Source organism: Amborella trichopoda, chromosome 11 (assembly GCF_054954075.1).
Source record: "Amborella trichopoda isolate Santa Cruz 75 chromosome 11, AtrichopodaSantaCruz75HAP2 v2.0, whole genome shotgun sequence".
NCBI classification, from domain to species: domain Eukaryota; kingdom Viridiplantae; phylum Streptophyta; class Magnoliopsida; order Amborellales; family Amborellaceae; genus Amborella; species Amborella trichopoda.
This window is the reverse complement of record NC_142346.1, coordinates 38,769,214-38,900,051: the sequence shown is the minus strand read 5'-3', so window position 1 is coordinate 38,900,051 and position 130,838 is coordinate 38,769,214. Positions and strand designations below refer to the sequence as shown.

Genomic DNA, 130,838 nt, shown 5'->3' with positions numbered 1-130,838 from the left:
TCAGGACGCTGATGGGGTATATAGGTGACCTATTTGGGACGCCAGTAGGGTAATTTTGTGGAATCTTTTGAATTATACAATGCCGTTAAAATGTTATATGCATTTCAATCATTTGGATTTTGTTTAATTGTGCATTTCTGAAAGTGAAATTGTTATCTATAAATGCTTGTGCCTGTTTTTAATTGACCTCCATTTGAAAGTTTGTTTATATCTTTCATCGATGATTATTTTTAGGATTATGATAGTCACTTACTGAGTAGCTAAACTCATCAAACTATGGTAAACATTTTTCAGGATAACTGCGGTTTCATTTTGAGTGCTCGTCAGGATAAACTCTGAAAGATATTGTAGTTGTGCTTAAACTTTCTTTTGTTACTTTGTAAAAATTCGCCACCGTAAATTTGTCCTATTAAGATATGTATATATGTTTTGACTGTCACATCTCAGGAATATCAGTATTGTAAATTCTTAGGGCGTGACAGACGGGTTGAACCCCGTTTGAGTAATAGAGGGATTCAACCTCGGTGGGGTTTGCGATTTTGAAGAAGCATGAGAGAGAGAGATCAGGGTCGCTGAGTAGGGCAGGTTTCAGGTCTTAATGATATCGGCAGAGATAGAGAAAGAGATTGCATGTGCTCTTGACAAACATTACCGGCCAATGGCCAAATATTGGATATTTTTCCATTTTTTCTTGAAATATTTTCATATGGAAAGTTGTTTTGTACAGACTGGATCGCATTTCTACAATATGCGGCTAAGAAGTATAAAGCATCTATCTTAAAGATGGATGCAAATAGGTAGTCCAACTAAAAACAATTCTAAGTAAAGGTTCAAATGTTTTCTTAATATAAATATTATTCTTAGTTTTCAAATTTTATTTATTTTTTCATATTCATGATCTCCATGTTAAAAATTATATATTATCTAAAACTTAAGATCAAATTATACTTAAAAAATATATTTCTTATCAAGCCCGCACTTCTACAATATGTGTGCTGACCGCATAGAAACCGGGTCCTTATGCATCACTCTTTGATTTAAGAGTGAACACCCATACATTCATTGAGAAGTCATCTCTAGAAGAAATAAAATACAATGCCCCACCATATGATATGGCAGGTGAAGGCCCCTATAAATCCAAGTGAACATAATTAAGTATTCCCTTGCTTGTATGGCTTCTAGCTTTGAAAATTCATCTATGTTGTTTTCCATAAACACAATGCTCACAAAATTCAGATTCCCCAAATTTTATGATGGGAATTAACTTCCTCATCTTCAAAATTTCTATACCATTTTTACTCAAGTGGCCCAACCTCCTATGCCATAAATGTGGTAGAAGATCATTACTTTCCACTCCTGAATTTACAACATCATCAACAATGAAGCTTCTCAATAACTTATATAAGTTTTCAACTCTAACATCCTTGATTATAACAAGAGCACCCTTAGATACTTTGAGAACTCCCCCTTGTCCGGTGAATTTATAGCCAAGGGAATCTAATAAAGAAAAATAAACTAAATTTTGCTTCAAGTCTGGCATATGTCGAACATGCTCAAGTGTGCGGATACTTCCATCATGCATCCTTAATTTCACCGTGCGAATCCCAACCATTCTACAACTTGAATTTTTTCCCATCAACATGGAACGAATGGTTCATATGAACTAAATCATGACTTGTGTGGGAACATATGATGTGTAACACCACTATCTAAAATTCAATTTTGATGGAATTCAGGATTATAACCCACGGCATAAACCTCTTCTTCTATAAAATTGGATGTAGATTTCTCCTCCTTTTTTGCCTCATTCTTGGACTCATTGGTTTCCCTTGCTTTTTCAAACTTTTGTCCTTTTCTTTTTGTACAATTTTTTTTTCATACGTCCGGGTTCACCACATCTCCAAAAAACAAACTTGTTTTCTCAGCTTTTAGAGTTTGATCGACCTTTCGACTTAGAACTTGAAGAATTTCGAGAAGAATTACCTCTCTCACTTGAACGACCCCTTAAAAAATGAACTTCTGATTCCGGTTCTCCAATAGATACCTTTTTTTGAAGTTCATGGGCAAGCAAGGTACTAATCACTGTACTTAAGTAAAGTGAATCTTCTTTAGTGCAACTTAATAGTGTCACTAAATTATCACTAGATTCCGATAAAGTATATAACAACACTACTGTCTTGTTCTTATCTTTCATTTTTTTCACCAGCACATTCAAATTCACAAATAATGTTTATTAAAAGTGTTCAAATGATTGGAAACTTTTGTCCCTAAACTATTTTCTTTTTAATAGAATACGATTTGTAAGAGATTTGTTTTGATAAACAATTTCCAATTTCTCTCACAAACCATTTGCCGTCTTCTCTCCCACTATGTTGAATAAAGGGAAATTATCGCTAGTATACCCATATTTTAATAAAATAAAGTATAAAACCCTAACTTTCCAAAACTTCGCTTACACCTTTTTTCCCAATTTTCAGCTTGTTTTGGACAAAAATACCCTTTACGGTAGTTTTTTTACCTTAATGAACATTACAATAATTTAAATACCGTAACAAGTTGAATGATTATTACGGTAATTAAAAGACTGTAATACCTTAAAGTAGTATTACGGTAATTTAATTACCGTAATAACATTACGGTAATAAATACCATAGTACCTTAAAATAGTATTACGGTAATTTAATTACCGTAATGACATTACAGTAATACATGTCGTAATACCTTAAAGTAGTATTATGGTAATTTAATTACCGTAATAACATTACGGTAATTTAAATACAGTAATACGAATTACGGTAATTAAAATACCGTAATACCTTAAAGTAGTATTATGGTAATTTAATTACCGTAATATTGCCCAAGCCACATAACAAAGGATTTTCTACTCTCTCGAATCTACTATCTATTTACTCCCTCGATAAAAATCCATGCTAGGTGTATTTTTAAAATCTCAAATTTTTCAGATATAATCTCTTCTTAATTTTTGTGTTCTCAAAATTTTAGAACAAAAACACCTATTTCACTCTTTAAATAGGCGTTTTTGAGCTGGGGAGTAGATCCACATCGTGCTCCCATGGGAACATGGATTTTTTGAAAAGAGAGAAGGGTAGCCCTGATGTTAGCTTCGGTTTGAAGCTTTTCAACCAATAAGAGGGTGAAAAGTCTTTATCGTAATTTGAATTATTACGATAATTTAATTATGGGAAGTCTTTACGATATTCTTATTACCGTAATATTTCCCAATCACCTCCACCTTGCTATTGGTTGAAAAGCTTCAAACCGAAGCTAATATCAAGGCTACCCTTATGTTTTTTCAAAAAATCCATGTTCTCCTGGAAGCACGATGTGGATCTACTCTCTCGCTAAAAAACACTTATTTAACAGTATTTTTGTTCGAAAATTTTAAGAACTATATAAAAATTAAGTAGATATTATATTCTAAAAATTTGATATTTGAAAAATACAATTAGCATTGATTTTGTTGATGGAGTAAATAGATAGTAGACTCGAGGGAGTAGAAAATCCTTTGTATTGAGGTTGGGCAATATTACGGTAATGAAATTACCATAATACTATTTTAAGGTATTACGGTATTTTGATTACTGTAATGAATATTATTGTTGTAGACACCCATTTAAAATCTGGTAAATTTTGTGGTTTCTTGAACCCTTAGGACCACACTATTTTAGTAAACTCAAATCATCCATAGTCCACACAACCTACCCTGTGACCCAAAATCAATCTGCCTACCCATAACCCTACAGAAACCTTGTTTTGACCCAAAATCCTATAAACGTTATGTTTTACCAAAACAATCATTAAAAATAAAAATAAAAATCTTTTTTGGCCCAAATTTTATCTGAGAGTTTCACAAGAGGTTGAAGAATACACCTCAACTGAAAAAATTCAATTTGAACCATTTTTGTTTGGGTGACACTGGCAGTGTTTCCATGCCTAGACTAGGTGACACGAGTGCTATTACCCAAACTTGGGCGACCCTTTTAGCCCAAATTGGAATTTTCCTTCCCGGAATGATTTTCTTGCCATTTTTTATAATTTTTACCAAATTTATTTGGGTAACAGTAGGCGTGTCTCCCAGGCGACCCCCCAGTATCGCCTAGATCCGAATCCCCAAAATTGGCATCTTTGACAAGAGGATTTGTTGGTTATGGAAAGTTATCTTTCCCAACAGATCCTTGCCTCTGTATAATCTCTTTTCGTGTCCATTTGACGGCTTCAGAGAGAAAAACTTAGAGAAGAAGATTGCAACCCTATGAGAGACTTTTAGCTAAGAAAACCCTAACCCTAACCTCAAGCCTGAAAAACCTAGATCTAGGGCACAACAACCCTAGTTCTAAAACCATGCCTAGGGCACAACAACCTTTTTACACCAGAGACTTGATGGTCAACATTCGAATCAGAGAAGCAAAGATGACGTCGGTTATGATACGGGTGAGCCCTCGAAGGCTCGGGAATCCCGGGCCATCCGGCCTAATTTGGTATTGTTTCTTCCTTTTTATTTCTTGTTTTTCTTATTGTTTTCATTTTATTTTGATTTTTTTTATTAATTTCTTTAAAATTGTGTTTTGACGTTTTGGATCATGCTGACTCTGCCACAAATCTGAGAGCAGATCTGGCCTCAGGTCTAAATTTGATTTGTCCCACTTTCTCTACCACATATGTTCATCAGTTTAAGGTGTCAAGATCCGAGAGATCTTCGTTGGGAGATCTGTCAGATTTTGCATCGTAAACAACTATATTTAAATTACGGTAATTAAGTTACCGTAATACTACTTTAAGGTATTATGGTATTTTAATTACCGCAATACTCTTTCAACTTATTATGGTATATAAATTACTGTAATATTCGTTACAATAAAAAAACTACCATAAAGGGTATTTTCATAAATAAAAAAAAGCTAAAATTTGGGAAAAAATGTGTAGGAGAGGTTTTGGAAAGTTTAGGGTTTTTTTTTTCGATTTTATTAAAATATAGGTATATTAGAGATAATTTCCCTTAAATAAAACTTTATTTGCTAAGCGCAATCGAACTTTTGCCATAGCCTTAAAGTCCATTTCCTCTCAATCCCCATTACTCATAGACTCCGGCTTCTTTTTCTTTTCGTGTAATGTTTTGTATAATCCTTGTTGGGCCAAAAGATCATGAACTTGAATTTTCCATATCTCAAAATCATTTTGTCCATCAAATTTCTCCACCTCAAACCGAGTACTCATCATTCTCCCAAATATATTGCACGAAACCTAATTCTCGGATACCATTTGTTGGATATTCGAATACCCAAGGCCCCAATTTAACTAATCACCAAATATCACACAATCAATACCGAATATGTAAAATCGATAATCCAATAACAAACTCAAGGATCGTGTGCAATAATTTAAGAAAAATAAATTAGAGATTTACATAATCATGAGAGAAAAATTAGAGAGAGATAAACCACAACATAAATTTAATGTGGTTCACCCCGTAGGGCTACGTCCACGGGCAGGAAAGTAATTTCACTATAAAAAAAGAACTTACAATAGGATACAATGTTACCTCAAAGGAGAAAATTGGGGAAAAACATCACCAAGACTACCTTCTTGTGATCATCAAAAAACCACGATTTACCCTGCTTCACTTCAGATGATCGAAGAGCATAAGCAATACAAATTCATATATTTTCTCCTAAAAATAGGACAAGAAATCATTATTCGCCTCATTCCCTTTCTCAATATATCCCAAGAAAGCCCTAGCCCCTTTCTAGAGAGAGAAAATAAATCTAAACAAGAAGGAAAAATTGTGTAACTCAAAATCCCTTTTTTTTTATGGAAATTATCACATATATACCTTAATTTTTGTATAATTGGGCAAAAAAAAAAAATGCCCCTCAACTTTCATAAACCTCGTCCACACCATTTTTTTTCAATTTTAGATTTTTTTTTTTTTTTTTTCATCAAAATCGTCTTCACAGTAGTCGTATTACAGTAAAGCAACATTACGGTATTTTAACTATCATAATTTTTAGCACATTTTATACGGCACTTAGAATACCGTAAGGTCTCCAATCTTTATTACGGTACTCAAATTACTGTAATCTCACGATCCATGGAGTTTTGATTTTCACCAACAAGAAAAAGAAAGAAAATGAACTAAGAAACAATACCCCTCACAGTTACCTTACCATCAAAACCAAAAAGACCTAAGAAAATCCAACAACTCGGGTTCAGCTTTGGTTAAAATCGCCTGGAAATCATACGAATCATCAAGATGGCAATGCAGGATAGCCATTTGTTGAAGAGATTCTCCAATCCAATATGTCAACTAAAAACAGGAAGAACTACAAAGAGCATGCTTACATGAATTGGTGAATCTTCTTCAACTACAAAGCGCATGTTTATAGGAACTGGGGAATCTTCTTCAGCTACAAAGCGCAAGTTCACATGAATTGGTGAATCCTCTTCAGCTACAAAATGGAAGCTCACAGGAATCGGTCAATCTTCTTCAGTTATAAAGCGTTGGTCTATGTATGGAAAAAGTATATTATATAAATCTTTACTATAATTTGTCGAAAAGGAAAGTCTCTTATACGCATGGCATAGGGGTGCATACTTTGGTGGGATGTGTCCACATATGCATTGCATCCCACTACATACAAGGCCTGCATATGTACCGCATAGCTTGTGGGCAAAAATGGTGCCACAAGCTTGGGTATTTTGGTTATTTTTCCCTTAAAAAAGGGGAAAGGGTTTTTTTGGGTATAACCCTCTTCAACAAGCAATAAACAGCCATATTTGTGGATGCTTTTGGATCAAACAAAGAGACAAAATTTGGTGGTTAGATTGGGTTTTCAATTGGGATTGGTTTGAGGGTTGTTTTGAAGAAGTTTGAGCATATATTCGTCAAAATATTGAGGGTTTTAAGCAACTCATTCATGGGACTGACTACGTTTTCTAGAAGCAGATCAATAAGCTAGATGGGTCAGTAAATAAAAATCCATGAGTTGTATATCGCTAGTGATGGCTTAAGCTGATTGAGGTGCCTTTGATCCAAATACTATTGTTATTATTTAGCAAAGTTGTCTTATTTAATGGGTGCAGTTTGTACAGAGCCGAGGCTCTAAATAATCAAATTAGAATTCGGCTTTAAAATTTGCGGCAAAGCCGCATCTCATAGCCCTGCATTGAAAATCTGATCCGGTACTAAATAACTTTATGACGCTTGCAAATTAATTTTTGCCTTTGAATATGAAATTTGAAGCACTAAACATAATTTGGATAATCTATAAAGACTTGAATGGATGACTTAGACACCATAAATCTTAAAAAAAAAAAGAAAAAAAAAAGATCTCTGCTTGTTGAGGTGCAGATAATTCATTCACAGTTTTTCGACCATTAAAAATTCAATTTTCTAATGAGATTTGAGGTGTGGATATATAAAGAGCCATGACTTTACCAAATAATTTTCGACCAAGTAGATAGACAAAATTTTATGTACCCATAAAAAATTTCCAAGGAATGTGCACAAAAAAAAAGATATGCAAGGAGATGGGGAGGTGACAAATGTATGAGGTTTCACTGTTAAAAACAAAACTCCTGCTGCTAATGGTGGGGGGAAGTATGAAGTCATTGCTGAGCTAGGAGATGTAGAGGTTGCAGAAGTTCTCAAAAACAAAGGGGAGAATGTGGAGTCTCAGCTCAAACATCTCTACCCAAAATCCGTCATCGCAGTAGATACTCTTTCTCCACCGTTGGATGAGAGGTTAACTTCAAATGGTGATTTTTTCTCGAACTAAACTACACACAGGTGATGGTGACAATGCGCCACAGCCCGTAGATGGGGGAAGTCAGTCCTTGCTGTGGTCAAGAGGAATGGATGGCGTGCATGAATCTCGCCACGATCGCTGAGGCCAATCCCCACCGCAGTCGAGAGGCACAGATGTCACACACCCCACACCACTAAGGTCGATAGCAACCCTGATGATAATAAGTTGTTGGGCTTGGAAGATAGTGATATTGATGGCAAAGAGCTTCAATACAAAAAGTTGTTAAACCTCAGCTTGTGAAAGCAAAGAGCCTCATGAAATGGATGAAATCACAATAGCTTTAGACATCAAGAACTTGTTATCATTTAATAATTTTTATATTAACCTGATTCACAATATATACTTTCTTTTCACACAAAAAAAAAGGCAAACCCAATGTTACACAAAAAAAAATGGGGTAGTCTCTCTACTCCTCTTCATTTCTTTTTTTTGTCATCATATCTATCACTTATTGGAACATAACAGGAATCAATAAGTCTAGTGGGACATCGAATATTGGATGACTTATAAATAACCATGATGTTGAATTATGTTTTTTTTGCTAGAAACAAAAATTGCCGGTGCATACAGCTGGAAGATGATCCCAAAGGCTTGGTTTTCCCAATTCTTTTGTGATCAATGAGCTAGATGAGTAGTTTGGGTAATCCGGTCAAAGTGAAGAGGTCCCGACCATGCCAAAAAGCGTAGAAAATAAAAAAAATACATTTAAAATATAATTACACAAAATACATCCAAATGAAATTGAAAGTAGTGAAAAAATACATTTTAAAAATATGATTTTGACCGGATGTATTTTTGAAATAAAAAACTAAGAAAAAAATATAAAATAAGTATTCATGGCCAAAAAAAAAACTTTTCAAACTTTGTTGACATGTTAGAAAACTTTTAAAAACATATTGCAAACAAATTCCTTATTTTTTAATTTTTCTAGTAAAATTTTTTTTAATTGTTTTTAAATACATCGTCCAACCACCAAAATCGGCTAAAATCGGACTGGCTTGAAGCCGATTCTGGGTAACCTGGCCAGTTCCTATTCAACCCGGTTGGGTTCTCAAACCCCATGTTGGATTTTGTTGTTAACATGCAAAAAAGTACTAGTTCTATAATATACAGAAGGGTGCGGTTTGTATAGAGCCGAGGCTCTAAACAATCAAAGTAAAGTGCACCTGCAAATAGGGTCGAGAAATGTAGTTTTAATACTTGAAATCTTTGTGATAGCCTTAAAAAATATTTTTTTTATAATAGCTTTAAAATATATTTTCATCTCTAACTATAAAAGTTGAAGCTTAAAATATTGTGTAGATCAAGCAAATCTGCGAGAACTTGAAAATTGACTATCAAAAAAGTGCATTATAAGATGCCCTATTTCCAAACTTGAAATCGCTTAGTGCATTATAAGATGCCCTATTTCCAAACTTGAAATCGATTTTTTTCTCATGTCCATGTATCTTGATGTGTATCTTGATGTCGAGATGATCACTTTGAAGATATTTGGACATCAAAACAACCTCTTCTAATGAAATTTTTAGGTGTATTATAATTTGATTGTTTAGAGCGTCGGCTCTATATTAACTTTTTTCTATACAAAAACACGAAGCTCCTAAACTAAAATCTCCATATATGGAATGTGCGTATAAAGTTTCCATCCCACTCACAAAAATTGTTTATGCGGCAGGTTAGAAGTAGTGTTCTAAAACCATAGTTATTTGGAGTTGGGAATCGCATCCTTATCAATAACTGGTTCTAGGATACCCATTCCAATTTTTTTTTTTCATTTTTTTTAAAGCTTATCTACAATAAACTTCTATTTTTATTTTTTTAAAAAAATAAGATTGCTTATTAGACCAATCCAGATCATCGATCTTAGATGCAAGCATCTCTCTCTTTTTTCTCATTATATCGGATTTGGCGTTTCTAACGGTTTCGAACTTTGAAGTTTGAACCAAGCAATGCGCGGGAAAATATTCCCGTTTTGATTTAAAATTGGCGGCTCTTTTTTTCGCTCTTGTTATAAGACAATTCCCCGCCAAAAAGCTGGCTTCTTCAATACGCATAACAAAATGAACTCAAATTTTCCTTTATGACGTCATGTCATATACAGCCTGGAAAATCCCACAAGGCTACCAGCTATAACGTGACGTGTCAAACGCGAAACCTAGCAATGCAATCATGACCGCATATCTAAATTCCGTGTGGGCTCCACCACCCACATGGTACAACTCCACGTGTCAATAATCCACCGGCTACTGCAGAACGCACTGACTCTAAGTGGGCCCACCACAAACTTCCGAGATCTTTCTGGACCGCCAGCTGTCAAACAGGCACCGATATTGCCGGTTCATTACGTGTCAGAACTTCGGACCCACAAACTCGGGCTTTGTTGACTCGGTAAATTGTAATCCACGTGTTAATCATCGGCTGTCATGTGGATCCCCCATATAGGAGTTTTATCGGGCTTGGTTTTGAAGCTTGACACTTTTTTTGTCGACAAAGACCAAAAATAAATAAATAAATAAGTTTATACTTATATTTGCTTGGAAATATGAAATGCAGGCATTCATTATGGCCCGTGTGATTTACACATGTACAAAGGTCTAATGCACTTTCTCCATAAGCTTTTCATCTGGTATGATGATTCTTCTAATGAGATTATGATGATATAGAAGCCATTAATGTGACTCTTCAATTACCCATGAAATAACTTTAGAAACAAGACTAGATGTGGATGGCCACATGGTGGGGTTGCATCCGGTCTAGGTCGACTTGGGAGAGGATCTAACCCAAGTAGGTTTCTTTAGGACCTAGGCCCAATGCGTCGCATCCAAAATAATGGACCTTAACTCGGATCAGGTTGGAGTCCACCAAACCCAATTACCACCCCTATTCCTCAAAACAATTGAATTTGGGCTATGGTCAAGTATATAGCCCGATATGTTGAGTAACTAGGGTTATCACGGGCATGTGGATGATACATTTATGTAGATTTAAGAAGTATTTTTCTTTTAATTCAAAGAGAAAATTCTCCATAACACCATCGTGTCCCTTTTAGAGTTCTAATATTGAAACCAATCATCATCGTCGCCTATGGAAATAATTACATCAATGATAAACCGTCTAAATTTATATTTTATTTTGGAAAATATTTTATTGTCTTTTTCATCGTTTTCGTCATTATTTCCTCTTGATTTTCACATTATCTCGAAACTAGAACAAGCAAGAGGCAGAAACAATGCATAATGGGGGTTAAGCCATTTTATTATTGTACATATTTTAGCATGGCAAGCAGGCAGGTAGGAAAGCGACCAATTGGAAAAAAAATAGAGCATTAGACACTTTCAATGTTGAAAAAAAATGGGAAAAGTGAAGTATTGTTCCACGAATATACAATTACCTTTTTGAAAATAAGGTTTCTCGTAGTGGATTCCATCATTTGTGATTGCACTACAAGCTTGTGTTGCTACTGCAATAGTCTTGAGGTGAAACTTGAACAAAATGACTTTTTCCAAATTAGGGGTCAATTTTGTCGCCTTTTTTTTTTCTCAATAAAGCCAATATTAATAAAGGATTGTATACTACGAGACTATTTACCTTTATTTTAAAGAGATCAAAATTTTTTCTAGCCATTAGATGTCAAATTAGATGACTCAACAGGTGGAGTTCAAAAAATTATTTTTCAAACTTGAGTATAGTCGGAGTCACTCCCATAACCACCCCATTTGAAATTTGATGGATAGAGTGATTTTCTATTTTATACCAAAAGGTAAATATAATGAAACAATAATTTCTTCTTAATACGTTAGCTCTTTCTCGGTCCTTTTTCTTTAAATGTATTTTTTGGGCCCACCATCTCGGTGATGTGATTACCAAAATGGGAGAATCTTTAATACAAATGAGACACTTTTATAAAAGTAATCTTTAAAGTTTTGACAAGAGATTTCAAGAAGAACCTGTCAAAACTAGAGACACGAACTTTATAGAACTTGTTTTTTCAATAAACAATATTGGACAGTGAATTTTTTAAGGAAAATGTTTTGATAGGTCTCCAAACTTATTAAAATAAGTAAAGCTTTACCTCAAAATTCACAAGAAATTGTGGTTCTGATGTCGAAAAACCTACAAATTGATCTCTCCACCAAATCATTATGGTTTTAAAAAAAAAAAAAAATTTTAAGCCCTAAAAATAATGTAACATATAACACATTACCTAAACCATCAAATTTCGAGTATTCACTAACGTGCAATACCTTTATCATTTTTTGAGCTAAAAATCTCATAATCGGTACTAGAAATTAATTTTAGAGCCGTCATAGAGTTCTTTCATGCCCAAAGTGTCTTCTGAACAAGGTTTCGGACTTTGCTTTTCTTTCATAAGGCCTAGGCTTTACGAAAACTACATCCCTGCTTTCATTTAGTGATCGGATATTAACTAGGAATGTAATAGTAACTATTGCATGAAAACAAATGGTACATAATCTAACATTGCAAGTAAGGAGCCTTAAGGAGAGCCGTGTCCTCCCCTTCTTGGCATGCTCTGCAACTACAAACTCTGCTCACTTGAAAAATAAAGCACAATCTTCATCTCCCATGCTCACACACTGTGGAGCACAATAAATGCTGCGAAAATGTTCAGTACCATAATTGACCGAAAACTTGCTCATGTCCTTAGTCACTATTACCTAGATATTTTGGGTTGGAAGTTTTTTCGGTTATTATGGTGATTGTCTTTTTTTTAATAATTCAGTATTCTAGAGCTGTTTTTAAGTCACAATTGTTTTTTAAATCAACTAAAATTACATTTTACTTCGCAAATTATCATGAAAATTTAATGTATTCCCCGTTATCATTGATAATAGAGCTTATTTCAATTAAATAATAATCATTTGAATTTATTGGAGATAATTGTTACCAAGTTCCCATTCTTCTTTTTCGGCATGTTCTTTTTGTCTGAGCTTATTATAACGTTTTGTTTCATTGTCAATAAAAAGGTTGGGACCCAGCAAAGCCTAGCTAAAATATACGACGTTTTTTATTTTTAAGTGAATTGTCGATAGATCCTTCACAATCTCACAACAAAGTTTAATATATTATAAGTTTCAGGGCGTGATATGTAACAGCCACCATCCGTCATTTTCTTAGCCGTTGTGTAACATGTCACATCATATGTTATTTATATAACGGCAACTAAGAACACGAGGGCATAACAACTGTGCCATAAATTGTGTGCTATAAATCAAAAGAGAGTTTCTCATCATGAAAGGAAGACACTTTTGATGTGGTATGCATACAAAGAGCTTTTGGGGACCATGTAAATTCCCTTTATTTTTTAAGGTTAAGTAAGCTAGGATCTTAACCAATGCCACATGTGTTAAGATTTGGTGAGTTGTGACAATAATAAATAAAAAATAAAAGACAGATCCACTCAATTAACATTAAGGGATTGTATATAATGTGACTATTTCCATTTGTTACAAGGAGATCACGATTATTTATAATCATTCGATGTGAAATATGATAGTTTGGATGTGTGATAAAGTTTGAAAAATTTTACTTTAAAATTTGAGTTTGGTCAATATAGTAAATACAACCATCCAATTTCACATTCAATGGTTAAAATTAAATATGACTACATTGTACCAAAGGTAATTGATGTCATTGTATAATTTTCATCAACATTACAATTTTGACTTGTACACTAATAATTTGCAATTTAGTTGATTTTAAAAGCAAAACCATACTAAAAACTACTTAAATTGCTTCATATGCATCAATGTGCACGAGGCAGCTGATTCATTAGAAGCTATGAGGCACTCTAGTCATGTTGGTTTCTTATATGGGAAAATAGTTGGTGAACCGCCTGGCCTACAACATAGAATAAGTAGGATCCACTAGGATTCAGTGTTTCACATCCGGAGCGATGATGATGTGTATGCACACCATTATATTTTTAATTTTTTATCATTTTTCAAATTATCTATAAGAGATAAACCATTTAATACTTTATCCTTAGCTCTTGATCTAACTTCGAAATTTTGCAATTGGGCAAAATGCAAAATACTTAATCTCTTATGGATTTTTTTTTAAAAACCTTTGACATGAAAAATGGGGAGAGGTATGCCTGACCAAAGCACATAAAAATATTGAATATTTTATGAAAAACAGTCAAAACAGCCGTGCCCTTGGTGGAACCCATTGGGCATCAAATTTTTCGATTACGGTCATCCTTCTCACAACTATTCTATAAGCCTAGCAGCTTACAACAACTCCATCTATATATTTTGTAATAAAAATAAAATAAAATATGATGCATCGTTATTGAATGCGATTGTATACAATAAGACTATTTACATTTGATACAATGTCACAATTACTTACAATCGTCCGACGTGAGACCTGATAGCTTTGAGTGTGTTATAAAGTTCGAGAAAAATTCTTTTAAATTTTGAACTTGGCAATGGAATAAATAGAACCATCTAATTTCACATCCAATGGTCAAATTAGTAGTAAATCCCTTGTACCAAAGATAAATGGTCTTATTGTATATACCAGCGTTTTAAAAAACGCCGAGTCGAACCGGACTCGCCCGGTTCGACTCGGAATTCGCGAAAAGGGACCGGATCGGTTGAAAATCGGAAATCGTCCGGTTCTAGAGAGAACCGGACGATTCCGCACAGTGACTCGCCGATTCACTGTACGGAATCGGCGAGTCCGTACGGCTTTTTTTTTTTTTTTTTTTTTTTTTTTTTTTTTTTTGTGTGTAATCCATGATAGATTTTTTTGTAATATTTGATCGATTTTTTTGTAATCCATGATCGAATTGTTTTTGTTTTTTTGTAATCCATGATCGAATTTTTTGGTTTTTTGTAACCCATGATAGAATTTTTTGTAATCCATGATCGAAATGTTTGTTTTCTTTTCTTGTAATCCATGATCGCTTTTTTTGTTTTTTTTTTTTTTTTTTGTAACCCATGATAGAATTTTTTGTAATCCATGATCGAATGTTTTGTAATACATGATCGAAATGTTTGTTTTTTTTTTGTAATCCATGATCGAAATGTTTGTTTTTTTTTTTGTAATCCATGATTGAATTTTTTGTTTTTTGCTTTTTTTGTAACCCATGATAGAGTTTTTTGTAATCCATGATTGAATTTTTTGTAATCCATGATCGAACTGTTTTTTTCTTTTTTTGTAATCCACGATTGAATTTTTTGTTTTTTTTTGTAATCCATGATCGAATTTTATGTAATCCATGATCGAATTTTATGTAATCCATGATTGAATTTTTTGAAAATTTGTGATTTTTTTTTTTTAATCCATGATCGATTTTTTTTTTGTAATCCATGATAGAATTTTTAAAAAATTTGTGATTTTTTTTTTAATCCATGATCGATTTTTTAAAAAATTTGTTATTTTTTTTTTTAATCCATATTATTCAAAGAGAAAATGAGAGAGATGATGATTCTGAGGCCACCCTATCCCAGCCATATTATTCACATATCGAGTCCCAACAGCAACAGTGTAGGGATGAGCACGAAATACTGTAAATTAAATGCTGAATGGCGGTTCATGCAGGGAAAGAACATATCAATATTCGCATATTCATTCAAAAACATGAAAATTCTTAATGGAGTACCCTCTTTTTTTATTGAATTCCTAAAAAACAATATTTATAATGAATTTTAATAATTTTTTCGAATTTTTTTTAAGCTTTATTCTTACCGATTCACCTGATTCTCGATCCGGATCGTCGATTCGCCGATCCGGATCGGTTTTTTGGAAGCCCGATCCGGGTCACCGATCCGTTTTTTAAACCATTGGTATATACTTTTCCTATTTGAATTGAGAAAGTATATAATGAGACCATTCATCTTTGGTACAAGGTGGTCACAATTAATCTTGACCATTGGATGTGAATTTGGGTTGCTGTAGTTATTTTATTGATCAATCTCAAAGTTCAAAATTTTTTTTTTCGAATTTTATAACGCATCAAACCTATCAAATTTTATGTCAAATGGTTATAAATAACAGTAAACTCCCAGTATAAAAGGCAAACAGCCTCAATGGATACCATCCAGTTGAATTTATAATTTTCAAATGATAAAAAATAAATTCAAAAAAATTTTTGCAATCAAAATTAAAATATAATACGATGAACCCTTATTTGAAATTTAAACTTTCAAATGTTCCAAAATTAATGGGAAAATAAAGAAAAATTCTGTTATTTAACATTAAAAAAAAACAAAAATTATTGAGAGAGAGAGTTATTACGTGAGGGTGAGGGAATTGACGGGGATCACGCCCATGCCGTGATCCCCGTTGGTGGACGCCGCGTGCGAGTGGGCCTTGACGCTCCCTTCCCACTTTCTCTCTCTACTTGCCCTGCCTGTCTGCCCTCTATCACTGTAATAAAGTAACCATAACTATTTATTCAATGACAAACTGACCCTACTTCGTTTTCCCTTTTTCTCAAACGACCAACCCAAGTGTATAATTCCATGACTCGGGAATGGGATTTGTTCCAGCCCGAACCATATTTTTTTTTTTAAAAAAAAAATAAAAGAATCCAAAAGGATTAAAAAAATATGTTAAAAATAAAATTAAATAATAAACACATTTCAATATTCATAGCCAAAACACTTTTCAATATTTAATAAACTGGTAAAAAATAATAAACACCTTTCTATATTGAACAAACTAGTAAAAAATAATAAACACTTTTATGGTTGCGTTTGGCATGCGAAGTTTTTGAAGTGGAAGGGATTCTCGAGTTTTTGGTAGTGGAAGGGAGTCTCTCACAAATTATAGAAGATCACCCTTCATTTTTTTTTTTTTATAGAAGAGAGGTTTTCCAAAAGTAGACCCATTTTGATGTTAAAAAAAATACTGCTAAGAAGGCCGCCCTTCCAATTCGTAGCTTCTACAGTTAATATCAAACGTGGAAGTGAGAAGTTCAATTCTTACGTCCATAAACTCTCACTTATCAAACGTGCCCTACAAATAAAGTTCTCATTTTTTATAATGTTTTCTGATTTTTTAGATGAAGTCAGACCACCCAACTCCGGATACTGGACTCTGAGTCACTCAGGTGAGTCGAAGTTGGCTTTCCGAGTTTTTCCACACCGGACCAAACCAAATTTGATGTACTATGCCTACGTCGTAAGTCATATTGACTCTTTCTCCTCCATTTTAGTTTAATTGATTCATTTAGTTATTTTCAGTGTTAGGTGAGTGAGAGGATAAGTGTGGGTTGACATTCGAAACTCTAAGCCATAAGCATAGTTTTTTTAGAGCCATTTATGATGTTGACAGTTATTTTATTTGAGCAGCTACTGTGTGTGTTTCTCTTTATTGGGGTCTAAACCTTTCTGAGCATGAATCTTTCAATTTAAACATGGGGTCTTATCACAATGAACTATCTACGAACTCCCAAAGAAAAAATAATGGTATTAACTTTGTTTTTAGTAGAAGCTTCAAAGTGTCTATTTTTTGAAGCTTTTTGTAAACGTGATAAAAATAAATAAAAAACTAGGAGGTTTGTGATTTGCATTTTGACTGTGTCAACAGGTTCTCTAGATCTTCATAATTGTATCGACTCGATTTGAAATTAAGATTTTGGATTAAAGCCTTTTCCAAACTATTTATGATCGGTTATTTGAATTATACCTCACTATTATGCTCTCTTAAGGGCCGTACTGGACCTTCGGAAAGTCATAAAGCTCTATATATTTTTTCACTACTTCCAACTAGTGTTCATAAAATCGAATCAGAACAATTAACCGGACGGGGCGCTGGAGCAGTTTAACCAGCCTAACCAATAAAATTCAACCGTTCTAACTTGACAAGTCCCAGGCGGTAAAAAATTTGTTGAAAAAAATAAAAAAAATACAAAAAAGAATCTACTAAAATATAAAAGGTGCGGTTTGCATAGAGCCGATGCTCTAAACAATCAAATTAGAGCCCACTTTCAAATAGGGTTGAGAAATATAATTTCAATACTGGAAAGTTTTGTGACAGCCTTAAATTATTTTTTCATCTTTAGTTATAAAATTGAAACTTTTAAAAATAGTGTAGATAGAGCAGATCTATGAAAACTTGAAAATCTAAAAAATTGATGGTCAAAAAATGCGTTATAAGATGCATTATTTCCAAAACTTGAAATCCATTTTTTTTCTCATTTTCATGCATCTTGATATTGAGATGATCAATTTGATGATATTTGGGATTCAAAACAACATTTTCAAGTGAAAGTTTCGAGGTAGGCTCTAATTTGATTGTTTAGAGCATCTATATAATTTTTTCCAAAATATAAAAAATATATAAAGAATGATTAAAGTAAAACATATTCAAATAAAGTTGAAAATTAATGAAAAAAATGGATTTTAAATAATCAACTTGTGTCTAGAGGTATTTTTATTTTGTTTTGAAAAAGATGGGAAAATATAAAAGTGAGTATTAATGACCAAAACAAATTATAATATTTATAATGTAAAGAATATTAAAAAATGTATTACAAATCAAATTCATTATTTTTTGGGATTTTATATACATTTTTAGAATTTTTTAAAAAATACAGGTCAATCACCAAAACCGCTCAAAACCAAACTCGGCCGGTGGCCGTTTCCAATCTAATAGGGTGGTTACCGGTTACATCGACTGGTTTTTCCAACATGATTTCCAACCATATCCTTTTGGATTTATCCCTTGTCTCTTTTTTTTAGCCTAAAATTATAACTAATTAATTTCCAAATTTTGAAAGCAAATATCATCCTCAAACTAAGGAAATAGAAGGAAGTTTTTAACAGTGAGTGAATTCTAAAGAAACAGAAGGAAGTTTTTAATACTGAGTGAATTGTATACTACGGTTCTAAAACATAAATTTTTTTTTTTCAAAGTAGTGGAATCTACGGCTTTATTTGACATTTTATTTTTGTCGGGGATAAAAAAAACGCCCGCTTCAATACAAAGCAACACCGGTGTTTGCTAGCTGGAAAAAGTAGAAACATTGGTGTTGTTTTTGCATTCCCAAAATCACCGACGGCTTTCTCATCCATGGCCCAGCCCCAAAACGGACGGCTCTGATGCGATCTACCTCTGCGGATAAAAAACGCCCGCTTTAATCTGCCTCTGCGAAATCTGATCGTCTGCCTCTGCGAAATCTAAAGAAAAATAGTAAAAGCATTTACTCGTACACCTTTCAGAGGAATATTCGACCCCTTATTAATCAATATCATATTAGGAGAATATTGGGGTGGGCCTATTTTATCTATTATTCCAAAGTAGAAGAAGCCATTTTTCTTTCACTTTAATCTTCCTCTCCTCTCCTCTCCGCCTACACATTACATTGGAGGAGTTCGTGTATTTAGAATTGCCCGAGTCAGCTCATAACATTTTTGTTTTTTGACATCCCAAAATCTATCCAATTATCCTATTTTTCTTTCAAAATTTTAAATTGTACATGTGCACTGATCTGGTTCGAGAATCGTTTACATCATACTAGATGAATTGGAACTGATTAGGGTTAAATTTTAACATCATTTTTTTTAGTTCTAGAGAGAGAGAGAGAGAGGCGAAAGTTGGTTTACTTGCTTTTTATCATTGCCACTTTAGTAAGACAAGAGGAAAGAAGAAGCTTGCTTCCTAAATGTTTAACAATTAAGCCGTTTAGCATTTGTATGTTAAAAAAGGCAATAAGGTGGGTAACATTTTCGATGCATCTTTTAACTGGAAAAAAAAAAAAAAAACATTGTCATTTGGAGGAAAGACAAGGCTAGTCGGTGGGCCTCCTAAAACCCAAAGCGTCATAAAGAAAAGAGTGAGATATAGAGAGAGAGCGAGCGTCTTAGAGAGAGAAAGAGAGCGTCTTAGAGAGAGAAAGAGAGCGTCTTAGAAAGATATTTAGAGAGAGAAAGAGAGTGCGTCCTAGAGAGAGAAAGAGAGTGCGTACTAGAGAGAGAAATACAGACAACAATAAAGTGGGGGAAGGGCCAGGCAAGCGGGGGGACCTCAGGTTCTCTCTCTCTCTCTCTAAATCTCTGTCTTCTCTGTCTCTTCCCTGTACCTCTCTCTCATCACGCGTTGAATTTATGCTTTAGATTCTTCTCGCAGTCTCCACTTGTGCATTTGATTTCTCACCTGCTCGTCCCCATCGATCGACATCAGCCAGGTAAATTTCTCCCATTTGTAAGAAGGAGTCCAACACATACACATCACAGATAAAGAAAACACCCCACATTGATAAAAGATTGAAAAAAGGAAAACTGTGGTGTTGTTTTTCTGTATATTGGGTTCAATGGAGGTGGCCCTTCATGGTTTAAAAGTGTTGGAAACTGTGAATCGGGCGCTGGGGCATTGAGATTTTGAGGCTTGTGTATTATAAGCTTTTGGCCATGGACACCAATGGCCGTCTGGTTGCTGGTTCTCACAATAGAAACGAGTTCGTAGTCATCAATGCAGATGAGGTGAACCCAACTGTCCTTTTCACTCTCTCTTTCTCTAGCTTTGCCTCTTTTTCTTTTTTGGGTGCTCTTTTTTTACTTTCTCACTCTAGCTCTCTTCTGGATTTTGGGTTTTCTGGATCATCATTTGGGTTTTTTGGTTGATATTTGGATCTAGTGTTGATTGTTTGGGTTGGGTTTTTCGCAGCCGAAGCCATTGAGAGAATTGAGTGGACAGACATGTCAGATTTGTGGCGATGAGATTGAGATAACAGTGGATGGAGAGGCATTTGTCGCATGTAATGAATGTGCATTCCCTGTGTGTAGACCATGTTATGAGTATGAGAGACGAGAGGGAAATCAGGCCTGCCCGCAATGTAAAACCAGATACAAGCGTCACAAAGGTCGGGTCTCACTCTCAAAGTTTTATTTTCTATTTGTTCAGTTTCTTAACCATTTGTTTTCCTTATTATGTTGTGTATTTTTTTTTCTCTTTCTCAATGCTTTCAATCTTTATTTCCTTTCATCATTTCTCACTCATTCAGACCCTAGGGGAAAAACCCATCTCACATTGTCATTGAAACTCGGATATTTGGCGGTCTCTAATGGGCTGTGTACTCGTCCATTAACTGAGAATCCATTTTCAATCTTCACAATGTGATACTTTTAGCATTCTAAGTACCAATTACCCCCAGTTGCAAATACCCATAATGCTCGGTTTCTGAAAGTTTAAGTATCGCCTTTGAAATTATAGTTGGAGGTTTATTTTCTCCAGTGGTAGATGATTCTGAGGTCTAGGTTCTTTAATGGAACTTCAATGGATTTTCTTTTAGGGTTTCCCCACTCCTTTTGTATCATAGTTTCATTATTCTAGACTTGGCTACAGGACTAGACTTTCTTGCTAAACAATTGGTAAAGTTATAATTGTTAAACTTTCTAGCTAAACACTTGGTAGACTTATGTGAACAATTATCCTTTGCTTCTGAAATTTGGGTATCAGTCGAATTCTCTAGCTCTATCGTTCTTGCCTTTTACTCTAAAAGAAAGTAGGCACATTTTTCAGGTAGCCCTAGGGTGGAAGGGGATGAGGAAGAAGAAGATGTAGATGATATTGAAAATGAATTTGATTTGGGCGGATGGGATTGGAGAGATTCACAATGTGATGCAGCGGCTATATTTCATGGTCGACTCAACTTTGGGCGTGGGAGTGATGGAGGAGCTGGGATAGAAGCTCGGCCTTTGGATTCTGTTACTCCTGGTGTCCCTCTTCTCACATATGGACAGGAGGTAAATTTTTTGAATGATCTCATCATTCACTTGTATCGAAAATTTGGTTCTGAACTTGTATTGTGGCTTCTTCTTTTTCATAAGTAGTTCATAATTTAAATAAATTATTATTATTTATTTTGAATTTCTGGTTTTAGGATGCTGGAATTTCACCTGATCATCATGCTCTTATTGTACCTTCGCTTATGGGTCGTGCCAAACGCATACATCCGATGCCATGTCCTGATCTATCGTGTGAGTTGGTCCTATTATTCTGGTTTTTGGTTGAATGAATGCAAGGACTTTTTCATGGAGTTGATATTTGGTTAATGGAATTTATTTATTTTTTTGAAATTGTTTAGTTGATGAATGTGTTCTTGATTTTCATGGCAAGTGACGAAGATTTTATTGGTAATATAAAGAGAAAGTTGTAGTGGACATTTTTTATTGTTTTTGACTTTTAAATCTTTCTTTTTTACAGTGCCACCAAGACCCATGGATCCTAACAAGGACTTAGCAGTGTATGGTTATGGAAGTGTGGCATGGAAGGATCGTGTTGAGGAGTGGAAGAAGAGACAAGATAAGCTGCAGATGGTTAGACACCAAGGTGGGGGTGGAGGCGGCTCTGATGCTGATGCCCCAGATGATACTGAATTTCCTGGGTATGTTGAGTTTCTTTGTGATATGGATATTGTGTTTATAGTATTCTTGAATGCTGTTTTCTTTTGTTTATTTGTTAACTTGCCTGAGTGATTACGCACTTAAGCCATCTTCATTAATCTAACAATTGCATTGCAGTTGTTGTTCCTTGCTTTATATAATATAAGGGTGCTGTTTGTATAGAGCTGAGGCTCTAAACAATCAAAGTAAAGCTCACCTTCAAATAGTGTCGAGAAATGTGGTCTCAATACTGGAAATGTTTGTGAGTTAACCTTAAAATATATTATCATCTTTAATAATAAAATTTAAAGCTTAAAAATAATTGTAGATCGAGTAGATCTATGAAAACTTAAAATATTGAAAATTGACGGTCCAAAAAAGCAGTACAAGATGCCTTATTTCCAAAAACTTGAAATCCATTTTTTTTCTCATGTCCATGTATCTTGATGTCGAGATGATCAATTTGAGGATATTTGGGCATGAAAACAACCTCTTCTAGTAAAATTTTTTAGGTGGGCTGAATCTGATTGTTTAGAGCCTCGGCTCCATATAAACTTTTTCTTTAATATAATGATTGGGTAGAAGGAATAGTGGTTTTGGGGAGTTGTTGTGTATGGTTTCTTGTACATTTCACCTCACACTTTCCTTGGATATAGTTTTTAGTCAAAAATGAAGGCAGAAAACCTTGTTCTTTTTCTCTCTCATACATCAATAACTACTTTAAGCAAGGATTTTTTATCTTGGCGACAACATCAGCAACAATGACAGTGGTAACAAAGCAATAGCAATGACAATTAAATGAGTAGTAAGAATAACAATTAAATGAGTAGTAAGTATAACAATAACAGCAATGACAATCAGTATCTCTTCGTTATGTGGATATAGGATTCCCAGAATCAATATCATACAGAATTATTTTTGGACCTGGACTTCCTATCACCTAGTCCCCGAAAAGTCTACTCGGGCTGACTAGTTGGCCCATGCCCCAGCTAAGTACTTGCTTGAGTCCAAGTAACTCGGCCCGACTACTGTAGCAGCTGAAAACTATTAGAAAATTTAAAACTATAAAAAATCCCAAAGAATAGGAAAATATATTCAAAGTAAAATTTAACAAAACACAATTAATTGTGGTTAAAAAAGTAGTGCAAAATAGATTCTAAAAAAAGAGTTTGTGATTGGAGATATTTTCAAAATTTCCCAAAAAAGTTGGGAAAAAGTAAAAATAAGTATTCATGGGCAAAATTATTTCCAATCTCTGCCAAAATGATAGATAACATAAATAAACATGTTACAAATATTTTTCTTATTTGTTTTGAGATTTTTTATAATCTTCTTAATTCTTTTTTAAGATGCCCGAAGTGGACCTCCAGCTCACGGCAAGTGCTCGAGCCCGAGTAACTCGGCTGAGTAGAAACTACTGGGCCGACTTTTCGAACACTGCTATTAGCTTCCATGAACATGTGTCAAGGTTGTTCGACATGAAGCCTGCCGGCATTGGGATGTGATAATACAATAAAATAAGTATAAAAAGCAAATATAACTTACATGTCATCATGGTGTTAATAGAAATAAAAATATATTTAATACCATACTTTATGAAAATAGTTTTGCATTTTCTAACTATTTTATAACTATTATGCCATATGTAAATATACTCATGCATGTAATGTTGATTATGATCCTCTCTTCCATTCACAGAGCTTCATTTAATTTTTCAGGTCAGATGAAGGTAGGCAACCTCTCTCTAGGAAGTTGCCTATCCCTTCCAGCAAAATCAATCCGTATAGATTGATTATCCTGCTCCGGCTTGTGGTGCTCGGCTTCTTCTTCCATTATAGGCTTCTTCATCCTGTTTCAGATGCATATGGTCTATGGCTTACATCAGTTATTTGTGAAATATGGTTTGCTGCATCATGGATTTTGGACCAATTCCCAAAGTGGTATCCCATTGTACGAGAGACATATCTGGACCGTTTGTCCTTAAGGTATGGGATATTCCATATGTTAAAGTAGGAAAAACATTTTGAGGCCCGGGTTAGGCTACAGTAGAAGCCCATTGGCAAGAACGGATAGCTGGAGGAACTTTTGTGGCTTGAATTTCGTGCAACATTTTTAGTTCGGTAAATGATTAATTTGAAAAAAGAAATATTTGCTTTTGAGTTCTTAAATACCTTGATGTAATGGCCATTCAAATGAATGATGGTCTGTGTTCCCTGAATCAGGGACCTATTTTGGACCTCTTTTTTGTGCAATTTCTTTTTTTATTTTTTATTTCTTTTAGATCCTAGTATGATATGAACATATGTACATAATTTAGGGTTCAAAAAACCCCTCTAGCTCCAATGGGCTTATGCTACAGTATATGCCTGTTGGCTTATTGGATCTTTTTCTGCAAAATTCATACATTATTGTCCAGCATATGGTATACAGTGGTCAATAGGGGCAATAGCTGTTGTAAATGGATATTCGAGACCTACTTCACCTGATTGAATGTCCTAGTGCACCTCAGGATGGTTAATCTCCAGCACTTCCCATTCATGGAGAATGGAGATTAACTGCATAGAGGTTAATATGCCACTGCAGTTAATCTCCACTATCCATTTTGAACTTGCTGGATGCCTCGTTCAAATAATGTATGCTTTAGTACTAGACTATGGTGTACTTTTCCGATTTCATATATTGCTGTGCAATAGAATTCTTTGTTTATTCTTACCTGTAGAATGTCTTATTTTGAATTGGAACTTATAGTTAGCTTATGTGAAATTTGTATTAAGGTATGAGAAAGAAGGGAAACCCTCAGAGCTAGCAGATATAGATATCTTTGTGAGTACAGTGGATCCCTTGAAAGAACCGCCGCTAATAACAGCAAACACTGTATTATCGATTCTTGCTGTGGACTATCCCGTAGAGAAAGTTGCATGCTATGTATCCGATGATGGTGCTGCTATGCTTACCTTTGAAGCTCTTTCAGAAACATCTGAATTTGCAAGGAAGTGGGTCCCATTTTGCAAGAAGTTCAGTATTGAGCCCCGGGCACCAGAATGGTACTTTGCTCAGAAAATTGATTATCTGAAAAACAAAGTTCATCCGGCTTTCGTGAGAGAGAGACGTGCGATGAAGGTATGTAACTATGTGTTGATGTAGGCATACTTTTGTAGTAAATTGGGAAAGTATATTACAAGTATTTCGGGCATGATATACAGAACTCTAAAGGGGCATTATCCATTTTCATTGACAAGCAGTGGAGTGGGGCCTCCTTGGAACATTGACCTATGTCCAGTTGAACTCCATCATTCATTATTGGGAATGGACAGTGGCTCATTGGGTTATTTAATACCATGTTTGATTGGATTACTGTATGCTTGACCTAGAAAATTTACCTTTTATTTTTATTTTTTATTTTATTTTATTTCAGGACTGATGAATTGGGGTATTGGCAGTCAGCAGTCTAGGAGTTTTAATATTTGGTTACTTTGGGTTTGTCACAATTTTGTTTGCAGCGTGAGTATGAAGAGTTTAAGGTTCGTATCAATGGGTTGGTTGCCATGGCTCAGAGGGTTCCTGAAGATGGTTGGACCATGCAAGATGGAACTCCATGGCCTGGGAATAATGTCCGGGACCATCCTGGGATGATACAGGTAATCTTTCTCTAACTTCATATATGCTTTTGATAGATTAAAATCCCAGGCTGAATTACCCTTAAAATTTACATGTACAAAAAAGGTAGCTTTATTAGTATTCTTGTTCAAATAAGGTTATTATTGTTTGCTGTTGCCACAAAAATGCTTGGTTTAACATATCAATGAAAAACAGATTCATAAATTTTGGGAAACAATGTTCATTTAATCTGACCTATTGCTACGGATGAATCGACACGAGTTCGTCGTTATTGATATCTTGGTTCTTAGGATCACTAGAAACAAATGAGTGTAGCATATGCCTTGGGCTTGAGCCATAGTGGTTCATTGGATCAGAAGAAACAAACTGATGCAGGCTAAAACTTGCAATTAAGCAATTTATCTAAATTCCTGAATTTTCACCGATATGTGAAATGCAGTAGACTTTTAATGGGTCAAATCAACTTATTTTAGAAGTTTTTAATGCATGGAAGATATTTTCTTTTCTGAAGACTTGATTATGCCACTGAACAACCGAGTCTGTGAAGCAACTTGAATTATGCCATAGAACATTGTCAAAACTTGAATTCTTAAATTCTTGCCTTTAAGAAATCTGTCAAGCAGATCCTAAATACAATTGCATATCTGATTCACTAATCTGTTACAATTGTTTGCAATTGATTGCTATGGACTGGAGATGGTTGAGGTGCTCATTAAAAATCTGATTACAAACTTTGTCTAATGTACTCTTATACTCCCTTTACTCTTATGCCAAACTTGCATGATGTGTTGTCATTCTCCCTTTGTTTATTTGCCTGAAACTTTCCCTCGTTGAAGGCTTCCTAATATGCTCTAAAGACGTCGAACTTCAGTTGGGTTAGGTCATCATAACTATTATCTTAGTTGAGTTCCCTTTTTGAATGCCAATGAATTTGAGTTACCTTGACAGTGTATTTCTTTGAATTTCAGTCACTCTTCCAATTTTTGAGTGCAGAAAAAAGGGTTGTTTGAAATTAAACTGCAATTTTCCCTTTTTAAATAAAGTCTAGATTTGCTTGGGAACTAACTAAAATTTGATAAACAGATGAGTAATTGTATATGGTTAGATAATTGGAAATGGATAAATGTTCTATAAAATTTTATGTTTTCTGCTTGAAGGATCACTAATCTTTTTATTCTGATTGGGACAATAGGTTTTCCTTGGCCACAATGGAGTTTGTGATGTCGAAGGCAATGAGCTACCTCGACTTGTTTATGTCTCACGTGAGAAGAGGCCTGGATTTGATCACCACAAGAAAGCAGGTGCTATGAATGCTCTGGTAGGACCCCATCTCCCTTTTCACATATTCAAGCATTAGTGACTCGACTCTTTAGCAGCCTTTTTCCTGATGTGGCTTTAACAATAATGACTTGTTTGGGTTTGACTTAAGGTTCGGGTCTCAGCAATTATATCCAATGCTCCGTACCTTTTGAACGTGGATTGTGATCATTATATAAATAACAGCAAGGCCATTCGAGAGGCCATGTGCTTCATGATGGACCCAACTTCGGGGAAGAAAGTTTGTTACGTGCAGTTCCCTCAGAGGTTTGATGGAATTGATAGGCACGACAGATATGCAAACCGCAACATTGTGTTTTTTGATGTGAGTTCTTTTTATTTTTTTTTTCTTTTTTTTTTATTTGGATAATCTTTTATGGGTTTTCTTTGATTAAATAAATTTTCAAAAATAAAAACAGAAAAAAGCTATATATATTAAAAGAGACAAAGAAAGGTGCTCATGATTTATTCCCCAACAGATCAACATGAAGGGGCTTGATGGGATTCAGGGCCCCATTTATGTGGGAACAGGCTGTGTTTTCAGAAGACAAGCTCTCTGTGGATATGATGCTCCTCTTAAGGTAAAGCCCCCAGGAAAGACTTGCAACTGTTGGCCAAAATGGTGCTGTTTATGCTGTGGATCTAGGAGGAAAAACAATAAGGTGAAGCCGAAGGAGAAGAAGAAGACAAAGCGAAGAGAGGCTTCTCCACAGATACATGCTTTGGAAGATATCGAGGAGGGGATTGAAGGTATATTTATATCTTTTATGGCTAAGCTTATTCCTTATAAAGTTCATTGTGTGTAAGCCATATACAGCGAAGGACAGGAGACAGCGCACTCTTGATGAAAAAAATTATGGACCTCAAATGTAAAATAATTCCACCATCAACATATGCAAAACTAAAACCTGGTGCAAAACAAACTAAAACCTGGTACAACAACCAGATATAGCAGGATGAGGAATTGTCTTTATTATGACTTCACCCATTGATGCAGGACAACTAAAAGCTCTCCCATATTCTTTTTCTCTTGGTAATTTATCAGTACACTCAAGAAATTTTATTGTTTATGATATTTTATCTGGCTAGATAAGTTGAGTCAGAATAAATATTTAGTATCATTTTTAGTAAGATATTAGTGGGTCACTTTTAGAAAAAAATAATGTCATGCATACAAATAGGCTATGATTATAATACTGATACTTCCATTTCTGTGAGGAAACTATTGGAGAGCATGTCCTCAAATTCTTCCCCTATTGAGCAAAAATTGTGGCTGGCAAACTAATGCAATATTATCAATTGATTGCTATATTAGACATACTCGATGGAGGAGATTTTTCCATTGTCTAGGAAATTCAGTCACTAGTATGAAATTCTAGCCAAATGCCAGCCCCAAAAGGAGGGTCAAGGCCCAAAAAGTTATGCTGGGAGGGGAAGTACTATATAGTTCAATGGGCTACGGAGATTCATGACCATCCATTGAAATGGACAGTGATGCTTTGTGGGACCCACTATTAGGATGATGTCATCTTTGGGGAGGGTCCACTCTCTTCATTACTATCCATTTTGGTGGACAATATACTGTGGTTTTTCATGGTTCAATCGACTAAAGTGTTCCATGCTGGACTGCTACTTATTTATGTAGATTCTCCACCTGTATCCTTGTGTCCATGACAAAATATTTTCTTTATTTCAGGAATCAACAGCAAAAAGTCGTCCTTGATGTCACAGAAAAAGTTTGAGAAAAAATTCGGGCAATCCCCTGTTTTTATTGCATCTACTCTCCAAGAAAATGGTGGGATACCCCCTAGTGTCAGCTCTGCGTCACTCTTGAAAGAAGCCATTCATGTCATTAGCTGCGGTTACGAGGATAAAACTGAGTGGGGAAAGGAGGTAATATTCTCTTCATGATTACACCCTTACACTTTTTAAATTCAATTTAACGTTTTCATTTGAGGAAATTATGAAGATATAGTATATCAAATGACAGTGGTTGTACCCTGTCCATTCTATCATGAGGAAATGATGAGCACTGATGGTTGCAACTCACCAAGACAGGAGATGAACCCTTTCCATCATGGTCAATTTCATTGAACAGTGATAACATAATGAGACTGCAGTTTTCCATATTCCATTTGGATATAACATACTTTACCTCTTCCTCTATTTCTATCATCAGTAAAAGACTCACTCTTATCTCATGGCATTTGGCTCCACAGGTTGGTTGGATATACGGGTCAGTTACTGAGGATATCCTTACTGGCTTTAAGATGCACTGCCATGGTTGGAGGTCTGTTTACTGCATACCTTCAAGACCAGCATTCAAGGGGTCAGCTCCAATCAACCTCTCAGACCGTCTCAACCAAGTTCTTCGTTGGGCACTTGGGTCTGTTGAGATCTTCTTGAGCAAACACTGCCCCATATGGTATGGTTATGATGGTGGCTTGAAATGGTTGGAGCGTCTCTCTTACGTCAACTCAGTTGTGTACCCATTTACATCTCTTCCCTTGATCGCATACTGTACGTTACCAGCAGTTTGCCTTATCACTGGGAAATTCATCATCCCTGAGGTATGATCCTTTTAAATGTGCAACCCAAATTTTCTGTTTCTTTATTGTTGCTTTGTACCCCTTTTCATCTAATCTTAATGGGAATCTCTCCCCTCCTCCATACACATGCTTGAACATGTATCCTTGTCATTTTTTCCAAATTTTTTTAGCAGTTGGGGGGTGGAATAGGACTCGACGGGGAACTCATTCATCCCTGATGTTTGCCCTGTATATATATCTCTTTAGTGATATTTACCAAAAAACTAACTTGGGGGACTCTTGACTGGGGATTTGATGCTTGTTCTGTTTATATATTTTTCTCTTTTTAGCTGTTTGGGATTATGTTATTTACTGTTATCCATCTGAAAACTGATTTTCTGCTGTCTTTCAGCTTAGCAACTATGCGAGTATAGTGTTCATGGCCCTCTTCATCTGTATAGCTGCTACAGGTGTGCTAGAGATGCAGTGGGGTCATGTGGGGATCGATGAATGGTGGAGAAATGAACAATTCTGGGTGATTGGAGGTGTCTCGTCTCACCTTTTTGCCCTCATCCAAGGTTCGCTCAAGGTTCTTGCTGGTGTTGACACGAGCTTCACTGTTACATCCAAAGGAGGAGACGATGGGGAGTTCTCTGATCTCTACCTCTTTAAATGGACTTGGCTTCTCTTACCTCCCATGACAATACTCATAATTAACATTATTGGGGTAGTAGCTGGCCTTGCCAATGCAATCAACAATGGCTATGAGTCGTGGGGCCCACTGTTTGGGAAGCTCTTCTTTGCATTTTGGGTAATTGTTCATCTCTACCCTTTCCTCAAGGGTATGATGGGGAAACAAAACAGGACACCCACCATCATTGTGGTGTGGTCCATCCTATTGGCCTCTATCTTCTCCCTCTTGTGGGTTCGGATCAATCCTTTCCTAGCCAAATCAGATGGGCCTTTGTTGGAAGTGTGTGGATTGGATTGCGATTAAGTCAGAGAGGTGAGCGTATGGGGAAGAATTATGGTTTCATGACCACAAGAGTGGTGGACGAGCTATTTTTTGCAGAAGGGTTGATGATTCTTAGGCTGACCAGGTAGTGGTTTGGCCTGTGTAGATAAAGAGAAAGATGGCTGACGGGCTCTGATTTTTAATTTGGTTGTTGTTCCATTTATTCTTTGGTTATATATAATATATATATATATGTATGTCTCGTCAAATTTCAAAAAGGTCAAGAGAAATTAAGTGATGGTTTCATGAGTTCTTAGAGTCTGCAATTGTAAGAACAATTACGTTTGGCCCCTGTGGGGTGATAATTATTTCTTCTCAATAAGGGCAGGTTACATAGAGTTATCGTCTTAGAGTTGTTCCTTTGGGTTATGGATATTAATTTTTGGGGGATTTGTCATCAGAGCCAGTACCACATTGGAATGTGTTTTGCGATGGAAAATGCTGTCTTTTTGTATTGCTTGCATTCGAGTGTTAAAATTCTATGCTTCCTTAGTTTATGGTAGTCCAGCAAGATCAAATTGTAGATTGGGTATGTGAGCAAAAAGCCTAGTTGGGGGCCTCTTATGATTTGAAAATTTCGAAAGTCTTTGATTCACTTGTAATCAGTTTTGGCTTGGAAGAAATTTATTTTAAGCTCTCCAAATCCTAAAAAATACAGCTGATCAGATGGACTGGGCAGTCTTCTCGTAGCCGATAATTGATTTGGGGTCCAAATATTTTTCCTTGGATCGAGATTACGTTCAAATAAAGACAATTTTGAGAGTTGCTGGGTCCAGCGAGTACTCCCAACATGGTGTAAGGATCAAATTGTAGTTTATAATCAATTTTTTCTAGGAGGAAATTTATTTAAAGCTCTTAAAACCATGGGATGGCTGGTTCATGTAATGGACAGTCTTCTTGTAGCAAGAGTTGATTTGAAGTCCAAATATTGGTTGTGATATTAGTAACAAGTAAAGACAATTTGAGAGTTTCAGGGTCAAGCAAATATTCCCAACATGGTAGACAATGTGCAATATGGTCATTGGGGACCGCTAATCCTTCTTAGTTTTGTTGTAGGCATGTCACATTTTTTAGATGAGCTTTGCTTGCTGGATGGACACCATATTATTATTATTATTATTGTTTTCATACACTAAGCTTCAACAAAGCAATTCAGGGTCCTCATGGAGAGAGAGAACGATAAATATTATTATTATTATTATTTTTTTCATACACTAAGCTTCAACAAAGCAATTCAGGGTCCTCATGGAGAGAGAGAACGATAAATACGAGGGTGGTCTGGGAACGAGGGTGCCCTAAAGTCCCACGACCAGGAAACTGCAGGTCAGATCACGAGCAAGAAATCTTTTATGGATTGGGTTTTTACGAGTCCATGTAGAAATGAGTCGACTTTTAAAAATCTATTTGGTGAGATCGATTTTTGGACCCAATTTTTAAGGACAAGTAATCTCTAACATGAAGATCATGAATATAATAATAATAATAAAATTTAAAAAAGAAAATAAATGATTTTATGAAAAAAACAATTGGACCGTTAGTTTTATTTGTTTTTAGATGGACCGCCTATTTATATACATCTTTAAGATGGATATTTTATGCTTTGGGACCGTATACTGTAGAAATGTGGTCCAGCTTAAAACAATTTTCCATCTTTTATTGGACTTGAGCCTCAGCTACCTAGCTCACTGCAATACATCTCAGCACTCATGTAATCTTATGTATTAGTTTAAGGTACTAACCTTAAACAATAAAAGGCGCACTTCTAAACTCTGTAGGAAGATGTAATTTTGGAGTAAAAAACTATATGATGGTGTAAAAACAAATTTAAAGCTTTGTCCAAATGGCACAAATTATGCACTTCTATAAAGGTCGAGGTCGTAACTCAAAATCTTATTTTATTTATTTATTATATATATTCATATACCTCGAGGTCAAAACGATCAATTGAAAGATTTCCCGTTAATTGGAGTGTTTTCCATGATCGAAACTTTTTCCGATGCATTCAAACAAAAAACACTATTTCTCACCTAATGCATTCAAACAAAAAACACTAACGATTTGAAAAAATGGGTTGAGACTAATCGTCACCACTGAATTACCTAAAAAAATTTATATATCTACATGCATTTAACCATTTTTGAAGTTTAAATTTTTATAATTAGAGATAAAATTAGATTCTAAAATAATCCTAATAATTTTTTACATAAATATTACATGTTATGATAAAATATAGAGGTGTACCTCTTAATTGGATTGTTTAAGGTTGCAACCTTATAAACCACACCCTTTTAAGTATATCTCATAAAAAATAAAATATAAAAAATATAATGGGAATGACATAAAAAATCTTATATTTTGTGTTTCACCCAAAACTGAAGAGACTTTTAACTAGGGAGAGAGAGAAAGGGGAAAGTAAAGGCTAAAAGGTAACCCTATCAAAGAATGTTGTTTTGTCATTGAAAAAATCTCGAATTGTCTATTGATTATCTTGACCTTGATATGTATGGATATAAAAGAAAAAATAATTTTTAAATCTTAAAAATAGTACATCTTGTAATACATTATCTAGCTTATTCATTTTTAATATTTCCATAAGATTTTCAAGTGTTCATAGATCTATTAGATCTATACCATTTTTGGAGCTTTCAATTTCATAATAGATATGAAAAATAAACTCTTTGGCCATGATGAATGTTTTGGCATTGAAAATACAACTTTTAGCCAGATTTTAATGTGCACCTTTCAGTGATCGGCTAAGGTTGACACCTTATACAAACCTCACCCAAAAAATAATGGAGCGTGCCAATCCGAAGCGTAAGTACACCCTTTAACTCCATGTATACAAAACACACAAGATCATTTCCAAAAATATAATTCTAAAAAATAAAATAATCAAAATACTTCTAAGTATTCATAGAGGTAATTTCATCATTTTTATAACTTGAGTTGTTTTTTATATTTTATTTAAGCAAACCTTACTATAGCATGCATATGCTAAAAAATTGAGGTTAATATAATTTATAAAAAATTTATTAGAATTAAAAAACTATTTTTAAATAATGATGAGCTAAGAATGAAATACTGTACAAATTGACTCGTAAATATTTTCAAGTATTTTCCTAAGTAAAATACAAAATAGAAATATAAACTTCCTTGAGCATGACCATTAAAATGAGAATCCATTATTAGATTTTTTTTTTTTTTAGGATTCCGTTACTAAAAATACCCAACTCAGATAAATAAATAAATAACAATAATAATAATAAAGAAAGAGAGAGAGACCAAAAAATGTTTTCAGTCTTCATCATAGCCCCCATCATAACCGAAAGGTTCAGCATCCATATCATGCGCCTCTTCAACTTCCGCGGTTCCTTGACCACCCATCAATAATTCATCATATATACTCGAAGGCTGCATGCCGTCTTGCTCTTCTAATTTATTTTCTACAACTATCATGGTCTTCAAATTTTCCTCGGTGAAAAACTCTGAATAAGGCTTTGAAACCTGCAAAAAGTTCCTCAAGATCACCACAAAGATAAACAATGGACTAGGCATGTTAACTTCCACTAATTGGGAGATAAAAAATATAATGTTATACTTTATCGACCTTATCTCAAATTTAATTTGATTATTTTTTTCTTTTGCTTAGATTGCTTATGGGTCTGGCTTGATTATGAGGTTGTGCTCGGCTTGTTTATGGCTTCATTTGGCTCTTTTATGAGCTTGTTGAAGTAACGAGCCAGGCCAAACCAAGTCTTCTACCTATGCGAACTGAGCTTGAACAATGCCCAAACTTTGGATCACTAACAATCGTAAAAAGGACTGGCAAGAGTCTCCATCTACGGTCCACTTAATCAGTTTTCAAGGAGATTAGAAATAGAGGTCGGCATATGCCAATATCCACTGGAAGTCAGCTAAGGGGGATCGTTATATTTTGTGCAGTTAAAGATAAAAAACTTATCATATGTCAATATTCCTGCTGCAATATTGTTGAAGGCCAAAGAGGATAAATTTCTAGCGATATCACCAGGAACTGTGCTAGATCAGATACAGATTTGTAGTAAAATAGGTGAAAATAGTCATGGTAAAGAAGCATGTTGAGCAGTTTTTACCAGGTTAAGAATAATAATGAAGGTTGGACTAGTCCTTAACTAACCGAGATCATAAGCATCAGTATAAAGAAGACAAGCTCTGGACGTCTGCTCCTGTAACAATTGACGCAAGAAGAATGTTCAACTTACAGGGACGGTGACACATCAGCATGAAGGTGGCCACATCAAGTGCTGAATGATTCAATTACAAGGCCCGGTTCCTCCACATCAGATGGTCGCAAAGACGTTAATCTAACGGCTCATTAAAAATTTATTAAATTATAAAACTGATTCAACGGGGCAATCTTCAGTTACCAATTCTTATCAATCAGTTTCTAAGAATGCTCCTCAATCTTTGAAGAATTTAAGTCTTTTGCAAGGTGAGGTTAAGGTCTCCAAGGTGCACATGGAGAAAGGTTGTTTGTCTGAGGGATTAATGGAGGTCACTTCGTTCAACGAGCTGATGTTTGCCAGTACATTAGGGCACCCATGACAACAAGATATCTTGGAATATGTATATGAATTGTACAGCGATTATACATGCTTGCCTTGTAGATTGCATGGATGAAGAGGATATTGGTAATTTCAGAAGTTTGGAAAGCTGTGAAAAGGCGGAGCCAATGACATCTTTCATATTCCTCTTGGAAGAGGTAAGGATTTGATATATAAGCAGCTGACCTCTACGTGTTTTAATTCCCTCTGTTTATCTTTGACTTCTCAAGAGCCATTGCTTTGTAGAGCTTTTGCCTCTGACTGTTCTTGTGATTTTGTAGGTAGAATCCCAGTGAACTTCCTGTTCTTCTGCACCGCGACAAGGAAGAAAGACACTTCCCCAAAAATCAGAGCACCGCTAGAAGAGCAAGGATTGCCTGTTATAGTCCTTGACAACGAAGTTGTAGAAATGGCAACTACCTTAACAACGCCATGGCTCTGGTAGCCCCAGCTGGTCTTTTATGGCAACCACCAGAGGGATCAGTTTGGGAGGTAGGATGGAGTGCTACTGTTGCTGAAGAGATGGGGGATTTGGGCGATCCCCAGTTTTAGCTCCTTTGAATGCTAATCCCCTGATAAATGGAAGTAATGGGGAGCTTGCTTTGATTCACTATTATGGAGTTGGACATCATGTATCTGAAGTGGACGAGTAGGGTGACAGTGGTGATACCATTAATTAACAGATTGATCCTGTGGAAGAATATGGAGAGGTGCTCGATATCATGGGTGTAGGGCTAGATGAACCTTCGATCAATGTGGTGCTAGCCATCAAGAAAAAACATCAAGAAGAAGGGTAGTAAAAGAAGGGGAATGGGGATTAGACAATGAATGCAAAGGCTAAGAGCATGAAGTTCCGAAAAAACGAGTAAGAGGATTAAGATTGCTAAGAAGCATTGTGATGGAAATTAGTCATGACCAAGGTTTAAACAATTGGTGACCCGATCCGGATCGGGTATCAATTGGGCCATTCCGGATCTGGCCATAAAATGGGATCCGGTTGTTTTTTTTTTCCAGAAATCGTTTGATGACATCACGAACCGGTATCGTGATGTCACCAATTGGACACATCATTGATCATGACATCACAAACTGATTCTAGCATCACATTTTCCACCTTTTGACTTAGACTTTTTTTTAGTTAAAAAACCACGTGCTGTGTAGCACCACCAATTTTGCTCCAAGACATCCGTATTGACACACGTGGCTTACGTCCAGCTAAAGCTGGACACAACTTACCTCTCGCGTGATGTTTTTTACTTGCACCATTGGGTTATGACATTTTATACCAAGTCTCATGCCTACAAATCTTCGATGTGGGATAATGTTTCCTTATCCCTTTCTCCCGAATAGTAAAACCCGACTATTTCTCCTCCATTATGCTTGAGTTTTCCATTGAAAGCGTCAGTACTATTCTAATTTGCCTATCTCTTTCTCCAGTATAAATTGTCCCACATCATTCAATAAATTGAGAATCTAAAATTAGAAACACTTGTTGCAGTAAATAAACTCCAACGCCTAAATTATAAGGTAAGTAATACTAGCTCATAGGGATATTTAAAAACTAAAAATAATACTAGTTTATGGTATATTTAAAAAGTAAAAAATAATACTAGTTTATTGGATATTTTAAAAGAAAAAAAATAATAGCTCATGGGATATTTAAAAAATAATAATATTAGTTCATGGGGCACCTTTAATTCATACACCCACTTCAGAATTTATTATCAAGTTGCTTTATCCATTATTCCACATTGTAAATATAAATTTATTTATTTTAATTTTATTAAAATATGATAGCAAATTCATGTTTCTAAATTCTATATTTTTATCCATACTACTTATTACGTATTAGATTTAATTATTTTGAGGCTCATACTTTTGTTTTCTTTCTATTAATCAAAAGGTCCAAAGCTATTATACACTTCCTTTTTTTTTTCACTCTAAATTTGAGTCAGAGGGATTCATTTTATTGCAATGAGTTGCATTCCATATTTTATTCGAATATAAAATAAATATAATGGATAACATACACTACGAAACTATAATGCAATCCCATTATTTTTCTAAAACCTAAAAAAAACTAGATTTTAAAAAAATTGTAATGGTCTTTTAAAAAATTCTTAATATTGTTATTTTCTTTTTTTATGGGAAAAATATGATTTGAAGATTTTTCTAATGTCATAACATTGAAATTAATGTCAATGATATGAATGAATGGTTAGCACAACAAACATCTAGACAAGAAAATGATGTCTCAAACTCTCTATATTCACCTATTTTTACAAAGTAACAGAAGTACATAATGCAACACTCCTAATTTTTTTTAGAAACTAAAAGAACACTACTTTTAGAAATTTATAGTGATTTTTTGAAAAACTTTTGGGACAAAAATTGCCGATTCCTCCGATTCTCCAATCCGATCCACCAATTCTCTAATCCAACATAGGTATGGGTGTGACCGATTCGAGTCACCGATCTGTTTTTTCAAACACTGGTCATGACAATTTCTGATGGTAATGGATTATCTGAAACCACTACTTCCATGCCTGCAGGTCAAGTGGTTACTGCCATGCAAGGGGAGTCGTTTAAATGGATATGAAGATTCAAGATTCTATGCTGGAATTTTAAGGGTTTGGGCGAAGGCAGAAGGAAAAAAAAAAGTTTTGTTTGTAAGAAAGAGAAACCGGTGGTTGTCATGCTTCAAGAAACCAAACTTCCAGCCCCGAACTTACAGTGTTCAAGGTCTGTTTGGGGAAGAGGATTGGTACAGTTCTTTGGTAAAGACGCAGATGGTCTATCGGGTGGTTTATGGTCTATGGGATCCAACTCTCCTGAAAAGAAGTAGATTTTGGTTATTGTGACAGATTTGTTGATGCTGTTTTTGAAGGTCCTCAAACTGGTTTTAAGTGGCTGTTGGTTAATGTGGGGGGCGCTCATTTACCTTCTTTAAGGAGTTTTCTGATGGAACCACCTAATGTAATGAGTGGATAGATTACCTTGTGTTGATGGGGATTATAACATCACTAGTTGGCCAGAAAAAGCAAATAATATGCATAGATTGAATAGTTGCAGGAGATCCTTCAATGATTTTGAACCATGAGACTAGTCTAACAATAGCACCCAGCATCTGTTAATGTTGAAACTTGACAGATTTCTGATTTCCCGTTCTTGGAAATTTTCATTTTCTTTGGTTTTTACTAAAAGCTCTACCAAAAAGTCTTCAGATCATATACCAATTGTATTTTTTTTGAAATATATCATGTACCAATTGTATTACGAACTCAAAATGCTCAATTTGGACCTCAGCCTTTCATATTTGAGATATGTCATCTGGAGGAAAGACAGGTGGCTGAGATAATTAAATATACAGTTCTAATACCGTTAATAACGGGAGGTATGGTTTTAGGATTTCAAAGATGTTACTTTATTTGAAGCAAAAGTTGGTTGAGAGGAAGAGAGAGATTCACTTTAATGTGAGGAACAGAATTGAATTTACTTCTCAGGAGAAGCCAGGAGCTGGATGAAATATAACAAGATGTAATGCTCAATGAACAACAATCTATAGAGAGGATGGAGAATTATAATGCTTTACATAGTGCCTGAGTGGAGATGTTAGAATCAAATGTTTGAAGGATTTGAACACAAATTTATTCCACTCTATTGCTAATGTTATGCAAGTTTTTGCTGTAGAGGATGGTGATGTGGAAGGTTTGGAGAAAGCTTTCATTGATTTCTTTAAAGAAGCCTTCACTGCTGAATCAAGACTGAAAACAAACCTGTAAAAAGTTCCTCTTAAGGTCCTTCCTCAAGAAATAGCTAGAGATCTTGAACATTTTTTTAGTGAGGGATGCAGTTTTTAGCCTTGCAGGTGACCATGCTCCAGGACCTGATGGATGTCCATTGATATTCTTGGAAAGATTTCGGTGTGTTGGTAAATAAGATATCATTTTAATGGTGGAGGAATTTTTATGTAAGATGAGTGCATTAACTCTACATACATTGCTTTAATCCAAAAAAAAAAAAAACTGTGATTGTAAGCCTTAACGATAGCTACCCTATTACTTTGCCAGACAGCCTATACAGAATCATATCCAAGATAGTAGCAGATGGTTAAGGGATGTTCCTCCTTTAGTCATCTCAGGGTAGCAATCAACATTTATTTATGGTAGATTGATCACCGATGGCATTCTCATTGCTCAAGAATGTATTTAGCTAAATGACCAGGTTTATTTTGAAAACTAGATCTGGAAAAGGCATATAATGAGGTAGATTAAGATGTTCTTTATATCACATACCTTATGGGGTGGGCAAAAATGGCACGGATGGATTGGGATGCCTTTCTAGTATGCACTTCTCTATCCTAATAAATGCCACACCAAAAGGTTTCTTTAAGGCTAATAGGGTAATTAGACAAGGAGATCCTCTCTCTGCTTTTCTGTTTACTATGGTGGCTGAAGCTTTTAGAATCATTCTTAAAGACATGGAATTGGTGCATTTTGTTTTTGGGGTTTAGGGTGTCTAGAGAACGTCCCCATTTATTATGTCTCTTCTTATAATGCTTAATGCTATACTAAGGAGATTAGAGACTTTGATAATATTCTTATAAGGTGGACACGAGGAGAGGCGAAATTTTCATTTAGTAGGATGAGATGAAGTTTGTACTCCAAAGAAGAAAGGGAGATTGGGTATAAAAAAGTTGATGATAATGAATAAAACATTGTAGACTAAATGGTGGTGGAGAAGTACACATGATGAAAATCAGTGGTGGAGACGGGTATTCATTATTGCAAAGCCTTCCTTGAAAGAACTATCAGTACTATAATTGGAGGACACGGTTTTGGTGTGTCGGCTGACTCACCTATTACTATGTGGTACCTTGTCTATCTAAGCCTATCTCTAAGATAGATGACAAAAAATGTTACATCCACTAAAGTTAAAGATGGATGGTGAAGAAAGGAATTCAAAAAATAGCATTTGGAGTTTTTTTTGTCACGGTTGAGATTATTGAACTCTAAAATTTTGGATTAAAAATACATCTTTGAGATATACTTTGTAGGGAGACTGCACAAAAATAGTGTGAGTCGGCCGACTCACCAAAAACTTTTCCATTATTGGAAATGGGGACAGAACATTGTTTTGGTAGCACAAATGGTTAGGTGCAGTTCTTTTGTAGTTTCAATTCCCAGACCTGTTTTGAAGGGTTGACCATCAATTTCTAAAGATCAATGAGGGGTTTCCGGAGAAGGGAACCAAAGAATTTGGAACATCAGATGTTGATATGATAGAGTTCCAAATGAAGCCATATCTCAATTGGTTGTGTCAATGCAAGAACTAAAGCACTTTTAGCCTGGGAAGGGAGAAAAGAAAGGTATGTTTACTATAAAATCTCTAATTTGAGGTTGTTCCATGATAGGAATAGATGGTCTCTGCCAAAGATTGCGAAAATGTTTGGAAATGGCTGATACCACACAAAATTCACGCATTCATGTCGATTGTTTCCCTTGACAAGAATCTTATGCTTCTTCTTAGGATAAGGGCACAAGATCTTGTGAATGTTTTGTAAAAGGGATGAGTCTGGGGACCATCTATTTCTGATGTTTGTATGAGATTTGGATCTGGGCATTTCGGAAGGGGGCAGTCCAGCTGCTGTTTGCTTTACAGAGATGCTACTGATGTTATTGACCACCTAAGTATTCCTAATCTCCTGAAAGTTGGTAAGTTGATTTGGAAGGCTTTCAAGGAAGCTATTTTGTGGGAGATGTTGAAATACAAGAATAGATGAGTAATTCATGGTGTGGTTGTACAAGTAAAAAGAGTTAAAAGCAGGGTTTTGGATTCTTTGAGTAAGAAGAGTGACAAAAGAGTGTAGTGCTTGTCAACAAGTAGATTTCCTAAATAATCTAGAAGGTGAAGCTGGGAGTGTGTAAAATGAGAGTAGCCACCGCCTTTTGGTGCTATTAAACTAAAGATGATGGGAGCTCCTTTGGTAAACCCAGAATAGCAGGTATTGGAGGTTTGATTACAGGTCATGGGGGGAACATTTTAGTCACATATTCAGGTCCTAGCAGTTTGGCTACAGTCAATGAAGATGAAATGAAAGCGCTGTTGCAGGCCTTGAAGACTATGCAATCAGAGTTTTAGGAAGTGTGGTTATTGTTGAGAGTGATTCCTTAAATTCTATCAAGTGCTGAAAGAAAGAACAATGAGCTCCATGGCACTTGAGATATCCTTGGGTTGAAATTCTTGACATTTGCAGGCTGATGGTTTCATTCGAACATGTCTACAGAGAAATAAATGAGGCAGATAAAATGGTAAAGGAAGCATGTTCTAGTGGAACATTGTCCATTGACAGTTTTTCAGTCTTATTTTTCTTCTTGTTGCTTTCTCTGACATGTGCATTGTTCTCATTTTCTAATAAAAGTTCAGTAATTTGATTTTAAAAAAGAAAAAGCATCAATATTTAGTTCATTTCTTTTCATTAATATCAGAACTTTGACAAGTCAATGTCCAACAAAGATGACCAGAAATTGGTCATGGTTTTGATCTAAAGCAAGGTAAAATGTGCCACTGCGATTACAACCAAGAAATATGAATGCAGGCAAGTAGGCCCATCTGTTCTGATGAAGGACATTAACTAAGTATAGCTAGGGGTAACTACATGAAAATGGAAGGGAAAATTACAAAAATCCCACAAAATGAGACTTTCTAGACAACCCCCCCCCCCCAACGAAGTTTTTCTTTTTAGAAACTCTTTCTCCAAATTTAACTTTCATAGCAAATAACCCCCCAAGTCAAAAAGTCATATTTTTTTGACGAAAATGCCCATACCTGTACAGCCAGACATTGATGTGGAATCGCTCACTACCAAAGTGCCTGACCCTATGCAACAACTGCCTGACCCCCTAACAATCCGGAGCCAAAGTGCCAAACCGCACTTATATTGTGCCCGACCACATGCTTTCCAGAAGTTCAAAGTGCCGGACCGCCCCTATTTTGTGCCGAACCGCATGCTTTCCAGAAGCCCAAAGTGCCGAACGGCCCCTATTTTGTGTTGCATGCATTCTAGAAGCCCAAAGTTCTGGACCGACCCTATTTTGTGTCGGACCGCATGCTTTCTAGAAGCCCAAAGTGCCTGACCGCCCCTATTTTGTGCTGGACCGCATGCTTTCAAGAAGCCCAAAGTGCCGAACCTCCCCTATTTTGTGCCGGATCCACACTTTCCAGAAGCCCAAAGTGCCAGACTGCCCCTATTTTGTGCTGGACCCACATTTTCTAGAAGCCCAAAGTGCCGGACCACCCTTATTTTGTGCCGGACCGCATGCTTTCCACGTTAATATCTAACTGTACGGGTATGGGCATTTTCGTAAACAAATATGACTTTCGACTTGGGGATTTGCTCGGAAAGTGAAAATTGGGGTAAAAGTTGCTAAAAAAACTTTGATTGGGGGGAAGTTGTCTAGAAAGAGTCTGATTTTGAGGGTTTTTGTAATTTTTTCAAAATGGAAACTGTCGAACTCATCATCATCATCTTCAGCTTAAATTCATAATAACAAACAAAAAACAATATCAAAAGTCACTACCACTACAAATTACTCATGACATTTGCTTTTTGGTTAGAAAAGGGGAAGAGAATTCACCAATGTATTCTTATTATATGCTTTAAGTACGTGTACACTAAAATCACATAATGAATGCCAACAACACCAATGTATTCTTATCATTTGCTTTAAGTATGTGTACACTAAAATTACATAATGAATGCCAACAATGGAAATGGAGCAAACCTTAATATATACCATCTTCAGATAAAACTTAAAACTGTCAAACAGTTGAATATCATTATCATTTTTTATTCTTAAGTAGTCATGCCCAATTCCTGAATCTCATGCATCCCCTTGCACATTGTGCCTCCTATTTTTTTTTGGTGCTCTCTTGCTGTTTATTTAACATAAATAGGACTTCTCAGGTTGGACAATTCCTACTAATTATTTGTTTCACATAATTTCCTATGCATAGAATAGTTATAGAGTATTAATAAAAAAAGATGTTCTAATGTCCATAGCTCAAGCGCTTGAAATCTAAGTCTAATGATGGATACTTTATACACTATAATCCACTTTATACAACATAGATATATTTGCAGTTCATAGTACACAACACAAAAATCACATTCATACAGAAATTAGACAAAGTTCAGCACCCCTATGACAATTACAGTACATACCTGAAACAAGCGTTCTCGGTCTTTCGCACTGATTATAAGGTTTCTCCAATGTTCATCCTGTATCAAAGCTGAAGCAGAACCCACCACCTAAGTGCATATGGAATCTTTATTATTAAACTGACAAATACGAGAAGGAAAAGCCAATGATGTAAAAACCAAATTAGAACTTGGACAAGAGAACGGATTGGTTCTTTCAATCCAGGGTTTGAATGGTAAAATAAATTAAGGAAAAACAAAGAAAAATTATAAGAACAAACTGGTTCGACCCAGTTTGACATGGTTAAACAAGGCACAGGGGTGTACAGATTTCAGGAAAAAAAATCAGTTCTCTTTAACCACTCCGGTTTTGCGCCGAAATCCTAGTCCAAACACTTTTGACTGGGTGATACCGTCAGCTTTCAGAACAACAGGCTCGATTTAAAGTGATGGTAATAGTAAAATATTACAATATGAGCTAACCAGGATTGATGATCTTGCTCTTGTAATTCCAACATTCATACGACGGTAATCAGCAACAAATCCGATGCCTTTTTCAACATTTGACCGAACACAAGAAAAAATTACAACATCCTTTTCTCGTCCCTGTAAAGGAGAAAAGAAATTGGTCTCCCATAACTGTAGAATAAAAATGGTTCAGTGTTGGGACCCAGAGATAAGGATATGTCACCTGAAATCCATCAATAGTGTTTATATCAACTAATTGATCTGATTGTGACCCAAAGGTCTCTCGAAAACGTTCACGGAGAAGTTTCACTTGATGTCGATAAGGAGATATAACAGCCATCTGGGAACTTGATTTAAGCACAGAATATCTGCTCACTAATTCATGATACAAGAGGAGTATGAACTCAACTTCATCTACATTTATCCGGGAACCACTTCCTAAAGGTTGGGATTCAACTCCATCTATATGAAAGAAACTGAATGGTCCAAAGCAAAAGTAGTCATGCCACTTGCGTGTTGTCCGTTCCTCCATATCAGGTCCATCATCCAACTCTTGAGAGTAAAACTCTTTTGAAGGAAAATTCCTTATCTGCAAAGGAGGAGTTCATAAAAGGAGGGCTATGCTATACTCCAACAGTTTATGGAGAAAACATATTCCATCGGGTCACCATTGTCCTTTGAAATGATCGATGGTGACGGAGATGGAAGGGCCCACCATTGGGGTAATGTCCTTCCACCTGGTCTTCATCACTGCTCACCATTCCAATGGATTTTGATGAGCAAGTGGACAATGCTTTCTCCACAGTACATTGGATTATAATATACATATCCCAGAACAAAGTTGAATGTCAAGCAATAATGAATGTAGAATTATCATTAAAAAAGGCACATGCATTAGCAAGTCTAGAAAGAAAAATCCATTTCAACCCTCGGATGCATGAATCTCAAGCAAGTAACGAATTTAGAATCTTAAAAAGACAAGTGCATGTGTAAGTCTAGAAACAGAAAGCTGTTTCAACCTCAGGATGCATACGGTACTGGGTTTTCAGCATATGAACAGGATAGCCAGCTTTCTGAAATCTTTCAAACAAGCTCATGTCATACCTGATGAATGAGAAACATGATAAAATGTCAAGGGCAAGGCTAAATTAATACATGTCCGAGAAGGCATAAATGCTTACCCATGTTTCTTAGCTGTTGTGGATATTACTGTAGCTGGCAATTGGATTGGATCGCCAACCTAAATTTCAACATCATGAGAATAAGTACATGCCTTAACTGGAAAGAATACTATTAATTTAACCATATAATATTGACAAATGAAAGATGGGAATCAGAGACCGGCGAATACGTTTCAGAGCACATGTAGAGTTAAATCGAAAGCACTAGTGTATAGCCCGTGCATTGCAAGGGGGGAGAGAGAGAGCACTAGTGTATTGGAAGGGATTTTTTTTCCGGGGGAGTAATGAGAGAGAGGATCCCTTTCTTTCTGGAGTCTTGGATTAGATTTAAGTGGTCGATAGATAATTTGATAAACCTGGATGGGGATTTAAGTTGGAGAGAATCCCTTTTTTATGGAATTGGCTTTACATGGAGAGATCAAAGGTGCGTAGTGTATGTGGAAAATTGTGAGTTCTTCAAAATAAAAAAAATTTTAAGGCCCCTGATTGTTTTGTGCAATGGAGAAATGCACAAATTATGACATTTAGAAGATAGAACAGATTTGTCACCCAAAGTATAAGATGAAGTTTTCCATATGCTTGTTGATCAAATGCATGTGTGACCAGAAACTGATACTGACAATATTGCTTGTCATTTTTCCATTATATATAGCATACACTATATTCTGCTACAACTTTGCATTTCTTTTAGCACCTTTACCCATAGTTACACAGATTGCCTTGCCTAGGGGCAGGGCCTGCTCTAGGAACATGGTTCCATGAGCTGATCCTCCTTGGGAGCTTGTTCCTGATTATATGGGTATCCAGATCCCATTTAACAATGGTTCGTGATCTATAGTCATTAGATAGATGACTAATTCTTTTGGATGATTGATATATGATTAGATAAATTGTCAACTATAAAGATGAATATAGCCACCTGTTATACTATAATAGTGTGTATGTGCACATCCGCATGTGTGTTGATTCAGAGATAGATCTCAAGGTTTTATGAACACCATAAAAAGGCTATGGTGGTGTAAGGATAAATTCAGTTCCCTTTCCTGTCATGGCCCTACAATCTTTTCTTTTCTAGGACTCTCACTATGAAATTCCCATTGGAATGTGTACACAATATATTAAAGAATGAATCATTTTGTTTTTTAAATTTTTACAATTTCATCCTATTTACTATACAATTCCTAATATGTATATTCTACAGGTACATCAGTCAAACGATTTCATGCACTCTTGAGTCTTGAGATAGGGAACTTTAGGCAGAGGACAACCCCATGCCGCAACTTCTGTTCCCACAACTATGTCTTTACCTAAAGTCCACGAGAATGATTCAACACATGAATCTAGGAGTACCATATAATTATGTGGTTAAATATTTATCACACAAAATATATCAGAAGTTCAAACCAAAACATCACAAAAGACTAGTGAAAAAAACGTACAAGAAAAACTTGTTTGCACCCATGTGCCAATGGAACGAGGGTAGCTGGTTCCACCTGAATTAGTCACATATCAATGTAAGAACCTCCAAAACAAACCAATAACTAAGCATGAAGCACAAGAAAATATGACAAGATAGATGCATTAATGTTCATAGTGAAATACAATGGTGGGAGATTAGGAGCCACTCGTTATTTATGCCTTCACACACACAAAAAAGAAGTAAGAAAAACAAAAGAATGATGATTTCCCTTTCTATGAAGGTGATAAGGAAAATGTAAAAATCTTGCACAAACAGAACATTCCAAGTTGATCTGAAAAGTTGCAAAAAAGGATCATACAGATAATATATTTTGAATGCAAATATGGTTTACTGATAGAATTTTCCGAAACATAACCCAGAAGGGAGACCAAAATATCCCTTGCACTTATATTACTATCCCTCATCTAGCAACACAGCCATCTGCTTCCGAGTTACACAGTCAAATAATATGAGATGGTTAAAAATGCTAAATTAGTTCTGGTCCCCTATAATGTTGAACGAACTTCTGAGGGAAGAATACAATAAACCAAATTCAAGCAATAAACCTTAGAAACAACGAAGCACAAACCAGAAATGGACAGAGAAAACACAAGGATCATAAACCTTAGAGACCACAGAACACAAACCAGAAAAGGGGAGAGGAAACACAAGGGATACAAAGTGAGAATCATACCCTAGAAGATGGAAGCAAGAAATCAACCACAAATATTACCCCATAGCACCACATAAAGAAACTCGTGCTCTTCACTTGCAGACCACGATCCTGCAGTGCTCTAAGCATGATAGAACACACCCCAATTCTCCTTGGCTGTACCACCTTTCTCTACTTTTAGATGACTGAGGGGATATGACCAAATGTCACCTAATGCTAGGGTAAGACCTCTCACTTTTACTCTCTTTTTGTTCCTCAATTAATATTCCCATACTTAAAAAGAAGCATGCTCTAATAGAGGACTCCACATCTATTCACAGGCTTTTATACAAAGACTGTTGACGTTCGAAAGGGGATCCCATCATTCTCTTTATGAAGCTCCATTTATAACTGTGCATGTTATAGAAGGGCTCTGAGGGGTGAGAACTCTTCCACTTCCTCATAGGGTATCATCCCAGGAAAGAGTGAAAAACACTAGCTTCACTAGCATTTTGCCTACTTGTCCAAGCAGATTGATACATGTCTCATGCGTTAATCATGAAGTGTAGAATATCCATTTTATTTTCTCATAACATGATTTGTGCCAGAATATATCAAAGCAGCTTTCCTAGTCTGCTGGATAAGCTGAGATAAAAACAGGTTGGGTGTTTGACAAGTTGATTTGCCAGAAGCCTCATGGAGTGGTTCATGACCCCCAAACAAAATTTCTAACCTTAAGTGAAAAAAGACACCCTTAAGAATTGGTATGTTTTGACCAAGTCAAAGTGATGTAAGAATGAGGGTTACATGGCTCCTACACGAGTGACATACGAGGTGGATGCAGAAAGAAATGGTTTCGGTACAATAAATAATTCTATTCAAGTTATGAGTAAGAATTCTCGAACTTTTTAGGTTTCTACAACGAAAAGGACAGCAGGGTTCTGGGCCTTATGAAGGTTTTCTTATTGGGTTACAACAGGTCAATTCAATGTCCACATGAAGTAGAACTACAATTAGGATTGGTTTGATTGAGTTAGGAAAAGGTTTATGATAGGTTTAAGGGTTTCTGAAGGGCTTACTGGAATTTAGCAGGTCCAGTTGGATAGGAGGATGATGACATGGATTTGAGGGTTGAATAGGGTAAATTTAGGGTTTAAACTTAAGTTTGAAGGCTACAAAGAGTAGGTATATGGTTAAGGTAGCTTTTTGAGCTAGTATACTTTGGAGAGGTATGGCTAGGGTTGAGGAAGGGTTTGAATGAGGAAGGAATTTGGTTGTGGAGAATCTAAGATGGGATGTGCCACTACCACATAAGGAAAACAGACCCGAGTACATGTGGGGAGAATCTCCACTCCAAAAGCTAGGGTTCCAGGAATATCTTCAACCAAATTAGAGGGGTTCTAACCCTTGGGCAGACTCTCAAATCTCTGCTAGAATTGTAGATTCTTTCTACAAAGAAGTTAAGGAATCTCTCCTCTAAAAGTAGAAACTCATAACAATTGAAAACTCAAAATTTAATTAACAAGACCTGATTCTTTTGCCAATGACCTCCAAATCTATTTAAAGCAGTTTCCAAAGCCTAATCTGGGCATACTTGAACTCCAGAGGGAAAAAGAAAAAAAAACTCCTAATCTAACTACAGATAATTCTGAGGGTTCTACTTATAGGAAAGAAGTATTAGGGTCAGTTTGGATGTACTGAATTTTGAGATTTTTTTGGATTTGACGGGAAAACATTGAGATCGAGAGGGTAGCAGTTTGGTAACATCATATTTCTGTCTCATCCAAAAATCTTTCACTTTAGCACCAATCCCCCATACAAAAGAATATGAGGATTCAAATTTTTTAGAACGAAATATTTTTCGCTTCACATTGTGAGGGCCTCACCCCAAGTTCCTCTAACTCAGCATGTCCATCCAACCTCTCTCCAACTCTACTCTCTCTCTCTCACACACACACACACAGAGGCCCCCTTTCAGCCAGCAACTCATCAGGTTCTCTCTCTCTCATCAGCCTACAACTCATCAGGTTCTCTCTCTCATTAAGTTTCTCTCTCATCAGCCTGCAACTCATCAAGTTCCCTCTCTCTCTCTCTCTAAACTTGTATTTGATTGACTTCCGAAGGAGGTTCCTCTTCTTTTTGTTATCGTTAAATAGAGTTTCCAATCAAGAGCCCATGTGCTCAGCGAACACTGACATTGATCTTCCTCTCACAATCTCACAGGGTTAGAACCTCCAAACCTTGAGATATTTATTTTTGCTACTATTTGTGTATTTGTTATATATATGTTGTTCTTTTCTTTCTTTATTTTGTGCTTGTCAGAGAAGGGAGAGAGAGATAAATAAAGAGGGAGAGTGACATGAGAGTCTCAAATGAGTCTCGCATACCTCTCACACCAATTTTACATAAATAAAAAATAGTGAAAGGGTAAAACTCCCCATATAAACCGAAATAGGACATATAGGTCCCATTGACTTCAAAGTAAACAAGAAAAAAGAATTAGAAAAATGACTTTTAACACTCCCCCTCAAGCTGGAGCATAGATACCAACTATGCCCAACTTGGAACAAATTGTTTAAAACAGATTATGACCAAGAGCTTTGGTCCAGAGGTCTGCCAACTGATCCTTAAATTTCACATATGGAGTAGACATTTGCTTACTAGTGAGTTTCTCTCGAATAAAATGACAATCTATTTCGATATGTTTAGTTCTCTCATGAAACATTGGATTGCTGGCTATACAAGTTGCATCTTTATTATTACAATATATCTTCATAAGCTCATGAATAGTAAACCCCATCTCTTGCATCTGCCTTTAGTCACATCAATGCACATGTAGTATATGTCATTGCTCTATATTCGGCATTTGCACTTAATCTAGCCACAACATTTTATTTCTTACTTCTCCATGATAAATGCACAATAACCTCCAGAAGACTGCATGTTAGATGGAGAGCACGCCAATCAGCATTTGAGTAAATCCCTAATGGTCAAATGGATATTTGATTTGTAAATCAGACCTCTACCTGGAGCTCCCTTTAGGTAGCTCAAAATTCTATGAAGAGCATGCCATTGAGGATTTCTTGAAGTACATAAACCGACTCGCTACAGTTCTTTCCAATGCTATATCAGGCCTAGTAATGGTCAAATAAATCAACCTGCCTCCCAGTCTATTGTACCTTCTTAGATCCTCAAATAACTCCCCCTTATCAGCCAATAGTCTTGTATTTGAATCCATAGGAGTATTGATTGATTTAGCCCCTATCGCTCTAGTCACAATCAACAAACCAATCACATACTTTCTTTGTGACAAGCTCATGCCATGCTTTGATCTGGTCATTTCAATTTTTAGAAAATACCTTAGCTGGTATAAATCCTTTGCCTGAACATATTGTTTTAGGTGCCTTTTCAAATGACTGATTCCTTCTTGATCATTTCCTATAATACAATATCATCAAAATGTACAACTAAGACAATTATCTTGGAGTCCTGTTTCTAGATAAACACAATATGATTTGCATGGCTATGTCAAAATCCATATGCCACAACAATTACACTAAATTTCTCAAACCATGTATGTGGGGACTGCTTCAGACTGTAAATGGCTTTCTTCAATTTACATACCTTATCTGACTCCCCCTAAGCAACAAACTAGGTGGCCACTCTATGTACGCCTCCTCTTGTTAATCACCATGGAAGAAGGCATTCTTCACATCAAGCTGCCACAGTGGCCAGCCCCTATTTGCTAATACAGATATATCTACTCCAACTAAATTAAGTTTGGCAACATGTGCAAAAGTTTTAGAGTAATCAACAAGCGAATTATGGCCCTTTTCTTTTGGGATTCTTTTGAAATGAATCATGTAATGCCAGATTTGATAGATGTGCTGGTTGCCCAATAGATTTCTACCTCTCTGCCAAATGTAAGCCTTATGTGGAGACTAGCTATGTTAGCAGTGGAGTGGATAATCGAATTGAGTGCAATAGCAGGTCCTTCATGGATAAAAGACATACAATTTGAGTGAGTATAGGAAGGGATATTAGCCGCAAGATGAATAGGCTCAAGGCCAGGTAGTCAGGGTAGCAGGGGGCAACAACATGATGCCTTGAGTTTCATTCCTACCACGAGTAGGGAGCCCCTTCCACGTTCAACTACCCAAAAAAAGGTATTGGCGACAATTCTTTCTTTGGCTAGAACATGAAGGGAGCTTTGTGGGATACTTCAGGGTAGATTTTGAGAACCAGTGGCAAATCATCCCGAGAGGCAATCTAGCAAGCGGGGGTTGGAAAAGTAAATAGCTGCATCCATAGGCAGCATGAAACTTCGATGGGAGATCCAAGACCAACCAAGGACCTGCCACTGGAGGGGTCCTTAGGGCAGGTAACATTAGTGCACATGACCTACTCAAGACCTCTGAACAGGTGCAATTCCAATGAGGCAAACACTAGAGCAAGGGTTGCTGCATTGAAGTGCATTGCTACAAAATGGGAGGATCTAGGGAAAGAGGGAACAGGTCCATGTTTATTCAATGAGTCCGTAGAACAAGGAATGCCCATGAAGACTTCAAGAAGCATTCAAGGTAACTTTTGCCTAAATCAGCAGCTCGGGTTTCTTTATCCCACTTGAGGTGAGAGACAAATAAGATGGTGGATTTCTCAACACGAGGGGGGGGTTCAGATATCAACAGAAGTGAATTTCTTTGAATTTTAGAACAATGTAAGGACCCAAATTACAGGATTTATTTATACCACCTGTACTAAATTTCTTGCAACATACGTTTGCCCATCACCATCGTGTGGCTATAGCCATTTGTTTCAATTCTTTTTATTACAACCTTTCATTTCAATTGATTTGAACATAACTATCTGGAAATAAAGAGTCATTTCTTATCCTATTGGATAAAGAGCCCTGATACAAAAAGATTTAACACTGTCAACTAATCTTAATAAAATTCTCAGTATTATTTTGAATCCCTTAATTTCCAATTTTACAATGAATTTAGATAATACACTATGATAGTTTATTTTCATGTTCTTATTGTGCCCTTTTTACTATTTTAAAAATAATTGCTATCAAACTAAGTATGAAATAAAAATTTATTAATAATTTGATTGGTTGCATGTGCAATACGCAGGCTGTGCAGTAGTACTTGCAAGTCCATTTTAATTCAATGAGATTATGTTAATCATGAAATAAGAAAAAATTCTCAATGAGTATGAATTGTGAACATAGTTTCCTGTCAACCACTGAGATTGAAGGGACTTACAGCTTGAGCAGCTTCATCAATTATGACAACATCAAAACGACGACTCATTCGACTAAAAACATTTGAACCACTAAAGCTAAGAGTGGAAAATACCTGTCAATTCAAAAAGAAACAATAAGGGCATAGAGGAAATAAATCTGCAATGCTTTTTATTTTTTTTAATAGAATGTTGTATGTATACAATGGCTGCTTCGTCAAGAATTGAAGCACGGATTCTGTCCCGCTCAAGTGTTGCAGAACCACCACGCTGGCTGGCAATGGATGATCGATCCATAGTTGCCATTTTTTGTTCCACCTGCAAATAAATAGCATGTCATTTGCAACCAACATATGCCCAAAAAACCAAAGGAAATTATACGAATGCTGTTCCCTCTCACACACATACAAGGTAATCCATAGACACTGCCTGAATTGAGTGGTGGGGCTTAAGACCAATCCGAACAATCTTTGGATTGTAGACATTGTCATTTTCATCACGAAGACCTGACCAATTGCAATATAGTCTGTTAAACTTGGAAAAAGAACACCATTACAACAGAAGCCAAAAGGCAGGAATCTGACTTCCTTACTTATTGCAACCATGAAAGCATTTAAATGAGTGTGAATATATAAAAAAATGCCAATATAAAATTCAAGCATTCCTTCTACATAGGAAATAATAAAGGAAATCTTTCAATTTTTTATTTCTTATTGAAGCCATAATGCAGGTAGGCATGATGGAAATGAACTTGAATCACAATGCTTCAGGGTCAATAGAATCCCAGTTTCACATGAATTAAGGTTTTGCTTATTTCAGATTTTAAGTCAAACCATACAAGAACCAATTTGTGTTTAGAAATCTACCCCAATACATATCAAATGGTAACTTCTCTCCAGCCTGTGACAAACTTTTAGCCTTCTACCCAAGAAGACCAGATAAAAATGACTAACAGCAAAGTTCTTTGAATGCAACTGTATTCTGCATTTCATCTTCTTTCTGACAATCATGTAACACCACGCATAAAGAATTGCAACCCTCGGATGTCTTCTTTCTCTCAGTCTAGACCCTGAGTTAACCTAGAGAAAAGAATTTAACAATGCTCGGTCTCTCACTCTCTCTAGTCTTTAAACCTAATGATTTTTCTCTTCTCAAGACCCAAGGTTCTCCCTTCAAGCTCAATGTCCAACTCTTCCTTGCTTTCATAGAATAAAAAGAATAGCTAAAAAGGTTTCTCCCTGTTTTATTCATAAACCAAAAACCTATTGATGAGGTATCTGTCCCTTTTAAAAAATAATATTTCTCTTTTTTCCTTTCAAAACAAAAAAAAAGGTATGCTTCATCATTGGCACACACACACAAGTGCCTGTATGCAGTTAAACATACATCATCATCACCATCAGCTGATCCTTATATGTTTATATATGTATATATTTATACGAAGGGAAAAGTTTTATATAAGGTTTTAACCTTATACTATAGAAGTAAGGTAAAAAATCTAGTAGAAAAAATAAATTTCAAGTCCTAAAAGTACTGCATCTTGTAATAAGTTATCAGGATTGTCTATTTTCAAGTTTTTCAAGTATTTATAGATCTGCTTGATCTACACTGTTTTTCAAATTTGAAATTTCATAATTAAGCCATCGTAAGGTTTTTGACGCCAAAACTACATTTTTCAGCAAAATTTAGAGGTGCACCCTATCTGTATAGTATAAAGTGGGCACCTTATATAAACCTCACCCTTATACATAAACATGTTTCTTTTCACTTTCTAGAAACTACCTCCTAATTTTTTCCCCTCAATTAATGATACAAATAACAAAGAATTCTTATCCTCAATTAATAATACAAATAACAAAGAACATACACTAGTTATACTCCTGACCGAAGAACAAAAAGAACTTTCATAACCTAATCAGAGAAATCACTGATCAGTATGCACTATCTTAAATGAGAGCAACAAATTTTACAGAGTATGAAAAGATCCTATTTCTATATTTTACAGACTTTTTTCCTTAAAAAGAGAGTTTTCAACGAGATACATGACCTATTGGGACTTTTTTATTTATATGCTGTAAAATACTCTACCCCCTTATAACTTTTGCAATGAAAATAAACTTCTGTTTTTCCAAAACTATCCCCAGCTGGTCTACAAAATTCCTTCCACAAGTTTATTGAGCTCACGATGCATCTCTACATATCTTTTAGCTCCGTCTTTCTTTTTAATCAATAGAACTACATGGGAAAGACAGAGTTTGGAAGGGTGAGATATCGGAGTAAGGAGGAGCCCCAAAGAAAGATGCTAACATGAAGATATTATCACTGAACATCTAGGGTTTCTGGTGAACTAGAAAAAAAGAGGAATATGAGTACATTGCTCATGTTGCAAGTCAAAGTTGGAGGCTGCAACAGGGTGTTGGTGAGGGCATGTTGGAGTTCATTAGAAGTGAATGGGATTTCGTTCCATCTCGAGGGCCACTGGTGATATCTTGACATTATGGTATCCATAAGTTTTGACTACGGAGGATGTTATTCATGGTGATTTCTCTTTATCTGTTAAATTTTGAAGTGTCACAGATGGATTAACCTCGGTTCTCACGTCTGTAACGAATCCAATGATCAGGGCAAGAGAGGTTTTGGTCTGGATTCATCATTTTTGTCCCTCTTCCTGCTTCCTGCCTGGTTCTTTGCCTGATTTTTCCTTTTTCCTCTACTTTTCCTCTCCTCCGCTATTTATCATCCCCCATCCTCTAGTTTGGGCTCAGACATTGGGGAGATTGGTAACGTATTTGTTTGGGGCACAGGTTTAGGGCAATTAGGCTGGTTTGCATTGCGGTAGGGATGATTCAGATATGGCAGGCATTCAGTTTGAGGACTGATAATTTTGGCAGCTGTGACATTCTTGGGTTGCCGGTGTCCGGATCCCCTCATATTCCCTACCTTTTAGGGGTTTGTTGGGTCTATGGGGTTCCGATGTCCATCCCTTGGTTTTAATCCCATGTTGCAAGGACACAACGGCCACAATATTATCCAGTCCTGTGCTCCATATTTGATTGAATTGGTTTGAAACACACCCAACCAGGGTTGTTTAGCATACAGGGGTTCATTTGGTATACTAATTTCAGGTAGCCGGTGGGGATGTGGTCGGTTTCTGTTCCAGTATGGGCCTCCTATAATGTAGGGTTATGTTTGTCGTAGGGGGTTGGCAAGTGTCAAGGAAGAAGAGCCCCCTAAAGAGCTCCATAGAGGCTGTCAATCAGCTACCTCGCCAGGGATGCTTTGGCTAGCTCACCCTAGCCACCAAATCTCACCTCATTGAAAAAAGAATCCAGATCTCACCCAAAGGAATTGATTTTGTTAAATAGATCCAGTATATTTAAACATGCTAACAAATAACTGTACAACCATATCATATCAAGTATTCTGGTATATGGACAAGAGATTTTTTTTTTAATTCCAAAAAATAAGGGATATTAACAAATATTGCACATATTTTTTTTAAAAGAATATCTCAACACGGATTTGCCCCATTTTCAAATCATAAACTTGAGGACCCCCATAATATCATGCAAGAATTCTATCTCACACATGAATTCAAAATTCAATTTCAACATAACAAAACAAACAATATTAAATAGACCTCAAAAAACGAGCAATATTAAATTACAGGGTATCAGGAATTTGAAATTCATCTCTCTATGTAACGCAATAAACAATGTCAACTATAAAAAGAGACTAGAAACCAAAAAGTAATGGGTTTGGAAAATTTGTATATATTGCCTGTATTTAGTAGACGCAAAACTATCTCATCCAAGGCAGAATTTGAAGGTGCACAAACCAGCACATGCACTCGATACTTGCGATTTGACGCAACAACTTCAGGTTTCTACAACAAGAAACAAGATATCAAAATACAAAGTTAAGAACAAAATAAATAATGGTACTATAATGCTGCATGAGTTTATAACATAGCTTACCAATTCATTTCCAGTGGTTGGGAAAAAGCCATCATCACCATCCACGGGCATTATCAAATCTCTTGGATTAGATCCACTTAACCAAGGTGAAGCCTTCATCCAATGAGTTGATCTAAAAATTTCCAAGAGCAACATGCAATTACAACATCATCTGGGCATGTTCTCACTTGCAAACCCAAATTCAGGAAGCCCAAATGACTTAACAAGGATGTTGTAGAAACCAAATATAAAGCAAATATATTATAGCAGTTTCCAATAAAATTCGGAAACATACATGAATATACATACAGTTATACACAATATATAATTTAAGATGAAGATAAAACTAGATCAGAAAGGAATTATTAGGTAAAAGAGAGATACTTGTCCTCAAAAGTCAATTGTGCTCTGTGCTGCAAGGGTGAGAATACTCCTCTGAATTACAAGAAACCAGTAAAGTAAACCATAATTAGTAAAGTAAAACATAGTTACAAACAAAGATTAAATGCATGAATGAAAAAAGATGCAATGGACTCAATTTTTGAATCCCATTTCCCATGTGTTTGAACAGAGCAAAGTTTATATGCTACCATAAAGTTTTGTGAATGGTCATTTCTGCACAACAAAAAAATAGAACTTGAAAAGAGTTATTATTACTTAGATTGAACCCTTGTTGGAGCAGAGTGTAGAGTGGCACTAAGAAGCCCAAGAATAGTCTGTGTCTTTCCTGTTCCGGGTGGACCCTAAGAAAGAGGAATAGCTTGCATATGAGTGTTGAAAGAAGATGAAATTAGGAGAAAAAACAGTAGTAAAAACTGAGTAGATACTTCTAGTTCACGAATTTATTCTATTAAGTACATGCAATTACTGTCGAAGTGTCCAAATCATGAAATGAATTGAAATGCAAGAACGAGAGAAGATAACAGATGAAAGCAAGCCAACTGCAAAAGGATAACTTTGGTACTGCATGTGAAAATTATAGCTTAAATGAACCATATCCACTAGCAATTCTTTTAGGACATATGTGATGCATAGAAGTTGAGCTTATAACGTTATCCAATGTTTGGAGGTGCAATGATATATACAGTAAGCTGATAGATTTGTGAGATATCTGATATACATGTAACTTAAAACCTGTTCAACTGCAATGTGTTTTCAGGTCTTCTTTTCAGGATTTAAATGTGTGGCAAAGCACACTCGTAACTGTCATAAAACTCTTAATATTATTATCTATCACAACAAATAAAAACTGCAGAGTGTTCTTCAGGGCATCTTCAACGCCTGGATTATGGATCTTAGCCTGAAATATATAAGTTTAGATTTGTTCATAAAATTTTAATAGCTATTAAACACATATGGAAAGATGGCTGACAGCATGCACAAAGGACGTGAAGAAACATTGATAAATGAAGATACAAGTCCTCAAAAGTAGTACTTGGAATCCTACAGTTTATTGTGCCTACTTCAAGATCCACAATATAGGTGATGGATAAACAATGGCGGTAACCTAGAGAAGATCTGAACATATAGAGAACGTAACCCTTGGTTGAAGTCAATCCAGTTTCCCAGCTAGGGAAAAAGGGAAGAACAGGGATAATAGGATGTGCTAGACAACTTCATTGCAGGAAAGAGTGCACATTGGAGGTTTAGCGGTATCTTGCATGTGACATGCTTTAGCAGGTGAAACAAACCTCATACGCATATAAGCCCATGAGCAATCATTGTCAATTCCGTGACCAGAAACTATTATTGCACAAATATAATTGGTGTAACTGATGCATATGCAATAAAGAACAAGAAGATCCACTTCATTGCAGGAAATCCAGTTTCCCATCTAGGGACAAAGGGAAATACAAGGATAATAGATTGTGTTAGACAACTTCATTGCAGGAAAGAGTGCACATTGGAGGTTTAGCTGTATCTTGTATGTGACGTGCTTTAGCATATGAACCAAAACTTGTACGCATATAAGCCCATAAACCCATGAACAATTACTGGAGGTTCAGCAGTATCTTGTATTTAGCATATGAACCAAAACTCGTATGCATATAAGCCCATGAACCCATGAACAATTACTGTCAATTCCATGACCAGAAACTATTATTGCACAAAATTATCATTTCACAAATATAATTGGTATAATTGATACATATGCAATAAAGAAATACAAGATCCACACAATAAAAAATTAAAAATGAAAAAGTAAACTAAATGCTAGGAAACTGAAGGAAATGTCATTGACCATACCTGTATCAGCACAAAAGTTCTACGAGAAAGTCCAGCCTGGAAAATACAGAAGATCAGTATCAACCCAGATAGTCTCATATTACTCCATGCATATAATTATACCTTTAATAAAGTTAACATTCTCACAAAAAATAAAAAAATCTTTAATAAAAGGGAAAAGTTACTACAAGCCGACAAACTAAACAAAAACCAGATGTGGGAAAACCATAGTCATTGTCATCTATTGAAATGCTGGAGATCGGAGTGACAATCAGGTTGGGTCAACCTGAGTCCAGGTTAAGGTCCAAGTTCTGGACTTGGCAGGTCGGGTCCGGGTCCAAAAGTTTGGAACCACTTGTCGGGTCGAATCTTGGTTGGCCCACAATACACTCTATATGTTTTTATATTATAACAGGAAATTAATGTAAATATTCCTTTATTTTTGCGGCATCAAAATTTTCAAAATTTCCTTCACTTCCCTCTTTCCCTTTTGTTTTCTCACAAAAGGCCTTTGGTTCGGAAGTCCAAGTTTTGAACTGGCTTCATTCTCATTTTGCCTTTGTTCAAGATATGAAACTTTTAAGTTTCGACCCAATTTTTTCTGTTAAAAATGTAGTTCAGAATTCAGAGTTCCAAATTTAACTTTTTGTTAGAATTTCAAGTCTGAACCGTCTATTCACCAAAATAAAAGATCCGAACTACCATTTACAAAAGAAAACAAACACAAGTGTTTTGACTTCAAGTCCAAACCACCCACTGACAAAAATAACTAAATGAAAGCAGTTCAAAACTTGAAGTTCCAAACTACCATTCAGAAAAAATAAGCAAAAATGCAGCCCAGAACTCCAAGCTCTGAACCACATTTTTTCACAAAAAACAAGTTCGGCACTTGGAGTGCCAAACTAACAAGTAAGTCACAAAGGGAACAAAGTCTTGAATTTGGAGTTCCAAACTAAGGGCATTTTGGGGAAAATAAAAAGGGACATGAGCATAAAATTGATGAATTGCAGGATATTTTTTAGAACAGTAAACATAAAAGGTAGCAACGTTGATTTTTTAGTTTTTACAATAAAGATATGTATTATACGATATCCATATATATATGGAAAAAGTTTACATAAGGTCTCGACATTCTACTGTACGGGTAAGGTGCACCTAAAAAACCCACTAGTGAAGGTTGTTCCCAAGCTCAAAAACCCTCAAATCAATCATCTCGACCTTGAGATTCATAGACATAAAAAAAAATGGATTCCGATCCCAAAAATAGTTCATCTTCTAACACATTATTTGGACCATCCATTTTCAAGTATTTATAGATCTACTTGATCGTAACCATTTTTGGAACTTTAAATTTTATAATTGGGGGCAACAATAGATTTTCATATCATCAAGAGGCTTTGTGGCGCCGAAACTACATTTTTGGCATAATTTTGAGGCATACTTTACTTCAATGGTACCTTATACAAACCTCACCCTATGTATATATATATATATATATATATATATAGACTTAGACCCATCCAAGTTTGATTGATTTGGACCTTGACCGGGGTCAGATAAGCATTCACCAGTCACCTCGTTGAGCGGGTCAAAATAGGGCTTAACCCGACCCATTTACACTCCTAGCTGGACATTGATAGTAGGATACAACATGGGGCTGTGCTTCAAAAAGTGCTAGGCGATGTCTAGGCAGCCGGGGGGGGGTCCAGGCCGCCCAGCGCCTAGGTGGGCGCCCAGAACCTGGGCAGCCCAGTAGAAAGCAAAATTTCTCCATAGTCTAACAGTAAAATTATAACTGTATAACACATAAGAATTAGGGATTTAAAGCACATCAACCCATATCACCACTTTGATTAGATCCCGAAGAATACATCTCAAAAAAATACAAGTAAATAAGTAATAAAAAAAATCACTAACTTTTATTGCTCGACTTCCAAACTTCCACCTATAAGATGTTTATAAGAACTCAAAATCTTCTAAACACTCTTCTAATATATTTATAAAACATTCAAAACTAAATCTAATATCAATGGGTAATGCTTAGAATAATTTCTCGTAACTTTGAGGAACCCTTTGATCCTATGGAAATCACAAAATTTTTTTTTTTGGGTTTTTCTCTCTCTAAAATAGGCTCTAATGGGTTTTAGGTTTCAAATGAACCTAAAACCCACAATTTTTCCCTTTTAGTATTAAAAAAAATGACCAAAAAATGCTCTCAATGAGGGGCATTTCTACCCCTAGGCGGCTGCCCAGGGCTGGGCGCCCGCCTAGGCAGATTCCCAGGCACCTAGGTAGGCGTCCAAGGATATCCCGCCCAATTTGGCTGCCGTGGCCTGGGCGATGCGCCCAAGCTTTCTAGACCGCCTAGGTGCTAGGCGGTCTACTTTTTAAATCACTGACATGGGGTCATGTCCCATTCTTGTGGGCCCCATTTTCTATCAATCATTGTCCATTATTTTCATGGACAGTTAGCACTCAATAGACAGTGGTCTTTCCAAGGGTCAAATTTTGGCTGGTTATACAAGACCATATCAGAAATAGTAATCGCATGACTAAGTAATTAATCAAAGCTTCAAAAGATATATCATAACAGCCTTTACTTGAAAAAAAAAAAAAGAGGACAAAAACAGAGTTTGAGGAGATTTAATAAGTGTGACACTTTCATTAAAATATATAATTTAAGAAGTAATTATAACTAATGTAAAAGGTGGAGCCTATAAAATTCCAGACATTTGCAGGCAAAATAATAGATGACACATACTTTTTTCCCAACTGTTGAAACCCATTGTAATAACTAGCATGCTCATTAAAAACAGTCACTAAAGTTAACGAAATCCTGTTGTTTATTCGCGACAAGCATTTTACAAGGAGTATTGTTATTGTTGCATAGTGTAAAGGGTTGGGGCCATTTCTGCCATAATGGCCATTACAACCATTCCCTTTGGCCTTTACAACCATTCCCTTTGTAGATTTTTGAAGCATAGTTTTCCCATAGTTTATACTTCCATACTAACAAGTACCACGGTTAGAAACTAAAAGTCACCTGAATAGCCTCTAATTGTGACTGGTTGTGATTATCCACCAGAGAATCCATGAGAGGTCTGGGAACATTCCAAGTTTGGTGCTCTGGGTCGCCAGTCTTTGATTTTTCAGATGCTGAGAGTATTAAATCTGCAAAGGGAAGAGAACCAATAGAGTGCAGTGCAGAATATTCCCGGGTAATTGTGGACAAACTGCTTATCTGTACAACTTATCACAACCCCACAAGAAAGTTGATGAGTTCAACATTTATAGAAAACAAACTTCAAAAATAGAAGACCTGGGAACTGAAACTTCCAGGCTTCCTTCAGGACAAGGTATTATAAAAGACAAAAACAAGGTTGACACTTGACGTAAAACCAATATACAGTAATGTATAACGAATTAACAATATAAAGTAGACAGTTTAAGTAACATAGGTCATTTGACATTTTCTATACTTTTGACAAGTTAAGGAAGCCCCATATGAATTTTCTAAGATGGTTACATATTACAAATTTGTACTTTAAGAAATTTTCACTGGAGATTTTGTGCATATGATAACCAATTTCACTCACGAAAGCATAAGGAATTTTCTAGGAACAATACATTGCTCACACAGTAGCCTAGTTCTGTCAAGGATATATACCTTACAAACATTCTAATATAATGTTCTAAGAAGGGTGACGACTTTTAAATTTTCCCTTAACCCATCCCACGCCCAGGTATAGGAGGTGGGTTGCATTAGGTAGACAGCCAATATAAAACTTTCCCACATCTTATCATGAATCCCCAACCTATGTTATGATGAAGAAGAATGAATGAACATGATTCATGTAGTTGATCCCAATTAATTGGGAAAGGCTTGGATGCATAATTTTAATTATTTTCAGAAAATGATAGTGGGTCCTAGAAGCGGCTTGAAAATAAAACAAAAACTGAAGATTTCCTATAGATGTTAGCATCGGTGTGAAGGGTTACAAGCATATAAATGAAACAGATCAACTTCTCCTTGATTAGAATGCAGCACATGCATCAAATTTCAGTGCCTAGCAAAGGTCACAGTGGATGCATCAAGACTTAGCATGTAGGTTTTATGTACATATTGTTTTCACTATTGATGGCAGTTACGTTTGAGTTCTTATTGAATGCACACATTTGGGTACATTTATCACACATTTTCTTTGCCAAATCGAACCCTGAGGTAGGTAGAAAATAAGATCAAATTATCCTAATGTTCTCAAGCAAACAATCGCAATCCAGTATCCAAACATTTAAATTTAATAAAGCATCAAAATAATAAAGAAAAGAAACCCTTTTAATATATATCATTGACAAAGGAAGGCCCAAATGGCTATTAACAAAAAGTTTCACATTTATATATCATTGACAAAGGAAAGCAGAGGAAGGCCCAAATGGCTATTAACAAAAAGTTTCACATTTCTTAGTTTTCAAATTAACACCAAGCTGACTGTTCATCCAATCATAACCTGAATCTTGACCCAAATAAACTTCATAGAAAACTTACCTAAATAAACTGTGATCTGACCTTTTACCAAGATAAACTTCTTAAAAATCTACTGCAAATAAACCGTAACCTGAACTTTTTAACCAAATGAAAACCAATTCAAACCAGAACTGTAATAATAGGTACTTGCCTTTAGAACCCATAATACACTATCTTGTGCCTTGAGAGCGGATAGCATATTTGAGAGCCTGGTACTTGATACAATCTTTTTGGTATTCAAATAGTCAAATTCTCCACCATGATAAGTTCTTAGCTTCAGTGTGTCTCGACCAGGGCGGCCCTCAACCATGGCAAAGCCATACGCACTCAAAAGAGGCATTCCCTCCCGAAACTGCAGGAAAAAATTTAAATAGAGGAGGTTATCAAATTTATCTCTCTCTAAAGCTTAAATTTTATCCGAGAGGAAGGGATATATCTCTCTCCCCTCAATAGTAGCCGTTGTGGAGTTACAAAATTGGCATTCAGAACTCTATGTTAATCTCTTAAAAATTGAACATCAGTGATCGCAGAGAAACAAGACGAGCGAGAATAAACCTTTTCCTTGGAGAGCAGCAACAAATCATTCTCCGAAAACTTGTCTCTAACTTCTTCCTTGACTAACAGAGTCACGGCATGAAACTCATTTGCCTCCTCACAGGAAGCCACGGCACCCATCTGCCACTCCATAACTGCGTCAAAAGAGAAGACCTATAATCACAGATCAAGAAAAGAGAGAGAAGAGAGAAATCAGAGAACAAATAACCTCCAATTACCACAGTACCTTCATCTTCATCAAGGCCTTTAACAATGTCGGCCTTCACTTCCTCAAACAGAAGGGGTTCAAAGATACCAATGTATTCCTCCACATCTTTGAAGGTTTCCTTCACGTTTTTGAGCCCCCAAGAAGCAGAGACCTTTGATGACTGTTTGTTTTTCTGAAAAGGGAAAGAGAAGGAAAAGAGAAGTTAGCAGAGAGGAGAAGTACGCCCCAGAAAATAGAGCCTAGAGAGAGAAAGAGAGAGTTTAGAAGAGAGAGAGAGGGAGCGTAGTATAGTTACCTCAGAGTTTTCCAGAACGTGGAGATAGTCCCAACTGAGAACGATCTTCTGAAACCTGGACTGCTGTGAAGCTTCGAGGATAGCCTTTTCCAAAGCTTCTTTGCTGTTCATGCCCACCATGCCTGCATACCCTATTGGAACAGAAGCAGAGAGAGAGTGTTCAAATATGGGCAGGGAGTGTGACTACAATACCAAGTAATTAATTTTTGGTTTGGATGATGTGATAACAAAGATAAACAATATAGAATAAATTGTAAACTTAAAGGAGTTCTCCAAACCTAATCCTTCAACTTGGATGTTGTTTCCTCAAGAAAATAAAAAATCATCTTTTCTTTCTCTCTTTAAAAATCATTTAGGGCCTATTTACAAACCAATATAGTTAACATCAAGTAGGGCTTCTTCCATTAGGGTTTGTGAAGTCGATGACCTCTTCCTTCTTCTCTCTCTATAAACCAGCTAGGAGCTTAGGACTATTTTCTTCTCTTCCTTCCTTCTTCCTTTTTCTCTCTCTAAACCGTAAATACAGATGTGTGAAACCCAAATTGCTACAAGCCTTTTTTCAATTGAAGAAATTTATAAAACTTTAACCATAATTATGGAGTGACCATAGACCCCATACTATAGTTAAATCATTGTAATGAGAAAACAAAAATCATGCATTTTTTTGGTTATGCTAAGTAGCTGTGATGTTTAAGTAATTAAGGAATAAATTTATATAATATATTTGTCAACATACAATAATTAAAGTATTTAATGAATATATTTATATAATATATTTGTTTTTGGTATGTAATAAGTAGGTGTGATGTTTCTTAAAGTATTTAATGGGTAGATTTATATGGTATATATATTTTTGATATGTACTAGTTAATTATGTATTTAACATTGGAGGATTGGATGAGAGTCATGAGGCATCTAAATTAATTGACTTAATTATATTAGTCTAGTAAAGTTTTTATAGATGAATTAGTTATTGATGGCTTTGAAATAATTTTAATTTTTTAGAATTTCAAAATTTCTAATATTATAAATTTATCCGATTTTTTACTCCGATTTTTTTAGCCTAATCCGATATATTAGCGATATCTTTATATGAAGTATTTTTGCCAATCCGTATTTTTTACCTGATTTTTTCATCCGACTTTTTAAAATAAAACGATTTGTTTCGAACTTTATAGTGAGCCGATTTAATGACAGTCCCCGACTTGCTAACTATAGTATAGACTCGAAATTTGGATTTAAAATTGGGATCTAGATCTGTAAATCAGATTCAAATTGAAATGTAGATTGGATTTGGATGCAGGTGGATCCGATCTGCATCCAAATATGGACTTTTTTAATAATAAATTTTTATTTTTTATATATAATTTTCTTAAAATTATAGTATATATATATAATTTTCTTAAAATTATAGTATATATATATATATAAGATCTGGATTTGTATCCGATATATATTATTCAGATTCAAATTTAGATCTAAATATTTAGGATTCAGGATAAATTTGGATCAAAGATCAGATGTTTACTATTTAGATCCAAATCCAAATCTAGGCAGATAAGAAGAAGGAGGAGAAGAATTCAAATCCAACCTATTCTTTCATTCCCCATCATCACTAAGCTGAACAAGTTGTTTCGCAGCCGCCATCTCATTTTCCGCCAAAGGCTTCAGCTTTTCTTGCTATGTAAAACCGCTTTTTCGACAAAACCAAAAATAACAACCTGGAACACTTGGAGAGAGAAACATGGGCTTTAGAGAGAATAAGAAAAAGCTTCAAAACGAGTTTCTTGAGAAACCGATATGAGTAAGAAAGAGAATCATGGGCTAATGAAGAAAAGATTCGAAAGAGAATACATGGGTTCGGTTTTAAGAGTTTCTTTACAAACTGATTCGAATAAGAAACAGAGAAACACCGACTCGAGTAAGAACGAGAGAGAAACATGCGTTTTAGAAAGAAAATGAGGAAAGCTCCAAGAAATAAAGCATGGGTTCTTACACCCCGGTTTTCTCGCTCCGTAAACCAGTTTTTTTTAGAAGGGAAAGGTTTCTATGTTTTTTTTACAGCATAGAGGTTCTATCTCTCCCTACCATCCGGCTATCCAAGAAAGCAACTCACCATTTGATCTTAGATCCGACGTCTCAAAGTATTTAATTTTTAATTTTTTTTATACAAATTGTATGAATATGAAATTTGGTATGTGCCATCTTCTCATTAGGAAGCACCTATAAAAAATATTTAAAATATTTTTTTGATAAAATATAATGACCAAAATTTCCTTTGAAATTTTAAAGGTATTTTGGTCATTTTATTTTATTAAAAATATATTTTTTGCTAGTGCGAGTTTAATAAAAGAATGGACGTCCAAAATTTGGTGTCAAAATAATTTATAAAAAAAAAATTTAAAATAAAATAATGTAAAGACGTGATATTGTGATTGGGACAATTTTAGCCCTCCATTCTTAATAGACGGTTGGATAAGGGGGAAGATAGAACTTCTATGCTATAGGGAAAGCAGAGAAAGCTTGCCATTTATAAAAACCCATTCGCATAAGAAAGACAAATACAAACTTTAGATAAAGATTGAGGAAAAAAAGGTTTCTATGCTTCCCCTACAGCATAGAAGTTTGATCTTCCCCCTACCATCCAACCGTCAAATTTGGATCAAAAGAGTCACTCACCTTTTGATTTTAGATCTGACGTCTCAAAGTATTTTATTTTTAGTTTTTATACAAATTCTATGAATATGTATTTCGGTACGTGCCATCTTCTCATTGGAGCGCACCTATAAAAAATATTAAGAATAATTTTTCGATAAAATATAATTACCAAAATACCCCTTAAAATTTTTAGGGGTATTTTGGTCATTTTATTTTATTGAAAATATTTTTTTTATATATTTTTCACTAGTGCGAGTTTAATAAAGGAATAGACGCTCAAAATTTGGTGTCAAAATAGTTTAGAGAAAAAAAACCAAAAATAAAATAGTGTAGATACGTGACATTGTGATTGAGGCAATCTTAGCCATCCATTCAGAATGGACGGTTGGATAAGGGGGACGATAGAACTTTTATGCGGTAGGAACTGCAGTTCTACATTTGTTGCACTCAAGGTATAAAACGTCCCTCTTAAAAATAAATGCAAATAAGCTCATCTAAAAATATTTGAAACTATTTTTGTTCTTCATATTCATGATCTTCTCTTCATGTTAGAGATTACATGTCCTTAAAAATTAAGTAAAAAACCCATATCAAAAATAGATTTTTAAGAATTGACTCATTTCTATATGAACTCATAGAAACCGCGTGCATCAATAAATGGGCCGTGTCACAAAATTCAAAGGGGTTTTACTTTAAAAATTCAAACTCTCAACTATGGTGTCCACTTTCCAAATTTATCTTTAAAGAAGTACTTCCTCAAAAAATATGGTTAAGAATTGTCAAACTACCCTATGTTAAAGTGTTTAGTAGATCCGAATTGTGGAAATATTTTGATTGTTTGGTATTGAAAACATGGAATTTGTTAAGTTCAATGGGAAATTAAGGCAGATATTCTAGTTATTTAGAAAAGGTCTATTCGTGCATCCTTGCCTGTCCCTGCTTACCTTCGCCCTGGGTTGGCATTAGAGAGACAGAGGCGGTTACTTAGCAAACAACGACACTGCTAGGGTGGTTTGTATATGCTTGTGGCCCTCAACAATCAAAGGCGCGCCTTCAAATAGTATCAAAAGACGCCATTTCAGTACCAAAAATCTTTATGATAACTTGAAAATTTATTTTTTCATTTCCAATTATAAAATTTGAAGCTTTAAAAATAGCGTAGATCAAGCAGATCTATGAACATTTGAAATTCTTGAAAATTGATGATCTAAATAATACATTACAAGCTGCAATATGTCCAAAACTTGAAGGACTTTGTTTTTTTTACATCTGTGTATCTTAAGGACGAGATGATCAGATTTTGACATCGAAACAACTTCATATACCAATATTTGAGGTGCGCCTTAGTTTGATTGTTTAACATTGACCTTATATAAACCTTTTCCTTTAAGACCTTCATAAATTTTTGTCATTACATTCATAGCTATTTTTTTTATTCGTAAAATATCAAAAGTATTCCTACTTTGGACATTCAAGGTCCTAAGTTCCTCTTGGACCAAAGAGCCACCGTCTAGTAGGGTTAGCGACAGGTCGGATTGGGTCTAGGTCCAATTTTTTGACCCATACCCAGACCTGGGTCGGGTATACCCTTCGGGTCTCGGGTCCATTACCACTCCTACCCTCTGGCAGTTGAGGTTGCTCCTAGTGTCCGTAAGGAAGTTAAAGAACTTGAAGGTCCGAAGTGGGAGAAAATAGATCATTTAAATAATAGAATAAATGGTATAGATGCAAATTCTTTTTTGTTTTTTGGTGGTGTGGGGTGTGAGATATTTTTAAATAAAGAAAATTCTTGGAGTTAGGTGTGCAAATTCTAGAGAATTTTTTTTTGAGATTATCTTCAAAGATACCATTTGCCTTTTCTATAAGGAGGTCACAATCATGCTTGTTCCTTAGATTTCAAAATGGGTTGTTGTAAGAGTATCATTGACTATATACAAAGTTGAAAAACAAAAATTCTCAGACTTTGATACTCACCCCAAACTATCAAATTTGATATCTAATGAGTGAGAATAAGTGTGACCTCTATGTGCAAAAAGTAAATGGTTTATTTGTAGACAATCTCAAATTTTTTTTAATTGGACCTTTATGAAATGGAACCTAAAAAGAAACCTTGAAAAGATCCTTGCACACATCACTCCATGTGGATTTTGAGTCGTGAAGCTTCTCACAGTTATTAATCTAAGAGAGGTAAGGCACTCCCTTATTCATGCTTGGTATGCAAATTCCATGAAGAAACCAATGACCATTTGTTCATCAGATGCTCCACAATCAATAAGGTACGGGAATGGTTACCACAAAGGTAGGTTTGCAATGGGTGGCACCTCATATCTTTTGATCAACGGATAAACCCCTCCCTGCCCAAGATAGAATAATTTAGACACCTTCTATAGAGGCAGTGCTATAAAATAAAATAAAAAAGGAGAGAGAGAATAGGGGTGGCAACAGGTCAGGATATGGGATTTGGATTGGGACTTGAAAATATAATGTGGGACTCGGACCTGGCCTAAAAATTAAAATATCTATGTATTTAGTTATATTTAAATATGGTGCATATATTGGGACCCAAAAAATATTAGCGGATCTGGACCTGGACCCAGACCAAGACCTGAATAGTATTTGGGTCCAAGATTTAAACTCGAACTCGACCATCCGAGTCCAATTTTTAGACCCATGCCTGGACCCAGATTGGGTCTACCCCTCAAGTCTCAGGTTGAATCCGGGTCCATTGCCATCCTAAAAGGAAAATAGATATACAGAGTAGCACCTCCCCAACCAGGACATTAAAATCAAATTTAGATGGCAATGTACAAGGACATCATGGAGAACTTCATTGGCGTAGTAAAATTCACAATGGTGGATCCTATTGGAGAATATACTTCCAATGCGAGAATAGGTTTTGAGGCATTGCCAGTCTCAACATAAAATCCTAGGCTCTGTTACCACCGTAGCCATCTAAATTACAAGGAGTGCAACTACCACATAAAAGAGAGAGGAGCCGATGCCTTCGCTAAGAAAGTCTCGTTTAGTTCTAGAGCTATTATTTGACGCTTTTGATTTGGATTTTATTTATTTATTTTTACATCATGACTTGGCGCAATTGCTCTTTTATAAGCTTGTAAATTAATGAGTTGTTTCACTTTTTATTTTTTATGAATAAAAAAAATGGCTAGGAGCCCTTGTCCCCTACGGACTTAACAAAGGAAAGAAAAAAGAGAATGGAGTGATAATTGAAAGGGATTCGGTAAATTTGATCTGATGATGTAGAGGAGAACAAAACATCCATTGGAGATTGATGCCCATATCTGGTTAAAACTAGAGATTTACTAAGAATGAATGCGAGCCCTGGTCCTACATTATTAGGGAAAGGCAATAAAGAGGTGAACACCTTAGTTGAATAGGAGGCTATGCTGTTTAGTCAATTTTAATATTTTGCAAATTCTAATGAAAATTGACATAATTAGGAATGAGCTCAAGGTAAGAGAGTCAAGATAGCAGGGTGTCACAACGTAACATTTTGGGTTCCGCTCCTACTAGGGGTAGGGGACCATTTTTCTACTCAATGATAAAAAAAAGAGAGATGAAAATGGCATCACAAGTTAGCATTCAAAAAAGAAAAAAAAGGGGACAAATGCTTGGATTCAGCTGGGCGACCACACAAAATGTGCGAACCAACAAGTGCATAGTTCGCTTGCTTTTCTTAACACAAAATTAAAAGCCGGTTTAGGAAAGACGGGCCATTAACTAATGAAGTTCTTTCCCTACTCATTCCTCATCATCAAAGCATTTTTTCAATTATTTGAAGTAGGCTATACAAATCCAGTCTACCATTATGCTATCAAGGGCCATGCCCTCGGTGAGGCCTCTTTCCCTACTCATTTGGAAGTAAACTTGGTCCGGTCCAGTGTTAATGGGTGAGGGCCCTTCAAGCTCTCTCTTATTTAGAAATCTTGAACATCCTTAACGGGAACAAACATGTTTTCCATTCATTTTGAAATAAACCTATTTGCAGTCTTCTAATCCAAAAAATCATAAGTAACAATGCTGATCATTTGGTCTATCACTTTTTAATCAATTAGCATACCGGTGATGGACGGATGGGACCAAATAATGACATGTTTGGTGAGTCTCATCCCCTCCATCACAGTGCCACCTATTAATTGATGGTGATGAACTCATAGTTGCTATGTTATTTTGACCATTTGGATCATATTATCTTGACCTTTGTGGAAAATCTACTCAATAAAGGACAAGTAAAATAGCATTAGCATTACATTCACTTTAAAGTAGGTTTTATTTGAATCGCTGAAACAGCACAACAACCGTTCCCACCATACGATATGGCATAAGAATATAAGCTCAATGGTCACATTAAAATAATAAAAAAAAAAAAATTGAGCGTGACTTCGAACCATCAAAATTAACAATGTTTCAAAATCCTAATTGCTACGTAATAGATATTGGATTTGATGCGATCCAAAATCACCCACATAATGAAATCCCATATTTTGTGGGATTAATTGAGATTGATCCAGACTAGATGGGATTGAGATATTCCCATATTTTATAGGATTGAGATTGATATTGATAAGTTTTTTAAAAGAAATAAAAATCCAAAAAGATTAGGAAGCGTAAATATATCTTTTGGTCATTTCATATATATACAAGATCTATTGGAAGTTTTCCATTTAGTATGGATTCCTAATCTTATATATATGTGCAGATAATTTTGGTAGTTCCTCTAGAGAGAGGGGGAGCTAGAGCTTCTTGTGTATAAGATGTAATTTTCTCTTAAAGAGAAGAAAACTTTCGAAATATTGTGATGATGCTTCTTTTGGGAATATTGAGATGTTTGTTTCTTGTAGAGAAACGGTTCCCATTGATATTTTGAGTAGTTTCCTTTTAAGATGCAAATTTCTCTTAGAGAGAAAAAAAATTCCGAAACATTGTGATGATGCCTCTTTTGGGAAGATTGAGAGGTTTGTTTCTTGTAGAGAAGCGGTTCCCATTGAGATTTTGGGTAGTTTCATTTTTAGTTAGAGAAAAATTCAGTTTCTCGTTGCTCTTGCATCTCTCTCTGATGTTGTTGGTTGCCAGAAGTAACGAGAAGGAAAGGAGAGTGGTTTACAAGTGCCCGACTTGGATATTTTGTCGAGGTTTGTTCCAAAATCTTTGATGCAACTTTCATTGGTATAGTGGATTTTTATTTTCCGTGCCCGTGGATGTAGTTCTCTTGGGTGAACCACATAAATCTTTATGTTCTTGTGTTATGTATTCCATGTTTTATTTCTCATACTTTATTTGCCAAAAATCAACCCATCGGGTTTAGAACTTCCGTGCACAATAAGTGGTATTATAGCACAACAATAGATTCATGTTGAACCACTAGATCGATAACCCATATCTGATCTGGATCATCCTAATCGATGATCCAAAAATATATTTAAAAATTAGTAAATAAAAAAAAAAAATAAATATACGGATTTATTGGTGGGGGATTTATGGAACCTAAAAAAATATTAGATACACTTAAAAAAAAAAAAAAAAAAAAAAAGGGGTCTTTGGAGGGGAACCGGGCTAGGACCCAAACCATCCCAAAACTAGTGTGGTCCTACTGATTTTCTATCCAAATCAGCAATTCATATCAGAAATCGGCGAGTTTAAAAACACCATTTATAATCGGCGAGTTATAAATGTTTCCAGCTGTAGGGCCTGAAGTGATGTAATACAATAGTGGTTGATATATATTAGGGTTCAAAAAAAAAAAAAGAAAGGATTGTATATTATGAGACTATTTATTTTTGATAGAAGGAGGTCGCAATTACTTGTAGTCATTAGATGTAAAATCTAATACATGAAAATGTAATACAATAGGGCAGGCATCAATAGGCAGTTTCTGTTTAAAGATTTTCCTCCTCACTCTTGTTGATCCTTCAGCCCATAGTGTTGGTGTATCCAAGATTTGCATCAGCATCACAATTTCTTATTTTCAGTTCAATGATATAATATGAGGAGAGTTGGCATTGTAGTGTCAATTTCTTTTCAGGAATTGCTGTCAGAACCCAAGATTATGCTTTTTGCCCTAGTACTTTTGCTCTATCTCCCTAGAACATGGCTGGCAAATAAGAACAACCCATGCTGGTTGGGTTCCATCATTGAGCACCTCAAACCCATGCTGATTGGGTTTCATCATTGAGGTGCTATTGAGGAGCACCTCAATGCAGAAATATGGTACATATAACAATCCCCGGCTTTTTCTTTTATAATCATATAAAAGCAACACACATATTTTCAACTGTTTGATTTTATATATAATGGTCAACGATGATTGTGACTCCTTACATAAAATAAGATATTATATACAACGATACCATTTATCTTTGATATAGGGAGGTCATAATTACTTACAATCATTGAATGTGAAATCTGATAGTTGGGTGTGTCACAAAGTTCGGATTTTTTTTTTTTTTTGAACTTCGAGTTAGTCAATGAAATAAATGCAACCACCTAATTTCACATCAAATGGTCAAGATTAATTGTGACCACCTTATACCAAAGATAAATGATCTCATTATATATTTTTCCTAAAAATAAATGATCTCACCTTATAGATTTTCAAAAAAAAAAAAAATCTATTTGTAAAAATATAACGTCTTAACTAGTTGAATGCAATGCTTCGCATGTGTGTTTCAAAGCATTAGATTTGTTTCAAATAGAAATGTAAATATCGAATGTTAAAACAAATAAAGCAATTTCTTCAAAAGCAACAAAGGTCAAAATATCTAAGTACCGAACTTCACATTGTAAAGGCAAGAGAAATATCAATCCAACAGTCATAAAATAATATAACAATGCAAGCATCACCAATTGATAACTTTTGATATCATGTCTATCTATTTGGTTTTTAATTGTGTCTGCCAACCCTTGTACACCCTTGTTAGCATTCGCACCTTACCACGGTCGGAAAAACCGGGCGATCCGGTTAGATTGGAACCGGCGAGGCTAGTTTTCATTTTGGGCAGTTTACGTGATTGATTGGATTTAAATTTTTTTCAAAAAAATATATATAAATTTTTAAAAATAAAGAATTTGGTTTGTAAATTTTTTAATAGTCTTTTATATTATGGCAAAGATTAAAAATTGTTTTGGTCATTAATACTCACTTTTATATTTCCTCATCTTTTTTATTTTTTTAAAAAAAAATATTTAGGCACAAATCAATTCGTTAAAATGCATTTTTTTATTATTAATTTTTAACTTCATTTAAATATATTTTGTTTTAATCATTCTTTATATGCTTTTCATATGTTAGTAGATTTATTTTTTTTGTATTCTTTTTTATTTTTTCAATACTTTTTTAACTACAGGGTCTTGCCTAGTTAAAATGGTTGAATAGGCAGGTTTACCGGTTAAGCCGGTTAAACCGTTTCAGTGCCCATGTCACCTTACCTTCTAAAATTTATAGATATCTTTAACTCCTACAATAGCTATCTCATTCACTCTTTTAAAAAATCCATGAAGATATAGATAGTTTACCTTTCAATTTTAATTCATATCTATGCGTGCCAATCTTTGTAGCAGCTAAGGTTAGCATGCACAAATATTCGGAGGTGATCCTAGGATTTTAGGAGTATCCCTTATAATACCTTCAATTTTAATTCATTTCTCTCTTTACCTCTCTCACTCACCAACCCACAACATTAGAAGTTTAATAACTACCATATTAATTTCCTCCCAAAAATACAAAATATAAATTATGGGTCAAATTAAATAAGAAGTTTAGAGAGAAAGGCTCGTGACTTTCCAGGGGAGAATATTTAGGATACCTCTCCTTATGTACGATTTACTTTACAAAATTTTAGGAAGTCAATATTTTTCTTCTTTTTTTTTGGCTTTCTATAAACCCATTCCCCAGTAACATCCTAAATTTAGGACTCCTTACCCTATCTTCTATGTCATGAAAACCCATTCCCCATTAACATCCTAAATTTAGGACTCCTTACCCTATCTTCTATGTCATGATAGGGTCACCCTTTATTCTTCCGACATGTATCCACCCCTTAACTCTGGTTTAATAATGTGGTATTGATTAATAATGTAGTATTCATATGTCCAAAAGAAAAGCTTATATGATGTGCAAATTTTTTGAAAATTTTTGGATGCAGTGGTGCACATATATTTAGAAAAAGTTTATATAAGTGTGAGGCTCTAAACAATCAAATTAGAGCGCACTTCAAAAATTTCACTATAAGAGGTAGTTTTAACTCCCAAATATCCTCAAATTGATCATCTCGACATCACGATGTATGAACATGAGAAAAAAATGGATTTCAAGTTTGGAAAATATTGCACCTTGTGATGCATGAACATGAGAAAAAAATGGATTTCAAGTTTTGAAAATACTGCACCTTGTAATGTAGTTTTGGACAATCAATTTTCAAGATTTCATAGATCTGCTCAAGCTACACTATTTTTTGAGCTTGAAATTTTATAATTAGAGATGAAACTATATTTTAACGCTATTACAAAGATTTCCATTATTGAAACCACATTTTTTTAACACTATTTGAAGGTGCATTTTACTTTAATTCGCTAGAACCTGACTCTATACAAACCGCACTCATATATATATATATATATATATATATATATATATATATATATATATATATATATATAAAAGTAAACCTTACAATAGCTGGGCAGCTATAATGAATAGTAAAATAGGTGGAATGAAATCTGTCAGATCTTCATCATGAAGTTCAAAATGCATATCACTATAAGAATTTTAATTTTTTTTTAGAAATCATATCATAATGAAATTTTAAACGTATGTACTAAAAAATAGGGCTCACAATTAAAAAAAATATATTAAAAATATTTTTTAAAATATAAAATGATCGAAATAACCCTAAAAAATGATGGGGGTAATTTGGTCATTTTAAATTATTGAAAATAATTATTTTATATTTTTATATAATGCGAAATAGTGTTAGGTATATACACCCAAAATTTCATCATAATTAGATATATAAAAAAAATTAAAATTAAAATAGCGATATATATTTTAAACCACTCGATGAAGATCTGATGACTGAGATTCTACATATATTAGTATTCATTATAGCTGCCCAGTGATTGTTGGCTTTTTTGTATATATGAGTAAACCTTACAATAGCTGGGTAGCTATAATAAATAGTAATATAGGTAGAATGTGAGCCGTCAGATCTTCATCATGTAGTTCAGAATGCATATCACTATATGAATTTTAATATTTTTTTTCTAAAAATTGAATCATAATGAAATTTTAGATGTGTGAACCAAAAAATAGTGCGCACAACTAAAAAAAATATAAAAAATATTTCTCTAAATATAAAATGATCTAAATACCCTTGAAAAATGATGGGGGTAATTTAGTCATTTGAAATTATTTAAAATAATGTTATTATATTTTTATATGGTTCACAATAGTGTTAGATATATACATCCAAAATTTCATCTTAATAAGATTTATAAAAAAAAAATTAAAATTAAAATAGTGATATGTATTTTGAATTGCTTGATGAAGATCTAACGGATGAAATTCCACCTATTTACTATTCATTATAGATGCCCAACTATTGTTAGATTTTTCGTATAAATGAGTAAACCTTATAATAATTGGACAGCTATAATAAATAGTAAAATAGGCGAAATAGGAGCCATTTGATCTTCATTATGTGGTTCAGAATATATATAACTACATGAATTTTAATATTTTTCAAGAAATCGGATCATAATGAAATTTTAGACGTGTGTATTAAAAAAGAGGGTGCACAATTAAAAAATATATATAAATATTTTCAAAAATTTAAAACGATCGAAATACCCTTGAAAAATGATGGGGGTAATTTGGTCATTTTAAATTATTGAAAATAAATTTTTTTATATTTTTATATGGTGTGCAATAGTGTTAGGTATATACATCCAAAATTTTATCTTAATCAGATTTATAGAAAAAATTTTAAATTAAAATAGTGATATGTAATTTGAACCACGTGATGAAGATCTGACGGCTAATATTCCACCTATATTACTATTCATTATAGCTGTACAGCTATTGTTAGCTTTATATATATATATATATATATGAAAAAGTTTATACAGAGCAGAGGCTCTGAACAATTAAATTAGAGCCTACCTCAAAAATTTCATTAGAAGAAGTTATTTTGATGTTCAAATATTCTCAAATTGACCATCTCAACATCAATATGCATGGACATAAGAAAAAAAACGGATTTCAAGTTTTGGAAATAGTATATTTTATAACACATTTTTGGACTATCAATTTTCAAGTTTTCATAGATCTGTCGTTTGACCCTATTTTTAAAGCTTTAAACTGTATAAATAAATATGAAAATATATCTTAAAGCTATCACAAAGATCTCCAGTATTGAAATCACATTTTTCGAAACCATTCGAAGGTAGGCTCTAATTTGATTGTTTGGAGCGTAGGCTCTATTGAAGCCGTACTCATATATGTGTATATATGTATAGATTTTTGGGGGGAACGCGTTTTCGTCCCTTATTCGTGGTAGTCACCTCGCAATTGCTTCAGAGAGAACCTTTCAATATACGCCAAACCCGCTCTACTCCAATTCATTCATTAGAAAGACTCAGAGAGAGAAAATTTAGAGGGACAAGCAAAATCCCTCGGTTTCCTGCTGCTCTAATGGCGATACACCCTTCAATTGTTATACAACAACAAGAAAGGTGAGCCCTTCAAACCCATGTTTTAGACCCTTCAAAATCATGATTTCTCTTTCTAAGATCTTCCTCATTCTATCTAAATTTTATGTTTCTCTCTCTAACTTTTCCTTGTTCTCTTTGTTTTGTATAAACACTGGTTTTCTAAGACCTTCCTCAATCTATCTAAATTTCATGTTTCTCTCTGAGTTTTCTTTGCTGTTCTCTTTGTTTTGTAGAACAACCGGTTTTACAGTAAAATTCGAAGAAAGCATGAAGCTTTAAAACCATGCTTTCTCCTTCCAAGCTTTTTTTTTTTTTTCATTCTCTTTCTAAAGCCTGTGTTTCTCTCTCTTTCTTATTCGAATCGGTATAGAAATACTGTTTTTACAGAGCGAGAAAATCCGGTGTAGCAGTATTTCATTCTCGATCTAAAGCCGATGTCTTGAACTGGTTTTACAGAGCGAGAAAACCCAGGCGTAGAACCCATGTTTTCTTTTTCGAAGCTTTTTCTCATTCTCTATGTAATGCCCATGTTTCTCTCTCTAAGTGCTCTTCGTTGCTTTTTTTTTATAGAAAAACTGGTTTTACAGAGCGAGAAAAGCTGAAGCCTTTGGCGGAGAATGAAATTGCAGCTGCAAAACAACTTGTTCAGCTTAGTGATGATGGGAAGGCAGAGAAGAATAGGTGGGGTTTGAATTCTTCTTCTCCTCCTCTTTCTTATTCAGTGGATGGCGGAGCAGTGGTTGAGGGGAAGAAGCCTTCTGCGATTTCGAAGCCGAAGAGGCGGTTCAGGTCCCTCAGTTCTATATACACGAAGACCAGGCCTGTTGATGACATGAGGAAGAGATTCAAGTGTCGAGAACAGTAGCCATCTCTCTCCATTAGAATAGCTTTCTTTCTATGTATTTATGCTGATACAAAGTTTTTGAAAACAAAAGTAGCAATTAAAATCTTAACAAAGCAATTGGTGTGTGCTGTGCAATGAATTGATGCAAACATGTGGATTTTTAGTTCATATACAGTAGAAATTATTGTCAATTTTATTATTATAGAAGTTGTAATATAATTACGTTTTTAATTATATATAATTTGAATTCATATCTATTAAGCTCAATAAAATCGATTCTACAATGAATAATATATCAATATAATAGATTCTGATAATTATATGATAAATTCCAGATTGAAAAGATTAAAGGACAATCACGATAATATCCAATAAGACTCCCACCCAAATCTCTCTCACTTAATGACCAGCATTATCCAGCTGCTCTCTCTCCATCACTTGTTTGTGAGTTCATGAAGAAAACGAAAACCCACAAACAGAGGGATGAATATGTAGGTTGAAAAACAGGTTATTTAATTACCAAAAAAATAAAAATAAAACATTAATAAAAGTTGGCAAAAATATTGGTTTCTCTCTCAACCTCTATCAAAAAATATTAATAAAAAACATTAAAAGAAATTGGTTTATGTCTTAATCTACACTACAAAACCGATTAACTGGAAATGGGTCCGCGAGCTTGCTTATTTGATGTTGGCACCGTTTAGGATGCATGAGTAAACGTAGAGTACAAGTTATTTCAGTTTTTAGAATGACCCACGTTTAAGAAAATTTTTTTTAGAATGAATGTCAAGTTTAGTTCATTGCCGTGATTAAAAAAATGGATTAATGACTCGAATCGGTTATACCCATACCCATATCGGATCGGTAGAATCAGTGGATTGGATTGGAAGAATCGGTAGAATTAGTAATTTTTGTATCAATTTTTTTAAAATAATTAAATAAAAACTATTCTTCTTTTCTATTTTTTAGTTTTTTTGCTTGACTCGATGAAGAATCGATGGGAATTGGTGAGAATCGGTCGGACTCAGTGAAGAATCGTCGGAATTGACAGTTCCTCAAAAAAATCAGCGAATCTACTATTCTGAATCTACCGAATGCTGGTTTTTTATCGGATCCGTCCATGTGATTTTTTTTTTGTTGCTGTTAAAATGGTGGTATTTGTTCCTTCAAACTTGGGTCAATTGCTTGTTTAAAGTGGACAAGCAATTGGTCAAGTATTATGGCAGCTGCCCTTTCCTTGTTTGGTTGTTTTCGTAGACGAAGTCTTGTTCAAAGGCCATGATATCATCGAACTTTGTCAAGAAAATATAAAGGTATTTTGAAATTAAATTAAAAAGGAAGGAGTGAAGTGTTAAATTATTTATCTCGTATTACGCATTATATGTATTTAGAGTGATTTAGGGCGGACATTAAATTTTTAGTATTTTAAAATACGAAATGTTCCATTCATCGGCAAAATGTGCAGGAACATGTTGCACACTGACGAAGCTTTCATTGATGACATCAACAGACACCCACAGTGTCGTGCGGCCCCCTTAGCATCCCCTGCCGGTGGAAATCAGACCTCTAGAACTCATGAGGTGCAAGGGATACGTTGTTCTACTAATCATTTGGCCTATGGGGACTAGATTCACCAGCTTCGGCGCTTAACTGTATGGATCTTCCTCTCATTGAAAGAGGTTCATAAGCCAGCAGTCAAGAGTCTTTATGACCGTAACCTATTTGGTTCGTCATCCGCTGCTTCTCTTAAGCTGGAAGTTAGGAGTCTTCGCGACCTTAACCTGTTTGGTTTATCTTCCGGCTACTATCTTCCTCTGTAATGGCCGGAGGGATATCTATAATATGCTCCCTACTATTCTTGACAGCGGCAGTAAGGTCAGGGTTAGAGATATGGATAGCCCATGTTGAGATGTGCGATTGGGTTCGTACAACCGTTGGGAATATATAGACTCTCACAGGGAAGCCAAAGAGACTATTTCTTGGGAATGAAGGGTAATGATAATGGTGTGTTGAGAAATGGTGGCTTGGTTGGCAGTCCTACCGTTAATGTTAAAGCTCCTTGAATAAAAGGAAATATTTGAGAAGATTGAGGCATGTATGCATGACCATAACAAAGAGAGATGTATGATGTCGGTAACTCACCCAAACCACCATACCTTGGGATTCTTTCCCAAGTGCAATGCCCGGGGGCAGTTTTGTTGGGTGTAATTTTAATCACATATGAGACTATTTTTGGAATTATCCCACAAGTGCAATGCCCGGGGCAGTTTTGTTGGGTGTAATTTTAGTCACATATGAAATTAGTTTGTTGGGTGTTATTTTAGTCACATAAGAGACTAAGTACATTATGACAGACACTCGATAAGAAGTAACACATTCCTTAAATGTCTCACGTAATGCTCACCCTTGATTTGAATAACAGATAGATAAGCATTGACTAAATTTGTAATTATCATAAAGGAATACCTATGGTGTATTCAAATTCCCGTGTTTATCATTTCGAAGATTAGATCATGAAGATGAAGATGCATGGGCAGCGGAAAAATGAAGACTGTAGTTTGTGATTATCCATTACCAAATGTCTATATAAACCTCATTCTTTGATGAGAAAGGGGTTCGATTCCATTCGATTAAGAGGATTGAATCAATGGGCTTTTGTGTGATAGAGAGATAGAGAGTGACTGTACCATTAGTGTAGCCTGTTAAGAACCAGACCGATAGAGAGATAGAGAGCGACTACCATCAATGTGTTAAGAACCAGGCCAATATATTATTGTTTTTGAATCGTATCGGGGAGAGAGAGAGAGAGAGAGAGAGAGAGAGAGTATTTTATCTAGACCCACTTGAAGTCCGATCTTGAGGAAAGAGTAGATTATGTGATTGTGAAGGAGTAGATTATGTGATTGTTTTCTGAATCGTATGAGAGAGAGAGAGAGAGAGAGAGAGAGAGAGAGAGAGATAAACTATTTTATCTAGACCTGCCTGAAGCCCGATCTCGAGGAAGGAGTAGATCATACGACAATATTCCTACATTTAAGTTCAAATATACGGGTTCATATACCCATTGTATTGTTATCATTTTGTATGATTGTATATTTTCCTTCTTAAAATCGCATGCATAGGTTTCGAGGTCCGGATCAAGGGTATTTAGCTTAATTTAGGCTCATGTAAATTGTAACAGATGATTAAACCTCTGGTACTTGTCCGTTCCCAGTAATATACATAAAATTTGTGTTTCTGTAATATGGAATGCACAAACGAATTTGGCCCCCCCAAGTGTGTTGTCCTCTGGTTGTTCATTTGGAGTCTCATATTTATTTAAACATATTAATTGATTAATTCAACATCATATTTTTGAAGTGTCCATATATGTTAATTTTTTTCCAAAATAACTTTCTTAGGGGTCGGTTTTTTTTTCTTCTCCCGGATGAGAAATCAAAGTAGTGTTGAAATATTAGTTCCAAACTGTTCATTATAAGGAATAAAAAAACTAATAAGTCTTTTGATAACTCATTGTAAGGAAGAAAAATGGTTTAGAACTATGAATGTTTATAATTTTGACATTTTAAAATTATTCTGATTAAATCAAATTATTCTAAATCAGATTTTTTCAAAAATATATTATTGTATACAAAATTTATGACTTCCAAATATATTTGATACTTTGTCGTGTAATTCACTTTTATTTTTATGTAAAGGGCTTATTTCAAGGAAATTATGTAACTAATAAAAGGTTTTATTGATATAATTAATTTTTTTTTGTAGTTTCATATGTTTACATAGTCTTGTAACAAAAAAAATCATGGATAAATTTGGAATAACAAAACCACATTTTTAAGTAGGATGGCAATCATCCGCTCTTTAAAGTCTATATTGAAAACATTGGGAGATATGAGCGAAAATTATTTTATGGCATGGATCTATAGGATTATACGTTATATATATTCTCTTTATTTTGTAGCATTTTTTAATTTAAGACCTATACATTTTTATTTCCTAGATGTTGATAGCTAAGCATTAATATTCACCATTATGAGAAACTAAAAGGATTGTATTATTAAAAACTTTACCCGATAGAGCATGTGACTTATTATTTACCCTACGGAACATGAGACTAAAAAGATAAAAATGCCCCCCAAGTCAAAAAAGTGAATTAGTTCTTCATTCTCCATTTGAACCAAACTCCGAACCTAAGCTGACTTTCTTGATTGCCACCTCATCACGAACCTGCGTCACGAACCTGCTCGTGTTTTATATGTAAAAAGTTATTTTGATTGTAAAAATCAAACTCCGAACCAAAGATATTGGAAACCAAGTACCCTAAGTTCTATGGGAAATTTAGGCACATATTCTAGTTATTTCAAAAAGGGTGTGGTTTGTATATGGCTGAGGCCCTAAACAATCAGAGTATGACACACCCTCAAATGGTATCGACATATGTCATTTCAATGCCGACATTTCAAATTGTACTATTTCCAAAATTTGAAGTTCATTTTTTATTTTTTTTACATCCATGTATCTCAAAGTTGAGATGGTCTGATTTGAGGGTTTTTCAACATCGAAACACTTATTTTATCAATTTTTGAGGTACACATTATATAAACTATTTCGTTTAAAAAAGCCCCTTAAAATTATTATTATTATATTCACAGCCATTTTCTTTATTATGTAAAATAACAAACTTGTCCCTACTTTGGAGGTTCATTATCCTAAATTCTTCCTAGACCCAAGAACCACCCTACAGTTGAGGTTGCTCTTAGGGCCTAGAAGGAACCACCCTTTGGCAGTTGTGGTTGCTGTTAGGGTCTAGAAGGAAGTTAAAGACCTTGAAGGTCCGAACTGGGAGAAAATTGGTCATTTAAAAAATAGAAAGGAAGAAATGGTATGGATGCAATAACAATTCCATTTTTTGTTTTTGTTTTTTTTGGTAGGAGTGTGAGGGTGCAAGATATTTATAAATAGGGGAAATATCACCGTATCTCTTATTTTGGTTTTCATATCTCAAAAGACACAAATATTCAAAATATAACAAATATACCCACAAAGATCCTAACCCCTCGACTAACTTTACTTACTTCTAATTATTTTTTTAGCCTTAACAAATATAAAAAAGACATGTTCATTCTAAACCCTTCTTCTCTACTTCTCTCTCTAATGGGGGAGAGAGTGAGTGAGAGACACGTGAAGAGAGAAATGATGGTGTATAAAATGATATGTCTTTCTTATATTTGTTTAGGGCAAAAAAAAGAGATAAAGTTAGCTAAAGTGGTTAAAAGATATAAAATTTAGAATTTTTATGACCGAAGATATTTTTTAAAACCTTGGATCTATTGAGATATAAAACTTAAAAATGGGGGTCTAGAGATATTTTTCCAAAATAATAGAAATTCTTGAAGATATGTATGCAAAGTTTAGAAATTTTTTTTTTTAGGACCTTTATGAATTGAACTTTAAAAATAACCTTAAAAACATCCTTGCATACACCACACGTTTGGTTTTGACTCATGAAGCTCCTCACAATTATTAACTTAAGAGAGGTAATCTCTCCCTTAGACATGCTTGATATGCAAATTCATTGACCATTTGTTCATCAGATTAGGGGTGGCAATGGACCTAGACCCGACTTAAGACACAAGGAGTAGACCTGATCTAATTCTAAATATGGGTCTAAATATTGGACAAGATGGGTCTGGTTTGGGTCCGGATCCAAATATTGATTCTAAACACTATTCGGGTTCAAATCCAAGTCTGGGACCGGCCTGACCAAACCCATTGTGACCCTACGTCATATGCCTCACAATCAATACGGTACGGGAATAGTTACAAAAGTTAGGTTTGCGATGGGTGGCACCTCATAACTTACTGCACCCCTCCCTGCCTAAGATAGATAGAATAATTTAGAGACCATCTGTAGAGGCAGTTCTAAGAAAGAGAAAGAAAAAACAAAACCAGGGCATTAAAATCAAATTTAGATGGCAATGCACAAGGACATCATGGAGGAGTACTGGTAAGAACTTGATTGGCTTAGTGAAATTAACATTGTTGGATCCTATTGGAGAATATACTGCCAATGCGAGAATTGGTTTGAGGCCTTCGCAGTTAGGTCCGGCAGGTGCCTCAACATAACATCCTACGCTCTGTTACCACCATCAACGTTAGGGCCACGTAAGTTACAAGGAGTGCAACTGCCATCTAATAGAGAAAAAGTTTAGGAAAAATTATAAAAAAAAGAAAAAGAAAAAAGAAAACTCTCAAGACTACATTTTTTATACAACTTATACCAACTTAATTTTTTTTTTCACTTTCTTCTCCAAAATACAATTTCTATGTAAATAGCCGCAACCAAATAAAAAATAAAAAAATGAGTAAACTACCCTCCCTTATTTTTTTTACTTTATCCATGCCTCTCTCTCCTCAATCCCACCAAAATACGGGCTTCGGTACTATGTAAGTGCGGTTCGGTTGTAGGGCTCCGGCACTCTGTAAAGTGCGGTCAGACAGTAGTGCTCTGGTAATGTGTAAAGTGTGGTTAAGCAGTAGGGTTCTAGCATTGTGTAAGGTGCGGTTCGGTAGTTGCAAAGGGTAGTCTGGCAGTTGCAAAGGGCGGTCCGACCGTGGATGTTACTGGATTACAGAGCTCCGGCACTAAATAAAAGGCGGTTCGGTAGTACTTAGTTTTGGTCCGATAGTTATCTTAGGGTGGTCCGGCACTTATGCGCTCCGGCAATGCGCGCACTCCGGCAATGTGCTACTGGGTCCAAAAGTCAACATCAAATTTGGCCAAAATGATTTTTTTTTACGGGAAGGGCATTTCCGTCTAAAAAAATGAATTTTTTCATTTGCATAGAAAGTTTGTTTTGGGGAAAAAAGTGAGAGACAAAAAGTAGGTTGGGGTAAGTTGCATAGAAAGTGTAGTCTTTGGATTTTTTTTTTTTTTGTAATATTCCAAAAAGTTTATATAAAGTTGCAACCTTAAAATATAAAATTAAAGATGCACCTCAAAAATCCATCATAAAAAGTTGTTTTGATGGTGGAAAGCTCTCTAATTGATCATGTATGAATATGAAAAGAAAAAAAGATTTCGAGTCCGCCAAATAATGTATATTGCAACACACTATCAAGACCGTCCATTTTCAATATTTTCATGTGTTCATAGATCTACTTGATTTGAACAATATTTAGAGTTTGAAATTTTATAATTAGAGATGAAAATAAATTCACAAGCCATCCTAAAAAAAATTTTATATCAAAATTAGATGAATGATAAAATTTAGAAGCGCGCATTGTTTTACGGTTGGAACCTAATGCAAACCACACCCAATAGAGAAAGAAGAGTGATACTTGAAGGGGATTTCATAAATGTGATCTAACGGTGTAGAGGAGAACAAAACATTCATTAGAGATTGATGCACATATCTGGTAAAACTAGAGATATACTAAGAAAGAATGGAAGCACCGGTCCTACATTGTTAAGGGAAGGCAATAAAGGTGCATACACCTTAGCTAAACAGGGGTTTAGGTTGTTTAGTCACTTTTGGCATTTTGTAAATTCTAATGAAATATGATATAATTAGGAACAAGCTTCAAGGTTAGGTAATCAGGGTGGCAGGGTGCCACAACATGACCCTTCAAGTTTTGCTTTTACTATAATCAGGGGATCCTTTTCCCACTAAATTACCAAAAAAAATAAAGAAATATGAAAAATGGCACAAGTTAGCATTCAAAAAAGAGAAAACAAAGAGAGACCCTTTTCCCAGTAAATTACTAAAAAAGAGAAAAAAATATGAAAAATGGCACAAGTTAGCATTCAAAAAAGAGAAAACAAAGAGAAAAAATGCTTGGATTTTTAGGTGACGGACCACACAAATAGTGCGAACCAACAAGTGCACAGTTCTCTTGCTTTTCTTAATGCAAATATTAAGGATCATTTAGGACGGACCGACCATTCACTAATGAAGTCCTTTTTTTTTTCTCACGATCGTCATAACATTTTTCTAATTATTTGGAGTCAACTACATAAATCATGATCTGCGATTTTGCTATCAAGGGCCATGCTTCAGTGAGGCCCCTTTCCCTACCTATTTCGAAGCAAAAAATGGCTTAACTTGGTCCGGGCCACTGTTAATGGGTGAGGTCTCTTCAAGCTTTCGCTTATTTAGAAATCTCTACGACCTTAAGGAGATCTAACATGGTTTGCATTCGTTTCCAAATAAACCCAACTGCAGTCATCTATTCCAAACAATCATAAATAGCAACAATGATCATTTGGTCTATCACTTTGTAATCAATGGGCTGATCGGTGATGGAGGGATGGTGACCAAATTGAAGGCATGTTTGGTGGGGTCCTATCCCCTCCATCACCGTGCAACCCATTAATTGCCGGTGATAAACTTATAGTTGTTATGTTATTATGACCATTTGGATCATATTATGCTGACCTTCGTGGAAAATCTACTCAATAGCATGACCATTAAATCTTCTGTGAATTCTTGTAACAACAGATCATCTGGTCCTACCATACCATCTGGCATAAGAATATCAGCTCAATGTTCACATTCAGAAAAAAATAAAATAAAAGAAGAATAATTCAAGGATGACTTCAAACCAATGTTCAAAACAATGCTTCAAAATTCGGATCGGTACCTCATAGATTCACGTTGGATTGCTGGATCAACAACCCATATCCGGTATGGATCAATCATAATTGGCGATCCCAAAATTATTTAAAAATTCATAAAATAAAATAAAAAAAATGAAAATGAGGATTTATTGGCTAGGGATTTAGGGAACTTAAGGAAACATTAGATAAAGAAAAAGAATAAAAATATAAAAAACGGTGTTTGGAGGGGAACTAATTATACGGATTCTCTATCTGAATCGACGATCCAAATTGCTCAGTTTTAAAACAGCAGTTCGAAATACCAGATATAAATGTTTGCAACTGCAAGGTCTAAGGTGATGTAAGACAATAGTGGTTGATATATTAGGGTTCAAATTGATAAGAAAAAAGGGGAATTGTATACTATAAGACCATTTATTTTTTATATAATGAAGATGCAATTATTTTTAATCATTGGATGTAAAATCTATACAAAATTGTGCCACAATATTGGAAAAATTTTATTTTTAACTTTGTGCGCAAACAAGGACATATTCTCAACTATCCGATTTTAAATCTAACCTTCTTGTATAAAAAAAATAAATGGTCTCATCATATACATTTCCAAAAAAATAACTATTTGTAAAAATGTAACATTTCAATGGGGCGTTATTTGAAAATTATTCGACATAACAGACATTGTAACAGACAGCGGTGACTTCATTTTCGATTATTAATATGCCAAAAAGAAAAGCTTATATAATAAACAAATTTTTGAAAAAAATTGGATGTAATGATACTCATATCCCCACTTCTTTCAAAATTAAAAAAAAAGAAAAAGGGGTGTGGTTTGTATAGAGCTCTAAACAATCAAATTAGACGCTACCTTTAAAGTATCGAGAAATGTGGTTTCAATATTAGAAATCCTTGTGATAGTTTTAAAAAATATTTTTATCTTTATTTATAACGTTTAAAGCTTAAAAAATAGAATAGATTGAGCAGATCTTTGAAAGCTTGAAAATCTTAAAAATTGATGGTCCAAAAATACATTACAAAATACACTATTTTCAAAACTTGAAATCCATTTTTTTCTCATGTCCATGCATCTTGATGTTGAGATGATCAATTTGAAGATATTTGAGTATCAAAACAGCATTTTCTAGTAAAATTTTTGAAGCAAGCTCTAATTTGATTTAGAGCCTCCGCTCCGTAAAAACTTTTCCCAAAAGAAAGATATATTGCTGTCCCATCGATATACAGCTACATACCTCAAAAGCATTAATAGTTGATATGTTTGGGTGATTTTCACTTGGTAGGTTAGCCCATCCCTTATCGGAACCGGGTTAGGACGATTGTATCCAACCCGGTTTCGGGTATAGGTTTAAAAATAGGACTCGGCGGGTCGGGTCTGAGTTTATGTGGATCCAACCCGGACCTGGATTTATTTAAATAAAATTTAATATACAAAATTTTAATAAATATAACTATGTACTTTTAATTACAATATTTAAATAATACATTCATATATTTAATATATATATATATATATATATATATATATATATATATATATTTGGGTTGAGTCTAATCGGGTTTGGGTCCGATAACTTCGGGTCTAGTCGGGTTTGGGTCCGGCTGGATCCATACCGAACCCAACCTGACCCGTTGTCGCCTACCCTTATCAGGTATACAACGCATAAGGCCCGATCCATAAAAAATGGGAAAAATTACTTAATCGCCTTATATTGAAGTGTCTACATGGAGAACCCCTACTACTTTGTTTGTTACACTCATTACCTTGATTTAATTTTTCTTTGCATTGGCCTCTACGAGTGAATTTTTTAAGTCATTTTGGAAAACCCATGGTCAAACACGTTAATTTTTACGTTTATTTTCGTCTTTTGTTGAAACCTGAAGTTGATCATGTACTCTAGATACTGGACTGACGTTTGACCTTGTTTTGAACCAAAATCGATGACGGTTTAGCATTAGATGGACCTTCTGTTCGAATTTCTTTCTTGAGGCTTTATTATTATTATTATTATTATTTTAAAGCAAACAACTTCGATTTCAGTTCGATACTAATGAAACAATGTTTGTTCTAGAATAGTATTAAGATTTATTCTTTTTTAAGATACTATCAAATCTACATTATCTAGATAAAATAACGGTAAAAATTATTGCAGCCTTACTTTACAATTTATATTACAATATTATATAAACTTTTTTTCATATTAAAAATGGGAATTATTTACAAAGAGATCATTTATCTTTTATACATGGAGGTCGCAATCATTCTTGTCCCTTAAATTTCAAAATGGGCGGTTGTAAGAGTGTCATTGAATAGACACAGAGTTCCAAAAAAAAAAAAAATATAAGACTTCGTGACTAACTAAGCCATCCAATTGACATCTAATGAGTGAGAATGATTATGACCTCCATGCATTGTTCACAAAATCGCCCGATCTAATCACTAACCGCCCAGTTAGATTGGAACCGGCTAGCGGCCGGTTCCAGTTTTGGGTGGTTAGGGTGATCAACCAGTATTTAAATATTTTTTTTAAAAAATATATATAAATTCTCAAAACTTAGGAATTTGATTTATAATGTATTTTTAAGTATTATTTACATTATGGTAAATATTAAAAATTATTTTGGTCATTAACACTCATTTTTATATTTTCCCATCCTTTTTTAAAAAATTTAAAACTTGCCATTGGAAAATATAAAATGGGTTAAAATCCATTTTTCATTAGTTTTCAACTTCATTTGAATGTGTTTTGTTTTAATCATTCTTTATATACTTTTTATATTTTAGTAGATTTTTTTTTGTATTTTTTTTCAATACTTTTTTGACCGCCCATACTTGCCCGGTTAGAGCGATTGAATCAGCTGGTTTACCGGTTAGGCAAGTTAAACCGCTTCCAAGCCCATGTTCGATTAACCGTTCTGGTTCGATTTTATGACCACTGACTCCATGTACAAAAAATATATGGTCTCTGTATAGATAATCCTTTAAAAACGACTGCTATAGCATATAGTTTAGTGGTTTTTTTTTTTTTTTTCGTTTTTAATGAACATGATCGAACAAAGTTTCGTGTACGACATAGAACATCCACAAAATCATACAAGTCCAACTCCAATGCAGCAAACAGCCAAGTCCAACTCAACGCGTAGTGAGTTCCTCTTCGTGGTGATGGAGTCAAAAAAAAGAGCAAAGGGGATCTCCAGCATATTGTCACATGAATCATTTCATTTGAGAGTTTCAAATGGTCCTTCGTCGAAATGAGATCCCAATGGGTACTTTCCTTAAAATAATATTATGGAAGGGATGAAGTTTGTATAAGGCCTTGGTTTTTATGAAAGCAAAATAAAATTTCGCCTCAAATCCCCATTTCAGAAAGCACTATCGGCATTGAAAATTTGTATCATGGCTCTACAATAAATTTTGACACCAAAAAAAGGAAATTGAAACTAAAAAAAATGCTCTAGATCTTGTCGATCCGTGAGTAGCATTTATTTTTAGGGAAAAATAGACGATCTAGAAGATTTATTGCAATATACACTATTTTTAGAATTTGAAATCCTAAGTTTTGTTTACAATCATAATGTTAAAGCTGAGACGATCGATTTAAAGGTTTTTCAAAACTTGAATTATAATATTCGCGGAGTTATAAGATGAGGGTTTACTTATTTTGATAAGACTGCGGGGCATCAAACCATTATCTTTTTAGAAAAGGAAAAGGTTTCCATGCTTCCCCAACAACATAGAAGTTATATCCTCTCCCTACCATCCAACCGTCCAACTTTGATCAAGAGAGTCACTCACCGTTTGATCTTAGATCCGACGTCTCAAAGTATTTTATTTTTAGTTTTTTTGATACAAATTGTATGAATATGAAATTTGGTACGTCCATCTTCTCATTGGGGCGCACTTATAAAAAATATTAGAAATAATTTTTTGACAAAATATAATGACCAAAATACCTCTTAAAAATTTTAGGGGTATTTTGGTCATTTTATTTTATTGAAAATAATTTTTTTATATTTTTTGCTAGTGTAAGTATAATAGAAGAATGGACGTCCAAAAATTGGTATCAAAATAGTTTATAAAAAAAAATAAAAAATAAAATAGTGCAGATACGTGATATTGTGATTGAGACAATCTTAGCCCTCCATTTAGAATAGATAAAAGGGAGAATAGAAAAAAAAGCTTACCCTTTAGAAAAAAGTATAAATGTTTCCAATTTTTAGTGCACATACTCCTAAGAGAGTATGTACCCTATACTTGTTCCCTCCGGCAAAAGAGCTATTGAGCAAAAGGGCTACTTAAAAGGATTTTTTTTATGAGAAATTTTGAGGTCCACTCTAGAATTACCACATGATTTATTAAAAAAAATTTCAAATTTGTGTTCTTAAGTGCTTTAGATTTGATCGTCAAAACTTTGGACCATATTTATGTTAATTTTTCAAGCTGGGGCTTTTGATTTTTCTGTTTTTATGTTATTTTAGGGTTTTCGCTAGTTTAGAGAGGGTACATCCCCAAAATTTGAAGACCTAAGAATACTCGTAGATTTGGTTTGACTGGAGGGAGTAAATGGAGAAAATGATCCAAGAAGAGCATAGAATCTTTTGACAAACTTAAAACTGGCGCTCATTTGTGCATGCATTATTGCGCACTTCCTGTAGGAAATGCAAGTCTTTGTCCTCCAGGCCTAAATCATACGGGGTGTTTCATTAAAGGTCAAAGGTGTGGAAAACTTTTCAAGTATAGTGTTCATAATTCTCTTCACTTTTTTCTACAAAATCCATGTTTGGTAGATTACAAACATTCCCAAGCTTAATACATGTGGCCGATCTATACAAAATAGGGTTAGTTGGATGAGGGAGAAAGCAACATTAAAGCTTGCTTTTTTTTTTTTTTGGGAAGTTCGGTGGGTATACGGCCTTTTACCTATTTTTGAAATTGTTAGTGGCTTTTGAAGGTATTAGGTGAGAATGAAAACCTAGATCTTTGTTGGGGCTCACATGTTTTTTTTTTTTTGAAGTTTGGTGGGAATACGTTCCTACCAATTTTTTAAATTATTAGTGGTTTTTGAAGGTGATAGGTAAGAATGAAAACCTAGATCTTTGTTGGGGCTCACGTGTAATTTCTTGTGCATGAAAGCTTTAAACCCGATGAGTTGATTTTTGGTAAATAAAAAAATAAAGCATGAAACACATACCATAAGAACACATAGGTTCATCCCAAGATGAACTACATCCATGGGCACTGTAAATTGAATCTATTATACCAATGAAAGTTACATAAAAGATTTTCGAACAAACTTGGACAAAAACGTAGTCAAGCAAACCCTTTTAAACCACTCTCCCTTATTTTTCTTTATTTCTGGCAACCATTAACGACAATACCAGAAAAAAACGCGAGAGCAATAAAAAACTATCTTTCTCTTTAAGTAAAAGGAAAATTGGGGAGTCTGAAAGAAACATCATTGCAATGTTCTCTCTAAGAGAAAACCTCGTGAGAGCAATGAGAAACTGACTTTCTCTTTAATTAAAAGGAATATTTGGGAGTCTAAAAGAGACATCATCCCAATGTTGAGGAAACGTTGTATCTTATGTACGGGAGGCTTTGCCCCCTCTCTAGAGGAACCACCACCTAAATGGCGCACACAAATTCTCTGCACTTTCATCCTATATATAAGCCTTTATCTCTACAGGAACAACGATCACAATATTTTCCCTGAGGGACCGTTTAGATAGGAGGAAATTAGGAATCTTAGAAATTTGAAATCCCAAAAAATCTATGGATTTTTAATATCAAGGATTTTTGTCATGGATTCCTCAAATCTCTTGTTTTAATAAACTATACAAAATTCATGGATTCCTTGCAATCACTTCTATGTCCATTGTTTTGGCATCAAAACTTGATATAATTTCTCTCTCTAAAATTTTTACATACTTTCTCTCTCTAAAACTCAAATTATAGTGTATCTACGAAAATTTTGAGATAGCTTCTCTCTCTAAAATTTGACATGGTTTGTCCTTCTAAAATTTAATATACTTTCTATCCAAAATTTAAAATTTGAAATTGTCTATCTAAAAATTTTGAGATAGCTTCTCTCTCTAAAATTTGACATGGTTGGTCTCTCTAAAATTTAATATACTTTCTATTCAAAAGTTAAAATTTGAAATTGTCTATCTAAAGATTTGAGATAACTTTTCTCTCTAAAACTTTTAGGTGCTTTACTCTCTCAAAAATTTAATATAGTTTTTCTTTTAAAAATTTTAAGACACTCTCTCTAAAACTTAAAACTTGAGATGGTTCCCCTCTTCAATAATTTTGAGATAGCTTCTCTCTCTAAATATTTTTAAGTATCCCTCTCTCTAAAATATGAGTTTTTATCTCAAATTTTAAGATACTTTCTCTTTCTAAAAGCTAAAATTTGAGATAATTTATCTCTAAAAATTTTGCGACAGTTTATTTTTTAAAAAAATTTTATGTGCTTTCTCACTCTAAAATTTGATATAGTTACTCTCTTAAATTTTAAGATGTTTTCTCTCTAAAACTTCAAGTTTGAGATAGTTTCACTTTCTAAAATTTTGAAATAGTTTTTCTCTTTAAAATTTGATGTAGTGCCTCTCTAAACTTTGATATACTTTCTCTCTCTAAAGTTTAAAATTTGAAAAACTTTCTCTATCTAAAACTTAAAATTTGAAATAGTTTTTCTCTCTAAATTTTTTTGAGATAGTTTCTCTCTAAAAACATGTACTTTTTCTATTTAAAATTAGATATAGTTTATCTCTCAAAAATTTTAATATACTTTTTCTCTCTAAAATATAAATTTTGCAATAGTTTCTCTCTCTAAAATTTTTGAGATAGTTTATCTCTCTAAATTTTTTTGAGATAGTTTCTATTCTAAATCTTTTTAGCTATTCTCTCTAAAATTTGATATAGTTTCTCTTTAAAAATTAAAATATGAGATTATTTCTCTCTCTAAATTTTTTGAAATAGTTTCTCTCTCTAAAAAATTGAGATAGTTTTTCTCTCTAAAAATTTACATGTACTTTCTCTCTCTAAAAGATGATAGTTTCTTTCTAAACCTTAAAAATTGAGATAATTTCTCTCTCTAAATTTTTGAGATAATTTATCTCTCTAAAAAAATTTGGTACTTTCTCTCTCTAAAAGTTAAAATTTGAAATAGTTTCTCTCTCTAAAATTTTGAGATAGTTCATTTCTCTAAAAAAAATGTGATTCTCTCTCTCTAAAAATTAAAATTGGAGATAGTTTTTCTCTTTAAAAAATTTATGTACTTTATCACTCTAAGATTTTCGTGCTTACCAAATGCTCCTTGTGGTTCGGGTTGAGGGAGCCAATGAGTGAAATCGCTCCCCGTGTTTTGGGTCTAGGGAGTTAATGTGTGAAATTGCTCTCTGTGTTTCGGGTCGAGGGAGCCAATGAGTGAAATCCATGGACCTTGGAAATGCAAAAAATCAAGTTTTGATATGGAAATGAAATCTTGGAAAAGTAGATCTTATTTATATGATTTTGATTTTTCTGATTTTAAGTATCCTAGTCAATAAACAATCCAAACGGTGGATTTTGATAATATCAAAGATACTAAAAATCCATGCTTTAAAATCCATGTACCCAAACAAATTCTAAGAAGATACCAGAGGAACCAACATTTTCATATAATGACCCAAATATAACATACAAATTCTCTGCAACTTCTTATAAATGTTATATATATCTCAAAACCAATAGATATATACAAAAGTATTAATTTTTTTGTATTTTTAATTTCTTTTAACAATTCTATCAATATCAATTCCACAAAATATAAGATTTTCTTATATAAGTGATTTTAGATAACACCAAACCCAACGTGACCTTAGACCCATTCTCGATAAAAGCTTGCTCGGGATGTTTTAGGAAGGCTTGATTCTCCACAATATATAATAATTTATATCTCTAAATCGGATAAACCATGATCGAACCTGGGAAGATCATGGACTTGAACCTAGACTCTACTTTGGCCAGGTCTAGGTCAAGTAGACCCTGACTTGATATGTCGGGTGCATGGGGCGTGTAAGGCTTGCACCTAAACCTAGGTGGACCCACATGGTCCGCAAATCATTGCGACCTTTTTAACAACCTTAAGAAATGTACATATTTTAGTGAAAATTTTTGGGACTATTAATGTTTTTAATTTTTCAGAAAGTAACCGTGAAACTATAGCATTAAAATCCCTTGTAAAGTTTAGTATCAAACCTAACTGTAATATAACATAATCATATTTCAAATACATAATCATATTTCAATAATAGAATTTTAACTTACAAATAATGTATAATTTAATGGGAATATTATAGAGATCTATTGTAAAATTTAACAGGAAAATTTTTACAATACAGATTTCGAGATGCATCTTTACATATAGGGCGTGTTTGATAACAGGAAGTGTCTTTCTGAAAGTTTAGAACTTCTTAATACTGTTCAAGTTTCGTGTTTGATAAAAAAATTGGACTTCAAACAAAACTTCAATGAACTGTTCAAGTTCCAATCTTGCTTTAAAATAAAAAGTTCCAACCCAAGGGTTGGAAAATTTAAACTTAGAACCTTTTTTTTTTATAAACATCCCCCCACCCCCCCTTCGCCCTCCCCCTCCCCCTCCCCCAATATATAAAATGTAAATATTTTATTGTATAATATACAATATAATTTATAGTATAATATATAATATATTTTATTTATAAATTTTTTTTTATAATATTATATAATAAAAATATATACAATGTATAATATTATATATATATATATATTATAATAAAATAAATAAAAAGTACAATATATCGTATAAAATAAATATTAATAAAATAATTCATTGTATAATATATCGTATATAATACAAATATATATCAATAAAATAAATATAAAATACACTATATTATATTTTACATTACGTTATATATGATATATGTATATATTTTATTGTATAATATATAATATACTTTTTTGTGTAATATATAATATATTTTATTATATATCATATTTTATTTATATAATAGATATTTATAATATTATATAATAAAAATATATATTAATAGAATAAATATAAAATACAATGTATAACATACTATATTATTTTATATAAATATATATTATATAATAAAATAAATAAAAAATACATTATTATGTTATATATATTATACATTTATGTAATATAATATATTTCATTATATAATATATAATATATATTATATAATATATTTCATTATATAATATATATTCTATATTATATAATAAAATAAATATAAAATACACTATATTATATATTCTATGTCATATATATTATGTAAAATATATATTTATATATTATATATTTATGTAATATAAGATACTTATATATATATATTAAAAATAAATATAAAATACAGTATATCATATATTATAGTATGTTATAAATATTATACATTTATATTTAAATTATTATCAATGTAAATATAAATATAAAAATATTGGGAAAAGATGAGATTAGCCCACTAGTCCATATAAACATATAAGCCCAACAGTCTATATTGAATCTAGGCCGATCTGATGATCACGGATGTCCGGTAGTGTTTAATTTTTATTTTTTTTCTACATATCCAAATCAATTGAAATTTTAGGTGTTCGTTCGGCCTAGAATCAATATGGGCCGTTGAGCTTATATATTCATATGAGCTAGTGGACTAATCCCATCTTTTCCCTAAGATATTTACCATATATTATAGGAGTTATCAAACACAGAAACTATGAACTTCTTAAGTAACTCCTAATTTATAGTTCTTAGGTAGAGACGAGAAAGTATTTACGATTGACGACCAAGAAATATAAAAAATACTATACTTTCAATAATACAGGAAAATAGGTTAGATTGATGAACATGTCGCATATAGAATTAGAGCTGAGTAGGTAAAGTGGAGATGTAGAATCAAAGTTTTATGTGATCACTGCATACTAATGAAGTTGAAGGGCAATTCCTATAGGACAGCTGTCAGACCAATTTTGCTTTATGGTATGGAATGTTGAGGGTCAAGAAACAATATACCCAAGGAATGAGTGTAGTTGAAATGAGGATGTTGAGATGCACGAGTGGCAACACAAGAAAAGATAAAATTTGAAACGAATATAATTGAAAGAATTTATGTGTAGCACCAACATGTGATAAGATGAGAGAAAATAGACTTAGGTGGACTGGTCATGTGCAGCGCATGCCCAATACAATGCATGTTAGGAAGAGAGAGTTAGTTCAAGTGGAAGGCTCCAAAGTGATGTAGGTTCAAAAGGATATGGTTGGAAGTATTGAGAAAAGATATGAAGATTTATAGCTTCACTTAAAGTATGACCATTAATAGGGTAAAATAGCATACCAGGATTCGTGTACCTGACCCCAATTAGGTCGAAAAAAGATAAGATGATGATGAAATACATTTTGTTGGACCTACAACTTATAAAATATCTTTTCAATGAACATATATCCCCCTTTTAATGATTCACATAGACAATTTCCTGATCTCTAAGTTTGGAAAACTATAATCGAGCACTAGTTTTCAAATTTCCTTAGAATTCTAGACAGGTTGTCGGCCACAATGTTTTGCATTTCCAAATATTTTAAGGCATCTTTTCGTTGAACAAACATAACCCTATCGTCAATGAAAACTTCAGTGAATGGTCAATATTGACTACTTTCAATAGCTCTAGATTTGGAAACTTCGAAGTTTAATAAAAAACAATTTTTTCAATTCCCTTAGAATTTCAAACAGGTTATCAATGACAATATTTTCCAATTCCTGGTATCAAACTTCCAAGTTTCATATTCCTTCCAAAAAAATTCTAGCCTCCAATTATCGAATAGTCATAGATATTTGAATGGCTCTAGTATTCATGCCAAAGTGCTTTGATCATATTTCCAGTTTTGAATACCTTTCTTGCACATTGTTAAATGCGTTGAATGGTCACATCCTATTTAGGGATGGCAATGGACCCGACCAGATCTAGGACCGACGGGTAGATCCGACCTCAGGTTTGGGTATGAGTACAAATTTTAGATCCGAAAGATAGGGTTTGGGTCAAATATCTGAACCCAGATACTATTTGGGTCTAGTTCTGCATCCAGCTAGACCCCATTCGAGTAATATGGGTATATGTGGATATTCAACAATACGTTGGTTTTTAGGAATTTCAAGTTATTACGTAAAACAATAAGAAATATAGGTATATGTGTGTATTCATAAATGTTGTGCAATACTGTAAATAATGACAATAATATGGATATATCATATATGATGGTAAAGAAAAGGGTAAAAAACAAAAAAAAGAAAAGAAAAAAGAAGCTCTTAGTCATAGGGTGACAATGGACCCGACCAAATCTAAGATACGATGGGTAAACCCGACATCGCTTCTAGATATGGGTAAAAAATTTGGACTCAAAAAGTTAGGTCCGTGTCCAAAGTCTCGACCCGACCACTTGTCACCCGTAATCCTATTTTAAAGAATAACTATTTCCGACCATATATGCTCCAGGAGTTCATTAAAAAAAAGAGAAATTTCATATAACGTGTCAACTTTATATTATAGAAGTAAGACACTATCCTAGAACGCATGGAAAATGGTTGTTCGGATGCTAGAAAAGCCTCCAATTTATCAGCTTGATCTCACAATATTGATATACAAAAGGAAAAAAAAGAGGATTTCAGATCATAAAAATACTACATTTAATAACGTATTATTTCGATTGTCCATTTCTAAGATTTTCAAGTGTTTACTGATCTGCTCGATCCATACCATTTTTTGAGTTGAAAATAAAATTTCAAGTAGTCATAAGGATTTTCAACACTAAAACCGCACCTTTCGATACAATTTGGAGATGCATCCTATTTTGTCTAATATTGACACCTTATACAACCCAAAATATAATGGAAAAAGTTTATATAGAGCCGAGTCTCTAAACAATCAAATTAGAGCGCAACTCAAAAATTTTATTAGAAAAGATTGTTTTGATGTCCAAATATCGTCAAATTGATCATCTCGTCCAAACATCATGATGCATGGACATGAGAAAAAAATGGATTTCAAATTTTGGGAATAGTACATCTTGTAATGCATTTCTGGATCATCAATTTTCAAATATTCATAGATCTGCTCGATCTACACTATTTTTAAAGCTTTAAATTTTATAAATTAAAGAAGAAAATATATTTTAAGGCTATCACAAAGATTTATAATATTGAAACCACATTTCTCGATACTATTCGATGGTTTACTTTATTTTGATTGTCTAGAGCCTCAGCTCTATGCAAACTGCACCCAAATATAATAGGGTACCATCCCACAACATTTTGGTGCATTTTGTTGTATGGGACAAGTGTATGCATCACTTTAAAAGGAAAATGAGACATAAATATAACAAGGAAAATTATACAAATAGACTATTTACTTTTAACACAAAGAGGTCACAAATCGCTCCTATCTTTCAGAGTTTAAATCAGATGGTTGTGAGCATGTTATTGACTAGACTCAAAGTTCCAAAAACAATTTCTCGAACTTCATGATACACCCAAGCCATCCAATTTGATATTTAATGGTTAGAAATAATTGTGACTTCCTTGTATAAAAAGTGAATGGTCTCATAGTGTATAATCCCATAAAAGAATTATTTCTTTATTTGTCCGCACAAACTTCTAATGTTCTTGATTTAGCAATTTGAAGTTTCAAGGTATGTAAATCTCGCAGGAATTTTGTTTTATATAGTACGATTTGAGGTGCCACAACATAAAGCTACTAACTTTCTCAAATTATATTCAATTCTTATAATGTTGGGTAGACTTAATTTTATTCTAAAATTGAGATGCCACACAAAACGTGGATCTTATGAGTACGAGAAGTTATATGTGAGCTATAACACTGAATTGCTATGTTTAAGAATTAGGAAAAAGTTTCTATAAGGTTGATGTCTTAAATTGTAGAATTAAGGTTGATGTTGGGAAATTATCTAATTGATCATGTAGATAAATAAAAAAAAAAAGATTTAAATCCCCGGACAATCCGTTTTTAAGATTTCCTTCATCTATAGATCTACTTGATTTGAACAATTTTTGAAATTTTAAATTTTATAGTTAGAGATGAAAATAGATTATCAGGTCATCCTAATAATTTTGGACACAAAAATTATATCTTATAACAAAATTTGGAGATGCACCTTTATTTTGATTGTTTAAGGCCGGAACCTTATGCAAACTGCATCTAATAGAATATAAATATATAAAAAATTATGAGAATCACATTATCCATGAGAGATAAACAATTTTAAACTTTACTCATTCCTTTTAATTTAATTTCAAAATAAAGTAATTCATTTTTTATATATGTTTTAATAAATTTCCTAAAACAAAAGTGCCACTAAAACACATATGGGAAAAGTTTATATAGAGCCGAGGCTTTAAACAATCAAATTAGAGCCTATCTCAAAAATTTCACTTGAAGAGGTTGTTTTGATTTTGAAATATCATCAAATTGATCATCTCGACATCAAGATGCATGGACATAAGAAAAAAAGGGATTTCAAGTTTTGGAAATAATGTATTTTGTAACGCATTTGTGGACCGTCAATTTTCAAGATTTTCAAGTTTTCATAGATCCGTCGATCTAGACTATTTTATAATCTTTAAACTGTATAAATAAAGATGAAAATTTATTTTAAGACTACCACAAAGATTTCCAATATTGAAACCGAGTTTCTCAACACTATTTGAAGGTAGGTTGTAATTTGATTGTTTAGAGCCTAGGCTCAATACAAACCGCACCAAAGACATATTAGTTTACCTTAAAGATGATATCATGGCCTTTGAACAAGACCTCATCTATGAAATCAACGAAACCAGTAAAGGGAAGCTTCCATATAAAAACACCCAGAAAGACATGAATACTTGACCCATTACTTGACCACTTTTGAGTTAAGACAAGTAATTGACCCAAGTTTGACCATAAATAGGCACAAATGCCACCGTTTTTAACAGAGAAAAAAGAAGAAAAAAATAATCACATGGCAGGTTTTATGAGAATTCCACTTGAAGAAACGGAATTCAACACAGATTGGTCACATTTCATTTGCAATAATAAATTTGAAATTCCAAGCACATAAATTGTTTTTTCTCCCTGCAAATTGCCTGAAAATTGATGATTTGTTCTTTAAATATTCATATACGAGTTTTTCTTAAAAAGACTGCCTTTTCTGCTCCTTTTTTTTATCTCAGCTATTTCGTCTATTACCCCCAATTTTGTTTACTCCCATTATTTTTATTTTTATTTTATTTTTCACTTTTTGATCCTTATATTTCGTCATTATCTCAAAAAACTATACTTACTGTAAAACAAAAAAGAAAAAAAAAAAAAAGTAAAAGAAAGAAAAAGAAAAAGAAAAAGGAGAGTTTAATTAAACGTGGGTCATTCTAAAAACTGAAATAACTTGGACTCTACGTTTAACCATGCATCCTAAACTGTTCCGACCCATATCCAGTTACTCGGTTTTGCAGTGTAGATTGAGACAAACCAATGTCTTTTACCGTTTTTTATTAATATTAAAATAATATTTTTTAATAAAACCAAAATTTTGCCAACTTTTATTAATGCTTTAATTTTTGTTTATTGACATTTTGTTTATTAACGTTAAAGAATTTGCTTTTTCAACGAAAAGATTTATATTTCTTGTGGGTTTTTTTTTTTTTTTTTCATGAAGAAAGAAACCCACAAACAAGAGAGTGTGGGTTTTTTTTTAGTACGTTTTTTCTTTTTTTTTTTTTGAAAAAAGAACCCACAAACAAACCCACATACAAGAAAGAGAGAGCAGCTGGATAATATCTCATCATAGATGGTTAATCAGTCATTAACAGAGATATAGATAGAGAGAGAGAAAAGCGAGATATCATTGTCATGGTTTTTTCTCAATTAAACTGTTACAACAAGAATTCAGCCATTCAGCTATATTACAGATTATATCTTTAATAAGACCATAAATCCCTATATCTTTTCGGACTATTTTCAATCAAGTCTTTTGGGTCGTTCTACTCTTCTTTTTATCATTTTCAATCCTTCGGACCCTTTGTCATTTTCAATCTTTCTACTTATAATAACTTACTTGTCATTTTCAATCCTTATACTTATAATAACTTTTCAGTCTTTCTACTTATAATAACTTATAGGAATTCAGCCATTCAGCCCTATTAATGGGCATACCCTCATAAATCCTAATGTCTTTTTCGGACTACTTCCAACCAAGTCTTTTGGGTCATTTTATCGTTCCCCTTGTCCTTTTCAATACTTCCGACCCTTGTTTTTTTTAATCTTTCCACTTATAATAACTAATACCTCCTTACCCCTTGTTTTTTTTAATCCTTCCACTTATAATAACTGGCACCTCCTAACCGTGTTGTACGGGCCCAAATAAAAAGAGATAAAAAAATATTTGAGTGGAAGTCTCATTGGATATTATCGTATTTGATCTTTAATCTTTTCAATTTATTACATTAATATATTATTCAGTGTAGAATCAATTTTATTGAGCTTAATAGATATGAATTCAAATTATATACAATTAAAAACATAAATTTATCAAAAGTTCTATAATAATAAAATAGGCAATAATTTCTAATGCAAATGAAGTATCAAGATTAAATTATAAAAAATCATCATCCAAGCTTCAAATCCGCATGTTTGCATCAATTCATTGCACACCTCATTCTCTTTGTTAAGATTTCAGTTATTTTCAAATTCAAATTGCTACTTTTGCTTTCAAAAACTTCCTATCAGATCAGTACATAGAGCGAGAAAGCCTCTGGTAATGGAGAGAGAGATGGCTACTGTTCTCGACACTTGAATCTCTTCCTCATGGCCTGGTCATCAATAGGCCTCGTCTGCCTGTATATAGAACTGAGGGACCTGAACCGCCTCTTCGGCTTCGAAATCGCAGAAGGATTCTTCTCCTCAACCACTGTTCCGCTGCTGCCGTCTGCTGAATAAGAAGAAGAAGAAGGAGAATGAGAAGGCGAAGCATTCAAATCCAACCTAATCTTCTCTGATTCCCCATCGTCACTAAGCTGAACAAGTTGTTTCGCAGCTGCCATCTCATTCTCTGCCAATGGCTTCAGCTTTTCTTGCTCTTTAAAACCAGCTTTCCTACAAAAAGAACAACGAAGAACACTTATAGAGACATGGAGAATGAGGAAAATCTTTGAAAGTTTACTTCTACACAGGGATTTTCCCTCTCTGTAAAACCAGTATTTTTACCGACCGACTCGAATAAGAAAGAGTAGATAGAGAATGAGGAAAAAAAAAAAAAAAAAAGCTTGGAAGGAGAAAACATGGTTTTAAAGCTTCGTACATTGAAATTTACATAGAACAAGGAAAACTTAGAGAGAGAAACAATAAATTTACATAGAATGAATGAATGAAAAAAAAAAAAAAGCTTGGAAGAGAAAACGTGGTTTTAAAGTTTAGTGTTTTCTTTGAATTTTACTGTAAAACCAGTTGTTCTAGAAAACGAAAGAGAACGAGAAGGAAAACTTAGAGAGAAACATGAAATTTAGATAGAATGTCCTAGAAGGAGAAAACATGGGGCTTAAAGGGCTCACCTTTCTTGCTGTTGTATAACAATCGAGGGGTGTATCGCCATTAGAAGAGCAGGAAAGCAAGGGGTTTTGCTTCTCTCTCTATGTTTCTGATTGGAGAGGAGCGGGTTTGGCGTATATTGAGAGGTTTGCTCTGAAGCAATTGCGAGGGGGTGAAGCAGGAAGAAGGGACCAAAAACGCGTACTCCCAAATATTTATACGGTCAGGAAAATTAAATTAAAATTAAAATTACGAAATTAGCCCCACGATTTAACGGCATTGAATGCTCCTAGTGCCACACGTAATGCGTGGTTGACCAAAATACCCCTCACAATCTATCTTTCCCCCCCTCCACGCTACCAGCAACCAGGGGCGTAATCTCCGTGACCGTCCTCCGAAGGTTCCGATAATGCCCTTTACCATTTTTTTCGCTCCCGGATGTATTCCTATATGATATATTTGTGTTTTATTATTATTATTATTTATTTATTTGTTTTTAAAATTTTAGAGTTGATGAAACAAATAAATGTCTTTTTTATTATTATTAAGAAATGTTATTATTTTAATATTATATAGGGTGAGCTTTCTATAAGGTTGCAACCTTAGACAATCCAATTAAGGTGCACCTCCAAATTTTATCATAACATGTAATTTTGTTGTAAAACATTCTTAGGATTATCTTAAAATCTATTTTCATATACAATTAGAAAATTTTAAGCTAAAAAAATGGTTAAAATCAAGGAGATCTATAAACATATGAAAATCTTGAAAATGGACGGTCTAGATAATATGTTGTAAGATGCACCATTTTTGAGACTCAAAAACTTTTTTTTTTATATGTTCATGGATCTCGACGTCGAGATGATCAAATAGAGGGTTTTTCAATATTAAAACAACATTTTCGATAGATTTTTGAGGTACATATGTAATTCTATATTTCAAGGTTGCAACCTTTATATATATATATATATATATATATATATATATATATAAAAGGTTGAGGTTTGTATAAAGTTGCCTCCTTATAGTAATGTGCGGTTATAAATTTATTTAGAGATGTCGTTTCAGTGTCGAAGACTTTATTATGGCTTCAAAATCTCTTTTCATCCTCAATTATATATTTTTAACAATAGACGGTCCAGATAACTTGTTACAAGATACACTATTTTTTTGACTTGGACTTCTTTGTTTTCTTCATATCCATTCATCTCAAGGTCTACATGATCATCTCGTGGGTTTTTATATGCCGGAACACTCTCCACTGTAGGATTTTTGAGGTGTACCTTACTTCAACAATATAAGGCGGAAGAACACTTAGAGAAATGCTTTAGCTTGATGCTTACCAATGTGATGAGGAGTGGCCATTTTACAGGCTTTCAAAGGCCCAATGGAGGACCGTGTGTTTCCCACTTGCAATATGTTGATGATATCCTTTTGTTTTGTGAAGCACAACAGGCTCAGGTTGCGAATATTGCTACTTTTCTGAAATGCTGTGAACTTACCCTGTGTTTAAAGGTTAAGTTGGGAAAAACATGTGTGGTGGGCTTAAATTGCTCTGATGCGAAGGTATCTTCAATTGCACGGATTTTTGGTTGTAAGGTTAAATATTTCCCTATTACTTATTTGGGAATGCCAATATCAGATGGTTGTCTCCCTATTGCAGTTTGGGATAAAATCCTACAGTGTATCCAAGTTAAGCATGACTTGTGGAAATTTAAGTTTTTATCCTTTAGGGGTAGGATTACGCTCATTAAGGCGTGCTTGTCAAATTTGCCTATTTATCAGATGTTTATTATACAGATCCCCGCATCGATTGCAAGGAAAATTGAGACTATGATGGAGAACTTTTTGTAGGGGTCCTCTGTTGAGACGAAGAAGTTCCATCTCTTTCGATGGGATAGAGTTTGCATGCCTAAAAAAGAAGGGGGGCTTGGTATTAGTAAAATTAAATTGGTTAATCAAGCTCTACTCTGTTAATGGTGGTGGAGATGCCTTACTCTTAAAGACTATCTTTGGTACGAAGTGATTGCTTCGAAGTATGGGACAGATAGGTATGGAATGTGGATGGGGAATAGGAATGGTATAAAGGGTATGTCGGCCAATTGGAGGGCTATCCATTCGTGTAAAGGCTTTATTCATCATGATATTCGGTGGTGTGTAGGTATTGGCAGCAAGATCTCTTTTTGGCATCACAAATGGTTGGGGGACTGTCCACTGAAATTAAGTTTTCATTTGATTTATCAGAGGATGACTAATCAAGAAGCCACTATTACAAAGCTTTTTGTTCGTAGGGGTGGTCATGTTGAGTGGAATATTACCATGCCTTATAATAGGGTTTCTGTTTCGGTTTGCTCTCAGTTTTCTGATCTTCTTAGGGTCTTGAAGGATGCTTATATCCTTCATAATGCGATGAGGTGGTTTGGAAAATTAACAAAAATTAGACTTATTTTGTTAAATCTACGTACCACTTGCTCTTCCATGATAGGGTGCGATGGTTTATGCCTAAAATAGCCATCTTGTGGAAATGACCTCTACCTCTCAAAGTACAAGGTTTCTATGACAGACAGTTCAAAATAGGGTGCTTACGATTGATAATTTTATTAAGCGAGGAAATTTTTTACTGAATATATATGTCTCATGTCCAAGGAGGATGGGGAGTCTGGTGGGCATCTCTTTCTTCATTGTCCTTTTGCCAGTTGCATTTGGAGGCGGTTCTTTGACATGCTCCACCTTTGGTGATTGGGGTTCTACACAGTCTTTCGGCTTCTTTACCAAGGACTGAGAATGTTCTCTTGCAAATCTCTCGAGGTGTCATTCTTTGGAAAATATGGAGAGAGAGAAATAGAAGAGTTGTTTAAGGTATTTCTTTGTCGGTTGGAAAAGTTTTGGACAATATCTTGCATTCTATTTAGCTGTACCTCTCAGTTACTGGTTGTGGACAGGATATTACTAATGTGGATGTAAAAAGAAATTTAGACAACTTTTTCCATTTGGGTTTCCCTAAATGTAGGCCTAAAGGCAGATGGATGGTCCCACTTTCAAGGATTTATAAACTCAACTTTGATGGTAGTTCGTTGGGTAACCTGGGACCAGCTGGTTTTGGAGGGGTACTTTGGGATTGGATGAGGATTGTGGTTTTCTCCTATGCAGGGCCACTTCGGGTGCGGACTGCGAGTTATGCAGAGCTCTTTGCCCTTCTTTTTGGCCTTCGTACCCTTGTGGAGAGGAATTTGGGCTCTTCTTTCATGTTTGAAGGGGATCCCCTAAATGTTGTTCAGTGGTGCAAAGGGGATCAGAAGCTACCTTGGGAGTTCAAATCTTTGTTACTTTAGATTCTGGATCTCTCCTCTTCTTACTCTGTCTCTTATCTTTATATGGAGGCTAATGAGCTAGCTGATTCTCTTGCCAAAGGAGGTTGTTCCCTTTATGAAGCTGTTATCTTGGATTCTATAATTTCATTCTAGATTAATAAAATCTTTGAACTTTCTCTAAAAAAAACAAAGAAAAAAAGGTTGAAACCTTATATAAACTTTTTCCTATATATAAATATATACTTTATTTATATTAAATTTTTAGAATAAGTCTTATGTCTTCCCCTAAATTGGTTGAAGCACCAAATTGTTTTGTTTTTCTCACCAAACTGAAGAACTAAAGAAAATTTCACTACAATGATGTTGGCAACTTCAATTGTGGAATTAAAGTGCACCTCCAAAAAGCATCGAAAAAGACTATTTTGACATTAGAAAACCATCTAATTGATCATCTTGACATCAAGATATATGGATGGAGAAAAAACAAAAAGATATCAAGTCCTAAAAATAATACATCTTACAACATATTATATGGATAGTCCATTTCATATATCTATTGTTTCGTTTGATTTGAACCACTTTTTGGAGTTCAAATTTTTATATTTAGAGATGACAATAGATTCTAACCATCCTAAAAATTTGGACACCAAAATTGTATTTTATGACAAAGGTTGGAAGTGCGCCTTGCTTTGAATGTTTTGGGTAAAATTTTGTTAGGTTAGTGGATCCACCTATTTAGATGAGTCAGCCCTCCAGAACTTACATTACAAATGGATTTTGAATATAAAAGTTTTGGATTTGATAATCTTAAACATGTTGAGTATGAATATGGAAAAAGGAAAAATAAATTTAAAAATTTAATAATTTTTAACCAGTTATTAAGATTGAAAACGAATCTAAAAAAGGAATATAATTTTAAATTTTTTAATATTTTTAATTGGGATTGTATATTATGAGACCATTTATTTTTAGTACAAGGTGGTCATAATCACTTTTAACCATTAGATGTAAAATCCTATAAATGAAAGTGTGTCATAATATTCGACAAATTTTATATTAGACTTTGTGCCTAGACAATGACGTATCCTTAATCACCCGATTTTTTAAATCCAACAATAAATGATGAGCGTGACCTCTTTTTATCAAAAGTAATTAGTCTCATAGTATTTTATCAAAACCGGTCCAAACACTAGTCAAACCCGTTGAACTGGATCTTAGAAAAAAAAGAAAAGAATAGACATAATAGTGTAAAACTATGAGTTGCATTAATTTTTTTTTTCGACTTCATTTAATTGGTCAAACAAGATAAAATCGATTGATCTGATAAACCAAAACTAATTCAACATTACTTTTGACTAAACCCGATATTTATCTTAAATCAAACCGATCAAGGTACCGGTCTGATGGTTTGACCACCAGCTTTGTCCAATCTTGAAAATTTTGTTTTTAACACCATCCATTCTAGTTTTTGGTAGGGTCCACGACTTTCTCATGTCCAATTTTAAGATGCATGTTTGTTGCACTCGGAGGCCGCAGCTGTGGAACTGCATCCCGTGACACATAAAATGCTTTTCTATTTAACGTTTTAAAAAGGGCGATCACATGAAGAGTGTTACAAACAGTATGCTAGTAACGTAGACTACGGTCTGAGTTAAACAACAGATGGTCAAGACTGGACTTCCATCAACATTACTTGTCAACAGTCCATTATCGATATGGGACGCTTTGACAAGTTGCAAGCATACTGCTTTGAAACCCAAATCCTGCTACAATATATGGTTCAATATTTCAGTGGACGGACTTAGAATTGCCCGAGTTGGCTCAAGACACATTGACAGCTTGGTATTTTAATTTTATCACATGGAGGTTTTATAATTTTTTTTAAAATGAATAAATCTATTCTTCAATTTTTTTAACTCTGAATTGTGTGGAGAGTCTCAAGTTTCTCTCAAGAGACTCACTGTCCATTAAACATATGAATATATAGATTTTTTTTTATAGACAAATTACGAATGACAATAATAGAAATAAATCCTATATTATATCCAGACTTACCATAAATACAAGATATTGTATCTATCATTCCTAAATATAGAGATTACAATATAAACCTCCATATTAACTTGATAGACAATATATGCTTACGTTTCACACCCACCCTCGAACTCAAGATACTATGAGAGAGAGAGAGTAGCTGGAGTTTGAACACTAATTGTGGAAACGAGCAGTTGGATCTTCAGGTGCGTAGCGTGATTGGTAGAAGCAGTAGTTGTAATGTTCAGATTGTTTGATCAAAAGCACCGAAAGCAGCAATGGATCAACAAGCCTCAGGAATAGATAAATTTCAGGTCTTCACTGAAGACAGAAAAACAGTCGAGACATCCGAGAAAAACAGAACGACACTTGGAAGAGCCAATAAATTCAGCAGCTTGCAGATTGGAACATACATGATCGAGTAACAGAACAAACAAACTCAATCATACAAAATTTTTTCAAAGGGTGTTTTTTGTTTTTTTTTGTTTTTTTTTAAGGTCGAGTTTCAGATGGTCAAAGAACAAGATCGAGTAATAGAGTAACAAATTCGATCACACAAATAAGAAGAGACAGAGCAATGATAAATTCAGAATAATGCTTTTTTTGGGGGGTTGGTTTTGCAGATGGGTTTCAGAGGGTTAATGACAAAGGGGTGGTTTTTCAGATGGGGTTTTATAAAGGTTTCAGAGGGCTAATGACAAAGAGTTTAAGAGGGTCAATGACCAAGGATGAATGACAAAGGGTTACGAAGGGGCGGTTTTTCAGATGGAGCAGATTGATCATTTTTCAGAGGTGGATTCAATGGTAGGTTTTAGATCGGGTTTCAGATCAGATTTCAAAGGGATTTTTTAGAGGCTGTTATTCAAAGGCCATTTGATTTCAAAGGGAAGACAATGATGTCATATATTGCAATTATTCAAAAGTCATTTTCAAAAGGCTATTTTTTTAGGACAGAAAGGTAAATATTTTAGATTTAACGGTTTTCATGGTATTTTTCAGGTTTTTTTTTTTTTTTTGTTTACAATTTTTTGAAGGGTTTTACTGCCAGATCTGGCTAAGACTGGGCAAATGGCTGATTTTTCAAAGGAAAAAACGTTGTTCTTCATAAAGACATAACACTTTTTTTTTTTTTTGAGAAATAGGGTTGGTTGCATATCAGGGTTTTTGGAGGATCGATTTGATTTCATATCTGAGTATTTTCATTTTTTTTACACAAAGAAAACCTAAAAATTGTAGGGGACCTGAGATTTTCTAGAGACCGAAGCGATAGATACAAAATTCTGGTCAAAAGGTTGAAATTAACAACAATATAATGAAGGTTATTCATTGGAAACGCCGAAGGGATAAATTTGTAGAACGATACCATAGATCGCTTAAGAATCCCCAAAAACTTTCAGAAGCCCTAACCCAAGTAACAGCTTTTAGTCAAACTAAGAGAGCTTAACACAAATAGATCTAAACCCCAAAAACCAAGAAAATTACTATTAATCGAGAGAGGAGAACGAGATCTGAAAGATGAGAACAATGTCTTTAGATCCGATGGAAGAGATAAAAGAAAAACCTATAAGAACTTGCAGACACTCGAAACACGACTCGATAGAAGGGTACCGATTGGGTGAACAATAAACTTGTCTTGAAAATTGGTGACAACACTTCAGAGACGAAGAATGGACATAGCGAAGAAGAATCTGAGACTAATTTTAACAACAATCGGTCTCTTTCAACCAGTGTTGTCAGATTCGCTTCGGGGCCCTCTCAGTTTGGTATAAAAAACGAAACAATTCGGTGCTTTGGCCGATTAGGAGGAAGACATCGGATTTTTTTTTTTTAAAAATGTAATATAAATAAAGTATATATTTATATATAAAAAGTGTATTAAAATAACAAAAAATTAAAAAGTTAAAAAACAAGAGAGACAATTCTATGCTTCGGTCGAAGATTCTGAATCAAACCGAAACATATAATTGTTTTTTAAAGTGGCCGAATCAAACTGAAGCGGGCCGAAGCTAATGCACTGGAGCTTCGCTATGCTTCTATCTAGGCAAAAAGTCTGAAGACTTCAGTCTCTTCGAATTGAATCGAAAAGAATTTAATAATATTGCTGTAAACCCTATTTGAGATCGAAAAAATAGTTCTTTGTTTTTCATTTCCAATCTAAAAACCTAATCCGTCATTATTTCACTCTCTCTCGATTCTCAATAAAATAGTTTGACATTTATTTTAATTTATTTGTCGAGAAGCCCTCTAATAGACCCCTATGACAACTTGTTAGATTGAAAAAAAAAATAGAAGAAACCAAGATTCCAAAATTTTTAGGAGTTTTTGAACTCCAAATAAAAATTTTTCAATTCTCTCTCATTGTTTCACCGAGTTCATTCAAATTTGTTCAAAAGTATTTTTATCACATTGATAAGCAAAAGCCCTAACAATTTTTTTGAATCAAAACCAAAGATCTCAATTTTTGTTGTTTTTCTTTCCTGCTATTTCCTTCCAACGTGTTTTTTTATTGATTTTTTTAGTTTTTAATTTCGATTTAGACTCTATAATATGGAATTGATTATTTGCTTTTATGTTATTTCTGTATCTTTTACCGTTTTCCTCTCTTTTTCTTTTTCGCTTTTAAATATATTGTTCGAGGTGGCCGAGTTGTTTTGGGGTTCCACTTGGGACAGTGGGGTGACCGATTGGATCCACTGGTCTCGATTTTTAAACACCATACAACACTGCTTTACAAATAAGAATGGAAAAAGTTATATAGAGCCGAGGCTCTAAACAATCAAATTTGAGTCCACCTCAAAAATTTCACTAGAAGAGGTTGTTTTGATGTTCAACTATCCTCAAATTGATCATCTTAACATCAAGATGCATAGATTCGAGAAAAAAATGGATTTCAAGTTTTGAAAATAGTACATCTTATAACGCATTTATGAATCGTCACTTTTTAAGATTTTCAAGTCTTTATAGATCTGCTCGATCTACACTATTTTTGAAGCTTTAAATTTTATAATTAAAGATGAAAATATATTCTAAAATTATCACAAATATTTCCAATATTGAAACCACATTTCTCGATACTATTTGAAGGTGGGCTCTAATTTGATCCTTTAGAGCCTTGACTCTATACTCAGTGAAGTTCGGTTCTTCCGAATTGGCTCAGCGGATGCGGCAAGGCCAGATCATAAATAAGTGAACAAAAATAGATCTGGGCTTCCTAGAATTAAATCACATCCCCATGATCCTAAGTCGAATTAGGCGATTCCGGGGCACTGGCACTGTGATGATTGCTTTTTTTACCCTTGATATACAATAGTGTTATTAGAATTGAATTGGCCACCGGGCCAGTTAGTTGTCTAGTTGCCATTGATCAAACTAGTTGGACTAGGATTTTGGAAAATAGAGAGAAGAGAACAACTTAAAACTATGAATATGTTAAGGAAAAAATTTATATAAGTACATGACTTTAAACAATTAAAATTAGAGTACACCTCAAAAATTAAGGCTGTTTTGATGCTCAAATATCCTCAAATTGATCATCTCAATGTCAAGATGGATGGATGTGAGAAAAAATTGGATTTCAGGTTTTGAAAATAATGCATCTTGTAATACATTTTTGAACCGTCAATTTTCAAGATTTTCATAGATCTAATCAATCTACATGATTTTTTAAGCTTGAAATCTTATAAATAGAGATGAAAATATAGTTTAAGGCTATCACAAAGATTTTTAATATTGAAACCACATTTCTCGATACTTTGTGGAGGTGCACTTTATTTTGATTGTTTAGAGCCTCGGCTCTATACAAACCACATCTACAAAGAGACCGTTTATGTTTGGAAAAAGTTTAAACATCAAATTAGAGCTACCTCAAAAATTTCACTAGAAGAGGTTGTTTTGATCCTCAAATTGATCATCTCGACATCAAGATGTACGAGAAGTTCCCCTCTATATCGTCTCTCTCTCTAAAAATTCCCCTAAGTTATGTCAAATCGGTACGGCCAGTCTTTACAAGGAGAATCGATGTAGAGAGGGGATATAATTTTTAGCGAGAGAAGAGAGAGACACGATGTAGAGAGGAGAATTTCTCTGTAACTTTGGATTTTAGAGAGAGATAAAGTTAAGAGTGAAAGATGATGATTAGAGAGAAAACATTAACTGAAAAAGAAAAAAATTTGGAGAGGTTGTCATTTTAGTATTTTTTTAGGTAAAAAATTCATAGTAGAAAGGGTCGAGGGGTTGTAAGATAGAAAAGATAGAGGCCTTTTGCTTGTCAGTAATATTTTCAATTCATGGGTCTCAAGAGATATATAAGTCAAAAATAGGGAATAAGAAGATATTTTCCCTAATCTTTATCCCAATAATGAATCTTGTATAATAAATTTTAAAAAAGAAGAAAAATTCGGAAAAGTAGTGTTTTCTATGATTTAGAAACTGTCACATGTCCATTTTAGGAAAGAAAAAAAGAGCGTTAGATTGATGCCCTTTGTAGATCATCGCAAATATAAGTAGTTTTGATTTCTTAATGGCTCAAGTCTATCCTCCCGTCAAATGGGTAGTTAGTACTTATCTAGTTGAAAAACATAATTTATTTGTTCTTTAATAAATTTTCAAAAACTTATTTTTGTCGGGACTAAGAAGATGTGCCAAACATTGTTTTAAAGCTAGACGAGTAGGGCTGAACATCCACGGTACAATTCCGTGTCGGATCGTTGGATCGCCAATCAATTGGTCTAGATCAATGATCCAAAAAAATTTAAAATTTAAATAAAAATAAAAATAAATTTAAATATAATAATTTGCAGGTGGGGGATATTTTGGGAACCCATGCGTCTAAGCTTTTAAAACAAGAAAACGAATATGAAAACGGGGTTTTAAGGGGGGGAGGGAGTTTCTACAATTGGTTTTGTCCTCGTCAATTCCTAATCAAGATTGGGGAAACCTGATCCAAATTGATTGCTTGTACAATTTTGCTGCTAAAAATGAGGCCCCCAAAATAGAGAAGGGCGGTTAATGCACTTTTCCTCCCAAAAGCATGTTTTCTGCTTAAATTGAAAGCAAAGGTCATTTTTGCACTTTTCATTCTTAAAGGGGTCGTTTTCTTATAGGGTGTGATCTATGTAAAGTTGCAGTTTTAAATAATCAAAGTAAGGCATTAATTTTTATCATAAAATATAATTTTGGTCTAAAATTTTATTAGTATTGCTTGAGAATCCATTTTCATCACTGGTTATAAAATTTAAGCCTAAAAAAATGGTTCAATCCAAGTAGATCCATAAACATATGAATCTTGAAAATAGATGGTCAAAATAATGTGTTGCAAAATGTACTGTTTTTAAGACTCGATATTATTTATTTATATATTTTGATATCGAGGTGATCAATTAAAGAGTTTTCTAATTTCATAATAGTTTTTTCCGATGGACTCTTTAGGTACACCTTAATTCTACATTTTTAAGGTTGATTAGAATAAACTTTTCCTTTCTTATATATTCTTACCAGATGAATGTAATTTTTTTAAAGTCAATTTTTTTTTAAGTCATTGTTAGTAGGAGCTTTTCAAAGAAATAGCTTAGTAGCCACATTAGCAGCGCTTGGGATGATTTTAGCCGCAACATATTCCCTTTGCCTATATAATCGTGCGGTTTCTAGAAATTTCAAAGCTGATTTCCGCCATAAATTCTCCGATCCAAATGGTAGAGAAGTTCCAATATTTCTACCTTTTCTTGTTGGAGGGGCCACCATCCATTGAACTACCAAAGAACAAAAAAAGGTAAACCAATGCGATCACGACATTGTAGGTGCTTGCGATGGGACAGATGTGACTTCCCTCATAAGTTATGGGTGGCATAGCCCGTTGTAGAAGTTCCCCCCCTTTTTTTTTTCGGGAGCCGGTGGGACCGAGAGAAAGAAAGGACGGGGGTCATGGTCATTGCTTTGCGGTTCAAGTTCCTTCGATGGTTAGGGGAAAGGGCAAAATCGTCACCATTGACTACTTTTTACGTGTTCTCTCGCTTTCGACCTATTGGCCTCGTCCATGGTTGACTAATTATGACTTTTCAAGACTTGTGGCTTTTTTTTTTTTTTTTTAAATTACAAAAAACACCCTAATATGAGCTATCTATACAACTTACCCCGACTCCAATTTTTTCCCACAATTTTTCCCCCCAAATAGCCTTTCCTCTCCAAAACCCCCCAAAGGTTAAAAGTTCTTGTTTTTTGGATGGAAATGCCCTTTCCGTACAAACCAAATCAATTTGCGGATCCTAAATAGAGTAGTGTCAGAGCGCAGTATACTACTGCTGGAGTCGAATGTCAAGAAGCATTGCAGGAGTGAACTGTTGGAGTACGTATATTCACTGCCGGAGCGCGTTTTCATAATGCAAGGTCAGACAAATGACTAATGGAGTGCACATTGGGATTGCCAGAGCGCACATCCAGATTGCTGGAGCGCCGTTCTCAATATGCTGGAGCGCTGTGGGCCAGACACAACACTGCCGGAACGCACATTGTGACTGCCGAAATGCAGTCCTCCATTGTCGGAGCGCTATGGGTCTAAAGGCTTCATTGTCGGAGTGTGTAGTTGCATTGCCAGAGCGAGTTATCAGAATTTCGAAGCGCTGTTGGTCAGACAAAGTACTGCCAGAGCGCATATTGGCGCTGTCGGAGCGTGTTTTTAATGTGTGAGAGAGAAGGCCGTGTGAAAAGAAACGAGGGTACTTTAGTCTCATTTGATGTTACTTTTGGGTTGGGGGGTTTTTGCGAAGAAAGATACTTTGGGAGAAAAAAGTGTGAGAAGTTTCCGGTGGGGTAAGTTGCGTGGATAGTTGATTTGAGGGTTTTTTTTTTTTATCTTTTTCTTTCCCACCAAATGATATTATGTTGCTGGAAGAATAAAATATTCATTTATTTCCTCATGTAAAAACCCGATCTAGGCTTAACTCTAGGATATCAAATTTTTGGGATAAAAGTATACAACTATGACTAATCTCAATGACAAATTTTTTTTTTTTCCAAATCATACTCTCACTAGGTTTAATAAAATTATATCTCAAGATTGAACAGAGGATGTTAGTGCAGTAGAACTTAAATTCAAACGTTTTTCTTTTAAGAATAATCATCTAAGTGATTCTTAGGTGTTTCTCAAAACTTCCTATTAAAAAATTCTCCCAATAAGATTTTTAACTAAGGGAGTAGATGTGCACTATGTTCCCGCAGGAGCATAGCACACATGCTCGACTAAATATAGCACCGTCATTCATGTTATTGGCTGGCAAGTTTGTCCCTTGCGCTTTGTATGCGGCCTTTAACATAAAAATAAAATTGTGGCAACACAGAGGTATTAACGTGGTTTTGGTAAAAAAAGGCAAAAAATTAGTGAAAAATGGCTCAAAAACCAAAAGTATTGTTGGCGATTATTTTGGTTTTGCCTCAAAAAATTGAATTATATACGTGCATATTTTAGGGTGAATTTGTTGAAGGAGGATTAATAAAAATAATGAATTTTAAGTAACTAAATAAAATTTTCAATTAATTATCTCGTAGTTGCTGTTGTCATGATCATCATAATTAGGATTTCCTTTCATAAAAGTTTTGGCAAACTTTTACTTAGATCAAATTGTGGTTGTAGCTTAATAATGTAGTATAGATATATAAATATAGACCATAATCTATAATTTAAAACCCTTCAAATTACAAGAGTGAGTTGTGATGTGTGGGTTTACTAAATATGAGTTATATATTTTTAAGAAGTTATTTTTTATGATACCTTTTTCATTGGTAGTTGTGTAAATATTACTAAGGGACCAAGGGTAATTTTATCATTTTATAAGGAATAAAGTTGAAATTCTTATTAAAAGCTCTATAAATAAAGTTTTTTGACACTAACTTTTAAAATACCATTGTACTTTTGTAAAAATTCAAATTTATCTTTAGTTAATAATTGAGTTACCTATTAATACAAAAAAAAAGCATATATAGGGCCGAAACTCTAAACAATCAAATTAGAAACCACCTCAAAAATTTTACTAGAAGATGTTGGCTTCGGCTTAGGTATACACCTCGTAGAAAGAGAGCATAAGGTTCAAAGGGTGGGGAAGGGGAGAGATGGTGGATTCGTGCAAAAGAGGGAGATGATGCAAAAACATGGTTTTCTATATTTATAGCACATATGATTTGAGCACTCTGATTGCATGAATGATACATATTGTGGCATTTTTAAATGCTTATAGTCATCTTGATATAGTACGATCATTATACCAGTGCAATGCACATGTTGTCCAACAAAATAATATTATCTTATATATTATGAAGAGATTTATTTTATGTATTTTCTTATTTCATTCTTAGGTGCAACACACATTATCCATAATTTTATTTAGGAGTTTTGATGCATCTTAAAAGATTTATTAAAATTTTACATTATAAATTAATAAATTTTAGTTTAAAAATGTTTTGATCTTTTTTTTTTAGATTTAATATCATCATTTCAAAATGTAAATATAATCTTATGAATTATTATGTATCCATAATTATTCATAACGAATTTTTATTATTATTATAAATTTTAGAATGTTAGTACATAATTTTTTTGTCTTTGCCACGAAGTAGAAATGCAACTTTGTATCTTTTAGTTATTTTTTAGTAAATCTATATTTTATAGTGTGAAGTTTAAAATTTATCAAAATTTATTCGTATATTTTTACTAATGACTTTTGAAGTATCATATTTTTTAATGTATTTTCATATTTCATTTCTTAAATGCAACGCAAGTAATCCAACTAGTATTTTAATAAGTATAAGATTCTAATTATCTATTTCATGTATATTTCCATATCTTCTAAGGGATGTTTTTATTATTACAAGCCATGGTGAGTGTATGTTCTAACTTATAATATAAGCCATGGTAAAATTATAACATATATGGATGATATAATAATTTTATAATAACAAAGTTAAGTAAAAAATAATTAGTGTAATTTTATCATAATAAATTAATATGAGAGAAATGGATGAATAGGGTTTGGTCCAATGAGGCAAGAGATAAGTACAAACCAAGAACTTCAATACGATTTTACAATGGCCTCAGATAAAAAATTTAGATAATGATATTATACAACTATATTTCATTTTCTTAAAAACAATGGTTCTTTTTGAAAATATTGTGAAAATCATGTTTTACAAAAAAACATCTTAAGAAAAAGTTATATGAAAACGGTTGTTTTTAAAACAGAATACTGTTAACTATGCTCTTGACATGAAAAATTACGGATCTGGAAGTAATGTTTGTCAATTTCAGTGACAATGCTCCAGTATTAGGAAAAAGTTTATATAACGATGCTACCTTATAATGTAGACTTATAGATGCCCCTCAAAAATCCATCGGACAAGGTAGTTTTAATGTTAAAAAACCCTTCGATTGATCATATCGACATCAAGATGAATGACAATGAAAAATAAAAAGATTTTACGTCTCAAAAATTGTGCATTTTACAACATTCCATTTTCAAAATTTTCATATGTTTATAGATTTACTTGATTTTAATTATTTTTAAAATTTAAAATTTTATAATTAGATATAAAAATAGATTTTGAGATAATCCTAAAAGTATTTTACATCAAAACTATATACCATGATAAAATTTGAAGGTGCACCTTACCTCTGCACCTACGGATGCATCCATATGCAAATTGCACCCCAATATTATACCTAAAGTGCATAGGGTGGCAACGAGTTGGGTCCGGCTGGACCTAGACCTAGACCTGAATAGTATTCGGGCCCAGGTTTTGGACTCGGACCCAACCAGTCGGGTCCAAAAGTTGGACCCATACCTGTACCTACCGGGTCCAAAAGTTGGACCCATACCTGTACCTGTCGGATCTATTGCCACCCTCACTATGAGTTTTTTTTTTTTTTAGGCCCTTTTTTTACAATCATATACTCATATTATTGGCAACATGATCACAATCACCCGCTATTAGATTTGAAGCCGACTAATTTGTTGTTTAATAGCTAAAGAAGTCTACGAGTTCTTATTGTATACGATCCTTAATACACCCAAACGAATAGAACTTGAAATATTTGATCTCCAATAGTTTACGGCAACTGGTCGGGTCCAACCGGAGCTGGACCTGGACTTGGACACTAATAGTGTTCGGGTCCATGTTTTGGATCTGACTTGCCGGGTCCAAATTTGAACCCATACCTGGACCCGTGTCGGGAATACACGGCGGGTCCTGGGTCGGGTCCGGGTCCATTGCCACCCCTACAGGTATTGTGCTTCTGAGAGTATTGAATGAAGCCCAAATAAGCTTTATCTTGTGTTTTTATTTTTCTTTTGGCATGGTCAGTACGTGAAACCCATATAAACCTAAAAAAATTCAGAAACTGTGATGACATGTATCCACATTGCTCGAAAATGTAGGCAAAATATTGCTTTTCCATGGTTTCCATTCAAAAATCCCTTAGAACAATAGCTAACAAGTTCCATTCTAGAGAAATAAAAACAAGGGTATCATGCCCTAAAGAGACTCAAAGAAACCCTTAAATCCCAAAATATGAAGGAAATATTTCCTTAGACTAGTAAAGATAAGGAAACTCCACTCTTTATTTCACATGCCCCCATTTTTGGGGCATTTAGGTGGGGCATTCTCCAATGGTTTCTGCCTAGACAGACTTTCCGGGTGCAGGCGCAGACCCCGAGCCCGAGCGCGCGACGAACATAGTGCAATAAGAGTTGAGCTGGGAGATGAGATCAGGGCTGAGGCCACCAGGAACCCAAAATGTGAGCCAGCATTGTGATCCCACTTCCAGAACTTCCTTGCAGCAATCCACCCCAGGAAAGTTCTTGCCAATGGTATAGAAGTTGTAGACCTCCTGCTAGCATCCGCTTTGTCCCACAGAGCCGAGAAGCACTCAGAATTCGCATGGGCTGCTGGTGCCACGGAGGCTGCCGTAAGGACTGCCAGGATCAATAGAATTGCAGGGAGCCGGTAGGATGCCATAGTGTTGGCTCTGTTTTTTTTTTTTTTTTTCTCTTTTTATAAACTGTTAGTTTATTTGAGTTCTGTGGTTTTTGGTGATGCGAGGAGGGATATTTATGAAGTGGTTTTTTAATAAAATTAGAAGGTTCATGGTGGGTAGTTTTTGCATGGTGGTTAGTGGTTGTGGATGGATGGTTATGGGAAGTGGAGGTTTTGGGGGTAGTGCGGATGTAATTGTTGGATATTGGAGAAAATAAGGGTTTTCCATATTAATGTAAACAGTTTGCAGTAAAATATTTGCACATGTTTTCTTTTTAGGTTGGCAACGGATTGGCTATGGGTCTGGTTCGGCTGGATCCTGTACTATTTTTTTTGTTTTTTTATTATCATATACCTATATTATTGGTAACAAGGTTCCGATCTCCTTTATTAGATTTCAAGCTGTATGATTTGTCATTTAATAGCTAAAGATAACTACGAGTTCTTATTATATAAGATCTTTAGTACGCCAAAACGAACAGGGCTTGATATTCTATCTCCAACAGTTTATGGGTACGGGTGGCGTCCAGCCGGACTCGGACCTGGTCCAGGATTTGGACATGAACCCAACCCGTCGGGTCCAAGTTTTGGACCCATACTTGGACCCATGTCGGGTATACCCGGCAGATCCCTTGTTGGGTCCGAGTCCATTGTATAAAGTTGCAACCTTATATAAACTTTACATGTAGTGAGTATATGTATATGAAATAATCATTTTTACATTTAGTGCATTTTAAAAAATAAAATTGTAAGATATTTATGTTACAAGTTTATCATAATTAAAATTAGTGTAGTCAACTATTCTATGTTTTGTAACTAATCTATTTTTCTTACAACTATTCTATTTTTGAGAACGTAATTTATCAATAATTAGTTAGAGTAATATATTAATTATTTTTTTAAAATTTAGTAATAGTACTTGTTATATTGTTAAAAATCAAATATCATTAATTATATTAATAATATTATAATAATAACAAAAATAATTAAAAAGGCAATTAAAGATTATGATTTCTTATAATTCTGTAATTATTTATTAATAGTAAAAAAATACAAATTTTATTTGTAGAATTTATTAATTTATGTTAATTGGTTTAGTTTATAATTAATAAATATAATTATACTTGAAGTATAATCATTATAATATCATCTCTAAGTTAATTTATTGCATTAATTTTTATATATTATTTAAATGTCATAAATAATTTACTCAATTTGCTAAGCTTATATTTAAGGGTTTGTATTATCTTTGGTACAATGAGGTCACAATTGTTTATAACCATTCGATGTGAATTCCGAAAATTGGGTGTGTCACAAAGTTCAAGAAAATATCTTTTGAACTTTGAGCTTGATCAACGAAATAAATGTAGCCACCCAGTTTCACATCCAATGGTCAAGATTAATTATGATCACCTTGTACCAAAGGTAATGGTCTCATTATATACTTTTCCTATATGTAATATTCAATTACGAGTGTGGTTTGTATAAGGCTAAGGCCCTAACCAATCAAAGTAAGGAGCACTTTCAAATAGTGCCGATATATGTTGCGTCTATATCAAAAATATTTTTGATGCCTTGAAAATTTATTTTCATCTCTAAATATAAAATTTAAAGATTAAAAAATAGTGTAGATCGGGTATAGCTGTGAACATTTGAAAATCTTGAAGATTGACGGTCTAGATAATATATTACAAGATGTATTATTTTCAAGACTTGAAAGTTTTTTTCTCTCATGTCCATACATCTTGAAGTCGAGATGATCAAATTAAGGGTTTTTCAGCATCTAAACAATCTCTTCTAGTGAATTTTTGAGGTATGCCTTAACAAATTAAGGGTTTGTATCAATTAATGAATTAGTAGTAAAACATATTGATGAGACCTGCAAAGCATGTGCATCTCATTAGTATAGTATACGTGACCCCTGATCTAAGCCATCCGATATGAGTAGATGGCTGGCATGGATTGAGTGACAATGTCAAAAGCTGGTCTCGAGCATCAGATCTTGATTTGACAACTAAGAGTGTTTTATTTTAATATTTATTCAATAAATCATTTTGTAATGAAATTTGGGACATTCATATATTTGATAGTGGTGCACATGGTAAAATAATAAAAATTATTTCACGTGGTGAAAAATTACCAATATATCCCTAAAAATATTAGGGGCCATTTGGTTATTTATTTTCATTAGAAATATTTTTATTTTATTTTTTCTAGGTGCGCCCCATGAAAGAGAAGGGGAGCCCAAATTTCAGCCAAAAAGGGTTTTTAGAAAAAAATAAAAATAAAATAGTATTTTAGCCTGACATTGTAACCTGAGCAATCCTGGCGGTCGATTCAGATCTAACGGCAGAGATGTGGAGTCACATATAATATAGGGATTGTATACTATGAAACCATTTACCATTAGTACAAGGAGGTCACAATCAATCCTAACCACTAGATGTTAAATTTGATGGGTTAGGGACTGTCTCTGGCTTCAAAAAAGTTATTTTAGAACTTTGAGTCTAGTCAATAATATACTTATAACCATCCAATTTAAAATTTAACGGATATGAGCCATTGTTACTTCCTTGTACTAAATAGTAAATGCATATATGTGGTTGGGCTCACGCATAAAGCTTTCTCTTAATTATTATAATATATAAATCAATATTTATATAATATATAAATCAATATTTATTAATTGGTTGACTCATCAGGCCCATGACTGTCAAACAACATCCTACCCCGGCCCAAAGTTGTGTTAGGGTCGGTTCCCAAGAGCGTAAACAACCGCAGGCATTGTTCAATGTGTTGTACCCTAACTCACTGAGCTATCGATAGCTCATGTGCTCAGAGCGGGTGCTCAGGGCCCCCTAAGTGGGGCCGGCTGTTGCTCTGACGTTCTAGCTTGCCAAATAAAGGGCGATAATATATAATTAAGTATAGTTATGATATAGATAATTATATACTTATTATAGTCATTATATGTCATTATTACATATAATTAATAAGTTAATTGTATATTATAATATATATTTCTTATAATATTAAATAAGATAAATGATCCTATAGGACCTTCTCCACTCACGTGTGTAGGACCCTAAAGAATCACCATTAAATTTGGTACACATCTTTAGAAAAGACAAGTCCCACACCCATGTAGTAACTTTTCTAGAGATCCATGTCAAATTTAATGGTGATCCTTTGAGGTCCTACACATATGGGTGGGGGAGAGTCCTATTGGATCATTACTCTATTAATAATCATATTATCTTAATGAACATGTTTTTGGTGAGTCACCCAACTCACCTATCACTATGCAGTCCCTTGTATATCGAACATCCATCTTTAAGATGGATGTGAAAAATGTTAGATTCACTTAAAGTTAAAATGGATGGTGAAGAAAGTAATTAAAAAACTAACTTTTATATCTTTTGAAAACGAAAATTTCCAAATTTGGATTATTGTCATGGTTGAGATTATTGACTGTAAAATTTTGGACCGAAAATACACTTTGAGATATATTTTGTAGGGAGGCCGCAAAAGAATAATGTAAGTGAGCCCACTCACCAAACCCATTTCCTACACCTCAAGATATGGAAATTTGAACTCTATCTATTTTGGTGTAATACACATTTCCAGATTTTCGGCTAAAAAACGTGGATGCCGGTCTCCACACAAAAATTGAAATCCCACATCCAGGTGCGTCCAAAGTGTGTAAACAAGTGGTATCCATAAAAATAGATCTTCCAGAGACATTTCCGTGGAACCAATGGGCCCAATACAATTTTAAGATGGTCTCAGAAATTTTTTAAATAATGATATTATAAAACTATATTCCATTTTCTTAACAAGAATAGTGTGTTTTTATTTATTTTTGGGCATTGTCAGCATATTAAACCCATAAAAACCTAAAAGAATCCCTTGGAACAATAGCTGACAAGTTCCATTTCACAGTAATTACAAGGAGGAGATATTTCCTCATACAAGTAACTTGTTTTTGAATGGTGGTTAGTCTTTGGTTATGGATGGATGGTTATGGGCAGTGGAGGTTTTAGGGTAGTGCGGAATGGTTATTTTTGGGATGGAAGTATTGGATATAGGACAAAACCAAGGTCATTCGCTAGTCGGTTTTCCATATTTTACCCCAAGACGTTTGATTCGTGACTAAATATTTACGCACGTAAAATATTTAGATATTTAATTGCAGCAAAATATTCGCATATACATTTTTTTTTTTTTTTTTTGAGTTATTTATATTCCAACCATAAATAAGTTAGGAAAATACGGGTTGCTCCCTTTATAACGAAAATTACAATCAAGATCGATCAACAAGACCTTTCTTTTTTATGGCAAAATTACCCCTCGGTCTGACGATGACATTCTCGGACCGCTTTTTTTTTTTGGTCAAATCTTAAGTTGCGGTTTGATAAAATTTTCAGACCATTTTTTTTTTTCAAAACTTAAGTTGTAGTCCGAGGTTGAAATTCTCGAACCGTTTTTTTTTTTTCAAAACTTAAGTCACAGTACGAGGATGGCATTTTCGAGCCACGTTTTTTATAAACTTAAATTGTGGTGTGAGGATGGCATCTTCAGACCGAAGGATAATTTTGTCAAATAAAAGTTACGTTGACGGACCTTGATTATAATTTTCAAGTATAAAAAGGGCCACTCGCATGTTCTTGACTTATTTAAATATTTTTTTTTACCATGTTTCGTTGCACATTTAAAAAGTATTGTCTAGTCAGTTTCATATGTTTGGTAGAACTTTAGTTTGTGTGGAAATATTTACAAAAGATCTTGGATAGATATGTATATTATATATAATATAATAAAGACACATATTATATGAGTAAAGATCTTATGAGACCTTCCCACACCCATGTGTGTAGGATCGCAAAGGATCACCATTAAATTTGACACAGATTTCTAAAAAAAGTCAAGTCCAACACCCATGTGATAACTTTTTTAGAGATCTGTGCTAAATTTAATGGTGATCCTTTGAAGTCCTACACACATGGCTGTGAGAGGGTCTCATAGGATCGTTACTAATATTATATATATAATATATAATATAATATAAATATTATATATTTTAATAATAATAATAATAATAATAATAATTTTATTGTTATTTTATAAATAATTATATATTTTATTATAGTTATTTTAAATATATATAATATATAATATATATTATAGGATATTATATTATGGAAGCCACTTCGCAACGTCTATCGACGAAAATGAACAGTGTTTTCGCCCATAGGCTCGGCGCCATCCAAATTTTAGATGACGTGGATTAAAAGACCGCAACAGACGTAGTTGGTCCATTTTTCGGACTACGCAAATCTCAAGATTAGGAGTGGATGTTTGAGACACTACTTCTAGTTGAAGACTTGGGCATTGGATAATGGATTGTCCTGAGGTCAGTCGATAACTCCAAGGGATTGCAGTATGAACTTTATTCTTACCTACATGTTATGTCTTGTCCGGATCATAAGTAATGGAAGGACACCATGCGAGATGAGATAAATTCAATCATAAAAAACCATGTATGGGTGTTAGTCTGATTGCCACCTAACCTTAGATCCATTTGATGTAAGTGGATATTAAAAAAGAAACTTAACTCCGAATGACGTATTAAAAAATACAAGGCAAGACTTGTAGTAAAAGGTTTTACTCAAAAGAAAATGGTAGATTATTTTGACACCTATTCACCTGTTGCCAAAATGCTTTCAATTAGGATGATCATATCCATAGCAGCCTACCTTAACCTAGAATGCATCAAATAGATGTGAAAATTGCCTTATTAAATGTTGACTTAGAAGAGGATATCTACATGAATCAACCCGAGGGTTTTGTTGTGAAAGGAAAAGAAAAGTTCGTGTACAAACTTAACAAATCACTTTATGGTCTCAAACAAGATTTAAGACAATGGTTCCTCAAGTTCCACCAAACCTTGATTAGATGTGGATTCAAATCAAATGAGCATGACCATTGTGTATATCATAAGACCAGTGAGACTAACATTACTTTCATGACTTTATATGTAGATGGCATTCTAATAACTAGTGGCACCCTAGATCATATAAGGGTGTAGGCATCCCATTTTAAATCTGACAAATTTTATGGTTTTCTGAACCCTTAGGACTGCATTATCTTAGTAGACCCAATTTAATTACCCTAAAACTACCCAAATCCTATCCCAATTTGAAGTATAGCCCAAGAGCTTTCCAACGGTTCAAGAATCGTCTGAATCCGACCTACGGATAAAAATATATAACAAATGACAATTTAATTCTTGTGAGACCCAATTGTCGGGCCGGGGGACGGGCTATAACAGGCCCAGACGTGGGCTGATGATACAGTCAACGCATCTGATGATGCAGTAAAGGGTTTTCTTTAATTAGATAAGGCTAAAACTTCAAGATAAATCTAAAAAATTCTGAAAAAAACTCCAAAAAATTTAGGAAAAACCAATTGAATCTTATAAATACCCCATCTCCCTAACCCAAAAAGAGAAAGAAAAATAGACCAAAAGCCCTAAGAAATTCTCTAAATTAGAAAAATTAGCCAAACATACTAAAAATAGGAAAAACACTTAGAAAATTCTTAAAAATTTAGGAAAAAGCCGAAAAATTTAGAGAAACTCTCAGAATTTATATTCAATCTGAAGATCACAAAACCCTTAGAAAACTTAGAAAATTCTCCTCCAGACCCAGAGAAAGACCGATAGCTTTAAAAAAATCTCTAGATTGAAAACCCTAAAGAAGATAGAAACCCTAGCCTCCTGAAGTCCTAATTTCCAAGACTAAGAAAACCTATACCTAAGGCACAAAAAACCTTAGATAAAAACTGGAATTAGGGCACAAGAATCCTAGATTTAACCCTTTACACCAGAGATCTGCTGGTCATCATCCGAAATTAGAGAGGCAAAGGTAACCGGTTCTGATACGGGTGAGCCCTCTAAGGCTCGGGAATCCCGGGCCATCTAGCCCGGTTTGGTATTATTTATTCCTCTCTCTTTCTTCTTCTTTTTACTATTTTGCTTCTTTTATTTATTTTCAATATGTTAACTTGTCTTAAAAATCGTATTTTAATGCTATGGATCAAGTTGGCTCTGCCACAGATCTGATAGTAGATCTGCTCGTTTCCAGGTAAATCTGGCCACATATTTGAATTTAATCTGTCCCATTTTCTCTACCACTTTATTTACATCTTTTTAATTAGTTTAATGTGTTAAAATTCGAGAGATCTTCATCGAAAGATCCGTCAGATTTTCATCGTAAACAGTTTGGCATCCACCGAGGGGGTATTTCAAGCTTGATCCAAGCATCAAAATACGACTTTTATTCACTATTTTTAGTCACAAAAGGTTCCAAAAGCCGGCTGTGACTAGAATTCAGGGTTTCAGTTATCCGAAACTTTGCTTTTTTCTGAGCGACACTCCCAGTATCGCCCAAATTCAAAGGTCTTAGAAACTTCTGGAACTTTGTGGATCTATTCTAAAGACTTTTTTGTGGCTGCACAAAAAAATTCAGATCAAAAAAAATATTTTTCAGTTCAATCTAGACTTTTCTATTTTACTTTATTTTAATTTATTTCAGCATAAATATTTTTTTTTCATGCTTATTCCAAGTTTAAAGTAGTCTTATTTCATCAATATTAATAAGACAAAATATAAAAAATATAAAAAAAAATATTTTTTTTAGGCGACACCAGCCGTGTCGCGCACCCTACAAGGGCGGCCCATTAGTGCCGCCTGGGCGACCCACCCGTGTCACCCAACTGCAAGTGTTCCAAAAACATTTTGGGACCCCACAGACCATTTCAGGGACTTTTGGCTCCCTGTTGTCCAATTTTTGACCTAAAATAAAATTTTAAAAAAATATTGTGCTTCAGATAGATTTGTTTTGTTTCTGCCCTTTTGATTTTATTTTAGTTTGTTAATTTTAAATGAAATCATATTTTCCCTGCTTTCACCATGCTTAGTTTAACTGTGTTTCATCAAAAGTAAAAAGATAAAAAAAATTAAAAAAACAATACATTTGGGTTGCTTACCCCCTTCAAACCTAGACAAACTCTTGGTCCGAGCCGAGACGCGTGCACCATCTAATCTAGATCTTAGTCTAGGTTCTAATTAGGTCTAAGCTTAAGAGTTGCCTCTAGAGCTAGACTAGGCTTACCCTAGTTCAAGGTCTTAATCAAAGTCCATTAAGTCTAGTAAGTCTAGGTTCCAGTTTAGTCTTATTCTAAGTCTTAGCTAGTTTTTGCCCATAGTGTCAGACTAGGTTTACCCTAATTTGTCGAGTTTAGATTTTACCTAAGTCCAGATTTTAGAACCCAGCCAAAAGCAATCACCATGTCAATCACTCAAGGCGATCATGAAAGTGGGATGGTTTCAATTTCTTTGTTAGGCTGAAGCTCATAAAAGTCTACTCTCATTTGGGTTGATTCTCTCTCAAGAAATTCATCTTCAAGGAAATAGGCATCAAGGCTTTCAATCACATTACGATTAAAGAGGTTATAAAACCTAAATCTCTTCCCATGACTTGGGTATCTTATGAAAACAAATTTTATAGTTCTAGGATCAAGTTTGGACCTATTTTGGGATGGTATAAGAACATTGGCTGAACATCCCTAAACCTGGAGGTGCTTTATTGAGGGAGGTCAGCCCATGAAGAGTTGGTAAGGAGTTGATTGAAATTCTTTAGTGGGAGTCCGATTAAGGTCATATGTGGCAGTTAGAATCGCCTCCCCCTAAAACTATAATCCAAGATTAACGGTACTCATCATACTTCGCACCATCTCAACTAGGGTCATATTCCTTCTCTCGGCAACCCTATTTTGTTCGGGTGAGTAAGGCATGGTGGTTTGGGGGACAATCCTATATTGGACATAAAGATTTTCGAAGGCTTGAGAGGTGTATTCCCCACCCCTATCCAATCTAATATTTTTGATGGTTGGTTTTCAACTTCTATTTTATATTGTTGGAATTTGGTTATGGCCTCACTTTTGTTTCTCATGAGAGAGGTGTGACCAAAACGGGAATGGTCATCAATGAATGTTATGAAGTACCTCATGTGCCCCATGGTAGGTATACTCATAGGTCCATACACATTCGAGTGGATTAGTTCTAAATGACTAGAGACCCTTTCGACATTTTGGTGGGACTTTTTTACCATTTTTCCTTTAAGGCAAGCCTCGCATCTATTATGAGAATCAATATTCATTTTATCAAGCAATCCTTCTTTCATTATAATATGCATTCTAGATGGATTAATGTGACCTAACCTTAAATGCCATAAAGTAAAATTTTGTAAATCATCACCCAGGTAAGCAAACTCATTTTTCATTTTAATTTCAAGGCCCTTGAGCCAAGTGGGCTACAAAAAGAAGGTGTCCATTAATAGAGCCATCATGCACATAGACATTTTCCTCCTTGAACAAAAACATAAACCCGACTTTATTCATTTTGGAAATCGAGATGAGATTCTTCCTCATCCCGGTGCATAGAGGGGGTCCAACACATAGTCCCCTTTTCTTAAGACCTTTTCCATTTGATTTCTATCCATATAAAGATTTTGGATACCGGGTTTGACATCATAAAATCTTCTAAAGCTCTTCATAGAATTTGTCACATGGATAGTAACCCCCAAGTCAAGAACCCACACATCTGCCTCCTTATTGGCAATCAAAGTCTCATAGACCACGTAAACTCTCCCTTTCCTTAGTCCTCCACCGGTATTAGCTTGAGGCTTGCAAATATTGGTCTTATGAGTAAAATGAGGTTTTTGTGGAGGATGATGATACCTACAAAACTTTTGGGTATGCCCGTATTTCTTGCATCTAAAGCATTACACATTCGAAAAACTTGGCTCGAGGGCCAAACCGACCTCTCACCTACCATCATTGGTGTGGGTGGTGGTTTAGGACTAAAAGGCGTGAGGCTAACATGTATGGTGGGTAGGTATGGGTTTTAGGAGGGTAAGGGCTAAAGGGGAGTAGGGATTTCCCTTTTGTTTCCCATTCCCTTTCCATTTACATTTTCTTTTTTTTTTCTTGTTCTTAGCATTATCACTCCCACATTACATGTATTCACTATAGAAGAGTTAGGAAGAGAAAAAGAGATAGGAGTAATGAGTAAGAGAGTAGAAGAAAATGAGGGTTTGTGAAATTTTACCCTATGGACCATAGAAGATGGTCCGTCCATTGTCATCCTTCTTTGCTCTTCCCCTTCTATGAAAAATGCAATCTCCTCTACTAATGTAGGCACATCTGTGGCCATCAAATTGGCCATAAAGGACTCCCATGAGGGTGAGATCGGATGCACAAACATCGTCTTTTGTGTCACCTCATCATATGAGTGACCGACTCTCTCACTCTCTCTTATACAACTCTTGAACTCTTTTAGATGATCACCCACTTTTGGTGTGATCATCCATTTTGTAACATATGAGATTCCTCATTCTAATGATCCTTTATCGGTGTGTCGTATTTATTTTTCATGCTCTTCATAATATCTTTGACACATATGGAATTCTCATATTCCTTAACAAAAGAATCACTCATGGTTGCAAAAATAATATTCATGACACTTTGGTTTTTGTTATGCCATGTTTCATATACATCCTTAAAAACTTGAGGAGCATTGATTGCAGGCGGGTTAGGTGGTCTAGAAGTCAATAATGGCAATAGACCATCATTATAAAACACATAACCAATGTTTTTTCTCCATTCAGAGAAGTTGGTTCCATTGAACGTCTCCTAACGATTCAGTGAGTATCGAACGGGCTGCC

The 130,838-nt window shown here is 34.4% G+C and overlaps 4 protein-coding genes and 1 long non-coding RNA gene across 8 annotated transcripts; 3 read left to right on the top strand and 2 right to left on the bottom strand.

Annotated features, from left to right (window-relative positions):
• The first annotated feature begins 4,176 nt into the window (after positions 1–4,176).
• On the top strand, positions 4,177–8,120 carry LOC148779900 (uncharacterized). The gene is made up of 2 exons (XR_016043997.1): positions 4,177–4,499; positions 6,284–8,120. It is a non-coding gene; the product is annotated as an uncharacterized LOC148779900 (long non-coding RNA).
• An 11,523-nt stretch (positions 8,121–19,643) lies between these two features.
• On the top strand, positions 19,644–31,100 carry LOC18436867 (cellulose synthase A catalytic subunit 2 [UDP-forming]). The gene is made up of 15 exons (XM_088851445.1): positions 19,644–19,830; positions 19,916–20,281; positions 20,466–20,661; positions 21,321–21,544; positions 21,682–21,778; positions 22,005–22,185; positions 23,902–24,168; positions 24,958–25,303; positions 25,684–25,821; positions 26,994–27,119; positions 27,231–27,443; positions 27,598–27,868; positions 28,815–29,011; positions 29,338–29,688; positions 30,059–31,100. The coding sequence occupies exons 2-15, from the start codon at positions 20,210–20,212 to the stop codon at positions 30,641–30,643; spliced, it is 3,264 nt and encodes a 1,087-aa protein (XP_088707571.1). The 5' UTR covers positions 19,644–19,830; positions 19,916–20,209; the 3' UTR covers positions 30,644–31,100.
• Positions 31,101–33,799: 2,699 nt separating this feature from the next.
• MAA3 (P-loop containing nucleoside triphosphate hydrolases superfamily protein) lies at positions 33,800–64,337 on the bottom strand. 4 transcript variants are annotated; one of them, XM_020668943.2, is made up of 20 exons: positions 64,214–64,337; positions 63,937–64,090; positions 63,711–63,844; positions 63,307–63,507; positions 61,674–61,871; positions 58,652–58,687; positions 57,062–57,147; positions 56,789–56,839; positions 56,426–56,537; positions 56,229–56,334; positions 52,857–52,954; positions 52,653–52,766; positions 52,472–52,564; positions 46,533–46,586; positions 45,094–45,152; positions 44,932–45,016; positions 44,136–44,501; positions 43,928–44,050; positions 43,469–43,555; positions 33,800–34,165 (listed from the first exon to the last, which is right to left on the bottom strand). In XM_020668943.2, exons 1-20 carry the CDS (start codon positions 64,331–64,333, stop codon positions 33,956–33,958), a joined length of 2,487 nt encoding a protein of 828 aa, XP_020524602.1. In that variant the 5' UTR covers positions 64,334–64,337; the 3' UTR covers positions 33,800–33,955. The 4 variants fall into 4 exon arrangements, 3 of the variants coding, with proteins under 3 accessions (XP_020524602.1, XP_088707572.1, XP_020524603.2); XM_088851446.1 differs by having other exon boundaries at positions 61,674–61,801; XR_016043996.1 differs by lacking the exon at positions 52,472–52,564 and having other exon boundaries at positions 52,565–52,766.
• A 13,097-nt stretch (positions 64,338–77,434) lies between these two features.
• LOC110007509 (uncharacterized) lies at positions 77,435–80,828 on the top strand. Its single transcript, XM_020668911.2, has 3 exons — positions 77,435–77,620; positions 78,170–78,460; positions 79,909–80,828. Exons 1-3 carry the CDS (start codon positions 77,580–77,582, stop codon positions 80,069–80,071), a joined length of 495 nt encoding a protein of 164 aa, XP_020524570.1. The 5' UTR covers positions 77,435–77,579; the 3' UTR covers positions 80,072–80,828.
• Positions 80,829–102,727: 21,899 nt separating this feature from the next.
• On the bottom strand, positions 102,728–103,873 carry LOC110007510 (hypothetical protein). Its single transcript, XM_020668923.2, has 2 exons — positions 103,714–103,873; positions 102,728–103,258 (listed from the first exon to the last, which is right to left on the bottom strand). The coding sequence occupies exons 1-2, from the start codon at positions 103,752–103,754 to the stop codon at positions 102,940–102,942; spliced, it is 360 nt and encodes a 119-aa protein (XP_020524582.1). The 5' UTR covers positions 103,755–103,873; the 3' UTR covers positions 102,728–102,939.
• Positions 103,874–130,838: the final 26,965 nt, after the last annotated feature.

Coding starts and splice junctions, on each gene's coding strand:
- LOC18436867 (XM_088851445.1), top strand. CDS start 20,210: ATGGACACCAATGGCCGTCTGGTTGCTGGTTCTCACAATAGAAACGAG. Junction 20,662..21,320: donor CAGATACAAGCGTCACAAAG/GTCGGGTCTCAC, acceptor CACATTTTTCAG/GTAGCCCTAGGGTGGAAGGG. Junction 27,444..27,597: donor GCAACATTGTGTTTTTTGAT/GTGAGTTCTTTT, acceptor ATTCCCCAACAG/ATCAACATGAAGGGGCTTGA.
- MAA3 (XM_020668943.2), bottom strand. CDS start 64,333: ATGGTGGGCATGAACAGCAAAGAAGCTTTGGAAAAGGCTATCCTCGAA. Junction 57,148..58,651: donor GAACTTTTGTGCTGATACAG/GTATGGTCAATG, acceptor CCTCTTTCTTAG/GGTCCACCCGGAACAGGAAA. Junction 52,565..52,652: donor TTCTTGACGAAGCAGCCATT/GTATACATACAA, acceptor TTGAATTGACAG/GTATTTTCCACTCTTAGCTT.
- LOC110007509 (XM_020668911.2), top strand. CDS start 77,580: ATGGCGATACACCCTTCAATTGTTATACAACAACAAGAAAG. Junction 77,621..78,169: donor GTTATACAACAACAAGAAAG/GTGAGCCCTTCA, acceptor TTTTTTTTATAG/AAAAACTGGTTTTACAGAGC. Junction 78,461..79,908: donor AGATTCAAGTGTCGAGAACA/GTAGCCATCTCT, acceptor CAAAATGTGCAG/GAACATGTTGCACACTGACG.
- LOC110007510 (XM_020668923.2), bottom strand. CDS start 103,754: ATGGCGATACACCCCTCGATTGTTATACAACAGCAAGAAAG. Junction 103,259..103,713: donor GTTATACAACAGCAAGAAAG/GTGAGCCCTTTA, acceptor TTCTTTTTGTAG/GAAAGCTGGTTTTAAAGAGC.